The sequence below is a fragment of the Juglans microcarpa x Juglans regia genome, chromosome 1D, assembly GCF_004785595.1.
Source record: "Juglans microcarpa x Juglans regia isolate MS1-56 chromosome 1D, Jm3101_v1.0, whole genome shotgun sequence".
Taxonomy (NCBI): Eukaryota; Viridiplantae; Streptophyta; class Magnoliopsida; order Fagales; family Juglandaceae; genus Juglans; species Juglans microcarpa x Juglans regia.
In genome coordinates, this window is record NC_054594.1 from 9,130,962 (window position 1) to 9,250,538 (window position 119,577).

Sequence of the window (119,577 nt, forward strand, 5' to 3'; positions counted from 1 at the left end):
TACTTTGTCCGGAGGAACCTTTGACGAAGAGCTCATATCTCTGAAAATCTTCAATGCTTCTTCAATTTTGCCATATAAGCAGTATGCGTGTATCAGTGCTCCATAAGTGACAACTGTGGGCATAAGACCTGCTTAATCATCTTTCTCATAACTCTATGGGTGGTTGCGAAGTTTCCAGTTTTGCTCAAATAGGAAATCAAGGTGTTATATGTGACAATATTAGACTTAACTCCAGCTTGCTCCATTTCTTTGAGCATCTCATAAGCTTTATCCAATTTGTTCGTCCTACAGAACCCACCAATGAGAACATTGTAGCACACAATGTTAAGGCAGAATCCAGCTTCTTTCAACATTGATACGACAGAACTGGCATCATCCATCCTTCCAGCTTTGCACAAACCAGATATTAATGTATAATAAACATTTACATCTGGGGAGCATCCATCCTTCGACATTTGATTAAAAAGTTCCATTGCTTTATCAATATTGTCAACATTACAAAAAGCATTCATCAAGGTTGTAAACGTCACAGCATTGCCTTCCAGACCTGCACTCCACATTTTATCGAAGAACTGAACTGCACTATTGACCCTCCCATGCCTGCACATACCATCAACCAAAATATTAAGGGTGATTACATTAGGAAATACTCTTTCCTTGTTCATCAGATCAAAGAGCTCTTGTGCCCTCTCAATTTCGCCAGCTTTGCAGAAACCATTAATCAAGCAATTATAGGTAACAGTATCTGGCATACATTTATTTTCAGATCTCATCTGATCCATCAAAGTCAAACCGTCTTCTTGCCTCCCAAATTTACAAAGTCCATCAACCAAAGTATTAAGGGTGATTACATCAGGAAATACTCTTTCCTTGTTCATCTGATCAAAGAGCTCTTGTGCCCTCTCAATTTCGCCAGCTTTGCAGAACCCATCGATCAAGCAATTATAGGTAACAGCATTTGGCATACATTTATTTTCAGATCTCATCTGATCCATCAAAGTCAACCCTTCTTCTTGCCTCCCAACTTTACAAAGTCCATCAATCAAAGTAGTATATGTGATTACATCAGGTTCAACAGACAACCCATCACTCACTCCTTTCATTTTCTCAAAAACCTCCAGTGCCTCATCGACCCTCCGAGACTTGCACATACGATTAATAAGGATCCCAAAAGTTACCACATTTGGTTGAATATCCATCTCTTTCATCTCGGTCATGAGCGTATTCATCCTTTCAAAATCCCCATCCCTTCCCAACCCCGTCAAAAGTGCATTGCAGGAAACGACTTCCAGAGTACCACCAGCCTTCATCACATCATGTAAAACATCCCAAGCACGAACTATCTTTTTATTCCTGCACAACTTGGTAATCAATTGCGCAAGTTTTAAGGAATCTGGAAACACACCGTGTGCACCTAATTTTGACACCAACCCAACAATCTCCTCGTCACTAATACTTCTTCCAAACCACTCCCTTCTCGACAATGCAGCAAAAACAACACCACCTGTAATATGATTGGGCGGACGGTCCGAACCTGGTTGAAGCATTTCACCAAGCATCTTAAGCGCCTTGACGATGCGCCCTGATCTGAAGAGCACAACTAGCACCACATTGTAAAAGTTCGTGTCTTTGAGAGAAGGGTCTAGCTCGTCAACTACAGCCAGCGCCTCGTCCACCCTTTCGGCCCTTCCCAAGCAACGAACAAGAAGTCTGGTGCCATTAACTGTAAGCGGGATATTCCGCTCTTTGGACGTTCTGTAAAGCTCTAACAGCTTGTTCTGCGGATCAGGCTCGCGGCTAGCGAGCTCGAAGATGGCCTGGAACGTGAAGGACAATGATGTTAACTCTTGTGAAGGCGAATTTGATCGGATGTAGTCGAAGAACTCGAGGGCTTGGTAAGAAGAGGCCAATCGACGAGTGATTTGGCGAAAAAAAGCAGGAGAGGAAGGAGAAGAAGAGGAAAAGAGGAGCTGGTGAAGTTGGGTATAGCTGGAGTGCCCATCTTCTAAGGCTTGGAAGAGCTGGACTGCTTCGTTTATCAACGAGTCCTTGTATTGTGGTGGTGGAATGGGTTCGGTGGAGAGATGGCGGTGGAGGGGATAGTAAGGGATTGCGGGTATTTGGGGTTTGAGCAGACAGAGGCGGAGGAGGAAGACTGTGGATTGTTTGGATGAAGAAAGTGGTACGCTCATTTTGTTCAAGCTACGTCCCTCAACAGTTCCTCCCTTCAGTGGCGAGCCCTCTGCCTCTCCACCGTGCCGGACCATGTAAGGATAAATGTTTTGGATATTGTATCGGAAGTTGTACCGGTTAAGATATTGAAATAAAATTTTCATTAACGGTATCGTTTCGTGTACTATTTCAAAATAGTCGATATATAAATCATTTATATATATAATTATATTCTAAAATAATAGTCTATATATGAATAAATTATACATATATATAAATTATAAATAGCCTAGTCTAAATTGAGAGTAAAAAAATAATCTTATAGTTTAAAAAAAAGAAAAAAAAATGAAGGAGAAAATATCGGCCTGTACCGGTTGAAATATAGGCCGGTACAGGCCGAAATTGAGGTCGATACGAAACCTATAGGATACATGTACCGACCCAACGGTCAGTACGGAAAATTTTGACCGTACCGACCGGTACGGTATGAAATTCAAAATACAGGTAAGGATCCCATGCTAAGGTTGATTTGGTTAAATTTTTTGCCTTGAAATACACTGATTTGGTTCAATTTTGTTACTGATTTGGTTCATTTTGTTCTAGAACTTGATCAAGTGCCAAAATAACTCTCTTGTAGCCTCTTAAATACGAAAATAATCCCCTTTTTTTTTTTTTAAATTGTTATACGTCAACTACTATTTTTCTCATACTTAATAACTTTTTTTTTTTTTTTTTATAATGTATGAGATATGGAGTAATAAACAATAATTATGAGAGAATTTATTCCCTTTCCTTACATTGAATGTGGGCTATAAAATGAAAAAGAAATTTCGATTGGAGTGATGTACATAAAATTAATTAAACTACCACAGGTTCCATTAATTAAATGTGGGTCATAAATAGTCGGTGGAATTTGAATACGTAAGGTAATAAAGCTTTTTTAGAAGATTAATACAGCAAAACAATTATTTCCAATTCTATATTTTTACACATCCAACATATAATTGAAGTAGATCTCGTAATGATGAGTAATGTTTAACTTTTTTATAATTATAATAGGTTTAAATGTGTAGACGCACTAAACTTAGCAAAACTCTTGTTGATGTCGTGTTTTACAGCTCGAGTAGCTCCACAGCAACCAAACTCACGTGAAACCTACAACTAAGAGGGAGAAGAGGCTTTGGTGATGGTGATGTCCGGAATCACTCCGATGTCAAAATCAATAAATAACCCTCGTGTGATGGGAAAAACTTAGAGAACTAGAGAGAATGGTAAAGGGTTCAGAGAGCCTTCTCATAGGAGAGATGGTGGTTATTTATACTTGATTCGGACTCTACTGCCGAGGGAGGTCGTGGTGTGTCAGGTCGTACTTGACCTGTCACCACTCCTCCCCTTGCTGTGACAGTGTGAGTCTGCGACTCAGGCTAGTAGTACCTGGCTCGGGTCACTCTTGCAGCCAGCGCCCTTCCCCCCAAGTTGCTTCCGCAAATTCTTTCGTGGATCTCCACTAGTACGTACTTTGCCTCATTCGGCGAGAGGCATCTGAGGAGTGGTTGTGTTTCCTCCAGGTCACTAGGTAGCTGCCCTTCTTGCAAGAATTTCTAGATGTCTGCTTCCCATTCGAGGGGTACTGGGGTCGTAACAGATACCTCACCCCCGATGGACAGGGCGTCGATCGTTCTAACCATGGTTTGTTTTGGGAGGGGAGTTCTTCCTATCCAGATGATGCTTTTGCCAAGCGGTCTACCTTTTGATTCTCTCCTCTCGGAACTGTTAGATGCGGAAGTAGCGGAAGCGATCGAGCTCATTCCAGACGAGTTGGAGGTACCTCTTCAGCCTTTCTCCTTTCGTGGCAAACTGCCCTAGTACTTGGCTGACCACCACCTGAGGGTCAGCCCTCACTTCTATCTCTCCTGCTCTCAGCAACCGGGCGACTGATGTCTCGGCTAAGAGTGCTTCATACTCGACTTCATTGTTGGTTGTCTTGAAGGCAAGCTTGACCATGTAGTTGTGCTCCTCCCCTTGTTCAGTGACTAAATGCACCCCCACGCCCCCGCCAGCCCTGCAGGACGAGCCATCTACATAGACCTGCCAAAACTTTCCATGGGGTGCTATCGAGACTTCCTCTAGGAAGCTAGTGAACTTTGCAACAAAGTTTGTCAATACATGTCCTTTGATCACAGAGTGTGGCAAGTACTCCATATCAAATAAGCTGAACTCGATTGCCCACTTGGTGAGCTGTCCTGAGGTGTCTAGCTTCTGCACCTTCATCAGGTGGGCCTGGAAGTATGGCTTCAACCTTCTCACAGCAACGATCAGGGCGAACACTAACATTTCAATCTACAGGTACGGGGCTTAAGCTCCGCTGAAGGCTCGACTCGTGTAGGAAATAGGTCCCTGTCCTTCCTCTACGTTTTAGACCAGCAATTGGGACACGACATGTGGGGACATGGCTAGGTACATAGTAAGGTCCTCTCTGGGTTCTGTTTGGCTTAACAGTGGGGGGTGGCTCAGGTACTTTTTCAGGTCGGCGAAAGCTTCTTCGCAGGTGGCATCCCATTCTTGGGCCTTCCCTAGAACTTTGTAGAAGGGGAGAGACCAGTAGATTGATCGGGTGATGAAGCAGTTCAAGGCTGCCACCCTACTGGCCAGCCTTTGAACTTTGTGGAGATTGCAAGGGTGGGCATCCCAACTACTACTTTCACCTTTTCAGGGATCCCTCAATCCCTTTTCGGAGACCATGTGTAACGCCCCAAATCCGGGTGGCTTGGAGAATTTCTACTTGTCACTCATAAACATATATCCCAACACATCCAAAGAATAAACTCCAAAAGACTTCATAAATGAAATCAATCTCAAATCTTCTCAATAATCTCATTACAAACTCCACACAATCTTTAATGCAATAATAAAAAAATCAAAGGGGTCCATAACCTCCCGATAGTCATAACAAACCAACTAAATATTTCATAAATCTTACTAAACTCAAGACATAAATAAAACTCAAAGATATTAAAATTAAGAACACCAGAAGTCCTTCTTCTACCAACATCTCCTCAGCTTAGACACAAACAGCATTCTAATCCAGGTCCTCATTTGGACTCACCACATCATCTGAAAAATATTATAATAATAGGGGGTGAGTTATCAATAACTCAGTAAGCAGAAATCATATGCTAGCGTGCAAACATGAGCATTTATCAAGGAGAGTATGCAGAACAAAATATTTTTCCAGAGTTATCATGCAGAACATAACATATTTTCAAAATAACAGAGCGATGGTTTTAAAACAAGTAAAACCCATGGTACTTTGGCATAACATAAACTGAGTATCATCATCAAATCAAAACAGAGCATCAAACAGAGCAGAGACCATACTTCACCCCCGTGGTAGGGTTGTGCTAACCCCGGTGGCCAAACCAGACAGAGACAGAGGTGAAATCTTTCCTTTATTCTTCTCGGAGCCCCGAGTGTGCACACAGGAAAGACCACAATAAAACCACTTTGTTTCCAAAGTGGGTGCACTCAGAGACAGAGAAGTTGGTACCAACCCAAACAGAGCAGAGCATAACAGAGCAGAGCAGAGCAAAGCAGAGACAGAGTCAGATACGAAAACCAGTACACCATGCCAAAGGTTTTCAGATGTTATAACAAAATAATACAGAGTATCAAAACAGAATCAGACAGTTACACACGCTGAACACAAAAGCCAGAACATCTTTCTAAAAAAAAATGCACAACTTTTCATATCCTCAATATCGCTCTTTTCCAGATTTCAGAAACCACATGACAGAATTTAGCTCATGTCTACACAATGCATGCCAAAACATATTTTTTTCCTTTTTCACACAAATTTCATGAATAATGCAGATGAGTGACCGAGGTTGATCTTTATTTTCACAAGTTCCCAACATAACACAAAATATGCAAATTTTTCATAAAATCAGCCTCAGTCTTATTAACTTGTATAAAACCTAGCATAGGAACCCCACTTACCTGACTCCTGCAGCGTATTATCTATGACTTGAATACGGTCTCTATCCGTCTCGCCACCTATTCATAAGATAATATAAACTAAATATTAAAGTCCAACAATACACAATTGGTCTTAAACAACTCAAGACTCAAACTCTAGACCATAATTCAACAAGTTTAATCAAACTTAACTAACCAAATAACAATCCGGACAGCCCACACTTCAACCCAAAATATTCTATACTAAACTCAGTATGTTGGTTATAAGTGGAGACTGATTTGGAACTGAAAAAGTGTTTGCTGAAAGTTGGCTCGACAGTTGGCTCGAGCCAAGTTCGCTCGACAGACCGCTCGAGCGAAGGCAAGTCAGAGAGGTTCGCTCGAGTCTCGCTCGACACTCCACTCGAGCGAATGCAAGTCAGAGAGGTTCGCTCGAGTCTCGCTCGACACTCCGCTCAAGCCAATGTTCATTTGGCTGTTCGCTGGAGTCGCGCTCGACAGTCCGCTCGAGCGAAGTACGCAGATTTTGCCAACTTAACTAGTTTACACTACACAAAGCACTCTTCTTTCCATTCCCAACTCCATAACATAAAGTATAAACTAATACTTCCAAATATTTTCTCAACCACCAGTCCAACAATTCCACTACAATGAAACTTCAAATAATCAAAACCTAGGACAAAACACCAACCCGGAATACTCACCACGCAACAACCAGAAAAACTCACAAAAAGCTACTCAATCTCACAGCCAAAACAGATACTGCAACAAAATGAAGATAAACCAAACCCAAAACTAAGAAGCAGAAATCGCACGGTTACAGAAGGAGAAACCGAGACTTGGATGAGCAAGAAACCCTTACCAGTCGAAAATGGAGGGGATGCGAAATGATGCCCGTGTGTTGCAGATGGAAACCGAAATGCAAAAATGGAGAGAAAACAGAGTGCAACAGATGGCGACACTCGGGAAACCAGAGGCAACGCAGCAACAGAAATCCACGTGAGGAGGTCTAGGGCAAGGGATTCGGAAACTCAAACTAAAGCCAACAACAAGAAATAAAGATGAAACCGAAAAGAAAAGAGAGACGTGCGCGAGAGAGATGCGGGAGAAACTGAAACTGAAACAGAAAAATGCGGAAAGAAACGGAAGTTGAAGAAGAAAACACTCACCTCAAAAACGACGTCGTTCGGGATTCTCACTAAACACGAAAATGGCTGGGCCATTTTCACGCACTGATCCGGGCCACTTTGATGAAGAGGCAGGGCCTTACACCATGAACCACAGGAACTTTGCCGACTCTACCCCGAACGCACACTTCAGTAGGTTGAGCTCCATCTGGTACCGCCGATGGACGAAGAAGGCTTCTCGAAGGTCTGTTTGATGCTACTTGGGCTCCTTGGTCTTTACTAGCAAGTCATCCACGTACACTTCTATATTCCGGTCAATTTGCTACTTGAACTTCTGGCTGACCAGCCGCTGGTAAGTGGCCCTGGCATTTTTTAAGCCGAACGACATAGCTTTGTAGCAGTAGAGCCCTTGGTGCATCACGAATATCGTCTTCTCTTCATCGTTCGTACTCATCAGGATCTAGTTGTACCCCGAATAAGAGTCCATGAAGCTGAGAAGGGGATGTTCTGCTATTGAATCCATGATCAGGTCAATAAGCGGCAACAGGAAGTTGTCCTTCGGGCAAGCTTTATTCAGTTCAATGAAGTCGGCGCTCATCTGCTATTTTCCATTAGAATTTTTCACCAGGACCACATTGGAGAGCCATTCCGGGTAGTGAACTTCCCGGATGAACCCCGCTGCTAGGAGACGTCCACCTCCTCGGCTATTGCAGCGTACTTCTTGGCATTAATACTTGGTTATTTCTGCTTCACTTTCCGGGCATTTAGGTCAATGCAGAGTCGGTGCTCGATTATGGAATTGTTTATCCTAAGCATACCTTCATGGCTCTAAGCAAGTACATCTTGGTGTTTGATGAGGAGACATCTCAGCGCCTTTCTTAGCTCCGAGTCCAGCTTAGTCCTGACACGGACCGTGCGCTTCGGTCTTTATTAGTCGATTGAGACCAGCTCCAAGGGTTCATTGGGTTCAGCCTGTCAAAGGGCTTACTCGTCGCAGACCTCTTCATCCCATTCAGCCATGGCCGATGGTGAACCTGCCATGAGTGTCTCTCTAGCTTTTTCCACAGCCACGACTACTTTGACTTCGTGCCTCAACTTTCGAGCATAACACTCCTGAGATAGGACCTGCTCGCCACTGGCTTCGCCCACCCCTAAGTTGGTTGGAAACTTCATCTTGAGATGGCAGGTAGACATCACCGCCCTCAAGTTATTCAAGGAGGGGCGTCCAAGTATTGCATTGTATGAGGATGGGGCTTTGAAGACCAGGAAATCAGTCATGGTTGCTACAGTCCTGGGTGCCTTCCCCGCCAGGACGGACAAGGTGATGGCTCCCATCGGTTGAATAATGTCGCCTATGAAATCTTTGAGGGCATAAGGGCCGGATGCAGTTGGTTTGGACTGATCCCCATCCTGACAAAGGCTTCCCAGAACAAGATATCCACCGAACTGCCATTGTCGATCAGGATCCTTCGAGTCGTAAAGTTTGCAACTTGCATCGTCATTACCAACGCATGATCATGCGGGTGGAGGAGACCCTATTCATCATTTTCACCAAAGGTTATCGTGGTGCTCCCTGGATGCCGCAATTCCTTGACATCGATTCTCCTAGTGGTGAACACCTTTTCATAGCGTGCCCTCTGAGCGTCTAAGTGACCCCTCCTCCTGCATATCCTCTAGTAATTGTGCGAATTTCTCCGATGGGTCTGTCTTTCACCGAAGGGCTCCTTCGAGTCTTGCTCCTTGCACTCGCACCCCGCCGAGAGCCTTAACGACCACCTCTGCAACTGTCTTCCCTGTCCTCTGACTAGCGCCTCCCGTTCCGCTGATCTTCCTCTCTTTTTCTTTTTAAGGCATAACAATCTCTGGTGCTATGCCCATTGGTCATGAGGTACTCGCAATAACAGTGGAGTTCTTTATCTCGGGGTGGCTCTCTTCGTGGGCTCGGTCGCTGATCTCCTTCTACTGCCAAACTCACGTGAGCATGTAGCATCCTGCTTGGCCAGGTTGGTGCTTCTCCCCTCTTCTTCACAATGGTTTTCCTCCCTTCACGTAGTTTGGGATTGTGTCACTACCGGCATGTGACGTACACGCTTTTATGGAAAAAAATTCTACAAACAATACCACTATTGATGTCGTGTTTCAAAGCCCGAGCAGCTCCACAGCAACCGAACTCACTCGATACCCGCAACTGAGAGGGAGAAGAGGCTCCGATGACGTCTGGGGTCACTCCGATGCCAAAGTCAATGAAAAATCCTCGTGTGATGGGAAAAAGCTTAAAGAACTAGAGAAAATGGTAAGGGGTTAAGAGAGCCTTTCCGTAGGAGGGATGTCTGTTATTTATACCGGATTCAGACTTTATTGCCAAGGGAGGTCGTGGTGTGTCAGGTCGTACTTGACCTGCTACCACTCCTCCCCCTGCTGTGACAGTGTGTCAGTCTGTGGTTCAGGCTGTAGAGGGAGGTCGTGGCGTGTCAGGTCGTGCTCAGTCAAACCCGCTACCACCATCCTGCCAAGACAGGGTATCAGGTCATGGTCGAGCCGTCCTGTGTACTCTGGCAGTGCACCCTTTGCGTGCTGAGTCTCCTGGCACGTGCATTGAATGCAATGTGCCTTAGGTGTGATGTGCACGTCTAGCCGTTTGCATACAATTGGGTAGTCCACACGGTACCTTATGGCAGGGCCCAATAGGTCAAAGAGTCCCAAGACGGGACTTTTGGAGTATCCGTGCTCGGTGCCAAAGCCTTCCTGGATAGGTTTACAATTGTGGGATTGGTACGTAGTCTTCCGGTCTGGGCTTCTAGCCCACGTCAGGGTTTCATTCGAGGGCCTGGGGTTTCTGTAACTTGATCTCTTTGGGCCTGGGTCCTTCTAAGACGGGCCCCCCTCACAACTCCATTAGAAAAAAAATATATGTTTCTCACATGTTGAAAGAAGTAACCATGTAGATTTACTTCTAACCAAACTAGATAACACAATACCGTTAAATTGTCATATTGCCTCACTTGAGTACGTGGAAAAACAATATATTTTTTTAAGATTAACATGATATTATTAAGAATAAGTATGTGCTTTTTATATGCTTAAATATTTAGATTTGAATCTCCTAGAGTTTTGATTACAGAGGGATAGATACTTAAAGTGAGTTATATAGTATTTATTGGACATTTAATAGTGCACATGAACGGAATTATATATACATTATTTATTGCTCATTTAATAATTTTGAAAATTTTTATATAAACACCAATAAATATGATAGTACCCAATCCATATTTTACTCTCTCCATTTGAGACCGTTAAGTTTGGACAAACATTTTAGAGGATCTTTTTCCATTATATGATAATCTCTTTTTCAAGATCATATAAAAACTATACTGAATCTAAATCCAAAGAAGTAACTCTGTAATAAACATGATCCAAGCCACTCTAGAAAAGAGAAAAATTCTTATAAGATTATGCTTTAGATATTTTTCATAGATCATGACCAATTTGAAGTTTTTGTGGATAATAAAGCTCATTTGTATCTCATCTCTTATAAAACTTCTCATAATTTTCTTATCAAACATCATCTAAGAATATGCTTGGGTGTCAAACCCATTTAAGCTTTTGTCAAACAAATCATTAATGGGATTCACTACTTTGTCAAATTCCTTTAAATAGTTAAACATATCTCAACCTATTTTATAATTCAAACACATCTCAATAGGACCAACAAAATACTTTTATTCATAGATCAATTCAGATCATCTGAGATCACTTCAGCACCCAAACGTAGCCTCAAACATAAACACTTTTTAATTTCAAATTTTTAACTTTTTCATCTCACCATTATATAATTATTAAAAAAATTTCAAACTTCTAAACAAAACACAAAAAAAAAAAAAAAAAAAAATGAGAAATGATTTATACAAGATCCAAATATACAAGTCTCACTTGCCCATTTTTAAAAAAGTAGACAACCATAAAAGTGCTAAAAAATATTATGTTTTAGTAGGATCTACATTTTTACAAAAAGCTTATGCGAACCTTGTCTATTTAAGATTTTTACCTACCACTGCTTAAAAACATTATAATTTTCTTAAATTTTAAAAAAATAATATTCAAACAATATTTTAAATTTATAATACTTTTATTCAACTTTTCTTTTTCCTCTCATTTCTTAAAACCATCTTAAATCAAACCATCTCATCATTATTTACAAAATTATCATCTCATCTCATCACACAAACATGCTTTTAAGAGTTGTTGTCTTGTTTGGATGTTGAGATTACATGAGATAAAAAAATCTATGAATAGTAGTAAAATGTTTTTAGTTAATATATTTTATGGGATTTTGAAAAATGAGAGGGAAGTTGAATAAAAATATTATGAAGTTATAATATCGTTATAATACAATTTTTCAATATAATTTTTGTTTAGGGATTTAAAAATTTGATTTCTTTTCAAGTTTTATTTAAAAGTTTGAGAAAGTTATAAAGAGTAAATGAAAAAATCGAAAATTTAAAATTGAAAGCTATTTATATAAGTGATGCTTGGATTTTGAGATGAAAGGATCTCTTCTCAACATGCAAACGAGGCCTAAGACTTGCAAAAAGATCTATGTCTCCATTAAGGTCTTGTTTGGTTACACAGATGAGACAAGATGAGAAATATGTAAATAATAGTGAGATGATTTGTAAATAGTAATGAAATAGTTTGAATTAAGAATTTTACAGAGTTCAGGGAAAGGAGAAAGAAAAAGTTGAATAAACAAATTATAAAGTTAAAAAATGATTAGAATATAATTTTATTTTGGAATACGAAAAATTTGAATTATTTTTTGTGCTTTGTTTAAAAGTTTGAAAATGTTATAATGATTAGATAATGATTTGATGAACAAGTTGAAATGTTGAAAAACTGAAATTAAAAAGTATTTATATTTAAATGATATTTAAATATTAAAATGAAATGAGATAAGATAAGATATGCTGAAATAGTTTCAACGGTTCTTCAAAATAAACAGGTGTAAGATACTATGGGTGTAACTGGTCTGATTTGGTCTGGTTTTGGATAAATTTTGAGACCGAACCTAGTATACACCTGTTTGTTTTTTCAAGAACCGATATCGCATCGATTACCCTCCTAAACCAGTACATCCGGTATTACCAGTTTTGGTTTGATTTAGTCACGATTTTTCAGTTTTTATATAGGATAATGATAGGCATACTACCTCTTACCACCCCTTTACTACTTCCATTATTTTTTTTTATTTTTTATTTTTTTAATTTTTATTTAATGGTTAAGGAAATGACTATTAGTGAAGTTGTATATTTCTTTAATTTTTTCTTAATGATTAAGGATGTTAAAAAATAAAATTAAAAATTAAAAAGTTCAAATACACTATAGAGTAGTAATCATATCATTATCCTTTAATATATATTAAATATCTAATCTCTTATACAGTAATACACTAATACTATTAGTATATAATATTACAATTAGTATAGTACTATTACTATATGTTAGTGATAATATAGTAATTAATATAATAATGTAGATTAGTATTATTAATATATTTATCAAAATGAATATGTTGAGAATTTATTAAGTCATAAAATGTAATTAATATATATTTTATATTTAAGACATATGATCAAATAAATGTTCATGTTTAAGATTAAAATTTTATGTTATAAATTATAATATAACATTACTTCGTATATAATTATTATTTATAAAAACTATATATTATATATAATATTAAAAATTAATTAAAAATATTTAAATATGCAACTTGTCTGATCCTGTCCTAGAAAACTTAAAATCCAGACCGGATTGATTATGACTGATTTTTAAAATGGAGGAACCGGTCCAAAATAGGACCGAACCAATGGGTCCGGCCGGTTTTCTAAATCTCCAATTCATTTTTTCAGCCCTATAAGATAGCGAATGAATTCAGTTAGTTGAATTCATCTAAGGGAGTATGTCCAAGGTGCTACTCACTTTTCCAACATTTAATTTTTAAGTAGGCCTAAACCTAGCAAGACTAGTTGTTATGAAAAAAACTAAACATTCATAGATACAAACGCAATCTCTTTTAGAAAATTTTTATGTATTTATATAAAATAAATTATTTTATAAAAATACCTTTCAATGAAAACATAATTATATAAAAACTTAGGTCTCATTTGTTTTCACAGATAAGATGAGATGAGATGAAAACAAAACATCCCGCTGGAAGCCTTCCAAACCCCCTATTTATCTAATTGCTTTTCCCGCATGTGCCCCTACAGTGGTAAGGCCAAGCCTGTTTTACTTGTCTGACCCCCCTGATAGCTCCATGCCTCTTAACCCCCCCTGACCCATCTTGTCCCCCTCTTGTCCCTTAACTTTCAATCCAGGTGGGCTAGGCTTGGCCTTTGGGCCATAGTGTTTTACCCCCCACACAGTTCCCCGTGATTTTTAAGGGCAATTCGTCCAACAAAACTCTTGAGAATCTTCAAGGTAAAATATGCAATCGAACTGGTCTGCCCGAGTACGTAAGGAAATAAATTCTTGGGGCTAGTCCTTACTCGTTTCTCATGCTAAGCAGTAAATATTTTTTAGCTTGGATTTAGACGAGAGATGAGCTCAACCGCGTAGAGTGCAAGCACAAGGCTCAACTAAACCGGGAGATAGGCTCGGTTGCGTAACATGCGAGCGCGTAGTTTTGCTACAGCAGGAGGCTGGCTCAACCGCGTATGGTGCGAGTGCGAGTGCAGAGCTCATATGAGGTGGGAGGCTGGCTTGACCACATATGGGGCGAATGCGGAGTTTAGATGTTTGTTGTTATTTGTAAAGTGTATGTTCGTTTGATGTCTTTGTCTTGTAGTTAGTGTTGGAGTTTGTGTGAAGTAATCCACGCAAATTGGTCAGAGGGCCGGTCGACCTTAGGTAGTTGCCAAGCCCGTCGGCTCATTCCTGAAGGTAACCCGCACAAGGAGGTTGTGGAGCTCGGAAGCCTGTTAACTCCGTAGGCTCGTTCCCGAAGGTAACTCACAGACAGCGGTTATGGCTCGAGCTTGACACTCGGCGCAAGTCTAGGGACTCGAACTGTCTTGGACGGGGGGTCGGCGTCAGGTCTAGGGACTTGGTCTTACCCCTCAACTAGTCTAGCTACCCGACTTCTTTGTTGGACAGGGGGTCAATGTCAAGTCTAGGGACTTGGCCTAACCCCGCAGCGAGTCTGGAAACTCGACTTTTTTGAAAGTCTAGGGACTCTGCTTTGAAGAATGGGGGGTCGGTGTCAAGTTTAGAGACTTGGCCTTACCCCTCAACGAGTTTAGGGACCCAACTTCTTTGTGAGTCTAGGGACTTGGCTTTGCTGACGGAAGTGCTCGTGAGCCGAATTGCTCTGTCGGAGCGCAGGGCATTGTGGCCGGCATTCCGGGCTACAGAAAGTAGTGTTGTTAGTAGAAATGAATTCACATAAATTTTGATAGCGACAAACCAAAGAGTTTTAGCCGCTGTAGTCGATCTTTTTGCTTGACTAAAAAAATTGTCTGTTGTTGGTTGTGATTCTCGCATAGGTTAGCCCCGAGCAATGAGTCATGTGCCTAGTAGATAAATCTCGAGGTTGCTGACTCTCATGCAGATGGATTTCGAGCTGCGTTTCCTGAACCGTGGAGGTGAATCTCGAGTAGAGGAGTACTGTGCATGGTATTGTGCACTTAAGTGCACAGTGCCATGCCTAATATATGTACACCTGGGTCTGTCCTGAGGAGAGTGGAGAGTTTGAGCAGATGAGGGTTTGTCCCAAGGAGGGTTCCCAAACAGTTGACTCCTGAGATCGTGACTCCTGAGGAGACAATTTCCTAGCTGGTTACTCCCGGGTAGGTGTTTCCCGAGCTGAGTAAATCCTAGGCAGAGGAGTCCCAAGTTGGTGGGCTATGGAGATTCCGAGCTACTGGGCTGAGGAGGTGCCGAACTGGTGACTTCCAAGCAGCAGGCTCCTGAGCTGGTGGGGTTGGCTTCGAGCTGGTGATCGTTGGGCAAATTGCCCCCAAGCTAGTGACTTTCGAGCAATAGGTTCCTAAGCTGGTGAGGTTGGTTTCTTACAACAGACTACCAAGCATCAATTTCCCGAGCTGGTGGGGTTGGCAGGCAGGTTCACCTTGAGCAAGTGACTTCCGAGAAGCAGGTTCCTGAGCTGGTGAGGTTGCTTCCGAGCAAGTCACTCCTTAGTAGAGGAGACTCCCCTCCCAGGTGAGCCTTGCCCGTCGTGGTGGACGCAACTGTGCATAGCAGAGGATGCTCTGGTCGAGATGGTGACGAGATGGAAGACCGCGTTGTTCATCTCACGGAAGAGGAAGGCATGCTCGTTGCAGGGTGGCTGAGGAGCTTACCAAGTGGGCGAGCGATCGCCGGTTCCTCGGGTTCTCGTTACGTGGGCTCGTCGGGTTCCCACTATGTGCACCATGTGCACTGCTGAGAGACACTTTGAGTCTCGGTGGCACACGAGTGACAGATGGTCACCCCGAGAAACTACCGGCGGTCGAGGGTGGACCCATCAGGTTGCCATGCATGCACAACGTGCACCAGTCGTGCCATGCACGACCTTTACATGGGCAGCAAGTGCACAGTGCCATTTGTGACACTTGTGCATGCATACTACTGTGCACTTAAGTGCACAGTAATTGCCTACAAGTGCATGCACCCTGAGCATAGACTACACTCTCTCGGGTTGGGGAGACAAGCGGCCCAGGCATTTAAATTGTAAGTGCCATGTGCATGCCCAAACAGGCGAGCCCCAGTTTTGCCATGGCACCCTTAATAAATATAAAAGCTAAGTAGCTAGGTGTATTTATTTAGAGTAAGTTTCGCTTGTATATTCAAAGATTATTTAATGCATCCGAAAATCGTTCTTCTTCAACATCTGATTTAGAAAGTGATCAGATCCCACAGATGGCGCCACTGTTGATTTTATAAAAATCGCACAAAAGGCCAGAAGGGGAGAAAGAGTCATTCTCGGCCCACTAGGGCGACTTGGGCCTCGTTCGGTGTTGTTTAGAGCTCTCGGCATTGTTCTGGTATAGTTGTATGGTGGTGATGCATACGTCTTTGGAGGTAAATGAAAAACATAAGTGTAGAGAAATAAAAGAGATAAACACCTTGATTTACGTAGTTCGGTATAGTGCTAACGTCCATGGGCGTTTGAGGAGGAGAAATCTATTATAATATTTTTGTTTACAGTCTCTCATGGTCTCTCATTCTTTACTGTACAATGATAGCTTCGAATACATTTACTGGAGAAAATCCCATCGCTAGAGCTCCCTATTTTGAGTTTGAAGGAGAAGTCGAAGAGGAAGGAAATTGAAGAAGAAGAAGAAGAACCATCCATCCCGCTGGAAGCCGTCCAAACTCCCTATTTATCTGATTGATTTTTCCGCATGCGCCCCTGCAATGGTAAGGCAAAGCCTGTTTTGGGTGCCTGACCCCCCCCAACAGCCCCATGCCTCTTGACCCCCCTAACAACCCCACAGGCCCTGACCCCCCTGACAGCGCCACACCCCCATGACTCCTGACTCTTCTTGTCCGCCTTTTGTCCCCTAGCTTCTAATCCAGGTGGGTCTGGCTTGGCCTTTGGGCTCTAGTGTTTTACCCCCTCATAAATTGTAATGATGAGATGAGATGATTTTTCTATTCAAACTAGCTCTAAAACTTTTGTATTGATCATTACTTATGTATTTTTTTTCACTTTTTTTATTTCATAGATAATGAAGTATTTTTTAAATGAGTTAGTGATTTTTTTAAAAATAAAAAATATTTCAAAAAGAAAATTAAAAAAAATGTAATTTACATTGTCTATAGTAACGGTACAATGCAAAAATCACATTTCTCGGGGGCCTAACATTGTCCTCTTAATAAACTTTTCGAGGATGATTCTGCCCACAAATTAAAGGGAATCTGAAAGAAAGACAGATGCTAAACCATTAAGAATATTGTTACATCAAGTTGACGATGAAATAGTAAAAAGAGGATTATTTTTGTAGCGATGATGTATTTATAGTCATATATGTCTACTGCTAATGTATCAAAACTACAAGTGTAAATTAATGAGTCGTATCGATAAAATTGTAGTTCTCCTTAATATTTCATGGTTAGATTTTCATTGGAAATCGATGTTACTGTATTTTAAGAATAGATTGTCAAGAAATTTAGTATATGTTTAAATTTAGAGACAATAGAATCTACTGTGAAAAGAGTGTCTATCACAACATGTCTCAATTCCAAAAGGGGAAAGAAAACATAGCCGCAAAGTTTAAGACGAATCTGCATATTACTTAATCAACTAAGTTGGTTGATTAAGTAACATTGATCGAATCAATGTTGGTTGGTTACACAACCACTCTTTCATGTGGTGGATATAGATCGAATCAATCATTTTGATCTGAAATGACACCCGTTTTCAAGAAAATGCAGTGATGGATCTATGAATATACCTACTTCCTTCACTATTCTTAGAAATGGGTAAAATTGAGAGGGTGTGATCCAGGAAAAAAAAAAAAAAAAACCCAAAAGTGATGGATCTAAAGTTGCGTTTGAATGCTGAGATGATTTTAGATGATTTGAATTGATCTGTTAATAGTAGTATTTTGTGGATCTCATTGAGATGTCTTTAAATGTAAATAAATTGAGATATGTGTTTGAATATATAAACTAGGTTGACATGAGTTTAATTTTTTTATGAGAAGTTAAAAAATTAGCGTGTCCCATCAATGATTGATTTGATATGAATTGAGTTGATTTCAACAATTAAACACACCTATTAAGGACCAATATATTAAATTTTCTAAGTATTATTTGAATATATACATGAGGGAAAAGAAACATGTTTTTTAATATGATTAATAGTGTTAGATTAACATGAGCGAGAATAATTTTCAGATATTGAAAGGAAACATGTCTCTCTGTCTCTCTCTCGCATGTTTATAAGACAAGTGACACTTTAACATGATACTGATTTAGAAAAACTTGCTTCGACCAAATTTGAAAAAAAAGAAAACTTTATATAATGGAAATGTTGCCGATATCTCCTTTCAATCAACCGTAATCTTGATCTAAAACACAATTTAAAAAAAAAAAAAAAGGGTTAAAATAGCCCATATTTGGAACATAATGATAGGAAAAAAAATTAATAAGTTTATAAATAGGGTTGGATGAAAGAATTCAAGTAACTAATTAAGCATGAATGCCAACAATATCCTATCCAATATCCTATCCACCAAATAATAATAGCAGTTGGCAGATTTTCTTTTGTGTCAAAATCAAGATGTGGTATCTCATCTTTTTTTCTTTTTTGGATAAAATGTGGCATCTCATCTAAAACGCCTTATTCTGTTTCCACCTTCACATTATATTAAAAAACAATCAAACAGCCTGGTTTGGTTGTATAATTTAAACTATCTTATCTCATCTCATATAATTATTATAACTTTCTCAAATTCTCACATAAAATATAATAAATAATTCAATATTTTCAAATAAAATGTTAAATTATATTTTAACAATATTTTATTTGACTTTCAACTTTTATCTCATCTCATCTGTGTAACCAAACGAGGTTGTATTTTTTAATGTTTTCCCTTTTGGTGTTACCATTTAGTAATTGCAGTCATTTTGTAGACTCGTGAGACATCTGGCAAATTGTATTTTAAATCTATCTCTTATATAAGAGAAATGATATTTGTTGGTATGCAAATCTTGCAAGACTTAGATACTTAACTAGGACTGTATCCAACATTACTATTCATTTGAAAATCTAGTTTTATTTTTAAACTAATCATATAAAAAATTTGCTACTTTCCATGAATATAGCTAGAAAATACGCATGAGTAGGATGCAATAATCGAGTGGTTGCTTTGTGTTCCTTGAATAATTATATCAAGGATTTGTTGTAGCCACAAACATCAAAGGCCTAGCTTACCATCTTAAGATAAACTAATTATTCATCATATTTTAACGCTTCCCATTACGATGATTAAAGGAAATCAGTATTTTTTTTATTACAAAAATTATTAGCATGGGATTTAATAACAAAATTAACAGATAAAAGTTTTCTTTAGAGAATATATTGTCTTAAAGTGAAATAATTAACAGATCTATTAATCATTAGCTTATTTTAAGGAGTCAATTTCTTCTAATCTTTTTTTAGAAAAGAATATAATATAATATGTACTTTGCACTTTGCACACTTAGGTTATCAAAATTTCACAATTTACAGCCTAAATTATTAATATTGGCTTATTGCACAATATGTTAAGTTTTAATAGTTTGGGATAAAGAATGCAAAACAATTGATAATTTGAGAGTGTAAAGTATACTTAACTTTTGTTGTTTTTTTCTCCATCTTTTGTTATATTAGAAAGAACATGAGTCCATTTGAAGGTTCACTACTAGTTTTGGAACCCTTAGATCACACCATATCTATAATTATATTTTTTTTATTGGCACCGGTTGCGACTAATCCGAGAGTGCACAGGTTCTACAAATACATCTATTCTCTTTCTCGACTTTTTCTCAAACACATTAATAGAAAAGGGAGAAATGCTTCCAATTTACACATATGTTCGGATGAAAATGACAAAATTATACTCATCATCCTCACATCACACACTACACATAATTTTTTAGTTTTTATTTTTTTTCTCTTACTAAATGTGTGGTATATAGATGATGAATATAAGAAGAACTTAATCAGCTTAGAAAGAATAAAACAAGAAAAAAAAGTGTGATGTGTAGTGTGTGTAAATGATGATTAACAAATCTCTTAAAAATAATACCTTAAAATGATCAGAAAGAGATATTAAGACATTCCAAAAAGACTGTTAAAAGGATTAGAAAGACATTTCAGTTTGAAAATATAGAATTACTTAAGCATCTCTTTCACTAACATACAAAATAACATAAAAATAAAAAAAGTCGAGAAAAAAATATGCAAATGTGGTTTTCCAATGAAACCTTCAAACCGACTTGTTACAAGCATAACATCAAGAAATGGAGGGAGTAGCAAAATAATAATTTTTTTTTAATTAGCACCAGGTATCCAAGAACACAGTCTTGATTAATCTCGAGGATGCACAGACTCTCGACAAAGAGTTTTTCACAAGTGCACCGCAGTTAATTCAAAGAGAAATTCCCCAAGTACGATGGCCCCTAGAAATGTACACAAGATGATTCGAACCTTAGACCTAGAGGGAGTATACCACCAAGACCAAAAATTTTACCACTTGAGCCAACAACTAGTTGAAGGAGCAAACTAAAATGAAAAAAATATAGAAGAATAAAGAGGAATTTGGCTCTTTACGGTATGCCAACAACTAGTAATTAATCTTGTTGTCAACATGTGCCAAATATATAAACTACCAATGATTTGGACCTTTCTTCCCCTACCACCCAAGGTGAAAAAAAAAAAAAAACAAAACAAAAAAAAGAGGAGGAAAAATGGGACGGTGATATCGATTTTAGCATAACAAAGATGAAAATTGAAATGCGAGAAGTTCTGGATGCATGACGTTGGCTTGGTCTGCTTTGGAGTAAACAGAACGAAAATAATAGTAGTGCAGAAAATCAACTTCAAAACATAGTCTAGCGAAACTAAGGTTCTTCAACCAGTCTTTCTGCGTGATGCCCAATAGAAGTTCCAACCAGAACACATTTTGGCCAGAACGTTGGACTACATCGTGTTTTCTTTCGAGTATGGCAACAGATGCATTCCAAACTTTGAATAATCCCATCCTCCAGATTCTACAGCCATCCTATGCAGTAGAAACAGAAACTTCGTATCCTTGAACAAATTTTTTCAACTTTCCCATTTCACCTACTGCAGGAAGCCATTCGGTAAGTACCTCCATGGTTATGTAATCAGGATTACATGCCTGTTCAGCCATTCTGTCCATGAGGTCAAATGGGAAATCAAGGTGTTATATGTGATACTATCAGGCTTAACTCCAGCTTGCTCCATTTCTTTGAGCATCTCGTAAGCTTTATCCAACTTGTTCTTCCTGCAGAACACAATGTCAAGGCAGAATCCAGCTTCTTTCAATATTGATACGACAGAGCTGGCAATCCATCCAGCTTCCAGCTTGGTAAAAAATTGCATCTGGGGAGCATCCATCCTTGGACATTCGATTGAAAAGTTCCATTGCTTTATCAATATTGTTAACATCACAAAAAGCATTAATCATGGTTGTAAACGTCACAGCATTGCCTTTCAGACCTTCACTTCGCATTTCATTGAAGAACTGAACTGCACTATTGATCTTCCCGTGTCTGCACAAACCATCAACCAAAGGATCAAGGGTGATTACATTAGGAAATACTCTTTCCTTGTTCATCTGATCAAAGACCTCTTGTGCCCTCTCAATTTCACCAGCTTTGCAGAACCCAGCAATCACGCAATTATAGGTAACAGTATTTGGTGCACATTTATTTTTAGATCTCATCTGACCCATCAAAGTCAACCCTTCTTCTTGCCTTCCAACTTAACAAAGTCCATCAATCAAAGTAGTATACGTGATTACAACAGGTTCAACACACAAACCATCACTCACTCCTTTCATTTTCTCAAAAAACCCCAATGCCTCATCGGCCCTCCGAGACTTGCACATATGATTAACAAGGATCCCAAAAGTTACCACATTTGGTTGAATATCCATCTCTTTCATCTCTGTCATGAGCGTATTCATCCTTTCAAATCCCCATCCCTTCCCAACCCCGTCTAAAGTGCATTACAAGAAGCGGCTTCCAGAGTACCACCAGCCTTCATCACATCATGTAAAACATCCCAAGCACGACCTATCTTTCAATTCCTGCACAACTTGGTAATCAATTGCGCAAGTTTAAAGGTAATATTAAACACGACCTATCTTTTCTCATTGATGTAATATTTTTAAGTTTTGATTGATATGTAGTTATTTTTTTACATTCTCATCAAGTACTGGTTGCAAGAAAGGAATGCAAAAAACATCCATATATTTCTTCTACGTCCACTTCTAAGTATTTATTGCTTAAGTACTTGAGGACTTAAGAATCAGATCCCCCAGCATGTTCTGGGGAAAACACTTGCAGTTTCAAACACTTCGATATAGCTAAAGATCCCTTGGACCATTACCTTCTTGGTACATATATATATGGACAGGTGAATGCCCTTTTCATCTTTTGTATCATCATTTTTTGGAGTTTCAAGATTCCATTCCTCCTCCTTTTGGAGTTCTTTAGAAGCTATTTCTAGTATATTAATATACATTTCACTAGCTAGTAGTAATACTGTAGCATTGCTAAAATGAAGGTTCCATACATTGAAATGAGTTCATCTTCTACAGTACATATATGTAATCCGACCACTTTGACTCGTGGGAAAAGGCCATAAATGTTGTAGTAGCGTACATCTACCTTTTTTCCTACTAACTTTTGTTTGTTGTTTAGTTTGTGGATAATTTAGGCATTGCATCATTATTAGCTTAGTTTATTTGTAATATATTGTTCACATTCTTTATGTGTTTTAGGGTATGAGGCTGTGATATTATTTTACTAGTATTTTTGTATTTTGTAAAAGACTATTTCCTACGATCCAAAATCATTGAAAATCACTTTTTGGTAATGCTTATTTGCATCAATAAAAATAGTCGAGAATAATGATTTGCGACCATAAATAAACTTTGCTTGCAAATCATTATTTTTGGCGATGGTATCACTGAAATGAGTTAATCTTCTACACTGAATTGCACCTAAAAGAATCCATGACCCAAAAAATGAAAAAGAATCTTTGAGGTGCATGATTTTAACATTATATGGTGGAGGAATCATTTGATCAAACTTTATACGCATGATTAATGTGTAATGCATAAGCTTTGCAAGCTATATATATGGAGGTGATCAACCACTCACTAATTTTTGCCATTTCATTTGTCATAATCTGTAAAGAATGGGAGTGTTCAAGAACTGCATGGGATAAGCTGTCAAGTAGTATTGTGTACGTTTACAGACAAAAGAAACAATCCTTATTTCACTTCATAGTCATGTGCCTTTCAGAATCTATGCTTGATTGATTCTAGTTATTGTTGATAGAAACCATTATTGTAGATACCATGGTGTAGGAATAATTTACATACCAATCACATGATTCCATGACAGTAGTCAACATAAAAGGAGAAACATTGCTATCGCTAAATCTATGTGCCGAGAAACATAATGCATAAAACAAAACAGGAGATCCCATTTGTCCATTTGTTGGGAAAGGGATTAAGCCTTACATATGAAATCATCGTCCAAATTAGATGCATTTTTGTTATGTCTATTTTGCTATGTCTTCCAATGTGACACCTTGCTCTCTACAGTTAAGAAAGACGTCATTTAAAAAAAAAAAAACAATCCCAAGAGCCGGAGTGCTATTACTGACGTTGACTTGAAAAAATATTTTCTTTTATTCTGAAGGAAGCGCCAAGTACAAAAATTCATTATAATAAATTCAGTCATTTTGAATTAAAATACTAAAATCATAAATTCGAGTGTGCGGAAACATTTATTAAAATTTCTCAAGATCTGTACTATATAACTTAAAATCTCTGTACATGATCTAGGTCACTGTCATGCCTCTCTGGATAAATTTCAGTCCTGCAGCCCTACCTTCATAAATATTTTGACTTGGGATGGTTTAAAAATATAAAAACAAACTAAAATGAGTCGATGGCTCATTAAGGAACATATCATAATATAAACATACTTAAAATAAGATTTTCATAAAATATTTCATGTTGAGCCTAAAATCATGACTGATCATACTGATACTTATGCTATGCATGATTGATTTATCTGAATTAATTAACTGATCTTATTTATCTGACTGATATGACTATCCAACACACTTAACCTTGTATGCAAGTTTGTAGACATGCCCCACTTTTGCAGCCCCATGGAGAGCTCCTGATAGTATTCTGGCATACTATGGTGGACCATGCTTGAGTCTGTAGCTTGCACATCCATCCCGAAACTGCATTGGTACTATGCATTTGAATGGTCATCTGATTAACTATTCTGAGTTTATCTTACACTTGATCTTATGAAAGCTTACGTGTTTTATACAATGTGAGATGAATAATACATACATAATAATAATGTGCGGAACGAAAATGATGAATGACGTACTTTCAAATATCATGACATGTGTTGTATATAAACAATGGCTTCGAAAGAATTGACTTTAATAATAATATATATAACTAGCTAATATATGATAATCTTAATTTATGATCAAGTTACTTATCTTGTAATGTTGTTTCCTAAATCTTTCGACACAAAATGATCACGGTGCTAGATTGGGTATCTTGGGTTCGACCGCTGCACTTATGGAGATTTATGGTTTTTTCTAAATAAAACATGAAAGTGAGATATTTATAGAGATATTTGGAAGATGGTGCCGACGAGTTTGAGTTTGAGTTTAACTTGGTAGCAATCATTCAAGACAAGATTTTGAATTTGAAAACGTGATCTAATAGTTTATTCAATGTAGGATTGACAGTGATTGAGACTGCGTATAAGACTTCAATCAATGATGATTTTAAATTGAAATAAATTTCTAATGATTGATCTTTAAATTTAAAAGGAGTCTAACTCGTTCAATAAATAATAAATATGATTTAACCTAGTTATTGAGCCTAATTAAAACTCCTAATTAACATCAATAATTTATCACTCATGGGCTTATCTAATATGGCCCATTAAATATAATTTAAGCTCAATAAAAATTATCAATATTTTGATCCTAGATTTAGTGTGCTGGATCGTTACATCCAAGTTCCAACCGATGTTTGATTGTGTTGCAAATGATGAGATGGAGATGGCACGATGGAAATAACGTGACAAGGGAGGAAGACATTTTTTTAAACAAAAATTTTATTTGTAATCATTTTTCCATAGTCATTCTGCACTCTGCTAATATGATTGATTGTATCACTTTTTTAAATATACAATAACTGTTTTAGCCAATCACATCAATAGAGTGCGCAAAGTGTATGCAAAAGTATCAATCACATTAGTAAAGTGTGTAAAGAATACACAAAAGTGATTGCATGTAACAATTCTCTTTTTTAAATTAGTTTTATTTACAAGTCCGTGTAAATAACATATACACTTTACATGAATTCTACAACTTATAGTTCAACTTATCAAATTGATCCTATAATTAATAGTCGTAAACACTTTTATAAACATTATCAATAGTGAAGTTGAAAACTAGACATTTTTAAAAGAAAAAACAATCATGATTAACATAGTCAAATTTAAATCACGGGAAGAAGCTACAACAATTTGAAAATTTAACAAGGAGAAAAAAAAAAAAAAAAAAAAAAAAAAAGAAAGAGACAAGAACAAGAAAGAAAATACTTCAATCACAAATAGATTATACAAAGGTATTAATCCTACAAACTAACATGATTTGATGTAGCTCATCTGATTATAAAATTAATTTTATTGTAGAGTAGATCTAACAGATCAGATGAAGTCACATCAATTTGTATAATTTTTTTTTTTTTTATGTAATTTCTTTATAGTTATAGCTTTCCTCGAACGAGAAATAAGACCCTTTCTAAGAACTTGGCTGCTTTCTCTCTCACGGCTGTGTCTAGATGGTACTCGGTGCCAGAGCTCTGCCTACGCGACCAGTGCTTCACTGTGCCCCTTGATTACTCCCTCGATCGTCACACTTCACCTAAGATCTGTGTCTTCGCTGACGAAATTGTTTCAGGTGTAAACACCTACCAAATTGTTGGATCAAATTTGCTAACTACTGCTTTGAATGTGAATTACTAGATTTAGATTTGTTTGGCACAAGGAGTCCTATGGATTGTGTGTGTGTGTTAAGTTGTCATTTTATAACGTCAGTGACTGTTTACCCTGCTCTAGTTTGAAACTGTGGATCTGCCTATCATGTCACCAGCAAGCAAATTGTTCTCGAAGATTATGATTCTACAAAATTGCCTTGTGGATGATTATTTGGAAGTTATTTTAAACTTCCACTTATGACTTTAATTGCATAAATATTTCTTTTTCTTCCTTGCTAATGCAGGTATGTGTTGCAGTTCGGAAAGAAGATCAGCCTCTCCCATACCTATTATATTTATAAGGCGGACCTGGATTTGGGTGTCCTCGACCGAGCAAGCTAGTGGATGGATACAAAGGTAGACTCCTTAAGCATCTATTTATTCTCTAACATACAAATTAGCTTAAAAATAAAATAGTCGAGAAAGAAAATATGCATAAGTGGTTTTCCCAATGAAACCTTTAAACCGACTTCTTACAAACATAGCATCAGTTGGTGGGAGCAAAATAAAATGAAATAAATAACAATAAAAAGGAAATTGGCTCTTTACGACATAACTAGTAAGTCTTGTTGTCAACATGTGCCAATACATTACTTATCAAAAAAAAAAAACATGTGCCAATACATTAAATTACCATTGACTTAGACCATTTTTCCCCTACCACCCTATGGGAGAGAAAAGAAAGAGATAAATCGGATGGTGATATCGGTTTTAGCATAACAAAGATGAAAATTGAAGTGGGGAAAGAATTTGTTCTTGAGGCATGACGTTGGCTTGATCTACTCTGGAGTAAACAGAGGAAAGAAACGAATACTAGTGAAGAAAATCAACTTCAAAACGTAGTCTAGAGTCGCGCAAACCACCAAAAGATGATGACTAAACTATGAGGTGAAATGGCCACCAACTCCAGCCCGTGGGAAGTACAGAAGTAGTTGTTATTCCGGGGCAAGGCAGAAAAATGAAGCTTCAATTTCTGAAATCACCGTGACCCAAAAGTTTGAGTGCATGGAAAGAGCTAGATTTAATTATTTATATCATATCCTTAATACTTCTTCTCCCGTGTGGGTTAGATTCTTCCAAAATAAGCGGATCCATCACATGGAATATTTAACTGAGAATCTAGTTCTGATATGATAAATCACCACTTATCTAAAAATCTTGATCTGATTGAAAAAAGTAGACTTATTTATTTATATGATTTCCTTGACACAACTATAACCACGCAATCAACCGTAAGTGTCGCAAAATTATCTTTGCTGTCTAGTCTGAAACTTGACGCATACAAATAACTCAATTGAATATAACGCATCAACGCGGATATGGAATACATCTACCTTTTTATCTGTTTTGTTCGAGATGGAAAGAATGGAACCCACCATGGACATGCATGGATACCGCAACACCGATGCGCTCGCACAAGCAAAGCCTTGAGAAACTGAGGTTCTTCAACCAGTCTTTCTGTGTGATGCCCAATAGAAGTTCCAACCAGAACACGTTTTGGCCAGAACATTGGACTACATCATATTTTCTTCCGCGTATGACAATAGATGCATTTCAAACTTTTGAGTAATCCCTTCGTCCAGATCCTACAGCCATCCTATGCAGTAGAAACAGAAACTTCGTATCCTTGAACAAATTTTTTCAACTTTCCCGTTTCACCTACTGCAGGAAGCCATTCGGTAAGTACCTCCATGGTTATGTAATCAGGATTACATGCCTGTTCAACCATTCTGTCCATGAGGTCAAATGCTTTCTCCAAGAAATTTTTATCTCGCAGACCTTTGAACATAGCATTGTATGTGGTAACATTAGGCCTTACCCCCTTAACTTTCATTTCATCCATCAGAGAAAGAGCAAGCTCTACATCATTCGTTTTGCAAAGAGAATCTATTAGAATATTGTATATTACATTGTTGGGAGGAACCTTTGACGAAGAGCTCATATCTCTGAAAATCTTCATTGCTTCTTCAATTTTTCCATATAAGCAGTATGCGTGTATCAGAGCTCCATAAGTGACAACTGTGGGCACAAGACCCTGCTTAATCATCTTTCTCAGAACTCTATGGGCGGTTGCGAAGTTTCCAGTTTTGCTCAAATAGGAAATCAAGGTGTTATATGTGACACTATCAGCCTGAACTCCAGCTTGCTCCATTTCTTTGAGCATATCATAAGCTTTATCCAATTTGTTCTTCCTACAGAACCCACCAATGAGAACATTGTAGCACACAATATCAAGGCAGAATCCAGCTTCTTTCAACATCGATACGACGGAGCTGGCATCATCCATCCTTCCAGCTTGGCTCAAACCAGATATTAATGTATAATAAACAATTGCATCTGGGGAGCATCCATCCTTCGACATTTGATTGAAAAGTTCCATTGCTTTATCAATATTGTTAACGTTACAAAAAGCATTAATCAAGGTTGTAAACGTCACAGCATTGCCTTTCAGACCTTCACTTCGCATTTCATCGAAGAACTGAACTGCACTATTGATCCTGCCATGTCTGCACATACCATCAACCAAAGTATTAAGCGTGATTACATTAGGAAATACTCTTTCCTTGTTCATCTGATCAAAGAGCTCTTGTGCCCTCTCAATTTCGCCAGCTTTGCAGAAACCATTAATCAAGCAATTATAGGTAACAGTATTTGGCATACATTTATTTTCAGATCTCATCAGATCCATCAAAGTCAACCCTTCCTCTTGCCTCCCAACTTTACAAAGTCCATCAATCAAAGTATTATATGTGATTACATCAGGTTCAACAGACAACCCATCACTCACTCCTTTCATTTTCTCAAAAACCTCCAGTGCCTCATCGACCCTCCGAGCCTTGCACATATGATTAATAAGGATCCCAAAAGTTACCACATCTGGCTGAATATCCATCACTTTCATCTTGGTCATGAGCGTATTCATCCTTTCAAAATCCCCATCCCTTCCCAACCCCGTCAAAAGTGCATTGCAAGAAGCGGCTTCCAGAGTACCATCAGCATTCATCACATGATGTAAAACATCCCAAGCACAACCTATCTTTTTATTCCTGCACAACTTGTTAATCAATTGCGTAAGTTTAAAGGTATCTGGAACCACACCGTGTTCACATAATTTTGACACCAACCCAACAATCTGCTCGTCACTAATACTTCTTCCAAACAACTCCCTTCCCGACAATGCAGCAAAAACAACACCACCTGTAATATCATTGGGCGGACAGTCCGCATCTGGTTGAAGCATTTCATCAAGCATGTTAAGCGCCTCGACGATGCGCCCTGATCTGAAAAGCACATCAACCACCATATTGTAAAAGTGCGTGTTTTTTAGAGACGGGTCTAGCTCGTCAACTACAGCCAGCGCCTCGTCCACCCTTTCGGCCCTTCCCAAGTAACGAACAAGAAGTGTTGCGCCATTAACTGTAAGCGGGATATTCCGCTCTTTGGACGTTCTATAAAGCTCTAACAGCTTGTTCTGCGGATCAGGTTCGCGGCTAGTGAGCTCGAAGATGGCCTGGAACGTGAAGGACAATGATGTTAACTCTTGTGAAGGCGAATTTGATCGGATGTAGTCGAAGAACTCGAGGGCTTGGGAAGAAGAGGCCAATCGACGAGTGATTTGGCGAAAAAAACCAGGAGAGGAGGGAGAAGAAGAGGAAAAGAGGAGCTGGTGAAGTTGGGTAGAGTTGGAGTGCCCATCTTCTAAGGCTTGGAAGAGTTGGACTGCTTCGTTTATCAATGAGTCCTCGTCTTGTGGTGGTGGTTGTGGTGGTGGAATGGGTTCGGTGGAGAGGTGGCGGTGGAGGGGATGGTAAGGGATTGCGGGTGTTTGGCGTTTGAGCAGACAGAGGCGGAGGAGGAAGGCTGTAGCTTGTTTGTTTGAAGAAAGTGGTACGCTCATTTTGTTCAAGCGAAGATGCTACGTCCCTCCACAGTTGCTCTCAAAGACAAAAATCTAGCAAATTGAGGCCCCTGATTCTGCCTGTTACTAGATATACAACAACAGAAGACTAGGTTTCGGCGTTCAAAGGAGCGTCGTGTCTCTCCCCCACCGAACTCGATGGGTTAGTCGTTTCTCTTCAGACGCGAGGATGGAGTTTGAACGTTTGGAAGTGAAATAAAAAGATGAGAAGAGATAGAAATAAAAATTAAATAAAACTTGAAATTGAGTAAAATATTATTAAAAAATTACTTTTTAATATTATACTTGTTTTAAGATTTTAAAAAATTGAATTATTTATTATATTTTGTATAAAATTTTAAAAAATCATAATGATAAAATTAGATGAGATGAAACACTTCTTATATCTAAACCGGATCTAACTCTTCCTCTTTCCAATAAATCCCAAAAGGTCAATATTTTTTTTCAAGCTATTTAGAGGGGACATTTAGACCCCTAGGCTTAGAGCCTGTCTAAGGGCAAGCCCATATCTGAAGCCGAGTCCATTCGCGAGCCTAGAAAGACTTGTGGATGGCTTGAAGCTAAGAGGCCTTATAAGTAAAGAACTCACAACCACAATTACAGGTGAGATAACCCTGAAGAGTGGGGGATGAGGTCTAAGGTAAAGTACGAATTGAGATAACTCCCACAAAATAGGAGATATCCTTTCCGTTTAATTGATGGATCACGAAGGAAAAGCACGAAGGACTGGCAATCAAAGTTATTCGCCACCACGCCGCATCCTTCTATAAATAATTCGGTGGAGGTAACATCTTCCATCATGATCTCTACTTTTATATACTTATTCTTATATCGTTACTAACTTAAGTATCGGAGTTTACACGGGGCAACCAGTGCCGTCTCTTTATTACAGCAAGTGTCAACCGTGTGGTTTGTGATGTGAAACACGTCCTTAACAGTGGCGCCGTCTATGGGGATCTTTACAGACTTCAACGTAATTTTCACATGCCAACCTTCATGAGATCACAAGTCGACCGAGATCTGAGGCCCAACATGATGGAGGCAGAAGGAAGGTTAGCAAAAGCGGAGGAAAAGCTTATGCGAGTGATGTCAGTTGTTGAACAACAACAAAAAGAGAACGAGGAACTAAAACAACGGAAGGATAATCCCCCTATCCAGAATGGGCAACCTGAAACGGATGCGCACAGTGTAGAGGAAGTTAATAGTGAAGAAATGGAGAAAAAGAAGATACATGACAAAATACGCAGTTTAGTAGTTAAATATGAGGAGCTTACCAAAAGGATGAATGGCTCCTCCTCCGTCGAGCAAGTCCTCACACTCACAAACCTCCCTTATAGCGAGGAAATCATGTCGATCCCCCTGCTGGCTAAATTCAAGGTACCACAGATTGAACTGTACGACGGGTCCAGAGATTCCATTGATCACCTGGAGAATTTCAAAGCACACATGACTCTCCATGGCTTCCCAAGGGAAGTGGCTTGTTGCGCCTTCCCTTTAACTCTAAAGGGCCAAGCATGGGGATGGTTTGAAGCCCTTAGCCAGAATCAATTGGCAGCTTTAAAGAGCTCGCTAAAACGTTTCTTGCGTAGTTTATGGATAGTAGAAGACGTTGCAAACCGGCAGCCTATCTGTCAACCATAAAACAAAAAGAGTGGGAGAATCTGAAGAGTTAGCTAACAGCTTCAACAAGGAGAGACTTACCACTGAGGATCAGGATAAAAAAAAAAAATCACTTTAGTTTCACTATTGGAAGGAATATGGCCTCGAAGCCCTTTCATGGCTGAATTGGCTAGACGAACCCCATCCATTAAGGGAGTTCATGGATCGGGCGGATGACTTTGTCAATACAGAAGATACTCTACAAGTTTTGATAGAACCACAGAAGCAGGAGGCAAAGGTAGAAAACAGAAACCAGAGCAACTCTAAAGACAAAGACAAAACACCAAACGAGCGAAGCCACCCAGAAGATAGGCGAGATCATGGGTGTCGACTTATGCATAACAACCACAATGTGCAAGAAGATGGTAGAAACTCGAGTAAGGGAAAAATTTGTACCTAACAAAGGACGACGCCATTGCACCTATCACCTAAGTTACACCCACTGGACCGAAGAGTCCATCACCCTAAAAAGACGGATTGAAGAGATGATTGGGAGTGGGGAGTTGGAAGGAATGGTGGCTGATTACATAAAGCCACCAAGGGAACCAAATCGGGAGAGAAGAGGTAGGAGCCCCAAGCGCCAGAAACAGGAGGAGTAGAGAAGAAATAATTCCCCATGACCCAGAGGAGATTAGGTGCAGGCCCCCTTAGGCGAAATCCTCACTATAGTGGGCGGATTTGCTGGCAGCAGCGCCACGACATCCGAAAGAAAGGCTCATGCACGAAAATCAAGATATCATGAAGTATAAATGGTAGATCAGTCGTAAAAGTACCCTAAAGTGGAAAAAACTCTGACCATCTTGTTTGGGGACGAGGATTGCGAAGGGGTTATATACCCTCATGATGACGCCTTGGTTGTTACACTACTGATTGCCAACTATACGACCAGACAAGTCTTGGTCGACAATGGAAGCTTTGCTGATATCCTATTTTGGGATGCATTCATTCTAATGGGGATCCCGATGGACAAGTTGCGACCATCTCCCTTCCCACTGAAAGGGTTACCAGGAGAAGCTGTTCAACCTGTCTGCACCATCACCCTTCCTGTAAAAGTAGGACAAGACGCCCACACAGTCACCAGCATGACTGACTTTCTAGTAGTCAAGGCCCCGTCGTCTTACAACGCCATATTGGGGCACCCCACCCTCAATAACTTAAAAGCGATCACCTCCATATACCACCTCAAGATGAAATTTCCAACAGAAGCGGGAGTGGACAAAGTCCAAGGAGAGCATATAGTAGCCCAAGATTGCTATGTTCAGAACTGAAGACAGGAGCATTGACGGATGCTTTGCAGACGATTTAAAAGAACAATTACCGCCAGCACCGCAACTAGAGGAAGGGCAAGACGTGGAGATCAGGGATGAAGATAGCCTGTTACAAGTCGAAGCCAGCAAGCCCTTACGCATAGTGAAGCTGCATCTAGAACGCCCAGCCGCTACCATAAGGGTTGGCTCCAAGCTCCCGCCAAAGTATCAAGAGGCCCTGGAGCAACTGTCGATCGAGCATAGAGATATATTCTCCTAGAGCTACGAAGAGATTTCCGAGATCGATAATTCGATCATAGAGCACAACCTTGTGTTCACCCTGAGGCCAAGAAAGTACGACAAAATAGGAGGTCGTTCAGCACTGAGAAGTGCACGACTGTAGTAGAAGAAATCGAGAAACTCCTGGCGATGGGCTTCATACGGGAAGTACACTATCCAAAATGGCTCTCCAGCGTAGTACTAGTCAAAAAAGCCAATGGCAAGGGGAGGATGTGTGTACACTTCACCAACCTTAACAAAGCTTGCCCCAAAGATAGCTTTCCACTATCACGAATTGACGTTATCGTGGATGCCACAGCTGGACACCAATTTTTAAGCTTTATGGACACCTACTCCGGGTACAATCAGATTAGGATGAACAAAGCAGATGAGGAGAAGACGACGTTCATAACTGACAAAGGACTCTACTGCTATCGGGTAATGCCTTTTGGGCTGAAGAATGTCGGAGCAACATATCAAAGGATGCTCAACCGGATGTTCAAGCACCAAATCGGAAAGTCTATAGAGGTATATATAGACGACTTATTGGTAAAAAGTAAGGACGTCGAATAGCACCTAACGGATCTCAGGGAGTCCTTCGTGATATTGCGAAAGTACCAAATGAAGTTGAACCCAGCCAAATGCATGTTCGGGGTAAATTCGGGCAAATTCCTGGGGTTCATAGTCTTGCAGAGAGGAATAGAGGCCAACACTGAGAAGATAGAAGCAATCTTGAGAATGGCGGCCCCCCGAACCATTAACAATACTCAGCGACTAGCAGAGAGAATAGCGGCTCTAAACAAGTTTGTGTCCCGATCCACAGACAAATGTCTCCCATTTTTTCGTATTCTGAAGAAAATGCACCCTTGGAACTAAAAATGCGACCAAGCTTTTCAATAGTTGAAGGGATATTTAGCCAACCCACCCCTATTGAAGCAACCTAATCAAGGGAAAGTTTTGTACGTGTACCTGGCAATATCCCCTTAAGCTGTGTCAGCTGTCTTAGTTAAAGAAGAGGAAGGAATGCAGGCGCCAATGTACTATGCAAGTAAGGCCCTGTGAGGCGGCAAGGTCAGATACCCGTAGATGGAAATGCTGGCATTCTCGCTAGTAGTGGCAGCTAGAAGGCTACGGTCGTACTTACAGGCCCACCCCATAAAGGTCTTAACAGAAAATCCTCTCGAAAGAGTGCTGCAAAAACTAGATTCCTCTTGACGTTTGGTCGCATGGTCCATCGAGCTCAGCGAGTTTGAAATCAGCTACTCCCTCAAAAACATAGTCAAGGGCTAAGTACTCGTAGATTTTGTTGCGGAGTTTAACGGGTTCCCCGCTGAAACTGTAGCCCAGTAGCTAGGGAAGCCTTGGACGACCTACGTCGACAGCTCAGCATGCTGGGCAGGTGGTGACATAGGAGTACATATCATCACAAAAACAAGACAAAACCATTATTTTATGGCGACGTTCTACTTCAAAGGTCACAAATAATGAAGCAAAATATGAAACCTTGATAGTAGGGTTATCCACTGCCAGGGCATTAGGCGTCAGGCAAGTAGAAGTTACGGCAAATTCTCAAATAGTGGTGAACCATGTTACAGAGACCTACACCATTAACGAGGAAAAGCTTAAAAAATATCTTGAGCAGGTATTAGTCTTGCACGACCAGTTTGAACACTTCACCATAATGCATATTCCAAGGACGAATAACTCTGTGGTAGACAGACTAGCAAAGGCAACTTTAACCAGAGACGAAGCAGAATTACCATGGGAAGTTCAACGGAGATTAATTGAAATGCCAGCTATCGAAATCTCAATTGAACAGGTAAGGCTCGGAACGCCAGAATGGGCCAAGGAAATAGAGGAATTTCTGGATATGGAAAAACTCTCCATGGGGAAGGAGATGGCAATGAAGATTAAGAAGAAAGCTACGTGATTTGTCAAAATCAACAGGGCTCTGTACAAGAGAGGCTTCGCAACACCTTTACACAGGTGCATCTCACCTAAGGAAGTGCAATATATACTTGTAGAGATACACGAAGACATCTACGGCAACCACTCAGATGGAAAAGCGTTAGCAAGGAAAGCCCTGAGGAAGGGTACTATTGGTCAAACACCCTCAGGGACACCCAGCAGTTCACCAGGAGATGCACCCAGTGTCAGGCATAAGCCCCAGTTCCCCATTGCCCACCAGAAAATTATCATCCTTCATTTCCTCGTGGCCCTTTGCCCAATGGGGAGTCGATCTGGTCGGTCCTTTCCAGCCTGGAATAGGTGGGGTAAAACACATGGTCGTAGCAGTCGATTACTTCACAAAATGGGCAGAAGCAGAAACACTAGCTACCATAACAGCTAAGGTCGTAACCAGGTTTTTATGGAAGAACATTGTGTGCAGGTTCGGGATCCCCAATACAATAATCTCAGACAACGGGAAGTAGTTCGACTCCGAGCATTACAGGGCATGGTGTCAAGAACTCGGGATAAAAGTGAAGTACTCATCACCAGGCAACCCACAAGAATACAGACAAGCAGAATCAACAAACAAATCCTTACTCAGAATTTTGAAAAAGAGAGTAGGCAATCGGAAAGGCGAATGGACAGAAGAGCTACCACGAGTTTTATAGGCTTACAGGACTTTGGTAAAACCCTGACAGGTGAGACACCTTTCGCTTTGGCGTGCGGGAGCAAAGCAGTTGCTCCCACAGAAGTTGGCTTGCCAACACACCGAACCAGCCACTTTGATCAAGCAAGGAACGACCAAGCTCATAGCGAACAACTAGACCTCCTTGAAGAGATAAGAGAATAAGCCAAAGTCCAGAACGTCCTCAGCAAGAGAAGAACAGAGCAATACTTCAACAAACGGGTCAAGCCAAGGTTGATCAAAGTCGGCAACCTTGTCCTAATAGAAGCAGGAGTCACCATATGAGGCGAAAGGAAGCTCGATCCACGGTGGGAAGGGCCTTACATAGTGACAGCTACTAACCGCCCAGGATCATATTGACTCAAAGATAGTGAAGGGAAATAATTGCAACACCCATAGAACGCCGAGTACCTAAAAAGGTTTTATCCTTAGAAAGTTCATCTTTTTGTTCGTTCATATTCATTTGATTCAGAGACAAGGTTCTGTTCTTTTTGGAATATCTATTCTTTCGGTCAATTACTTTGCTGTCTAAACGAACAGGGCGTGAAGGTCGAAAAGACCACGTGGCCCCCTCTAAGCGAACAAAGGCGTGGAGGTCATAAAGACCACACGGCCTCCTCCAAAAGAATAGGGCGTGCAGGTCACAAAGACCACACGGCTCCTTCCAAATGAATAGGATGTGGAGGTCACAAAGACCATACGACCCCTTCAAGCGAATAGGGGGTGGAGGGCGCAAAGACCACACGACCCCCTCCAAGCGAATATGGCGTGGACGTCGCAAAAAGCACACGACCCCCTTCAAACGAATAGGACGTGGAGGTCAAAAATACAACATGGCCCCCTCCAAGCGAATAGGGCATGAAGGTCGTAGAGATCACACGACCTCTTCCAAACAAATAGGGTGTGGAGGTCGCAAAGACCACACGACCACCTCCAAACGAATAGGGCATGGAGGTCACAAAGACCACATGGCCCTTCCAAATGAATAGGGTGTGGAAGTCGCAAAGATCCCACGACCCCCTCCAAACTAATAGGGCATGGAGACCGCAAAGACCACACGACCCATTCCAAAAGAATAGGGCGTGGAGGTCGCAAAGACCACATGACCCCTCCAAGCGAATATGGCGTGGAGGTCCCAAAAACCACATGGAACCCTCCAAGCGAATAGGGCTTAGAGGTCGCAAAGACCACACGACCCCCTCCAAGCAAATAGGGCGTGGAGGTCGTATGGTCCGTGGAGGTGGCAAGGATCACATGACCCCTTCCAAATGAACAGGGCGCAAAGGTTGCAAAGACCAGACGATCCCCTCAAAAGAGAAGATGGGCGTAAGGAGCCTCGAAAGAATAAAAGTACCAAAAGAGACACGGCATTATAAACAAAACATACTCCCAACATTCAACCAAAATCGACAAACAAGTTCAAGGCAAAAAGCAACAGAATGGTGAAAATCGAAGTCAAAAAAAAAAAGGCTTACAAAGATTCACAAAAAAGCCCAAAATAGGGGCCCAGTAGTCATTTCGAGCAAAAACAAATTTCTCATCCTTAAGGTGAGGGACGAGGAAAGGCGTCCGGCATCACATCCCAGCTCACTGAGTCTACATACTGACAAGCGGCAACATTAGGCGTAAAGTTTGCTAAGTTTAAACTTTTTAGGTCAGTCTGGGTGTTGGCCAAGAAATGCATTTTCAAGCTTGCTAACCCCGCGCAGTACCCATGTCCAAAGGCCCTGTCTCCGACAACGTGGGTGGCAGAAAGTTGGGGAAGTAGCTGAACAATCTCGTTGTTCGCAGCAGTCAGCTCAGCGTCTAGCCTTCCTCGCGCCACCCTTGACTCGCTCACCTCCAAAGACAACCTCTCTAGACTGGCCAGATTCTTATCTTGGCAAGCATAAATCGCAATGCGCTCCTTCTTGTACTTGGTAAAAGCAGCCTTGTCCCGGTCCAAGTCACCTCGTAGATCGGAGATCTTGGAGTCTTTCTCATGGCGCTCCTTCCAAAATGCCTTTCTCCTCACAACAACCTTCGTCGCCACCCTCTCGTGCTCCTTTTTAGAGGAAGCCAAAGCAATAACCACCTCCTTAAGCTTCTTCTTAGCACCAGCCCAAGAGCGCTCAGAGGAGTCCAATGCCCCCTTAAGGTGCAGAACCTCTACCCGAACGGTGGCCTTCTCCATCTCAGCCACATGCAGGGCAAAATTTTCACGAGCAAAAAGGCTCTCAACACGAAGGAGTTTAGACCGAAGACTAGACGACTCCTCGAGAAGAGAATCAAGGTCAGCTTCCATGGATTGGACATGACCATTAGCCTGCTCCAAACAACAGCGCAGGTTATTCCTCTCATCCTTAAGGCGGTTGTTCTCCTGCTTGGCAAAAAAGGAGAACTTTCGCCTCTCACGAACCTCATCCTCCAAATTGGACCTCTCCTCCACGACCCGAGATGCCAGGGCTTTAACATTCTACACAAGCATAGTAAAGTTAGGAGCCAAAAGAAAGTGCCTACAAACAAAAGCAAACAAGAAGGAGAAGAAGCGTTACTAGGGCCAACATCATACTCAGGCGACTTGTCATCTCCGTAACCGCCTCCAAGGGAGGCAAAGAAATACGAGGACCAGCATCCTCCTTCTGGGCAACGTCTCCCACCGAACCTACTCCAGCCTGTGCTGGGTGCCCCAACAGGAGATGCAAGGTTGTCGCAACCTTAGGCATGGGCACAGGTAGGCCACCTTCAACATGAATGCCAAAAGGCTCACAAGAAAACTCGTCTTGGCAAAAGTTTGCTCGCCGACCATCCAAATCTTCATCCTAGGGTCCTTGCCTCCACGACCGCCTAATCTCCAGGGACCTACCCACCTTTGCGAGGAGTAGTGTCCCCCTCATCGCCAAAAGATGACGGTGTTGGCGAAGGGATGGAGGCCCTATATTGGTTCGTGGGTGGAGTCTCGCCGCCTAAAGTGGTGCAGGGCAAAGAGTGTGTAGAGGAACCCAACCTTGCACTAAAGCCCGCGCTGCCACCCACAGTTTCAACCATAAGGTCTCTAACTGCAAGGGAGGTAATACCAACCACTCCTTCAATGGCATCACAGCCCAAAGCAAAGACAGCATACATGTCACTCAAATCACTCCCGCCACCAAGCACTGAATCCGCAACAAGTACCTAGGGAAATTCGAAAAGGGCGCTTGCAGAATCATTCCTCGAAGGGACTCCAATATCATAGGCCAATGAGAAATCCTCAAGAGTTTGTTTCATCAAAGCACCTAGATCATAAAGACCGGGGCTCAGCCATGTGGACGTTTTCTTGGGGATGCCACTAGCGTGGCCTGGCTAGGAACAACAACATCCATGCCCGCCCCTGGCGTCATTTTCTCGGGAGAGCCAACAACGCTGTTAGGAGTCACGCCCTCAATGTGAGGGCATTTCATTTTCAGCCCCATAGTCTGAGGAACACTCCATTTCGTCCGTCGGGGGAGGGGGGACTGGTTTGAGCTTTTTTCCCATGACATTGGTGTGACTAGGCATCGATAGAAACCTATCAATACTAGAGTAAAAAGGAAGGTCATCCGACCACAGATTGTCGCGACCATGGTCTTTCGTCCATTCATGGACAAGATTCACTCAATTTTGTTGACTATCGGTCAATCCCAACGGGAATAGTTTTTCATCAGGTACGCGCCCCCAGTTGGCCGAGACATGTTAATCCTTAACGAGCTTTTCATCAGCGGGGTATTCCCAACCATCACCAAAGATCAAGAAAAACTTACTGGTCCACTGCTTGGCGTTGGAGTAACGCCCCTCGAAGGCTGCCAGGCGTTGCCCGTGCACACGAAAGCTACAAATGTTCCCAGGTAAGGACACCACCCCGTAGAAAGACAGAAATTCCTTTGGCGTAAGATCAGGGTACACCTCCCCAAGAGGCTTAGAACACGGCGGAAGACGACTCAAGCACACATCAGCACGCGCCACGCCACGCCTTGCTTTGAAGCTTGGCAAGGGCAAGCTTCAAAAAATTCAACAGATCATGCACTGGGCAGATGAAAGGAAGGTGAATCCCGTTGGCAAGAGAATAAACCGTTAGGGCTACAACCTTGTGATAACCCTCTTCATCAATCCATCCACCTCTATGGGACATTCATATCCACCAATTCAGGAATACAGAAAGATTCCCTCAGTTCGACAAGGTCTTCCACACCCAGAACCAAGTGCCAAGAATACCTATCGAAGGAAATGGGTTGATGGGCGAGAGAGGATTTGAGCTTTTGCTTGGCCACTGTCTTAGCAGGACTGCAACTAGCCATTACGGAAGTCTTGAGGGAAGAAAATGCAGGGATACGAGAAGGAAAGCGAGGGAATTTAAAGAACATAGTAAAGGGGAATACGAGAGAAGATGAGGAAGACAAGAGAGCAAATGAGAGTGAAGCCAGAAGTGATGGGAGGCGAAACAACTTGTAAAGTGCACCCAAGAAAGGTAATCATGAAGAACCTGGGTAATTCGAAAGGTTTGGTTGTGCCGGCAGTCACAACCCTCTTTGTAAACACATTAAATGAGCAGGAATTATTATGGCTGACGTAAGCCATGTCTTTCCTAAAAGGGAAAAAGAGTGGATTGATGCGAATAAGACTAGTGGGGTAAGTAACCAACAAAAAAAAAGAAAGACCACGAGCCTGATTGTTTAATTTCCTATGTGCAAGCACAAAAGAAATTATCGGAGTAACTGGAGGGGACATTTAGACCCTTGGGCTGAGAGCCCGTCTAAGGCCAAACCCATATCTGAGGCCAAGTCCATCTGTAAGCCAGAAAGACTTGCGAATGGCTTGAAGCTAAGAGTCCTATAAGTAAATGACCCACCACCACAATTACAGGTGAGATAACCTTGAAGAGTGGGGGATGAGGCCCAAGGCAAAGTACGAATATCTTACATGAGATAACTCCCACAAAACAAGAGATATCATCTCTGTTTAATTGATAGATCATGAAGGATAAGCACGAAGGACTGGCGATCAGAGTTATTTATTGCCACGCCGAACCATTTTATAAATAAATCGATGGAGGTAACATTTTCCATCATGATCTCTACTTTTATATACTTATTTTTATATCGTTACAAGTAAACATAATGCGAACTTGTAGATTTTCTTATGGCCAATGCTATCCAAGTTTGTAATAATTTTCTTGATTTCAATGCCCAAACCACATTTTTACAGAACAGGAAGTTTTAGATATATATTTATTATTATTATCAACCCACTGTCAACACAACTTTCTAGAACATCCAATACCTAATTACATTCAATTTCAACCAAGCATTAATACAAACGTACTACATCTACGTAGCCCACATACCATTTATTGGAAATAAACGTACAACCTATTTATAAACAAACCACAGTGGTACAAACGTACTACCTGTAGCACACTATTGTGTATATTCATGTCTGATTGCACCATGCTACCAAAAATACAATAAATTACCTACTCCTCCTGACACTAAGATAATATAAAATAGTTTTAGATAAAAATTAAAAATTAAATAAAATATTATTAAAATATTTTTTTTAATATTATGATTATTTTAAAATTTAAAAAAATTGAATTATTTATTATATTTTGTGTGAAAATTTAAAAAAATTATAATAAATATATGAGATGAAATGAAACAATTCCTGTATCTAAATAAGGTATAAATATTTGTGAATCGTGTATGTACACTTCCAGAACTATTATAAATACCAAAAAGATAAAAAAAATACCATATTTTCCTATGTACACTTACATACCTCTATCAGATAAACATATTACACTTCCAAAACTATTACATTGAAGCATATTACACTCAAACCCAATACCGCGATTATCAACCCAACAACAAAGCCACACTCATATGCCGCTCATTCAAATTTCATCGTGCATGCTGCAATTACCCAATATGCTGCACTGGAAACGTAAAAGAAACTGATTGGCATTCCTTGAATAAATATAAATGTTTCCACAAAATTCAAAAATGCTTTGTAGTGGTACTATAACAGTAACCTCAAGATATTAGAAACTAGCTGACTGATTTGCACTAAGTCCCATGGGAGCACTACAACAAATTTGAGATTTTGGGATGAAATTATTTAGGGACGAAATTTTTTTCATCCCTAAAAGTCATTTTTTGAGACGAAATTTAAATTTCGTCTCAAAAAATCGATGAATTTAGAAAATCGTTCGAACGTCAAAATAACCGTTCGAACAGTATTTTCTGTGACGAATTAAATCGTCTCAAAAAAATTTTTCCGTTCGAAAGTGAAAAAATACGTTCGAACAGTAAAATTTGGCGGATAATTACTTTATTATGGCGGGGAAAGTTCAAAAACGTTCGAACGAGAATTTGTTGTGTTCGAACGGAAAATATTTGGTGGTAAATCCTGGCGGGAAGGTTTCTAAACCGTTCGAACGGAATATATTTAGTTAGAACATATTCAAGCACCACATTTATACATTCGAAGGTATAATATTAATCTCGGTACGAAACTCAAAATATAAAAAATATATATCATATATACAAATTCATTAATTAATTTTATGTAATTAATTTTAAAATATTTTAATAATTTCTTTTACGTTAAATAAGATTTTTAGTTAAATAAATATTATCAACCACATATATATTAATCAACCAAATAAAGCAAATTATCAAAATGCCATATATATTGTTCATAATTACAACAAAAGAAAATATAAATAAAAGATAAAAACTATTGTGATGCGAGGTCTCTACACACATCCTCGACTGCAGCTAATTGTGTCTCTATCTGTGTCAGTCGAGTACTAACTGTGACCTGAGTTGCATTATTGGCATTAATCACTGTACGTAACTCATTAACCTCTGTACGTAACCCAGAGACGGTAGCCATAATCTCTGTACGCAACTCAGACATGGCAGTATGCACTGCAGTATGCACTACATCAATCACTGCTGATGTGTGTACGCTGATCTCAGCACGCAATATGTCAGCCATCTCCTCGCGAATATATGTGCGTGATGTCTCAGCCTGTGTAGATGTCTCACCAGCCGATACTCCAGTATCTCCCGGTTGCGCATCTCTCTGAATCTCAGCCCTGTCAGGAACAGCCCCACGAAAATGAAATCTAGAGTGTCCCGTGCTCCGTGATAGGGTGGTGCTGTTGATCGGTGCCATCGGAAATCGGGAACGCTCGGCAGGTTCGGACACAACCCCGGCATGTAGCAAAAATCGAGTGATGAGGATCCCAAACAGAAGTATATCTGTCGTAATGAACTGTGCCTCTGATCGGATTCTCTCAAATATATAACCAACGAGGTCGATCGGGATGCCACGAGCGACCCGTATCATAAATCTCGCTCGATCCATGCCGACCTCCGTCTTGTGCTGCCGTGGGTCAATATTATTGGCAATGATCGAATTCATAATCTTGAAGAATGAAGATAAATCTGCCTGCCTAATACTCTTGGAGCCATCGTACACTGGAGCATCTGGATCAACAATCAAGTCTCTGATCTCGTGATCAGCAAGTGTATCGATCTCATCTGTGTAATCTAGTCCCTCGTCCTGAGACATAGCTGCATCACGTGAAGGACCAGACTCTCTAGGCGGCAGGTTTGGATAGGCATCAAGAAGCCTAGGAATACCCAGATATACAGCGAGTTCGTCTGCTGAAAATATAACAGGAGCTCCTCGGACACAGATCCTATATGCCCCTCCATCGTCTGGGCTAGCAGCACCGAGCTCTTTATAGAACTCAGTAACGATCTCAATGAAGGAAACGAGCTCCATTCCTTCTTCTCGCTGATCTAAGATTGGTGCCCAACCACGATCATTGAATACTGATGGAAGGGAATGACCCTCCCATATAAGAGCGACAAAATCAGACAGTTTTACCTGTCGCTCAAGTAAAACGGTTCGCTCTCGAACTGTTTGGATGGAAGGTTCTCCTGATCTACCACCCGTTTACGGTCCCAATAAGACATTATTATGATCCTGAAATTTTAAAAATAAAATATACATTCAAGATTAGTGATAAAATCTAATTACGACTAAAAGATTTACAAAATTATATACTAATAGCAATTTAATAAATTAATTGATAGAACATATAATCAATTAAACGATGAAAACAATTTAATAAGCTAATAAAATGTTAATGGAATGAATTTAATAATTAGCGTTCGAACGTCTAAATATATGGTCGAACGGACAATTACAACGTTCGAACGTGTCGATCAAGTTCGAACGTACAGGTTTACCATTCGAACGGACTGGTTAATACCGTTCGAACGTAAAACAGATCTAACTCGGCCATGGCTGAGTCAACTCAGTGGCCATGAAAATACTCAAAAATTAATCGATTCCGTGGTTTCTTCGACTAAAAACAAAGTACTCTTCATTTCTAAACATCCTACGATAGATTTATGATGTTCTACGGTAATTATTGATGAAAAAATGCAATTTAAAAAAAAAACAAATAAAACCATAAAATTATAAAATAAACGGTAAAACGAGTTTGAAAATACATACCTTTACTTGGGAGGAAAAGTGATTGACGTATGTGCTGATCACGACGGCAGACGGCGGTGAATGTAGTGCGTTCAAACGTTTTCTCGCTTTTTCAAACGGTGGGGACGGCGGCGTGAGAGAAGGAGCTGCCTGCGATAACTTATACGTGCATAACCGTTCGAACGTTAGAACGTTAATATAAAACCGTTCGACCGTTACTATTTCACGTTCGAACAGAAGTTTTGTAAGTTTATTAAAAAATATATTAAATGTATACTATATTTATATTCCTATAAATTGTTATAATATATATACTATTATAGTAGATTATATATACTGTAATATATATGTAATATTATAATATATATTATGATAGTAGAATACTTTAAATGAAAGCATAATAACTTATAAAATATTTTTTTATAGTATAATAGTAATATATCATAATACTTTACTATCAAAGTGTTATATATGAGATATTAATATGTATATAGTACCACATAATAGCATGTAGTGCTATATGGTATGAGTTTATACTTAACTAATATATGTCATATTATATATTCCATTATACTTTACCTACTAAAGTTATATATGACATTATACAACATATATATATAGAGTATAGCTTACTAATATACTATCATCTTATAAATTTCTCTACACTTTATTATGTGACCTTAGTATATTTGAGGCTATATATATGTGAGTATATATTAATAATACATATGATCTTAATAATATATATGATAGTATAGGTCACTACATATATGATAATATATATTACTATATATATATATATACTATATATTTAGTATAGATTACTATATATATGATAGTATATATTACATTATATATGATAGTATATATAACTAATACATATGATGTTATAGTACTTTTCATTTAATGATGAAAAAAGTTATATTTAAACATAAAGGATATGTGTTCGAACGGTACTCGTAAACCGTTCGAACACATATGTTAACGTTTGAACGTAAAAAAACATTCGAACGGACAAGGCAAATGGCGGGAAAACATCCCGCCAAAAAACAAAACAGCTGGATTACCGTTCGAACGTAATTTGTTATAGTTCGAACGGATTATTGCAGTGGTGGGAAAATATCCCGCCAATTAAACTATAGTATCATCTAATATGTCTATATATATTAATGTTGTTCTTTTATTCAAAAGGTGTAATGAAAAAAAAATATAAATAAACATTTACAATACCGTTTGAACAGTTAGAAATTAAAGTTCGAACGGTTAATTTTCGAGCGGTAATAAATCAATAACGTTCGAACACATATGTTAACGTTCGAACGTGAAAATTAGGAGGGAATTTTCTCCCGCTTAATATTTTCACGTTCGAACGGTTAGTAAATAACAGTTCGAACATGAAATGTTCTTCAAAAACACGACAGAACCTCACAATTCTGTTTCTCTCCTCCTACTGTCGCTCCGTGTGGTCGCCTGAAGATTACCCCTTCGCATATCAGAGGTATTCTTTCTCAAACTAGCCCTTAAGCTCAAAAAAATTGTTCATCTCACTCCATTATTCTCGGATTATTACTTGTAGGATAGTTTGTGATTATTCTCGGATTATTTCCTTTTCATCTTAAAAAATTCAGGTATTTCTTTTAAAATATAAATGTATGGTTTGAACTTTATATTTTGCAATGTTAGAAAGTTGTATGCTTTGAGATTGTTGTTTGTGTTTGTTAGAGTTTGGGATTAATGGAGTTTTCGGCGTTGTTGAAGACGACTAGAATCTGGAATGAATACGTTTGAACGGGTTCGGATTACCGTTCGAACGTATTCATTTTGTTCGAACATAGGTTCTCATAGTTCGAACGGATAATAACATTACATTAATAACGTATACAGAATACGTTAAGTTTGGTATGGTTATAAATTATATGTACTACTAAATCACAAATAATTAGGACCAACTACCATTTAATATTGTTAATTCTAAATAAATAAAATTAATATTCAAATTAAAATACTACTAAATATTTAAATTAAAATTGAAATAGTTAAGATTTAATAATACTTAAATACTTAAAGATAAATTAATAAGTTTAATATTCAAATTAAAATACTACTAAATCTTTAAATTAAAATAGAAATAGTTAAGATTTAATAATACTTAAATACTTAAAGATAAATTAATAAGTTTAATATTCAAATTAAAATACTACTAAATCTTTAAATTAAAATAGAAATAGTTAAGATTTAATAATACTTAAATACTTAAAGATAAATTAATAAAATTAATATTCAAATTAAAATACTACTAAATCTTTAAATTAAAATAGAAATAGTTAAGATTTAATAATACTTAAATACTTAAAGATAAATTAATAAAATTAATATTCAAATTAAAATAAACTAATTATGATCTGACAAAATTATATGCTGCATCGCACACTGATCGTAATGGAGAGTGGACTCATCCTGATGCCCATGAAAATTATGTAAGTTTTATAACCTGTTTTAATTAAATATATTAGAATATTTATGACGATATTAATTCTTTATCTTATATATGGCTAGGATAAAATGATTGCCCTACGTGCTGAATCTGCGTCAGATCAAAATTCCTCAACAAGTGATATTGAGATTTTTACACAAGTCCTGGGTCAACGTTCAGGATATTTGAGGGGTTTGGGTCGTTGTGTAAAGCCTGGTCCCTCTTTCTCTTCTTCTGGGAATGCATCTATGACTTCTATAGCGCTAGAGAATGCGAATTTCAGAATCGAAAAATTGACTGCAAGACAGTATGAGTTAGAGGCTCAATTGACAAAACAAGCAGATATGGAGATGCGCCCCAAACAACATGAAGAACAACAAGAAGAGTTCAGAAGACAGATGCAACTCCAAATGCAGCAGCTTATGTAACAGTACAGGCCTCTAAGCAACTGATGGATTTTGGGATTATCTATTTATGTACGAACAATGCCCGTCTCGACTGTTATTTATTTAATTTGCGCTTATTTTAACACTTTTGTGAGTGTTAAACAGTTTCTAATGTATTTTTTCAAATAGTATGAATGTCTATTTGGTTTTCTATTATTGATTTAAATTAAAGAGATATCGTTCGAACGAACGTAAAACGTTCGAACTCTATGTAACGACAATAGCGTTCGAACGTAAACGTAATGTTCGAACGAAATTTATGTTCGTAGAGTTCGAACGATCACACAACGTTCGAACGTAAATAATTTCAGTCGTGTTCGAACATAGCCTATACCGTTCGAACCCATATACCGTTCGACCTGACCATTTAACGTTCGAACACAAAGACAATTCATAACGTTCGAACGAATTCATGTGTGTTCGAACATATTTCGAAATCGTTCAAACACGTCACTACTGTTCGAACTTAAAATTTTTTCCGTTCGAACCATTTTCTAGGACAAATTTAAACCGTGACAAAAAAAATTTTCGTTCGAACGTGTTCGAACGGTTTCCTTCAATTTCGTCCCAAAATACCTTTTGGCACAGTGATATTGGAACGACTTTGGGACGAATTTTTTTCGTCCCAAAAATTTTTTTGGGACGAAATTGGGGTCTTTTGGGAAGAAAATTTTCATCCCAAAAGACCCTTTCTGTTGTAGTGGAGCAAGCATGACGTATCTTGGATATATTAGAAATTGAAAATTAACACAAAGACCTTCCATATGGAAAATTTCAACAAGTTCTATAAATGGAAAACAATGCAATAATATCATGCCTCAGTCCCAAGTGGCGTTGGTTGTATGACAATACTACACTGGGTTGGGATAACAACCTTATCAACACTAAGACTAAGTTATGCTTCTGGGACCCCACCATAATGTAAATCGTCGTCAAATATTTTTCTATATGTCTAAACTGACAAAACAAAAATATGCATCTATTAGAAAAGAATATGCATGCAGTATACCATTTAGACAATTAGTTGACTACAAAATACTACTTGTTTCTTTTTTCTCTTGATTCAAGCCTTCTCAACCGGATGAACCTTTCTTCTCGTTTGCGGTCTCCCTTTTCATTGAACTACGTGAGAGTTTAATATTTTCTTACCCTTCTTGGTGACGACGTTCTCCTTCATTTTCGTTGAACTGGACTCAAGCTATAATCCAGCAAACTTGTACTCGAAGTCGTCCAAAACGCACAGGAAAGCGTTGAAATGGTCATCACTTGGGAATACACGCGTGGTCAATTTCAAACATATTTTAACCACAAGGTCATATTGTCTTGCATCTGGCTTGACCCGTAAGTCATCATAGTTACTCTTGATTAGTGTGTATCTCCTCTTTAAGTTTTTCATCATTCTAGTACATATTTATCTGGCAACTCTTTAATGTGCTTCATTTGACAGATTTTAAATTCATGCCTACAGATAATAAACCTCATCTCAAACAGGGCACACGTGCATTTAACTTTGCATTCATCCTCGTTCAAGTAAACTGAGTACTTCACGATTTTTACGTGTGGTAGAGCCACACGATGCCTGAGGTAGGCGACATACAGTGATGATGTCGGTAGCAAGGATGCAGGAGGAGGAGTGAGGCCGCGTGGAAGGACAACGAGTTGGGGGGAGAGAAAGGGGGGAACATGGGGGAAGAATGAAATTGAATTTGGGTGCTATCCCAACACAAATCAAAACACACTTTTCACATTTAAAAAAAAAAATTGCCACGTAGGTGTGTGGAGGTTGAGGAACGGTAGGTGGTTGTGTAGAAGAATTCTTTAAACAAAACCTCCTCCCTCCCTCCTAAGAAACTCTCTCACTGAAAATGATCCCCTCCAAATATGAGGGAGGCCGCTCCCTTCCTATCACTATTGTCGCTTACTTGTGTTAATAAACATTTTGCAAGGTTTTTTTTTTTTTTCAATTTATTTCTCCTTTGACTTCACATTGGCCTATTTACAACCATTCTCGTTTGTTTTTATAAAACTTCCCAATTTATCTCATTTCATCTTATCTAATCATTACAATTTTATTAAATTCTCATACAAAATAAATTAAACAATTCAACTTTTTCAAATCTCAAAATAAAAATAATATTAAAAAAATATATTCTAACAATATTTTATTTAATTTTTAACCTTCATCTCAACTTATCACATCTCTTATGTGAAAACAAACGAGAAGTGTCCAGATATTCACACATTACCCCATGCAACTCTCAACCCGTCGATCTATTAATAATAAAAAATAATCGTCAGGATATAATTGGCGTGTGACGCTTGAATTGGCGTGTGACGCTCACGCATCACACAGATCTCACATAGACTTTGCGAATAGATCCAACATCTCAGGTCTTTAATTCTAGTTAGGGGTGGCAAATCGTGTTTTCGAGTCGTGATCGTATCGTGTTAAGTCATGAATATTCAACTATATAGGTCAACCCAAACCCAACCCATTAAACTAAACGTGTCAAACTTCTAAACCTTAACTCAACCCATTTAGATAACGGGTCATGTCATGTCACATGTTTTGACCCGTTTAATAATTAATTAAAAATATATTAACACGACATGACTCATTTAAATCCATTTGTTTCATGTAAATGAGTTGAAGTAAAATACATAACGCATTTGACATGATTAACATAATTTCATATAAAAGTTAAAATATCTATTTATTAATAATTACAATATCTTAAAAAATATATCAATATTTTTTAAATTTTAACATATAATAAAACCAATATTACAAGCCTTACGATAAAAAATATGAGCATAAGTCTAAAATTACAATCTCAACAATAAAAACATAAGCGTATCGAGAAATATCAATATTATAACTTAGCAATAATAAAATTTTAATTTTGAAATAAATTCTAAACGGGTCAAAACAAGTTGATTTCGTGTTAAGCAGGTTGACCTATTTATAAATCATGTCTTAACAGGTCAACCTATTTTGACTTGAACCCATTAACATTAAACCCAAATCCGTTAATTTCGTATCGTATTAGTGTTGGGTTCACGGGTCGTGTCATATTGCCACCTCTAGTCTTAACGTGTCAACCCGTTTTGATCCGAGCCCGTTAAAATAAACTCAAATCGGCTAATTTCATGTCGTCTTCATGTTAGATTCACAGTTCGTGTCATTTATTACCACCCCTAAAAATCACCATTTGGCTCGCCTCTTAGACAATCATGGGATGGGTTAGAACCAATTTATAAGCTCTAGAACCTTTTTTTTTTTTTTTCTTTTTTTGTATTCTACTATTATAATAACGTGCTGGCTGGTATCTTAACCCTTTCTTTATGCTTCTTTTTGATAAATGAAATGCTTGCTTAGGTTGCTTAGGTTAAAGAAAGACAAGAATCAAACAAAGCACATTATGTCAACGCAAATTTAATCTAGAGGTCAATATATCTCTTTATATATTCAGAAAATAAGTAGATGCTAATTGCATGTCAAGAGACACAATAATACCATAGTCAGTAAAATCTAAATCTCTTACCTGAAAGAATGAAATTTAAATATATTAGAAAGAGCACCAACTATGAAAGTACATTGTTGGCCCACTAAAATGAGTCCATCTTCCATATTGACTTGCACCAAAGAAACCACTACGTAGAAAATGAAAAAAGAATCTTTGAATTACATTTTGACATTACATGGTCACCATGTTATGGTGAAAGAATCATTTGATTAATCTTTGTTGTGCTATGTTTGGCAATTATGATGAACATTACAGAAAAGAGAAAGTAAGAAAAACACAAATTTAACGTGATTCGTTAGTGTGCCTACTTCCACAGGAGTGGGAGCTAAATTTTCACTAAGTGTCAAATCAAAGTTACATCATATGTATTTATACTAAACCCTAATCATACAAAAGATATTAGAAAATTTCAATAATACCAATGTACTGTACCATACAAAAGATTACATAATATGTATTTATCCTAAACTCTAGTCGCTCCGCTCTGCTCCACTCGGTACACTATGCTCCCCTCACTCTGCTCTGCTTTATTCTCGATATTAGCCTGCTTTCTCTATATATGTGTTCCATTCAATATGAGCCATATATTACTACAAACTTTATACGCATGATTCATGTGTTATGAATAAGTTTTAGTTTGCAAGCTATATATGAAGGAATGTCAACTACAAACTGGTTTTTGCCATTTCATTTTATCATAATCCATAAAGAATGGGAGTTCTAGAACTAAAATAAGCAGTCAAGTGTACGTTTACAAACTATTAATGCTAAAAAATCAAACAACAAGTCGGAATGGAAGAAAAAGTCATTCCCGACCCGCTGTGACGACTCAGGCCTTGTTCGGTGTGGTTTGTGTAAGATAAGATAGAGTAATGCATACTAAGATAAGCAAATTGTGTTGGAGTAGGTTTTGATACATTACTCACTGAAAATTTTGTATATTTATAAAGTTGTAGTTACCAAAGAATTCGGCTTTACAAGGATATCTAACAATCTATCTTAACAAACTAAAAAGGATTGTTAGAATTCAAATTTCAAGTATTCAAAATTCTGTTTTGACATTGCAGCATATTCAGCAACTGATTTGATATTGCTGCATAATCGACTATACTAACAGTTTAGAGCCCCAACAGTAATTCGGTGTGGCTGTACGACATCCGTAAGTACATCAAAAAGGAGAAACATTGTTATCGCTAAATCTATGTGCCAAGAAACATATGGCATAAAACAAAAAAGGAGATCCCATCAGTCCATTTGTTGGGAAAGGGACTAGCCCTTGTTTGTTTTAGTAACATTTTTCATTTATTTCATTTTATCTTATCTAATTATTATAATTTTTTTCAAATTTTCACATAAAATATAATAAATATTTCAATTTTTTTAAATTTTAAAATAAAAATAATATTAAAAAAATATATTCTAACGATATTTTATTTAATTTTTAATTTTAATATCAACTTATCTCATTTGTAAAAATAAACCAATGGTATTTTTCAGATATGAAATCATCGTCCAAAGATGCATTTCGAGTCTAGTTTGCTATGCCTTCCAAGTTCCAAACAACAATTCAGAATATATGGGTTTGATTGTGTTGAGAATGATGAGATGGCACGAAGACAATGACGTGAAGAGGGAGAGACAGTCACGTACATTTTTTAAAAGGATTGTACCCTTTATGTATTTTCTCTTTTTTAATTTTTTTCCTTTTTTTTTAAATATTCTTTTAAAAAAATATACAAATTTTCTAATAGTTAATTCATTAAACATTTAAAAAAATAAAAAATAAAATATATATGTGCGGTCAAATTGAGAGGATAAATCCAAACAACATAATATCATTTTCGTTTTTAAAAAGCACTTCTACTTACAAGTCGGTGTGGAGAACATACTCTCTGCAAAAACTCTAAAGAAACAAATATAACGTATAGTTAAGCTCATCAATTAGAGTAGTGCTAGATACTGTCATAGATTGTGCAAGTAATCGTGCACTTCTTTAAAAAATAATAAAGTTTATTATTAAATATTAATTTTATCATGTGAATTCTATATCTATTTTTTTTTTCAAAATGAGTGAATATATATCATTTCTCTTTTTGTAAAGGTTGAAATCATCTCTAATATCTTGAGAAAGTATATTTGTAAGTAACGTGCACTTTTTTTAAAAAATGAATAAATATGAGATTTATAAAAAAATTCCTTTTTCAAAAAAGTGCATTTTACTTACACACCCCATAATTATATCTAAGATTACTCTTTTATCAATTAATATGGTAAAAACTCAGTACAAATTTTGATTCCTATAATTAATAGGGTTAAACACTTTTATAAACATTATCACTAAAGACATTTTTAAAAGAAAAAGCAATCATGATTAACAACAGAGTCAAATTTAAACTGTGGGAAGAGGCTACAGGAATTTGAAAAATCCACATAAAAAAATGAATTTGCCCAAGAAATGCGACTCTTTCTTAGCACTTGACTACTTTCTGTCTCACAGCTGCATCTAGATTCTAAATGGTAAGCAGATTTGAACCGTAACTTAAATGCTAGTTTCAATTTTGAACCTCAAAAGTTTTTGAGTAATGTAAGGTATACATTTATCGAGTAATATTATATATAATTATAAATTATATAAATACCGCATATTTATTTTAAAAAAGAGTTAGAAGTTGAGTTAAATATTAAATAATTAATTTTTTAATGTGAATTATATATTTATTCATTTTTTTAAAAAAAATATGTGATGTTTATACACTCTATGATTAAAAATATTATTTTTTTAATCTTAAATAGACAGCTTTTGCATCCATTTTTTTTTGGGTAAAATACTGTTAGAAAATAGTATAATTTTTTTTTTTTACATTTTTAGAATCTACTTCTTTTATAGACAGTTTTATTTATTTAGAATTTGTACTCATGCTGGACAAATATTTGCATCTAACGGTTCATAGTTTCTCACTTCATCTTGACTTGAACAAGAAACAGTCATATCAACCCCACGCGTCCACAAAATGTTCGCATCTCACGCGCCACCTTCCTTCATAAACCCACTCCGCCTTTCTCTCACCCGTCCCTTATCCTCTCGTGCTGTTACACTGATCGCGGCAACTGAATTTCACCGCCTCCGGTACCGTAGAATTACAGTCCGTAAGGTTAACTTCATGGCCGGAGATAACTTCAATGCCAGGGACTCCTCGCCTGACCACGTCCAAGGAAAGTGGTACTCGGTGCCGGAGCTCCGCCTCCGCAACCATCGCTTCACTGTGCCCCTTGACCACTCCCTCGATCATCGCGCTTCACCTAAAATCTCTGTCTTCGCTCGCGAAGTCGTTTCAGGTGTATACATCTACCAAATTGTTGGCTAAAAAATTTGATTCCTATTATTATTATTAGTATTTTTTAAATAGTGCTTTGAATGTGAATTACGAGATTTAGATTTATTTGGCACAAGAAGGAGCCCTACAACTCGGTCTGTTTTTTGGGTTTGAAAAAATACGGATGCATCTTTATGCTTTGGTTGGACTGTTGTTTATTAGCCTCGTTTGATTTTGGAAGAGAAGAGACGAGATGAGTTAAGATAAAAATTAAAGATTAAATAAAATATTGTTAGAATATATTTTCTTAATATTATTTTTATTTTGAATTTGAAAATTTTGAAATATTTATTTTATTTTGTATGAAAATTTATAAAAATTATAATAATTAGATAAGATGAAATAAAAAGTTTTGTAAAAGTGTACGAGCCGTACGTCTATAAATGTGTATGAGCGTGCATATTCTTTATTAAGCAATCAAATGAGTTCGTCAATCATATATCTGTCCTTGAATTTCTCGGAGAGCATACTGATCAAAATTTTCAGAGGCCGTTGACCCTCTTAATGTGGACGTCCATTTTTCTTGTTTTATTTATTTATTTACTTTCAAATTCGTACCTCTTCTTAAACTGTTTTTGTCATCTTTTCTATAGAACCTAAACTCTATGTGCTTTAGTTTGTTTACAAGTACTTGCTTGATCTTTTATTTCACCATAGACCAAATGTCTTAAACCACCAACTCCCACTAAAGTATATTGAATAGATGATTTTTCATAAAATAAGCGAAATTTAGTGATATTTGCAGGTTGTGTATTTGTGCAAGTTCAACGCCGTCACTCTCATTTTGTTGCATTGCCCTTTTTTAAATTATTTTTTCCAAGCGTATATCTGGGTGGCATGATTTAAATGTCTGAAATTAAGTACATTTTATCACCGGGATTCCAATAGGAAGACATGCCAGGCTTAATTTCGTCCCAAACTGAATTAAGAATGCCACAGTGTTGCATGCATGCAACTGCAGCAGAAATGAATTCCTGCGATGTTTGAGATGAATGGATACCTTTTTAATAAGCATGAAACCAGTGAATGCCTATGGATTATGCTTGTTAAGTTGCCATGTTATAAACTTCAGTGACTGCTTACCCTGCTTCAGTTTCTAATATATTTCTTACCTAACGGTGGATCTATATATGTCACCAGCAAGCAAACTGTTCTCGAAGATTATGATTCTGTAAAGTTGCCTTGTGGATGATTATTTGGAAGCTATTTTAAATTTCCACTAATGACTTAATTGCATAGATATTTCTGTTTCTCTTGCTAATGCAGATATGTGTTGCAGTTGGGAAAGAAGATCAGCCTCTCCCATACCTATTATATTTACAAGGTGGACCTGGATTTGAGTGTCCTCGACCGACCGAAGCTAGTGGATGGATACAAAAAGCTTGTGAGGAATTTCGTGTCATATTGATGGATCAGGCATGCTTTTCTGCATGCTCATAGAGCAAAGCTTTAAGTGATTGTTGATATCATTCTATATTATCTTTTCTCCAGCTGATGATACTATTTTGCAGCGAGGAACAGGCTTATCGACTCCTTTGACAGCATCATCTATGTCACAATTTAAGTCTGCAGAGGATTTGGCAGACTACATGAAACATTTCCGAGCCGACAACATAGTGAATGACGCTGAGTTTATTCGAGTGCGCCTTGTTCCTGATGCTTCGCCTTGGACAGTCTTGGGTCAGGTATAAAGATTATTATTTCCTTTTGTTCTCATTTAATTGTTCAGCGTACAGCCCTGGTTCTGCCTCTCGGCAGGGACTTCAATTGACTTGCAATTGTTAGACCATTTAAGAGAAGAATCTGCCAGCAAGCAGCAGGAATGTTTGCTTGCATGTGCGTGTATGCATTGTGCTTGTATGTGCATGCATGCATCTATCTCTGTGTGTGACTATGAATGTGTATGCAAGCATATAGGCATGTATGCGTATTTGTTTTGCTACTTGTACTATTGTATATGCCTGTTGCATGAATGTGCATTAGTTGTGCTGCTTGGATGCTATTTTATGCCTGTTTCTCTCATCACTTTTTTTTCACCTCATGTTGATTACTAGGTTTAGTTGCTGTCACTATTTTGCTTGTGGTTCATTGAAGCCTTTCTGACTCTAGATCAAACGAAAACTTTTTGTTTTTTCTTGTGCAGAGTTATGGTGGTTTTTGTGCGGTTACCTATCTGAGTTTCGCACCACAGGGACTGAAACAAGTCCTTCTAACTGGAGGAATCCCTCCAATTGGAGATGGATGCACAGCTGATACCGTGTATAGAGTGTGCTTTGAACAGATTATACTTCAGAATGAGAAGTACTACAAGAGATATCCAGGGGATGTTGAAGTTGTTCGTGAAGTTGTTAACTATTTAACGGAGTCTGAGGGAGGCGGGGTGAGGATCTGCCACGTGTGATTTTGTTATCATTCCTAATGCAAAAACTCAATCTAAATCTTTTGAATTCCTAGGGCCCTCATGTTTTGGTTCTCTCTACTTTTTCTCTTTTGTATAGGTGCTTCTTCCGTCTGGGGGCATCTTAACTCCAAGGGGACTGCAAGCTCTTGGTCTCTCTGGCTTAGGAACTTCTACTGGTTTTGAGCGGTTGCACTATATGTAAGCCTCCATAGCAATTAAGAAATTACTGTTTATATTCTCTTCAAGCCAACTTCAATTTTATTATGATGCATAGGTTTGAGGGAGTCTGGGATCCTGTAATAGTTCCAGGAGCACCAAAGCAGATCAGTTACTACTTTTTGAATGCTGTAAGAGGATTGCTGCTTTCTTATTGATCGAGTCCAGTGTTTTAAATTACATTCTTAGAATCAACCTCTCAGCCATTCTGTTCATGCAGTTTGAGAAGTGGTTAGCTTTCGATACTAATCCACTCTATGCGCTTATGCACGAGTCTATCTACTGTCAGGTAGGCTGTTAATTTAACCTCAGAATCAAATTCTAAGATTATTAAAAAAAATCTTGAAAATCACTCTCACTCCCTCTCTCAGGGTGCTTCATCAAAGTGGGCTGCTCGCAGAATAAGGAGTGAATATGAGGAGAAATTTGATGCAATCAAGGCTGCTAGAGGTTCCCCTGTACTTTTCACAGGAGAGGTACAGATGACATCAACATGCTTTTATAATTTCCGAACAAACTCAAATTTTCCTCCAGTTATATGAGTCTGTTGGGCAGGAAAATAACTTTTTGATAAGAGCTAGATGTTGTGGGATATTTTCATTACTGATTGGTAAAAGCTACATCTTTCAAAACGAGTTGTAAAGAGAGTTTGTATGTATCATTATTCTTTATGAAATCATCCATTCAAAACATTACTAGGAAACCATAAACTGAGCTTATTCACATATGATGGATACATACACAATTCTGGACATACCAATAAAAAGGGGATCTTTAATCTTTTGCATCTAATGCATGTACCTCACCTCTAACATCATCTTATCTCATAGTGAGACCACTTTATAGTCTTTGAACTGCTGCTATTTTTCTGGTCTTATACTGCTGGTGAACCAGGTCCTCGATGTTCTATTTCATTGTCATCTCATTGACAGACTAGAAACAGTTGCTTATAGTGTTATTTAAAAATTGTGTCTTGTGAAATTTGCTTGCCGTGAGGCATGCAATCTTTTTGCAGCTGTAGAGGCTAGAACTGGTTTTTGACAGTTGATGTTAACCCTACTTGCTATGACCAAATTAGGCTTGTTAATTCGGGCCAGGAAAAACCTGGCCCGCTCCGGAACCCGGATAATGGGTTCCGGCCAGGTATCCGCATAGAAAAACCCGGGTACCACCCGGTTTGTTTGTTTTTGTTTTTGTTTTTGTTTTTTGGGTTTGAATTTTTTTTTTGTTCCTTTCATGGATAGAGACTCAAAAGAAAAATGCATATTATGTCTGATGAATCATCCATTTTATGGTTTTTTTTTTTTTTTTTTTTTTTTTTACTCTCTTCTCCAGTGGCTTTTTATCGGTGGTCGAGGAACATGTAGGCTTTGATTTAAAAAATTAAATAAATAGAGTTTGAATGCCGCATCAACATTTTTTTCATGAAAAAATATTCATAACATGTAGGCTTTTGATTTAAAAAAAAAAAAAAAAAAGGCGCAAGGTGCAACCCGGGTTCCGGGTTTTTAAAAACCGATTCAATCCAGGTTCCGGCCTATTTTGATCCAGTTTGAAACCCGGGTTTGGACTGGTTTGGGGCATAAGACAAAACACAAAATTCTCCTCTCATCTCATCTCATCATTACACATTTTTCAAATTCTCATACAAAATATAATAAGTAATTCAACTTTTTCAAATCTCAATTCAACTTTTTCAAATCCCAAAACAATAATAATATTAAAACATAATATTTTAAACTTTCAAACAAAACACAAAATTCTCATCTCACCCCCAAACCTTTTTGTCTTGTTCAGGTATTCAATGATTCTTTTCTATAATGTGCCTAACAGTAGGAATCCAGTTGCCAAAATTTTTCTATTCAAATTCTGAAGTGCATTGGATTTGGCCTTTTCCATGGCTCTTCTTATGGTGTTTACCTATTACCCGAATACATACATTTCGAATTTGTACTTCTGCAGATGATCTTCCCATGGATGTTTGATGAGATTCATGCTCTGAGGAAATTCAAAGATGTTGCTCATATCTTGGCTGAGAAGAAGGATTGGGGTCCACTCTATGACACTACTACGCTGAGCAATAATAAGGTGTATTTTTCTTCAATTGCAGTTGATCTTCTTGAATTATTATTGACCATTGAATTTTCCAATGGAGATTTGAACCTACCAACAGTCCAAGATGTAAAATTTACAACATTTTTTTATCTGTTGATTTTTTTGAATGCTGATAGGTACCTGTTGCGGCTGCTGTTTATTATGATGATATGTTTGTCAACTTCAAGCTGGTCATGGAAACAGCTCCTCAGATAGCAGGGATTAGGCTGTGGATTACCAACGAGTTCATGCATTCTGGTCTACGCGATGCAGGGGGCCAGGTTTTCGAGCACTTGATGGGATTGTTAAATGGAAAGAAGCCTTTGTTCTAAGGAAAATCTCCTCTTCCATTCCTGTGTGGTTTTTTCTTGGAGTTTACTGTGTTCCCTGTTTCACTTAATAAGTTAGAACTTAGAATAGAACATTCCAATTGTTGGACCAAAATTCACTTATTCGAGAGGCATTTTCTTGAGTTCAATTGGTTTTGACTTGCACACCTAACGCATCATTGATGTGGAAGTCTGGAAGCCTTTCACATCAATTAACATAAAATAATATTCTTTAAATCATTTAAATATTCTTTTTTTATTTTCTCTTTACTCACTCTAACCGATTAAAATGAATGAGTCAATGGCCATTCATCGATGTGATGGAGATCAAGGTCGATTACTCTCAATGCTAATGTGGTTGGTCCCACGCAACTCCTTCCAGCTTTAAATCACTGGCAGCCTGGCAGGCACAATCCTTCACTGAACCAAGGGTTTACATCCGTATCTCGGGCTTGTGTGGAACATTCTAAAATTCTCATATCAACCTATCTTGGTTACAAACATCACTTAAATATAAATATTTATAAACTAATCATTAGAATATTTTCAAGCTAATTATTATAATTTTTTTTATTTTTTAAATAAAAAAATCAATTTTTTTTAATTTTTAAACATAAATAATATTAAAAAATAATATTCTAATAATATTTTAACTTCATAATAAAATATTTAACTTTTTCTCTTATTTCTCAAAATTTCATAAAATATTAGTAAAATAATTTGTAAATAGTAGTGAGATAATTTGAGTTAATGTTTTATGGGATTATGAGAAATGTGAGAGAAAAAGTTGAATAAAAAATATTATAAAATTAAAATATTGTTATAGTATTATTTTTATTTTAGAATTTGGAAAAAATGATTTTTTTTAAAATTTGTGAAAATTGTAATGATTAATTTGAAAAAATTGTAATGATTCATTTGAGTGTGTTTATGTTTGAGTAATATTTGAGATTGAAAATTATTTCCAAACATCTCCCCCTAAAAACTCACATGGACAAAACCTATTACGTTACGATTATCGAGAATTCATATTTGAGAAGTTCTATTATCACAAAGAGTTTCATAAAATAAATCTACTGACATGAATTCATATAATATGTTAGATATACTTTACAATATAACTTATTAAATCAAATCAAGTTAATTTGTAAATTTATTTTTTTGAAATCTCTTTGTAATTAGGGTGCGTTTGGATGTTGAAGTGAGTTAAGTTGAGTTGATAAAATATTATTAGAATATTATTTATTATTATTATTATTGTTTTGAGATTTGAAAAAGTTGAATTGTTTATTATATTTTATGTTGGAATTTAAAAAAATTATAATGATGAGTTGAGATGAATTGTGTTTTCAAATGAAGCCAAACGACATATTGTTAGGTATTCTCTACGTATTATTTATCCTTCCCGCCGTATCCTTATATTTTTCTCTTAAAGCGTATGCTTTTTTAATATAAAATATTTAAAAACTAAATAAATAAAAAAAATCAAAGACATATGACACAGATGAAGAGTGACATCACTAAATAGGCCTAAAATTCATAACTCACAAATACAATCAACGTCACAAACAAGAATTACAAAGAAAAAAAATAAAAAAATGATTTATCTATAATATTTTAGACAATATATTATATAATAATATATTAAATAAAAAGTATTTTTATAAAATTATGTTATTTTTTAACCTTTCAAAACTGGAAAGCTTGATTTGATGCATAAGATCTTAATTTTTAAATTATATGAATTTATAATTATTTTGTATATCTAACAGTTATCTTTATATATAAGTTAGTTTAGAATCGCAGATGCAATGCACGTGCTTAATTCCTATCAAAATGAAAATATTACTGCAAATTATAGCGGATAACATAATTACTAAACTACAAGAAAAACACAAGGTATTGTTTAGATTTGAAGATGAGTTGAGATAAGTTATAAATAATAGAGAGATAAGTTATGAATAGTAATGAGATTTGTGAGTTAAAATTACTGAATAATAATACATAATAATGAGATGAGTTGAGATGAATTGAGATGAATTATGAATACAAACCTATAACTATTTATTTCGACTAACCTGGCTCGTAGTAAAATGTCATCAACTGAGCCGGCCCATTAGTTGAACAAAAATTTTAGACGTAAGTTTATATACTTAAAAATATATAATTTTATATTTTTATTCATATTTTATATTGAATTAAAATATAAAATAAATAAATAAATAAAGTCATATATTCTTTAAGCAGCATAACTCTTAGTTGAAATATAGTAATATACCCGAAGAACCCCAGTTTTCGGGAAAAACAAGGTAAGAAGACCTTACTCTCACCCCTCGCCAGTCGCCATTGCCGGTCGCCTCCTTTGCTGCTGCTGCTTGTTACCCTTTTGCTCATTCAAGGGCATTCAAACAGCTTCAAGTATAGCAGAATAAATCAAATCAAATCAAATCAAAATCTTCTTCTTCATTATACAGATCGAGAATGCAGAGATCTTTAACGTCGTTGGCTCGGCCGCTTGTGATAGCCCGAGGATTCTGCACGAGCCCCGAGAAAATCGTAGCTTCCGTGTTGTTCGAGCGCTTGCCTGTTGTAATCCCGAAAATTGACCCTGTCGTTTACGCGTTTCAGGAGTTCTCGTAAGTCTCTTCTTTTGTCATTTTCATCTTACGCTCCTAATTTATCGGCATCTAGTGTCGTCTGATGTTGGGGTTATTTGAATCGAGCTTTTCATATATCGAGGACTGATAAAGTTTTAATTGGAATTTTCATTCGTTTCTTCCGTTTTCTGAGCTAATAAACAGAGGTTTATGTCAGTAAAACCCGAGACTTTCATTTTGATCTATTTGGTGAGATAAATGTGCCATAACAAGTGTAAGTAGCTCATATTAGGTTTTGCTTCTTTTCTCCTTGGGTTTAGGTTTCGGTCGCGACAACAATATCGACGCAGATATCCGGATGAACTTTTAGATAAGTCTAATTCTAGGTAAATATTTATTTATTTGTATTTTTATTATTATTAGTATTAATGGTGTTTTGATTTGGATTTCTTGCACTTGACCACATATCTCAATTGATTTGTTGTTTGCTGGGTCTTACCTTTAAATCCTGACATTTGCAGTTCTTGTAATTCCATTCCTGAGTGTCTTGTCTCTATAGCTCATTATATCAATTCTCAAATGAATTTGGTCAATGAGCAGTTGTATTACCTGATTAGTATTTATATAAAAGCATATGGCGTGGTACTGGAGGAAACCTGACTTCTTATGTTAAATGGGTGCTTATCCGTATGCAAATTATTGATATCTGAACTGCAGCATTTGCTTTTCTGGGTTATAGCAAATGCTTTCTTTCAGAGCTATCACTTAGTTCCCCCCCCCCCCCCCCCCCCCCCCCCCCCCCCCCCCCCCCCCCCCCCCCCCCCCCCCCCCCCCCCCCCCCGGGCCAAAAAGAATTCCATATGTTAAGGATACTGATGGTCAGGCTGATTGGTGAATGGTGTAGCTTTAAGAAATTAATAAATATTGTAACACCCAAATGGAAGGCCCAAACTACATGGCCTATACCCCAAAATGACTAGTCAATGATATAATTGAAGTCTCATTGGAATATTATAAAGATTAAGAACTTCTCATTTCCAAGCAATGTGATATCTCATACATCACATACCCCTACACATCATATGGGCTATCACAATCTCCCCTCATAAATTCTTGACATCCTCGTCTGGCCCATCCTTCGTAGGTGACACGGCTCAAGTCCCACATTTCTGATTGGGATAGGCTCTGATACCATTTGTAATGCCCCAATGGAAGGCTCAAATTTCATGACCTATACTCTAAAATGACTAGTCAATGATACAATTGGAGCCTCATTGGAACATTATAAAGAGCAAGAACTTCTCATTTCCAAACAATGTGGGATCTCATACACCACCTACTCTTACATATCATATGGGGTATCACAAATATGTAGATCAAACTTTATTTTTTTTTGCTTGATTGGAATAAGGTGACTTGGTTTACTGTATTAGGCTTCAAGACTCTGGGACAGTAAGCCTATATCTGTTGCAACACATTGGTATAGTTCATTCTAAAAGCTGATATGTTGCATTTTACAACAGGGGATATATTAGTATCTTGTGTTACATTAAAGGTATGAATTTATGTTTTTTACTTGCTTTGTTACCATTTGCATGCATGTGAATGTGACATAGGTATCGAAATCTATTTAATCTGTTGCTTCTTGGTAAGTACTCATCTAAGATTTTGCTGTAAATCATAAATGATAAATGCAAGACTCTATATCCCACTTCATCCCTCCCCTCTTTTTTCTCATATAGAGACACACAGACTGAGGCAGATAATTTTTTTTTTTTTTTTTTTTTTTTTATATATATATATATATTTTAATAGTTAAATAACATTACGTGACACTGAATTCCATGAACAGGGGAAAAGGTGACTACCAAATGGAGTATGTACCAGCTCCACGGATCACAGAAGCTGACAAAAAGAATGACAAGAAGTACGAAGCAGATCTTTATTAAACTATTTTATTCCATTTTTTCTGATTAGTAGAAAAAGAAAATATAATTGAATCTTGCCTGCCAATATTAATTAGTACTCATAAGTGATGGTTGAAAATATTCTGTTGTAGTTTTAACCTTGTTAATACTGAATGAATTTGTTTATATGCAATTTCAATTATTGGGATATTTGAGCAGTATATAACCATATGGAGTTGTCAAGAAGTTTTATTGATCTGTACCTGGGCTTTGCCTACTTCTATGAATAAAATTTCTTGATTACCTATCAAACAAAAAAAAGAAGTGTATTGATCTAGTGAGGATGAGTTTACATAGATATAGAAATTAAGCTAGACCTCTAGCTTCTCTAATTTTGTTAAATAATTTGGTTATAGAGTTGACATAATTTTGATTAGCAAATTTCTATGAGATAGCCGGTGTTCATGTGACAAGTTCTGTGGTATTATAAGTGGAGTTTATATTTGCTTTAGCTTTTAACTTAGCCTGATTCATGCCTGCATGCAATTGATGAAAATATGCACACACACACACACACACACACATATATTGTAGGTTTACTCTTGATTAAACCCTGGTCATTTGGGCTTTTGAAGGCATAATAGAAGCACTGGCATTATTATGTGGAAGATTGGAGTGCAATTTTGCTATTTATGAACCTTCATTTGCTTTCTTTTTTTTCCTCTTTAGGTCATTACAGAGAGCACTTGACAGAAGACTCTACCTTCTGCTCTATGGCAAAGCATATGGAGCTCCTGGCGGTGAGCCTGTCTGGCATTTTCCAGAAAAAGTATATGGATCTGAGAAGACATTGCGCAATGTGAGTTGCTATTTGTTTATCAGCTTCTTCTTATTCTTCCCATATATATAAATTCTTTAATTTTTTCAGTGTGCAGAGTCTGCATTAGAATCTGTGATTGGAGACCTTTCCCACACATATTTTGTAGGAAATGCTCCAATGGGTCATATTATACAGCCAGCAGATACCAAGTCAAACATTCCATCTTTTAAGGTACATTATCTTGATATAACTTTAACTTTGCTCTGTTGTTTGCCAATGTGTATGTGGCATTATGTTTCCAATTCTTATAGATTATCGAGTATTGGTAATGGCTGCATCTATTTATGTCTTAAAGCCCTTGCTTGTCGTTTCCTTTTTTCAGCGATTCTTCTTCAAGTCCCAGGTTATTGCAACCAACAAGTTTGATATTGGGAAGTGTGAGGATTTTGTTTGGGTGACCAAGGATGAACTTTTGGAGTATTTTCCTGAGCAAGCTGAATTTCTCAACAAGATGATCATTAGCTGATGCAACAATCCTATCCAGTTTCCAATCCACACAATAGATTGTTTTAAGAAAATGTCGATGATTAATACCTATCTATTTTGCCATTCAAATCTTTACAATACAGGCTCACATAGGATTAGGCTGCGGGATGCAGTTGAGATTTTGCCAGAGCATTAGATAGGTTTGGCACTGCATGAACCATTTTGTTTCAAGGTGCTGTTTTTGTACGTACGTTAATCTCCTGAAACAAAAAAATTACTCACAGTTTTGGTCTTATATGAAATTTATGGTTTCATCGTAGCATTTTATCTACCATCCTCGTTCTGCTAGCTAATGTTGTGTAATGGTGAAGTACTGGGTTTTCATCGACCCATATTGTCTGGATTTTCATCATTTGATTACGTAGAAGGCCCTAGCCAAGGGGGGTCAACTTTGATGGGTGGGCTACAAGTCCTCGTAGGTGACCTAATCAGGACTGACTTTCCCATTGATCAATACACCAAATGAACCACAATATGGGGTAATTGGACTAGTCCAAGTGAGGAGAGATTGAAAGCCATATTCAAAGAATAAGTACGGTGCTGGTGCAAAGTCATATTGCACGAGGAGAAACATAGTAATGCTACATATATGTTCAGGGTGTGCAGGTTTTTTGAAAAAAAGTCTGATCTACCATAATAATAATAATAATAATAAAAGAATTTTCACGTATGGGTTCAAATTTTTTAAAGAGTCTGTACGGAATTTGCACGCCTCAAAATCTATATAATTCATTCATTTCAATGGGAACTAGTTACCTAGAAAGAGGGGGAAAAAAGCCCAAAGGTGCTACATAGATGGACGTCTAAGGTGGCCATAATTAAGCCAGTCCGCTCTCAATCGGTAGAAAAATAGTACTAACATTTTCTGTTGTTTTGAACATGTGTCCTATAGTTCAACAATGTGTCGTTTCTATCAATTCACTTGTATACATCATAATCAAGCTTGTGTTATTCTTTTTGGGGTGTGGGAGAGAGAGAGAGAGAGAGAGAGAGAGAGGACCATGCAAATGCATGCATTGATGATAACGATAGTCATGATATTGGGCCACGTCTCCTCACACTCATAGGGGCAGGTGAACTGAAGTAGTTGAAATGTTGTTGGGTTTACCTCAGTTGCAAGATATATAGGTAATTATAGAGAGAAATACCCTACTTTCAGCCTTAAAACCTTTCTCTCTCTCTCTCTCTCTCTCTCTCTGGGTCAGTCCAACCCCTTCTCACCTTCCACCAGCTTTTCTGTCTATAAACTTCAGTCCTCCAACCTTTTCATCTCCTCCCATCGGCATTATTAATTCTCTCTGGGGACCCATCTATGGAAGGCCAAGAACTCCCAATAACCCCACCACCACCACCACTGTTGCCAACTCAAAATCCACCTTTCTTCTTCTCACCCTCAATCCCATCCTCTTCATTGCACCCTCCTCCTTTGGACTCTCCTCAAGTCCTCAATCCAGAGATTGACTGGGTCAACCTTCTGATCTCTTCAGGTCAAGTCAGGCTTCCTGACAAGAAGCCAATGATAGAAAGTGCTAATAATTCTACAATGGCTGGAAATATTGGTACTACTGTTAATGAAGATCGAGAAAAGGGTTATAAGGATCATAAGAGAAAAGCTGGCAGCATGAAAAAAGCAACGCGGCCTAGGTTCGCGTTTCAGACTCGGAGTGCGGACGATATTCTCGATGATGGGTACCGGTGGAGAAAATATGGGCAGAAAGCTGTGAAGAACAGCATCTATCCCAGGTGTGTGCACGCGCTATATATTAATCCAAGTTTCTCGTATAGCTTATTACGTTGCATGCATGGCTAATTAATTAGTTTATAAAATATATAGAAACTCTAAGCAATTAATTCGTTTCATGTTTCTTTGTTATTATACCTTAATTACACACACACATATATATCTGGTGTTCTCTTCATTTTCTGCTTTCTCTCGCGCGTCTTCCTCGATCGCTAGTTTTCGATTTTCAACATGCATGGTACGTACGTACCGGAATGTTAACCGGGTTGATCTCATGTTCTTCGTCTATGCCCGTTGCCCTCCATTGGAGATGGCCGGTATATTTGCTTTTGGTTTGCTTTGTTTTAGATGTGAATAAAATCTAATATTAATGCATGTAGTTCCCAAAAATACGTACGCACAACTGATTAATCCCAAGATTAAAATTTTAGATTGATCTCCCGTAGAAAAGATCATGAATCTCCTGATCATGATCTCGAGTCTCCTATCTAGCTATCATAATGCATGGACAAGTAATTAATAAAACAAAGCAAACCAAAAGCACATACCCATCTCCAATGGAGGGCAACTGGCATAGACGAAGAAATTAAAACAAGTAAATAATGAAAACATAAAAAAGAAAAATGAGATCAATTAAGATCGAAGAAATTAAATAGACACTTAATTCCAAGAAAATCCTTAGTAAATAAAATTAAAAAAAATCATGAAATTTATAGATTGAACGAGTGTATAATAAAATTCAGTCAAATATTTTATTAATCCAACAGCTCCTAATTCGGCTCGTTCCATATATATTTAATTCTTAATTTTAAGTAAAATGCATGATTAATTGACATCATGATTATGATCGAACAATCCATCAATAAAATGACAGAATATTAATGTACGTACTACGTCTGACTGTTTTGGTTCCAACGGCTCTTAATTTTTTTTTCCATATATTTTAATCAAACGACTATTTAATTAATTTTCACAATCGTTTATCATATATATACGTCTGAAAGGGAGATCATGGAATGGAAATAGATATGAAAAATTAACTTACCCATGAATTAATAGATCTTTAGTACTCTCCATTTTGTTTTCTGCTATTATTCCTCCTTTCCTTACTCTTTGATTTTCAATAAATTATAGAGCCAGTACTACTTCTGATGATAAACCCTACAATAATGATATTTAGCTGATCTCTTAATTACGTGATATTAATATACATATGAGAAAGATTTTATTCACTAATTAACGTGGTTTAATGTGATGCATGAGATTATAAAGTATCTTTTAATGCTGCAAAGTAAATATGATGTATCATATTATCAATGTGATCAAATTACGTCAATTTATGAATTTATTTTTGTGAGATTCCTTTGTGAATCTAACATATATAAATATATATATATATATATATATATATATTATCTCATTAAAAGACAATTAAACTGTGTCATATATATCATATATATATATATAGCGTGAGATCAGCTACAACAGTACCCCTAGATCTTAAGAGAGGATGCAAAGTTTCAATTTTAAATATATTTCAAGGAAGAAATTTGCCAATTTTGATAATTTAGGTTGCACAATCTCTTACTACAAAGTTTATTTATACCTTACTTGAATGATATGGATCTGACATGTTCATAACTAAATTAATAACGAAGCTAGCCATCATGAAATCAACATATAAAAATCTATAATCATATGGATTTGACATAATCATTGATTACCCATACATGATTGCTTGAAATGCTGCATGATGTATTTGTTGCTTTGAGTAAGATATATGGAGAAATATTATATTCACAAAGGATTTCACAAAAATAAGTTTATAAACTGATATAGAATTAGATGTAAAACATTAGATCTACTTTATAGTTAAAAAAAAAAAAAAAAAAAAAAACTTGCAATCTGATGCATCATATCAAGCAACATTAGTTTATTAACTTTACTTCGAGTTTTTTTTTTTTTAACCAAACATTTCTCAAATATGTATATTGACTAATTTGGAGTGTGTAGGAGCTACTATCGGTGCACGCATCACACATGCAGTGTGAAGAAACAAGTGCAAAGGTTATCAAAGGACACGAGCATTGTGGTGACAACATATGAGGGCATTCACAATCATCCTTGTGAGAAGCTGATGGAAACCTTAACTCCTCTCTTGAAACAAATGCACTTCCTCTCTTCCTTCTAATTTATAAGCTTACTACGTAGTACTACTTCGCTAGCTAGCAGTTCTGCTGCATGCAACAACGTAATATGATATTTACAGTTATAGAATGTGTAAGTACTGCGCACTTCTTTTAAAAAAAGTGAATCAATATGGAACCTATATAAAAAAATTAATTTTTTAATAGTGGACCCGATTTTTTTCAAAAGGAGTGCGACAATTCATGGTTGTATCTAGCATTACTTATATATTAATTCGTCAACCTTATCTTTGAACAATACGATAAAGCTAATGTTAATGCCAAAACACTGTTTCAACAAGAGAGTTTATTGATTCGATTGATCAATTGTTCTTGATGATCTAAAGGTGGAAACTTTTAATGAAGCCGCGTGTGCAGTATTGTTTAACTACCAAAGTTTCTTCCGGCGAGCTGTGGTAGCCGGCCAGTATTGTATTCAAGAAATGTTACTTTCAGGTTTAATTTCTGACCGGGATTGATTTATACTTTTTCAAAAACGAAACTGGAGTTTAAAATGTTTTGATTAGCACGCGGTAGGGATTAATTAGGGTCTAAGCTAAAATGGTCTATATTCTGTCTGGACTCTAAGGGCTTGCTTGGATACAGAAACCATCTCATTTCATCTCATTATTATAACTTTTCTAAATTCTCACACATGATATAATAAACAATTCAACTTTTTTAAATCTCAAAACAATAATAATATTAAAAAATAATATTCTAATAATATTTTATTCAACTCATCTAAAACTATCTTATCTCATCTCACTATCCAAGTGAGCTCTTAATCTTCTGACAAAAATAGATTTCTTCCTCATAAATTATTGTGCTAAAAAAATTAGACAAAATGGTGGTTGGAAGGGATGAATGGAAATTCAAGTTCTAGGATGAATGGATTTGCATGATCATGCATGTGGAGCTACGTACCAATTGGTCTACAATAGTATGGTTCAATTCTAATCTAATTCGTTTAATTACTTTAATTAGTTGAATTCCTTAATACCAAGTTAAAAAGAGTTGCGTCGTGTCATCCACGTAATTAATTTAATCAATCGATTATATATGTAGGATTGACTTGAACATAACTTGTTTAATATACGAATTAAATTGATCTAAATAATTGTTTTGATTTTATATACACAATTTTATATTCGACCAAACCCCACTTTTTCTATTTTGAGAATTCACTTAATTAAAAAAAAAAAAAAAACTCTATCCCATTATTTTTTTAACTCCATTAATTCAAATATTCATTCTCATTCATGATTTATATTGTTTCCAGCTAGCTAATTCGTATCATCCATTACTTCTCTTTATTTTTCTTTTTCTAACGGTTGCATTTCTCACGTGGTCATTCTCCTAACTAGGTGTGTAAATCGGTCCGATCCGATCTGGTGATCCATCATTTTCTCCGGACCGGTAGCTATCTGTCCGGTCCGGTCCAAAATTTGTAGACTCCAAGACCGGACCGAATTTCATCAGTCCACATATTTTGGGACCGAGACCAACTAGTCCAAAATTCGGTTCGGTCCAATCAGTTTTGCCAGTCCAGATTGAATTACTTACTACCCTACTCCTAACCATCACATTTTTTTCAAATGTTCTATTTTTAAGTAGTCGTGTTTTTGCAATCTTCGTTTTTTAATGTTTATATATATTATTTCATTATAAAATATAAGACTATTTCCCCTTCAAATCTCATTCACTACAATCCAAGGCCATCCTTTTTCATCCATATATTCTTCAGTTTTTCTCTTTGGTTTGGATTTTTTTTTTTTTCCCCTCCAGCAAAATACTTCTTAATCACAGTTACAAAAGTTTCTGTGGAGGAAGAACAATCGAATAGTGACACAAGAGTAAGGCTTTTTGTGTCTATTTTGATGAATCACTTGTGTCTGGTCATTCTTTAAAACTTTTGAGAATGTTTCAAAAGATCGAGTTGTTTTCTTATAATATTCAATCGTAGATCAAGCTCACCTATCATATTTTGTCTAAATTAAGAAGAGATAATGTTAGGAAGTTCGATTATCTTATTTCTTTTAAAGGATATTGATGGATATACTCAAAATTATTGCGTCATGTGGAGTAGTCTAATTGTTCTTATAAACGAACACATAAAGATTAATTCGATCGACTGCATTGAAAAATATTTGATCTTGTCATATCCACGAACCCATTATTATTTTGAAAGATATGACAACATGTAAGCTTTTGATGATATGCAGATTTTCTAGGTCTAATAATTGCATGAACTGCATGGTAGACGGATCTTTAATTTGTTAGAATATGTGAATTAAAATAAAATATACTATTTTGGGTATTTCAGAAAAATTATATTGTATAATTAAATTATTTATATATAGTTCCTTGTGTATTGATGGAGTAATTATCTCATTGAGATAAAACGAAGATAGAATAAATAATCCCACGTTGATCAAAAAGTTGACAAGATTTTCGGGCTGGAAATGTTGCTTGCCAGAAGAATGGGAAGTCCGGGAAAATCATACTCGCTACACTTGTCTTGAGCGAAGATTGTTCGCCCAGATCAGCTGTGATTGCTCGCCCCTAGCATTTACTGCAGTCTGTTGAAAGTTAACCATTTCTAACCTTTGGACAGCAACATGATTTATTCTGAAATCTAAGATTTAAGACCAGATCATTTAATGATGCAAGTTATGACCAACATCTCTTCATCCCAGAATTCTCATAAAAATGTTATTTTTAGAGTTATTTCGAAGTGCTAATCAACGAACAACAAAACAAGAGAGTTTTTATTGTATTCTGTGAACAATTTTTTATCAAAACTCGACAGCACTGAAATGAGACAAAATTTGTTCTAAAGAAATCGTCGTTATCATGATCAAGCCTTAAAGCCTGTATTGATAATTAAATTACAGTTTGCCTTCGTGTTTTCCCGATTTTCTGTATACATATATCCAACATCGATCTTTTATATATCCAACATCTTTTACTCTTCCAATCAATTGCTCAATGACCGAAAAGAATTCCATGTCCACGAAGAAATAAGAGGAACATTTTGCTATCTCCTACGGATCCATAATAAAGAATTTAGACTTCGTTTGGTTACACAGATGAGATTAGATAAAATGAAAAATCTGTAAATAGTAGTGAGATAATTTGTTAATAGTAGTAAAATAATTTGAGTTACGATGTTTTATGGGATTTTGAAAAATGATAGAAAAAAAGTTGAATAAAAATATTATAAAGTTAAAATATTGTTAGAATATAATTTTTTTAATATAATTTTTGTTTTGAGATATGAAAAAGTTTTTTTTTTTTTTTTTTTGGAAGTTTGAATTGTAATGATTAGGTAATGATGATATGAAAAAGTTGAAAAGTTAGAAAATTTGAAATTGAAAAGTTTGTATTTAAATGATGTTTAGATGTTAAGATGAGATGAGGTTCGATGAGTTGAGATCATCTGTGAAACCAAACGAGGCCTTAGAACTCCCAATTAGTGCTTCATGTTGGGAAATATTTTGAAATGCTTTGTAACCTATAGAATATGTAAAATAACAAGAACAAATTAGAAAGAGAGAACCCGGTGTTGAGGCACGTTGTGATGGACATTTTCCTTAGAGTAGATTCCACCGCCTCCAAATTTAAACATGCACTTGGCTTCTTGACAGTCTACTCCCAAGATATTATAACGTCGGTTTCTGTTAATCTCCTTGTTAGTGCACACAAAAGGAGATCCTCGAACCTGATATAAAATAGCCAAAACCCAAAGAAAGACAAAAAGAAAAAAGAAGTGTTTCTTTAATTTTTGTAGAGAATTTGGAGTAAAATTTGTAAGAGATGTTCCCTGTTTCTTGAGAATGAAAGGGCACTTGTGAAAAGTCACAACTGGAATGAAATAACACTTATGAAAAGTCACAACTGGAATGAAATAACACTTGTAAAAAGTCACAACTTATTTAAATGAAATGGTACTTGTGAAAAGTCATAACTAAAATGAAAGAACACTTTTAAGAAGTCACAACTTCTCAAATATTAGAGAATACATTGAAAAAGTTTCTAATTCACCAAAGGGCACAACCATTTGTTTGGTTGGCAAGCGGTTAAGACTCCTATCCCCAAGAGGCATACATTGATTCAAGTTACTACGACACTTTTTTATTTAAATCTAGGTAACCGAACTGATACATTGAACAATGGTAATAGTTCACATTATTTTTTACTTTATATCAAATATTTTAATCATTTCTAAGTTTAAAAACCAACACTTCAAACGTAATTTACAATAACTTATGATATGCACGATTTTTCCAACTTGAAACACTCAAATCATTATAAAGGCGTTCATAACTGTGTCTCATAAACTCATAATCATTAAAAACTTTGGATGAGGAAATTTTATGGTAGCATTACTTACTTATTCTAATCTTGATTGAGTTCTTGTTTTTGCTAGTTTCTAATTAGATTTATTAGATGGTCTTGTTCCTTACGAATAGATCATGTGCAAAATGAAATAAATGGTATAAGTTTCAGGTATGATATCCATTCAAATGAAGTTCGACATAGTATGCAACATAACAGGTGAATATATAACAAGCTATTTCATAAAAAGAGCACAAAGTTCAGACAATGTGCCTACCATGGGTCAAAATGAAAGAAAATACACAACTAAAAGAAGAAAATAATTAATTATTTGCTCCTTTTTCGCCTTTCAAGGATTTCCACTTGACGTTGCTGAAAATACTGTTGTTGCATTGGAGACATGGCACTCGTGTCTATTGCCATAATTCTTACTTCCTCCATGTCTAGTTCTAATTGAAGTATTGTCTTCTCCGAACGTATTAGTTCTTTCTGAGCTTGTTCCAATCGAAACATTTCTTGCCTCATGCACATCCTCTTCTCCTCCTCCATTGATTGTTTTAAGTGAGCCTTTTCTTGCTCAAGACATGTCAACCCTTTGATCTCTTGATCACGTGCTTCGTCCAAATTTTCTAATTTCTTCAACTTATCTTCCCCGATCATGGAGTTCAATAATACTGCATTATCTGACTTTGTACTCTCTTTTCTCTTTCGTTTTTCCTTCTCATCTTTCATGGTTATTGGTCTTTCTGAGTCTAGAAAGCTATCGCTGGAGACATCATCTTCCCCTAGATTTGTCGAATCTGGAGTTGATGGAGAAGATGCCATACATGGTAGTCTTCTATTTCTTTTCAAGAGGTTACGCTGCAACCATTTTCCTTCATGTCTCAATGATGTCCAACAATGTTCAAATGAAAAAGAGGTTCCATGAAGTTGTTGATACTTGGCCTTTGCCTGAAGAATCTGAAAAATTAGAAGAAATTAAGAAGTAAATAGTATCTTCAAACTATTGATTGTATTGACAACAATTTCAAATTTTCATTATTACCTTGTCATGCTCGGTCATATCACTTTGATGCATTGATTCGATTTGGGCCAAACAATCACAAAAATTATTGATGCCAAGTTTAATTATTGTCCAGCGATTCATTAGGGAGCTCGGACTACGTTCAGAAATCGCCTGGCCCTTGTGCTTGAGAAAGAAATCCCTAATTCTCTCCCAATATGACTTGTGTTTTTCCTCAGTTACAGCATGCACGCTAGTACTTAGCCACGCTGACACAAGGAGATTGTCTTCCTCCACACTGAACTTGACACCCCGATGTCTCTTATTAGTGACCATTTCGACTTGGGGTAGAGACTCTTTGACGATTTGCGGAGTATGTTGAGACTCCAAACATTTATCGTCGAGGTTAGAAACCTGTAAGAGTGTTGTGAATGGCATGTCTCCTTGTTCTTGCGAATCCATTCCTTAAAACACAAAATTTAAATTCCATCAAAAGGTATCATTTGCCAACAATAAACGTAAGGTAGCACCAAGTCATTCACAAACAAACAAATATATTGGGTTTTATTTGAATTAATGCATCCCAGCTCACATGGTCTGGAAAATTTTATCAACTACGATTGAATAACACTTTTGGCCAACATTCGAATCGTATTCGTGTTATGTCAAGTTATCAATATTTGACTATACAGATCAACACGAACTTAACCCAACCCGTTAAGCTAAACGTGTCAAAGTCTCAAACCCTAACAAGACTCATTTAGATAACAAGTCGTGTCAACCGTTTTGACCCATTTAATAATTAATTATAAATAGGTCAACACGAAACGACTCATTTAAAGTACTCGTTTAACATAAATAGGTTGAACCAACACGCATAATTTATTTGACCTGATGAACGTAATTTTATATAAACGTTAAAATCTATATTTATTAGTAGTCACAATATCTTAAAAAAATAAGACAACCTACTAAAAACAAATATTAATATTTTTTAAATTTTAACATATACTAAAACCAATATTACAAACTTTACAATAACAAATATGAGCATAAGTCCAGAATTACAATCCCAACAATAAAACATAAGCATACTGAGAAATACCAATATTACAACTTAACAATAATAAAATTGTAATTTTGAAATAAAATCTAAACAGGTCAAAAGAAATTGATTTCGGGTTAAGCAAGCCTATTATTGACCCGTCTATAAATCATGTTTTAATGGATTAATCCGTTTTGACCCAAACCTGTTAACCTTAAATTCAAACTCGCTAATTTCGTGTCATGTTCGTGTTGGATTCATGAATCGTGTCACATATTGACACCCCTAGCCAACATATCCCATTCACAAAAACACTTTTCTCAGACCCATACTTCCATAGAGACAGTAAAGATAACACCGCACAGAGAAGATGAGGAAGCAAATGACAACAAATAGCGAACAAAAGTGTCAAAAAGTAAAACTTCAGAATTAAAGCACACTGAATTTCAGCAATGCCAAAAATTAAATCTCCACAAAAGTACGTGCCAAAAGTTTAATTTCCCTGGCAGCAAAATGCTGGGCCTGCATAACAAACTGAGGGCAAGGTTATGCAAAACTCATACCAACAAATTTGGAAGGCCTGAATTCCGACCCAATTTAGCACAAAAAGTTCTCTCTGCAATCAGTGGAGACGAATAATTCGACATAAAAGAAAATAGGAATCAACAAAAGAAATCAGAAATAATGAACCAAATAATGATTAGAGAACATGCAGACAATAATAAAAAAACGCTGAAGTAGAAATCTTTTGAATGGAATTATAAAACCAAGATTGGGTTCTACAAGATGAATTGTCAAAGTTCAAAGATTGGGTTCCACAGCCAATGGCAGTAGTGGGAAAGCTAAGGGCATGTTTGGTTTCCAAAAAGTTTCAGATTTTTTTTATTAAAAAAATTTCCACTTGCAAACATATTTTGAACACCATCAGATTTTTCTATTATCTAAAAAAAATGGTTTTAATCCAATCACTTTCCTAAGTTCTTGTTAAAAAAGAACACCACAAAAACCAAAACAACTTTTACAAAACCTAAAATACACCTCACAAAAATAGTATTCAAACATCCCAATTCTACCAACCCACTTTCACGAACTCCAAAACAAAAATCTTGTTATAAGATTTTATCCAAATAATTTCTCATTTAACCTACCCATTTTCACAAAAACCCAATACAAAACATCTCATAAATATTTTGAAGAATCCTCCAAAACTACAGAATTTTCACCTACCAAACATGCCCTAAAGCCCTAGGATACATATCAACAATGCTTTTCCCTATTTTGTTTTTTGGGTTATGCTACTCATCATCCCACACCACACACCATACATATATTTTTTTTAAAAAAAATTAATGTATTTTTATTTTATTTTTGCTAAACTAATTGAGTTGTTCTACTTATCATCCATACACCATATACTGGAAAAATGAAAAAAAAAAAAGTAAAAATAAAAGAGGTGCAGTGAGGGGTGTGTGGGGATGCTAAGTAGAATTATTCTTTTTCTATTGGCACTTTGTCCGGGAACAGTATCCCGACTAATCCTGGGGGTGCACAAGCCCTCGGCAATAAGTTTCCCGTAGGTGCACATCAGGTAATTCAAGGGGAAAATGCCCGAGTCTAATGGCCCATAGGTATTGTTTGCACCCAAGAGGATTTGAACCTAGACCTGGAGAGAGCATTCCACCAAGACCAAGACCTTTACCACTTGAGCCAACCTTTAGATGTTTCCCTTAAAATTATAAAGAGGCCAACAGAGAAATCAGAGTTTTTCCAAAGAGGTTGGCAATGAAGATGTTGAAAATAAAGGATAAAGCTATACCAAGTAGTTAGAGAGAGGGAGAGGGCTACGCTTTCCTCTGTTGTTGGTGACAAAGTGAGAGAAAGGACTATGCAGAGCTTCAGTTGTTGGTAGGCAAAGAGAAAATATTTAGGTGTATGCGACAAGGATCATCGTGTTGCGAAAGGGGTCAGAGAGAAGAGGATCTTTGTGTTTGTGAATGGGGGGCAGAGTGACAGCCATGCGAGTAAACAAGTGAGAGAAGGCAGAAGAGACCGAAAACATATCAAATAAGCCTTAAGAGTGCTGAAGAATCGCTGTAGCATTTTATCTAAAATAAAGAACAATAAAAAAATGGGATGCAGGGGTATTTTGTGGTTCATTATCGATAATCATCTAAGAACAGGATGCTAGTGCTCTAAGCCTTACCAGTGAGGCTTCCCTCCATTCTGCCTGAGGGCTGCCGGTTCTGTGCTGATGTCAAGGTTGCTGAGCCATCAGTCTGCAACCTTTGAGGATGTGTTGTCTTGCTCACACTCCCCCCTTTCTTGCTAGTTCCCCTAGGCCGCTCAGCAACCGTAGAAAGAGACGATGATAAGTCTGTTCCAGATGGTTGGAGTTGAACCGGTACATATAGTGGTGTTCTTGACTTCTCAGCCATTGGTTGAGCAGTAGACTTGAGTGGTGTTTGCGTGCTATTAACATTATGCATGGCTTGGCCACTACCACCACCTTGCTGAAACAGCACTTGTTTTACAACAGTCGATGGAGGAACAGAATTTAGCAACGGAGTCATAGCTGAAGGGTGAGAAGCGCTAGATTGTAGTGAATTTTGATGCCCAGAGGAAGATTTGGAGGAAATGTGATGAACACCTAGGCCTTGAGTGGGAAAGATAGCAGCCTGTTGGACATCTTGACCAGAAACATAATTGTCCTTTTTAACTTCCTGGTTCTGTCAAGGATAAATTGAAAGAAAAATAAAATCACATGAAATATTTCGGTCAACAATGTATACTCCACTTTAGTAGAACACAACATAGGGCTTCCTATGCTAGCTAAGAAATCTGGAGCGACAATGGCTATTTATGTGTCATTGCACTGGGAAAAGTATAGGCTGGATAGCTACAAATGAACCAAAATCGGATCAAACCTGTATTGATGACTTATTGTGCATGGAAGATGAAGCCATGTCTGAGACTGGTAAAGAATTCACAAGCGGCCTGAGCAATTGCTGCTCTCTATCCAAGCCCCCATGTAAAGACTGTTGGTTCAGAACTGGAGAGAGAGTGTTTGTTAGGACCGGTGCAAGAATTGAATTGCAAGATGATTTGGAACTGCCAGGGGTTCCAGCCCAAGTAGACGTACTGCCTACTGAACCAAGTGGGACAGCAGAAATAGATATGGGAATTCTTGAGTATATGTTTTCCTCTGTTGAACAAGAACCATGTTGGTCCAACCTGTCACAGTTTTTTACTTCCTTTTGCACAACATTTCTTGGAATGCATGGAGGATTATCCAGCAAATGTCGTCTTCCAGTACCTCCATATACATGCATTGCATTCGCCCCTTCCTTGGTAAGATCAGAAAATTCATCTGGCAAACATGAGAATCCATCAGAATCACACTGCCGAGGTCTTTCTTGCTGACAACTTGGTGTCCCATGGCCTGTTTTGTCAGTATGGTCTTTGTTCTGCAAGACTGCCATCCAGGATCCATCTGCTGAGATCATCACATCAACAACATTCTCTTCAGTCTCTCCCAAGATCTGAGCAAGAAACAAGGGGTTCACTTATGTGGTGACATTGACCACGTGAAAACATTGAAAACTACCCTTTTTTTTTTTCATTCAAACTACTTACCTTTGCCATATCCTCATCAATGCGTATATCTGTGTGGCAGACAGGTTGGTTACAATATGGGCAACACCATAGTGGCCTTCTTGCATTCATTTCCATGAAGTTCTCATAATCAAAGCACTGCATTTTGCACAATACCAGAATTGACAGAGTTTAAGAGAAGGAAGACAATTGACCAAGAGAATATGTAAGGCACTTGCATCAATTTAGTGCAAACCAAAATGATAATCTATAGATTCATAAAGAGCATTTCCAAAGGTTGACCAATTGACCAGTTGCACGGCTCTCCCACTCTAGCCACATGAATACACGAGATGCTTTTGGACTTCAGAACTATCAATTTTAAAATACCATTTTTTTATAGGATATGAACATTAGAATACCAAGTAAGCAAGGATAGAGCACGAAGCAAGGAAATGACGTGAAATTTCTTAAGATGCACAAGGCCCCTAGATCTCAAGTGCAGGCATGGACATAATAGTGTAGGGCTTTATAATGTGCCATATGTGCTGTCTCTCTCTCTCTCTCTCTCTCTCTCTCTCTCTCTCTCTCTCTCTCTCTCTCTCTCCCCCCCCCCCCCCCCCCCTCTATTATATTTATTTATTCATTCTAGCAGCAGGCCTGTGGAGTTTTGTCACGTATTAGTAGAAGATATTTGGCAGATTAGGTTGACATTGGTTCAGAATCCACACCTAATCAACTAAATCCACACAATCATTATTCTTTGAACCATTTAACTTGTTAGTTGTTACTGTCGGTCTTTTGATTTTCACATTTCAATCTGAAATAGCAGGCTCGGTTCTAGTTGACCATATAAATGGAAGAATCACACATTTGAGTTGTATCACATTCAATTTGAATGGAGACAAGGCCCCCGAGTCCAGGTGGATTCATGATGGTGCTTTTCCAAATGCATCCAGATGTGTAAAAGATGATTTAACGAGGGTTTTTCACAACTTCATGCTAAGGGTAAATTTGTAAAAAGTCTCAATGAAACATTTATAGTCCTTATCTCAAAGAAATCCAGAGCAATTGATATCAAAGATTTCCATTTTATTATCAATGTAGCGGAGTCTAGAAAATCATATCCTAAGTCCTGGCTAGTTGCCAATGAATGCTTGGATAGCAAAATCATATCTAGAGCCAGGGGGACCATGCATGTTAGGCTTGGAAAAGACATATGACCATGTTAATTGGGAGTTCTTACTATATAATTTGAGAAGGTGTGGCTTTGGGGAGTAGTGAAAGGGGATAGAATTGTGTCTCTAAAGTGAGAGTTTTGATTTTGGTGAATGGAACCCAAAGGGTTTCCTCGATAACTTTCACTGGTTGCGACAGGATGACCGTTATATGCCCTCTCCTGTTTGTTATTGTGATGGATACACCCAGCAAGATGATCTCTGGGTTAGTGAGTGCGGGTATCTTATCAGGCTTTTTGGTAAGGAATGGGCATGATGAAGAGCTTCACATCTCACACCTATTCGTATGTGACAAGAATGTGTTCACTGCATTTCTTCTTTGTTTTGAGGCTGTTTTAGGATAAAAATTATTTTGGAAAAGTCAAAACTACTTCCAGAGAGCAACTTTGATGATGTGAGTAGTTTCACTGGAATTCCTGGGCGCAAGATATTGTTGGTAAAAGCATGCTTAAGCACAAAGGTTGAAGTGTTTTGCTTACCAAAAGCAAAGCACATTTACAAAAGCGCAGTTTTTGGAACTTTTTGTGGGAGCTTAACGCGCAGAAAAGCACGCTTTTGCAATTTCTTAAAGAAAAACGTATAAAATATCAATATCGGTTCAAGACCCATAAAATAATGTAAACAAATAATCTTAAGTATTTAGTTGAAATTGAAGATCATGTACGTACTATGGTGGCTATGTATATGCTTGAGCCTGATATGATAATCCAAGTTGGCTTTCTAGATGGACTGATATTTGATTGCTTATGTTTTTTTGATAAATAAATAAATTATATTGATCAAAGAATGGCAAAGCCAGTACACAACTCTGATGCCCTAACTAGGTAGGCACGTTAGAGGCAAGAAAATCATGAAGGGTCATGCCATTAAAATCCACAGCAATAGCCCAACTACAAAGAGTTCTAAAAAATAAAACTTAAGCTCCTCCAACGATCTTTCCTGGTCTTTGAAAGTCCGCTCATTGCACTCTTGCCACAAACACCACATAATGCATAGAGGGATCATCTTCAAAATTGCTTTAATTGGTTGCCTGCCTCTTATGTTTGACCAACTAGCCAAAGCCGCCTCCACGGTCTTTGGCATAACCCAGGCCATATCCAGTCGAGTGAATACCTCGTTCCAGAGAATCCTTGCTGTATCACAATGCAAAAGGAGATGCTCTGCCGACTCTCCCCCTCCTCTGCACATGCAACACCAGTCTGCAATAATGATCCTCATTTTCCTCAAGTTATCAGTGGTGAGTATTTTACCCAAAGAAGCAGTCCATACAAAGAAAGAAGCTTTGGGAGGTGCCTTGTGTCTCCAGATCTTTCTCCAAGGAAACCGAGTATTAGACTCTTGAGTAAGGGCCTTATAGAAAGAACGAATAGAAAAAGTACCTTTGCCTGCTAGAGTCCACCACAAAACATCCTCTTGCTGCCTGTTTGGTCTCATAGAATATATGAGGCCATAAAAATCTTCAAAGGTGCTTATTTCCCAGTCTTGTGCTGCCCTACTAAAATTAATGTTCCAAAGGATCTGTCCCCCCAATATCTCCATAACTTCCGCCACTGAAACATCATTAGCACTTGCAATCTGGAAAAGAGAAGGATACAAATCTTTTAAAGCCCTATTACCACACACACATCTCTCCAGAATTTGATCCTCGAGCCCACACCCAACTGAAGCTTAACATACCGGCTAAACACCCCCATCCTCTTCTAATGTATTTCCACAACCCAACTCCATATGCCCCCCTTACTTCTCTAGTACACCAATCCCCCCATAAACTACCATATTTCTTCTCAATCACCAATTTCCATAGATTGTCTGGTTCCCTGGCAAATCTCCACAGCCACTTGCCTAATTACGCTCGATTGAACACCCTTAGATTTCTAACCCCCAAACCTCCACCAGAGATAGGACGACAAACCTGCTCCCATTTTACCAGATGAAACTTGAACTCCTCCCCCATACCCCCCCCCCCCCCCCCCCCCCCCCCCCCCCCCACAAGAAATCACACTGGAGCTTCCCAATACGATTCGCCACACTAGCTGGTATTGGGAAAAGAGATAAAAAATAAGTAGGTAGTTTTGAAAGTGTACTCTTTATCAAGGTAGTCCTTCCACCTTTCAACAAGTACATTCTCTTCCACTCCGCCAATCTCCACTCTATTTTCTCGATCACTGTATCCCAGACCGAAGGCGCCCTTGATGCACTCCCCAACGGAAGTCCCAGGTAAGTCATAGGAAAGGAGGATATCTTGCACCCCAATGTTTGAGCCAACAGACGTATGTTAGAGACTTCCTCCATTGGCACTAATTCTGATTTCTCCCAGTTCACCTTCAAACCAAAAACTACCTCAAAGCAAAATAGTACGACCTTTAGAACTTGCATCTGGTTTTGCTTTGCTTCACACATAATAAGTGTGTCATCTGCAAACAACAAATGAGAAATATTAATAGTGCCCCTATCCGGGGTTCCGATTGGGACTCCGACTAGAAAGCCATTTGCAACCATAGCCAAGAGCATCCTACTTAGAGCCTCCATAACTATAACAAACAACAAGAGTGACAACGGGTCCCCTTGTCTCAAACCACATGAGCTATGTAAAAAACCCACTGAACATCCATTTACCAACACGGAGAACTTTGCCGTAGTTATGCACCAATGGATCCATACCCTCCATCGCTCCCCAAAACCACACTTCCTAAGCAAATGAAGCAGGAAATCCCAGTTGACATGGTCATATGCCTTTTCCATATCGAGTTTGCAAATGATCCCTGTGTTCCCGTCTTTCAGACTACTATCTAGGCATTCATTGGCAATTAGTACTGCATCCAAAATCTGTCTACCTTTTACAAAGGCGTTTTGAGGTTTCGTAACCATCATCCTCATCACCTCGCTCAGTCTATTCACTAGTACTTTAGAGATTATCTTATACACCCCATTCACTAGACTAATAGGCCGAAATTCTTTTATCTCCATCGCCCCCACCTTCTTAGGTATCAAAGCAAGGAAAGTGGTGTTAAGACTTTTTTCTAGTTTTCCAGCCAAGAAAAACTCCTTAAACACCTTCATGAGGTCCTCCTTTAGCACTTCCCAACAATCTTGGAAGAACCCCATAGATAATTCATCTGGTCCTGGAGCCTTATCCCTGGCCATTTTCCTCACTACTTCATAAACCTCTATCTCCTCAAACTCCCTTTCCAAGCACGACACGTCGCTCGACCCAATGGTGTCAAAGACCATCCCATTTAGTGGAGGCTGCCATCCCACTTGCTCCGTTAATAGGTTCTCGTAGAAGTCAACAACATGATTGCGGATTACCTGCTCATCTCTACACTCCACCCCATCGATTTTCAGCATCTCAATGTTGTTATTTCTCCTATGGGAGTTTGCAATTCTGTGAAAGAAACTCGTGCTTCGGTCTCCTTCCCGTAACCACAGTGCCCTGGACTTTTGGCGCCAAGACATCTCTTCAAGTAATATCATCCTCTCCACATCTGCAACCAGCTCAGACTTCCGATCTTGTTCTTCCTGGGTAAGTGGTTGAACCCCTTGAAGCCTCTCAATCTCCTGAATTTCCAGCAACTTTATTTTTTTGTTTTCCCCTATATTACCAAATGACTCCAAGTTCCACACTTTAAGGTCTCTTTTCAGTGCTTTCAACTTACCCGCAAAAATAAAACTGGGAGTACCTTGGAACTGATAGGAAGACAACCATTGTTTGACCCTATCTACCAACCCTTCCGATTTTAACCACATATTCTCAAATTTAAAAGGCCAACGACCATTACGAATTCCTCCACAATCAAGCAAAATAGGCCAATGATCCAATCCAATACGGGGCATACACTTTTGCCATACTTCCGGGAAATGGCTTTCCCATTCTGTTGAAATTAAGAACTGATCCAGTCGAGACCAAGACTGGTTATTAGACCAAGTAGCGGTACCCCCTGCTAGTGGCAAATCCATTAAGTTCAGGTCAAAGATACATTCTGAGAACTCCTCCATAGCTGGCCACAATCTTCTTCTTCCAAAAACTTCACTTGGAAATCTTACAACATTAAAGTCTCCCCCTATACACCACGGAAGTTCCCACCAATTGTGGACCCCAGCTAGCTCTTCCCATAACAATCTTCTATCTATATCTAAATTAGGACCACAAACACCCGCAAAAGCCCACAAAAAATTATCAGAGACACACTTAAACGAGCAAGCTACCATGTATTGCCCAATAAACTCCTCCACCTTCTCCACCACCCGCCAATCCCACATCACCACAACCCCTCCGGCCGCCCCATTAGAGGCCAAGAACACCCAATCCACATGCGTTCCACTCCATAAACTCCGTATAATTCTCCTGTTAAACATTTTCAATTTTGTCTCTTGCAAGCATACAATATCAGCCTTCCACTCCTGAAGGAAGTTCCTAATCCGTAGACGTTTATTGATCTCATTTAGTCCACGGACATTCCACGACACTATCTTAGGCTTCATTGAGGAAAGACCTACCCCTTCCCTTTCCCCCTGCCCCTACTGGAACTGCCCTCCTATTCATCGACCAAGTCAATCTTTTAAGTTCCCCATGCTTCTTCGATTCACCTTTAGTTTTTTGTTTATGCCCCGCTCCAATTTTTGTGAACAAAGCCACAAATTGATCCTCGTAGCCAGCACAATCAATCCCCACAAATTTTTGGATCTCTTTCACTTGATGAAAGACCCAATCTAAAACATTCGGTTGAGCCAGGAAGCAGAAATTCAATGGGACAGGGTCCTCCATCCTATTACTCTGAATTCCGTGAGTTTCGCCGTCCGAAGAAATATCATCCAACCCCAATTGTCATCAAGGAACACCAAATCACCATCCACCGAGTGCATTAGTTCCTCGGATCCCTCCCCCTCTTCAACCTCCTCCACACAATCGAGATCTGGTCAAATAGATACTTCCTTCAGACCCAAAACCACTTCTGTTGTGCTTATCGGCACCGTCTGTCCTCCCTTCGACAGAGAGAGACCTTCCAACCTTGACGGAGAGCCCAACGCCTGCTTCATCAGTACTAACTGTTCACATACCGCTGTAGGGACATCATCGGCATGTCCCACTACCACCGTTGGCGGTGTTGTGGACTCGCCGCTACCTTTCTACAGTCGGCAAGCATGGCTGCGTCTCGGGTATGCGACAGAGCCGTCGCACAGGGGCAGGCCATTCTCCCTTATGTTGCTTCTGTGTTGACGAAACCCAGGCCCAAAAACGAGCCCTCCACTCGAAGAAGCCATGTTACCATCAAGTTGGCCCATGGGCTGGGCCCTATCCATGGCTGCCTTATCCAACCCTCCAACGGGATTCGAATTGGGCCTGGGTTGTGGTCTAGCCTTCCTAAGCCATTTAGACCCATGATACTCGCTTGAATATCCTGAGCCCCTTCCTTTACTTCCCCTTCCTTCATCCCAATTCCCACTTCTTTCCTTTCTCAGCCCGACGTGCCAACGTACTTCATCCATCTCCCTCTGCAACTTCTTCAACTGTCCCTGCAAATCCATCAGTCTCCTCCTAGTCTCCCACGCCTCCTGCCCAGCACACATCCTACCATCCTCTGCACCCCTTACATGATGCAAGGCTCGACGCTCCACCCTGTCAGAATGGCTTGCACCTCTGTCACCCCTCCTTTGAGCGTGCCCTAGTCCCTCCGCCATGAGTACCTCCTTAAAGGACGGTTCAAAAGAGTTCACCCCCCTTGCCACTCTGCTCACCTGCACTCCTATGGCAGCTCCAACCCTGTTTCCCTTGTAGTAGGCCATCTCCGACACGACCTCCTTCAGCCTTCTCCATCCCCATCCATCTTCACCTTCAGGGAAACATAGCAAAACTTTTCTTCCCGCCTGACCGTACTCTGCGATTGACAAGTAACGCCCACGACTATTCACACAACGTTGAGCAACAAAGCTTCAATAGCTCTCCCTTATCACCGAGTACACCTCATTCTTCCCCCCTTTCAGGCATTCCTCCAGCACCTTCACAAACCACTTTGTTGTATTGAGTCCCACCAGCACCTCATGTTTCTCCTTCCAACCCTGTTCTGAAATACGCAGATTACCTCCCTCCTTCACAAGCACTATCAACTTAGACTCTATCACTAGCTCTCTAACTGCCATCTTAACGACCGCTTTACTATGACACCATCAACGTAGCAATATCACCGACGAGTCAAGTTTTGCATGTGTAAGGAGAGAAATGTTTTGCATGTGGATACGTTGATTCTTTTCCTGCAATAGACATAGTTTAGCATAGAAGTTGACACCTACAATTCTTGAGCTTCTTTGGTTGTGGCGTTTTTGGTATAATTTGATTCAACTATATAACGAAATTTTATTGATAAAAGGATAGGCATAGCCAAAATACATATGAAGTATATAAGAGGAAACGCCTAATTGGAAAGGAGAAAAAGATACAAGAAATCATGATAATTAAGACCACTAAAATCAACAGCTATTGCCCATAGTAATATCATAATGAGAAAGAAAGATCTAAGCTCCTCCAATGAGCGTTCCCAATCTTCGAAAGACCGTTCGTTTCTTTCCTTGCAAATGCAAAATAAAAGGTAAATGGGAACCATCTCCCAAATGGCAGCAATCTATGACATACCTTGAAGTGTTCTCCAACTTGTAATAAACTCAACCACCTTCTCAGGCACAACCCAACTCTTCCGAAAAACTTGTCACAAAAGGCCCTAACAACCTCACAAGAAGTAGCAAACGATCCACTATTTCGCACAAGAAGCAGCAAACGATCCACTATTTCGCCACTTTTTTCTACATGGATTTTTTGTAACATATCATCTTTCAAAATTTGCAATTTCCTTCAATCAAGTGCATGCTTGTGCTTTAGGCCTTACTCCTAGGCTCTAGGCAGCATTTGTACTTAGGTGCACCTAACGCTTTCACCAACACTGGTGTAAGGTTACCTCCCAACCCATGTTGTGCATTGGCCATTGGCCTCTTGTTGGGAGCCCACTTCAAGGCCAAATCCATCTCGGAGTGAAGGTTAGTGGGATGGCATCTCATCTGTGTAACCAAACAATGCCTTAACTTTATAATATTTTATTCAACTTTTTCTTTCTCATTTCCCAAAACCACATAAAAGTCATAACTCAAACTATTTCACTACTATTCACAAATTATCTCACTATTATTTATAGATTTCTCGTCTCAACTAATCTCATATGTGTAACCAAACGAGGCCTTAATCCAATATGCCTATATTTGCCATTATATAAATGGCTATAGGCTTGTGACAGTGTTGCCTGACTATAACAATGCAAAGATATTGGTGGCATTGGTTTTGGCCAAATCGATACCTCTATCAATAAATTTCTTAGCCATTATGCCTCTTCGCTACAAGGAGCCAATGTTATAAACTTTGCTGACATGGTAGGATTACTTATACATGTCTGCTTCTTTGATCCCCAGGAGATTGCCCCTCTACCAAGGGTAACAAAAAAATACAAAAGAAAGAGAAAAAAATTGTTGGTGCAAAGGGGGCTACAAAACAAAAAAATAGTGAGACAAAAGAGTTTGCTTCAAGGCTTATTATAATGTAACTTTCCTTAACACAATATTCGTTCCCACCAATAATGGTATGCACACGAGTTACCAGTGAATTTGCCTCCAAGATACAATGACTCCCAGAACAAGTCTGTTTGGTTAACTGCGCTATACACAAACGAAATTAGACTTGAATACCCTTAGATTTTTCTATTTAACCAAGAGATTAAAAAAAAAATTCTTTGTAGAACGAATATATCTTAATGACAAGTTTTGAAGAAATGAAATATTTTTGAAAGAGAGAACTTTGAATTGGCTTCTTCCATCTTTTAATTTGCAAGCCAAGGGGTCTATTTATATATAGTCAAAGGATGCAAACGAAAAGTTATAACTTTTTATTTTGCCGAAATCGGTTCCAAATAGGTACATATACTGCATATTTTACCAAATGACACAAAAGTTGGACTTGGTCCAATGGTCATGTGCACCTCCCCCAAATGGTTGGCACTAGTTCAAGTCCCACTAGGCACGCCCATTGGTATTTTTATTTTTCGAGTTTTGTGCGCCGTTTGTCAAAATGGTTTGAATACCCCTCAATGGAGGGTTTCCTTCTCATTAAATAGCCAAGAAATCCCTTAATTACAGCCTACAAATAATAAGTAAATAAGGTAATGATCTAAGTTAGGAAATTGTACAGCAGCCTAGTGCCTAACAAAATGATCTCCTATACATATATACATTGACTGCCATATATACATCGTTGACATCCCCCCTCAAATTGAGGTTGGTCGATCAAGAAGTATCAATTTGTCAATCATGAATTGAAGGCGGTGGCGGGACAAGGCCTTGGTAAAAACATCAGCAGTCTGGTGTTCGGTGGAAATGTGAGGAAGTGTAATCACATGTTGATCAAGTGCTTCATGAATGGAATGACAATCTACTTCAATGTGCTTGATGCGCTCATGAAATACCAGATTGACAACAATCTGAATAACACTTATGTTATCTGCATGAAGAGGAGTAGGAGTAAGTTGCGGGATACCAAGTTCACCCAACAAATCCCGAAGCCACACAATCTTTGAACATGCTGATGACATAGCACGATACTCAAATTCGGTAAAGGACTTTGAGACTCGATCCTGCTTCTTACTCTTCCAAGAAATAAGAGCATCACCAAGGAACATGCACCAACCAGTAACTGAACGGCAAGTATCCACACAACCGCCCCAATCAGCATCACTATGACTCATTAACTGAAAGGAGTTCCAAGTAGAAAATAATAACCCTATGCCAGATGTACCCTTGAGATATCGAAGAATCCGTCGTACTGTTGCTAAATGAGAGTGAATAGGAGCCTGCATAAACCGACTGACCTGTTGTACAACAAATGAAATATCTAGTCGGGTAATTGTCAAATAATCCAAACTCCCTACTAGTTGCAAATACAAGAACGGATCAGATAATAGTTCACCCTCCTCCTAACTAAGCTTCAAATTGACCTCCAAAGGTGTAAGTACTGAGTTCCCAAACTGAAGACTAGCCAAGGTGAAGAATCTCTTGGGTATACTTGTGCTGATGTAAAAGCATACCATTGGGGACAAGAATGCACCTCGAGAACTAGAAAATACCTAAGTGAGCCAAGATCTTTCATACGAAAGGTAGTCTTGAGATGTTGTTGCAATTGTTCAATCAACTGAGGGTAGACCCTGTAATAACAATATCATCCACATATACTAAAAGTGCAACAAGTCCAGTGGCAATCCTCTTAAGAAATAGAGAAAAATCAAACTGACTCTCAGTAAAATGAAAATCAAGAAAAGTGGTATGAAACTTCCCAAACCATGCACGCAATGCCTACTTTAATCCATACAGAGACTGCTTCAACCGACAAACCTCAGTGGAGGAGTGTGTGAACATACCAGGAGGAGTCATACATATTTCTTCCTTCAAATCCCTATGTAAGAATGCATTCTTCACGTCCATCTGCCGAAGAGACCATCCTTTAGAAGCAGCGATAGCCATAATAGTTCGTACAGTAGTCATCTTGGCCACGGGTGCAAAGGTCTCCTCATAATCAAGGCCATACTCCTAACAATTTCCAAGAGCCACCAAATCGGCTTTATACCTCTCTATAGTGCCATCAGGCCGTAGCTTGATGGTATATACCCATATGCATCCAATGAGTTTTACTCCATCAGGACATGGGACGATGTCCTAGGTGTGGTTGTCCTGAAGAGCCTGAAGTTCTTCTTGCATAGCTTGCCGCCAACAAGCTTGAGTAGAAGCCTGAGAGTAAGATTTGGGCACAAAGGTAGTATCAAGAGTAGCCTGATGAGTAGTATGTGAGAACCCATACCTATCCAGGGGTCGTGAAACTCAAGATGACCCTCGAGGTTCAGGTGGGATGGGATCAGACGTTGGTTCAGTGTCAGGAAGGGGCAATGGAGACTGTGGGCGACGTCTGGCAATGGAGACTGTGGGCGACGTCTTTGGTACACAACCCCTAGCTTAAATCATTCAAGAGTACAAGACTAATCATCAAAAATAGGAAGCTGAACAGAAGCAAAATCATTAAGAACACAAGACTGGAAGAAATATTGGTTTTCAAAGAAAACCTTATTTCAAGAGACATGGAGCTTGTTGGCATCCGCATCATAACACAAACCCTTTATATGCATTACTATACCCGAGGAAGGCACACCGAGCAGCCTGAGCAGTAAGCTTGCGACGTTCACTAGATGGCAAGTGAACAAAATAGACAGCCAGATATATGAAAAGAATTATACTCAAGAGCAACACCAAACAAATGAGAAAACGAAGAGTCAAATTGTACACTTTGAGAGGGTAGATGATTAATCAAATAAACAGCTGTAAATAAGGCTTCTACCCAAAACCTAGGAGGCACAGAAGATTCAATCAATAAAGTACGAACAACATCCAAAAGATGACGATTCTTACGCTCAGTGACCCCATTTTGTTAGGGAGTGTAAGGACGTTGGAAGAGAATACCCTTGGTTTTGAGATAATTCTAAAACGTATTGGACATATATTCCCCCCCAGAGTCAAAGCGTAGTATCTTAATACAAGCAGAAAATTGGGTCTCAACAAAAGCAACAAAAGCCTGAAAAGTGGAGAACACATCAGCTTTAGATTGAATGAAATATATCCAAGTGAAACGACTATAGTCATCAATGAAGGCCACGAAATACTTGTACTAAGCACGAGAAAGGACGGGACTCACACCCCATACATCAGTATGAATAATCTCAAAACATGTGGAAGCCAGACTGCCACGTAAAGGAAAAGGTAAAGATTTGCTCTTACCAAGTTTACAAGAACTACAATCAGAAGACCCATTAGAAAATGAATCTTTATTCCCCAAATAACCATATTTCATAAGATGAGTCAAAACAATAGAATTGGGATGTCCCAATTTCTTATGTCAGACATTACTATCATTAGCAACGGCAGTACAAGCAAAGGAATCAAAACTAGGAATGGACAACTGAAGAGGAAATAAACGTCCCACTTTATGCCCCTTCGCGATCACTTTCCCCTACACTTGATCCTGCACACAACAACCATTACGATCAAGGTGAATTTCACAATTATTATCTACTAGTTGTCCAACAGAAATTAAATTCTTGGATAATTCTGGTGACACAAATACATTGTTGAAAGAAGACCCCAGATTTCCAATTGCAATGATAGGAAGAGTACTACCATTGGCTATATGAATATGCTGGTCACCCTTATACTTACAAACATCAGGTAAAGCATCTGTATTGCCAGTCATATGATTGGAAGCCACAGAGTCAACCAACCAAGGAGAGGTGAGTAGATTTCCCTTAACTTGAAGGCCAAAGGCAGAGAAAGCGGAGACAATCATCTGTTAGACCATCTCAGGTGTAAGAGTAGATGAAGAACCGGTTGTAGGTTGCTGCCCTGGAGCAAGAACAGAGGGGACAGCAGCTAAATTGGACTGGACAGCAGTGTGAAACACTTGACCTTGTCTATTCTAAGGTCGCACGCGACAGTCTTTAATGATATGTCCTTCCTTTTTGCAGTAATTGCAGAATTTCTTACTGCAATGCTTTGCAATATGCCCAAACTCCTTGCAACTGTAGCATTGTATATGTGTCATGGATCTTCCTCTCCCTTGAGCAGCATATGCCACATTAACCATCTTAGGAGTCACAGTTTCTTGAGTTAGGCCAAGTTGAGTGGCAAGACGCTGCTCTTCTCGTAATAATTCCCCCAAGCACACATCCAAGGAAGGAACAAGATTACGGTTTATCAAACCAGCCCGCGCAGTCTCAAATTCTGGTCTTAGCTTCATCAGAAATTGGTCTCTTTGACTCTCAAAATGGACAACTTGCCATGCTTCTAAGACTTCCTTGGGAACATTAGAACAAACTATCCCAGAATATTCACTCCACATATTAAGGAATCCAGCATAGAATTGTTCAATAAAAAGATTACCTTATCTATAGTTGGCAATTTCTAGCTCTACTTGAAACCTCCGGGTAGTGTTGTCTTGATAATAAACTAGCCTGAAATAATCCCACTTCTCCTTAGCAGTAGTGAACGAACGAAGATTGTTGACCATATGTGGTTCAACAGGACTTAATAGCCAGGAAACAATCTTGGCATCCTTGCTAGCCCATGAACTAAGTTCTTTGGGATCAAGACCCATCCAAATGACCCCATAGTTCCTTCCCTGTCACAAACATCCTGAACTGAAATTCCCAACTTGCATAATTCTTGCCATTAAAGTGAACAATTAAGTTTTCGCTTGACATAACTACCATAGAAAACTCCAATCACCAAAAATACCAACACCAAGAGTCGCCGATAGTCCAAGAGCACCAGAAAACGCCGACCACCAAGAACAGAAACTTCCGACAACACCAGAAAACTCTGATCACCAAGACAGAAACTTCTGAAAGCACCAGAAATGCCGACAAAGGGAAAACATCCTAGAAACCAGAACAAAGAGGACCGACTAGTTAGTCCCCTAAACCAAGAATGAGTCTCACAAGAGAAACCCAACCAAAGAAAACCCAGAGCCCGAATCACCCAGAAATACGAAGGATTGACTTTAGATTGAGGGCTCTGATACCATGTCAAAATGGTTTGAATACCCCTCAATGGAGGATTTACTTCTCATTAAATAGCCAAGAAATCCCTTAATTACAGCCTACAAATAATCAGTATATAAGGTAATGATCTAAGTAAGGAAACTGTACAACAGCCTCATGCCTAACAAAATGATCTCCTATACATATATACATTGACTGCCATATATACATCATTGACACCCTTGGGCTGCTAGCCACACTCCCAGGCCCCAATAAATCATTAAAGCCCACTTTCTTGACATAGGGGTGGTTCAAACCCCCATCATCAAGGCCAATAGTGGTGCTCAATACCACTAAGCCAGTCAACAACTATATCTCATAAATTCAACCATATTATTATAACCATAAGCTTATAAACTTTCTATAATTTCTCTCTTTCCAAAATAATTCATAACTTCAAATCCAAAGTATTAATAATAATAAATATAATATATAATTATTTTGAAAATATTTCCAACAATCCCAACCATTAACCAATAAGTGGATATTCACACTTCATGGAGGAACAATCTCCCGGGGATCAAGAAGCAGACATGCATAACTGACTCTACTATGGCAGCACGGTTTATAGTGTTGGCTTCTTGTAGCAAAGAGGCAGAATGGCTATGAAATTTATTGATAGAGATCCCGATTTGGCCAAAACCAATGCCACCAATATCTTTGCATTGTGATAGTCACGTTACATTGTCATGGGCCTATAAACCATATATAGAATGGCAAGTCTAAGTATATCAGATTAAAACATAGCTATTTAAGGCAATTACTCATGGATGAAGTAATTACAATTGATTTTGTGAGATCTAGCCAAAATTTAGCAGATCCATTAACTAAAGACTTCGCAAGGGAATTGATGTGGAAGGCATCAAAGAGGATGGGCTTAAAGCCTATATAATAAAATCACCAATAATGGAAACTCGACTCAACTCTTGAACATATCAAGACTTGTTAAATCAGCAAAGTTCATTATATGTTCATGGTTTGCAAACACTGTGATATTAACATTAGTTTTTGAACTAATTTATCATCCCAAGGCTTTAAGTGCTTGGTACTGTAATGAAAATGAGAGGCTAAGCAATAAGCTCTTAATAGACTTATAACAGAGTTTTGCCAAAGTGGTTAGTTATAGGATACTTTTGATAAGTCTACCTATATGAGTGTCGGGGGTGATGCCACCTCCTATGCGAATTAGGCTTTGTAATTGTCTCTAGTGCGCTCATGAAACCAGGATATAGACACAAGGCCAATCCACGTTGGATTTTTGAACTACCCAAAGAGAAGAAAATTTATGCGAAATATATCCGGTTAATTATATAGAATCGCTAGTTCAAAGCATGTCTACTATGTCATTCTAACTAGATTTGACACATCTTCACTATGTGAAGGTTCAAGTCCAAAAGACACCTTCATTTATGTATAAGTTTCTTATTCTAACCAAGATGTATTTTGAAAATGGTGGGGATTGTTGGGAGTATTTTCAAAATAATTATATATTATATTTATTATTAATAATATTATGGGATTTATTTTGGAAGTTATCTATTATTTTGGAAAGAGAGAAATTAAGGAAAGTTTATAACTTATGGCTCATGGTTATAATAAACTGAGTCTATTCAGCACAGTCCAAACGCGTGAACAGGCACTTGTAAAATAAAAATGCAAAAGTCGCACCAGTTGGGGTTCGAACCCATGTGAGTTGGTTGGCAGGGAAGCAAGGTGACCATTGAAAAAAGTCCAACCAATAGATGCAATATATATACCTATTCGTAACCGATTTTAGTGAAACAAAAAGTTACAACTTTTCATTTGCATCCTTTGGTCATCTATAAATAGACCACTTGACTTGCAAATTAATTCATGGACGAAGCCAATTTCAAAATTCTCTCTCCCAAAATATTTCATAACTTCCAAAATAAATCCCAAAATATTATTAATAATAAATATAATATATAATTATTTTGAAAATGTTTCCAACAAGACACAATTATATCTCTCAAAAGGGGGGAAGAAAACCTTTGATAAAGAGCACTTTGTCAAATTTGCTCACTCAATTTTTTTACCTATTTTTCTTCAACTGATATAGCTAACTGCTTTTAAAAATTACAAAAGAGATTTGTATGGGGACTGTGATGGAGCAAAGATTTTGCCTAGTAAGCTGGACTACGGTCTGCCTCCCTAGATTCAGAAGGAGGTTTGGGTTGCAGAGAAAAATATTAGTTCATGGGGGATTGGTGCTTTAGTGATGTGAACAGAACCTTTGGGGTTGAGTTGTGAAGGAAAATACCAAGGGTTCGGGGGAATTCTCTAGATCTACAAGATTTGAAGTGGTAAATGGTTCCAATATAAAGTTTTCACACAACATGTAGTGAGCCAATCAACCTCTTAGGGATGCTTCAGTGTCAGATAAGGTGGAAATTTTGGATGGCTCCACCCAATGGAGAGTGGAATTTGATAGAACGGCACATGATAAAGAGATGAATCCCATTGTTTCATTTTATGGTACTTGGTTTGATTATGACCAAGGCGGAATACTGTATCTTATGTCCGTTTGCAACACGGTTTCACATGCCACTATTCTCCTTTGTACCTGATCTTCAATGGGTTATGTCGCCTTTGCCATAATAATTTTACGACCAAGGCAACATACCCAATCACTTTATGCTCATTCATACCCAATCTTCAAACTTAAGCTTTCAATACTTCTTTAGCCTCTTTGCTCTTTCTAATTAGATGTATCTATTGTAAAGAACTTGTGTGCTAAGAATACAGCATATAGTTGTAAACAAGACCTATTTCTGGCTCACCTGATAATGCTTGCAGAGATGTCCTTTCACAGGTGTTTTGATACGTTTGTGGCTGTTAAAAACAAAAATAAAATAAAACAATTCAAGATAGAATCCATCGAAGCCAACATTAAGGCCTATTCCTTAAAACGATAAACGAGGTTTACTGGTTAAAAAAATAAATTTGCTTTACAAGAATGTCATGAGAAGATTAATACATTTAATTTTTTTTTTTTAACCCGGAAAATTGACATGATTTATACACAGTTCTCAAAAGTTTGCTGTGATCATAGTTCATTGTCTTTAGTTCAAATGCCACAAATTGAAAAGTATGAATAAGGAATAGCATATAATGTAACTTCATCTATCGTCCAATCAATACTTAGGAATAACATATTGAATGCCCTATGTCAATGAATGGTGTCCCCACCAAGTAGTCCTGTTCTCCATCACATTTGCTGTAATGTTTCACAAAGCAGTATCAAAAGATTCTAATTTATCCATAACAAAGCATTAGTCTTATCTAAGTAATTAAGACATTTCATGCAAACAAACAGTACCCTTCAAATTATGATCCTCAAATTGAGCTGCTACCATGGCACAATCAAACACTTAGGATACGTTTGGTACGTGGCTATTCTTCCATCGCTTGGTTAGAATTTTAATGTTAGAAATAAGTATTCCATAGGAATAATTGTTCCTTCCATTTTGAGGAATAGCTGAAAGGGCTTTCCAAAAAAAATATTTTACTAGTTTTTTCAGAAAAATAAAAAAGAATTGCAATAAAAACTCTTCAAATTTGTTGGGTGGCCAGCCACCCGCAATACATTTAAAGGGAATAATCATTCTACTAGCTCTTATTTTTTGGGTGAATTTTTATTCTACTAGCCTCTTAAATTCCCAATAATACCTATTCCTGCTACTAAAGGAATGACCATTCCACATACCAAACATGCCCTTAACCTTATAAGACAGTAGCCAAGCTTGTATAATTCATTAATTCTTAGATTGTCTATAAAACGAAGACGCAAGCAACAGAAAACTAAAAAAATTCACACAGACCAATGAGAGTAGTAGTAACAGCAAGAATATATAAAAGAATACCTTATCGGGCAATTTAATGAAATGCGTGATGGCTTCTCGATTATCTCAGAATCTAACATGTTCCAAGTTAGTAATACAGTCTTAGTTGCGTCTAAAAGCCCAAGAAAAAAGTCAATTAAGTCATTCTAAGCATGAAAAACACTATAACAGACAACACAGATGTCTCTTTTTACTCTCATTTGTCTTACCAGAGCCATATGGGCCAACAACAGGCTGAACATAATCTTGTAGTGATGGAGTTTCATAAGTCAATGGCATCATGCTCATGAAAGCTATAGTAATGAGATAATTACCTGTAAAATTTCAAAAAACTTGATAAATTAACATAATATATCCAAGCAAACAATAGGGCTGGGCAGCAGCGGATCACCTGGACCCGCCCCACCCGCTGGGCAATAGGCAGGCGGAGTGTATGGTTAAATCATATTAGCGGAAGAGTAGCGGGTGGATACTCACCCACCTGGTAATAACCTGCCCACTCGCTTTATATATCTATGTACATACATAAAACCCCTAAAATTTTAACCTAAGTCGCCCCACCTTTCTCTTCTCCATTTCTTCTCTCTTATCTTCTCTTCCTCACATGGCCATGGCCAGAGAGACCCACAGCCACGGTCCCATCATCTCCAACAAAGACAACAAGCATGGTTCCCAATCTGATCAGAGATCAATTCTGATATGATCATAAGATCATAGCTAAATCTTGATCAGATCTGAGATCTGACCTTTTTTATCAGATCTTAGATCTGATCAAAATCTGATCAAAGATCAGATTTGATTGATCTGATCTAACCGTTTGAGCTTGATTGTGATTGGGATTGTTGAAGGATGTTGGATCTGGGCAAGGCTACGGACAGTGGTTGGGCAATTCCTGCAGGGGCAGTCAGGGCCGGGGAAGGGGTCGGGCCAGGGCTGTGAATGTAAGCGGCCACCAGGCCCAAGCGGGGAGCAGGGGAGGGTGCTACCTGCCTGTTGAGGGCAGGTAGCAGCCCTAGCAAACAGGTATGCTTTGACATGGAAGTTTTGATCGGGCGTACCGTTGAACTGCCCAACAGCCTGAAAAAGATTAATTCCATATTTGAGCATTGCAGTAATATTTGTTGGCAGCTGTGGTCCAGTGTCCTGAATCAGCATGGAAATCATGACAAAACTAATGAAACTTACTGCATCATGCTTTTAAATATATATTTAAAAAAGGCCACTGCAAGTTTAAGCAGAACTAAACAAACCATGGAAATGTTATTCCTTCCTTGCACTCCTTTACCATTTAACAGAAAGCTACAGAAGGAAACAAAGGTCCTGATTAATTTCACTCAGATTAAAATGGGCAACATAAAGCAAACATACTTTGCTAGAGGTGGAGTCATGATGCAAGATGATGTCTCCATATTATCCATTTGAGCAACAAACAGAGCCTACATGGAAACAACAAGAAAGATAAAAAAGCAATAGCTGTATCTTCCATGTACATATGAAATAAAAGAAAATCTGCAGTGTACAGGGAGGGAGCTCACAACGTTTAACAGACCTCTCATGTAATCATACTCTTACTCCTAATCTAAAAGAAGCAAGCATTTAAGTGGAAGCTGAATAGAATGCGATGCAAGCAAGACTCACAAACCTACAACTTCCAGAAAATTGCTGAGTGGAAGAGTAGGCTGTGACCCTTATGCAAAACTAAACTCCTGCTCCTAGTCGATGCGGAACAAACAAGAAACCTTAGACAAGGGACCCTTCGTCAGCTACAGTCATGCAGTGTAAGAAAGGAAAAAGAGTGGCTTGAACTGGGCACAAGCCTCTATGGACTGTTTCCATGTAGATTTAACACTTGATTGAAAAAAACACGGCAAGTAACACATAGTGTAAAGAGAGTAAAAATTAATAAAAACTGGAAGCTATAAAGTAGGTAAGAAGGTTATAACAAGTAGATCAAGAGCAATGTGCTGAATGGGATATGGAAAATGGCTAGAAAATAACTTATAAAAAAAATGGCTAGAAAATACAGGTATGATGCCATCATACTAATGAATGAAGGATAACATTCCAAATAACTGACAAGTTGGTGATTAGGCAAAAACGAAAGCAGAGTGATCCTCACAACAAATCCAACAGGTGAAGACGTCTTGGCTGTTAAAAGATTGGCTGCATTTAATAAAGCATTGTTGGGGAAGTGGCACTAGTGGTATACTAATGATAGAGGGAGCCTTTGGTAGGAGGTAATTGATAGGAAGTGCAGCTGCAAGTGGGGTGGTTGGACCTCCAATGAGGTGAAACAAGAGTTACAGGGTGGAGTTATGGCAGAACATTAGGAGAGGATGTGGGGAAGTTTTTCAGCGCATCAGCATCTTTTAGCACACTTTGGCAAGCTGTTTTCAATTCATTTGAGTTCAGTTGGGTGATGCCTAGAAAGGTGGTAGATCTTTTAGCATGATGGAAGAGACAGTTTGAGAGCCAACATGGCAAGACATAGTGAAAGATGATCCCCATCTGTTTGATGCGGTGTATACGGTGGGAAAGGAATGACCAAAGTTCGAAGACAATGAAAGGAGTGCCAAAGACATGCTTTATAATAGCGCATGGCAGCCTGCCTATGCTTCTATAGCTTTACTTCCTGGATCCTCTCTCTCTTTTCTCTACCCACCAGGTGTATTTGTTGCATACCCCGTGTACCTCCATTATGCCTCTCAAATAACACTCACCTTACATATAAAAATAAAACAGATAATTATCATTTATTTTATGGTGAGCTACGCCTAAATTAATTCGGGATTGCTTACTATCTGATTTTGCATAGGAACTGTTCTACTCTTCAATATATGGAAGTCATAGACAATGGCCCTGTATCCAGCCTACCAACAAGATCAGAAAAGTTAAGTCATTTCTTTTCAGTACAAAAGTGAAAAATGTCAGAAAGTTAAACTAACAGATGCATATTTGCGTATATTCGTGTTGATTGATAAATGTAACATACCTTGATCTCAAGTGAAGCTAGTATGTGTCCCATTTTTATACGTGGATAGAATCTGTATATGAACAAAGTCATATGAAAAAGAGAAAAGAAATGTCAATGAGCTACTAGGACTCGAATTGATCCAGAAGAACGTCATAATTTTCAAGCAGATTCTAACAAACTATACAGGAGAAAAAAAGCCTTTATTTGTTTCCTTATCCAAGTAAACCTCAAACTTCTATGTGAGATTGATGTTGAAAACTGCTTAATTTAAATACTCTTTCACGTACATATTAGAAAGGAATTATAGCTCATGTAAAAGCATTGGCATTGGATTGGCTATTTTATTCTTCAAATTTTGAAGAATATGTAACTTTTTCACTTTTAGCTAATCATTCAAAACCTAAAATCTACATTGGATTAGTCATCACACTCTCTATAATAATAAAATATTTTTATTTTATATTTTTATATTTTTATAATTAATTTTTATTTTTTAATTAATTCTATTTTCATAACCTCCTATAATCTCCATCAATCATATTCATTTTCATTTTCATAATCCAATAAAAAAAATTTCATCACATGATATCAATATTATCAAAATAATTCCATCGATCTTCAATGCAATCAAACCAATTCTCAAAAACATCATCACCGACTAATACAAAATTTACAAAAAAAATTGCCACTATAATGACTTCCATCTCAAGAAGATCCCCACTGATTTTTTTTATTAAGTTATACAAACCTACATACCACTACCAGTAGGTCTTGAATACGTGGGAGGGAGAGAGTGGATATTAATAAACAATGTATTTGAAGGTGAACTAGTACTTTTCATATTTGAAGGAAAAGATGAATTTACTGTAGATAATATTTAGGATGAAAAGTGTTTGGCTAATTCAATGTGGGCCAGCTATTGATAAAATTAGTTAAATTTAGAGATGAAATGTTATTTGAAGAAACCAATGTGGATGCTCTAAGTTGGCTGATAATGACTAAATGAGGCTTCAACTTCTTATAACGAAGACAAATCCTACTCAGCAGCCCTACACCACACAACTGTTTTTTTTTTTTTTTTTTATAAGTAAGAACCACACAACTGCTTTTATTTTATATCTTTTTATTTTTTTTCCCTCAACAAATCTGTGGTGTAGGACTGCTGAGTAGAAGAACTCAACTATATGCTATTTCAAGCAGGTCCATAAATGCTGGAAAGATCCATTATTGGTAATCTTCCAGAATGATAAATCATTTACATTAGACTGAAAAAATAGACAAGTCTCAATAAAGAAGAGAACTTTATACCTCAAATGCTACAGAGGTTTGGATAGAGGAGTACAAGTAGCGCAGTCACCACAAAAGCAAAATCACTTTTGAATCTCCTTTCAAACTGAATTCATTTAACACTGTAAAGACTATGCTAGATGAGCAAAGAATTGAGAAGTTTATACCTAGTCATGATTTTTGAAATGCTGGACAGAGCATAGCTTGGTTCAACATTAAAATCCTCAGTATTACTGAAGGATTTACCTATCTAAGCATTGCAAAAAACCTGGAGTAAGGTACAGGTCCAAAATCTTAAACCCAAAAGATAAAGGATAAAAAACAAATCTATACAAAAAACAATACCCAAGCAGTAAGAACCAAACCATTAAAAAAGCTAAATTTACTGACCTCTTTAGCCAACGTAAGAAGATCATTTGAATCTTTATTTTGAAACCATCCAATCATACAAGCATTCTACCTCAGACATCAACATATGAAACCAAATATTAGTTGGATGTCCTTTGGAAATTGAAGAATATATTGATCTCATATAGTAAGTTACATTGAAAATTGAACTATAATAAAGTGTTTACTTCACAAAGCAAAATTATTCAGATGCCTCTCAAGCAGACTAACATATTATTGAATGCAGTTTCAGAACAATATGTGCTTCAAAGATGGTTGCAGAGTCACAACGGTTTTTCACATAACTAGGAGACAATATGTGCTTCATCAAACCTGTTCCTCCAGCTCTCAAAAAGTAAATTGATGATATATGACTATCACTACTGAAAACTGAACTGAGAAGACAAAGATTTGTAATTCCAATGGGAAGACATGAGTTTGAAAAATAAGATAGTAAGACAAATCAACATTGATGAATTATAGGGTGCAGGAACAGGAAGGGGGTGTGCCCACTTCTTGAATATATGATTGTATCCATGGCTCCTCTTTTCTGGATGACAAAAAACTACTGATCAGCCTATTACATTCAATCTAAAAGGGGACCTCTTATACTTTCTGAGATAAACAAGAGGACACAGATTTCATAATGTGACGTTTCTAACCCTAGTTTTTTTAGAAATTGTGTGCTAGATAAATAATTGTAAGCATTTCATAGAAAGAGCACACAGAGTGTACATGAGTCATATTTTTCACTTCCCAGGGGATGCACTCATTAGCTTATATAACAACACTAACAAAGAGAAAATATGAATATGGAGTAGCTATCAACAGTCAATTGTCAGCAATCAATCTAAGATGCTTTCTTGCATAGCAACAATAGACCTGGTTAAACCAGACACGTAACTTTGCATACCTTGACAGAAATCATAAGTGCCATTACAGCTGCTTGAAGGGAAGAATGATTGTTATACTTATATACCTACAAGGTGTAAAGCGAAGTAAGAGATATAGCTTGTTTCAGAACATAATTTACATAACCAAATTCGGAATCTATACAAACTTTAAAGGGATAGGCTTTTTAGTGCATTAACTTTTGGGGATTTTTGACACACAATATAAGATAGTTAACCGAGGCATTATTTCAACATGACATGATATGCATACCCATATAAGATCGGTATTAGGCATGTGATAAATCATGAGGGGATGGAATATGATGGAAAAGGCAACAAAAAGTCCCAGTTTAACTATAGATTAATCCTAAGGCTCAAAGTATGTTCAGTTAGCAGGAAAGTTAATGTGATTCGAGCCAGTCAATCTTCTTCATTGCTTATCAGAAAAAAACAATTGAGATGTGGTTCTGGAAAATACCCACAACTCCAATTGTTTTTTGAACCATATAACAGTACTAACGGGGGAAAATCTGATGGGCCGTCATTAATGTTGGTTAATTTTCAAGTTACATTGTATCGTTTTTCGTCATTTGTTTGGAATTACATGGTATTTTTTTCTTGGCATCGAATAAATAAGCCCCAGAGCTCATTTTCTATCTCACTATAGAAAATAAAATGGAAATAAGTATAGAAAGAGAACACAATGCTCCGTTGCCATCACACTCACAAAAACAGGTACCTGTTTAACCAACATAGGCAAATCCTGTGCTTTTAGTGGAACTTCGTTATTTGCGACAGCATCATCAATGCTTCTGTATTTATTAAAGGCAATAACTCGTCAAGCAAGTTCAACCAAAAGCTGTGTCTATAAACATAAATCGAGACAATTAGCGACTCGAGACTTAAAATACGATTATACATTCATGACTACACTTTGCAATCTCACCCTTCAACTCCATAACAATTGAACTTCCAAACTCGAAAACATAACTCAACTATAAAAACGCCAACTTCCAAACTCCCAATCACCATTCTAGTCCATTTTCACTCTACCCATTCCAATAACTCTAAGAATCCTAAACCTTTTACAAAAATATAAAAACAAATAAATGTACGATATATAACATCGAACTAAAAGAATATCTAACTATAAGTAGCTCAGAAATATATTCAAACAAGAAAATAGAAAAGACCCAGTATGTGTTTTTTGGCTTTGGGATGCATATGACAAAAGTCGGGGAAGAGACCTGGCAAGGTAGAAGCAAAGATCGGACACCTTAGAGGGATCACTGAGCTGACCCGACAAAATGTGCATGTCAAGCGAGTCCACTTGCCCACCCACAAAAAACGACCCCGTTGAGCGCCGTTCGCCTTGTCCACCACGTGGTGAAACACTCATGGGCCCGTCTGTACGATTCTGCATTCCCCCAACTTTCTTCTTGTCTCGTTCTCTAGTTGCTTGGTGCCGAAGCTTTTGTTCAGCCCCTAGACTGGAGTTGGTAAAGTTGTTGTATTGTTGGGTTTCACAGCCTGGGTGCTTCTTGTAAGTGACAGGGCGTTCTTGTTTCCATGTTCAAATTTCGAGGTGACTAATCCGACCGTGTATGAGGTGTTTTCCGGTGTCTCTGACTCTGGATGGTAAGTTCCGATTCACTCAGATATAAATACGAGTCGTGCTTTATTTTTTTATCCTCGTATTTGTCTATAAATATTTTTTTAAAGAAAAATTATTCACCATCTATAATACTGCACACTATATTTTTTTTATTAAATATATAATATATAAATAATAAATAGAAGAATTCAATTAGTTTAAAAAGAATAAATAAAAAAAGTAGAGTGTGTGGTGTGTGAGAATAATAAGTAAAAAATTAAATCTAAAAATCTCAAACAAGAGGTCCTTTTACGGATCCCAGGATGCAAAGTTCATTTGATGGATGAAGGAAAGGCCACAGACCAATTAACAAGAGTCGTCCCTCAATGAGACATACGTTTGGGTAGTGAAAATACTTGAAAAGTATTAAGAATGTTTGTGAATATTAGTGAAAAATTAATGAAAAATTAATAATAGAATAATGAATAATAGATAAAAAGTAATGAATAGTAAAAGAAATAGGTTAAAAGTAATAATAAAGTAAAGAATAGTAATGAGAGTACTTGAGGTACTCTTGGTACCCAAACGTAGCCAAGAGAACTTGGTGATGATGGTTCCAGTAATGGCAAAACCCACCAGGAAAGGCCAGTTCCGATTCCATTCTCTCTTGAAGAACATCGACTACGGATCGAACTTCGCATCTTCTCTTCGCTTTCTTTTCTTCAAATTCTACTCTCTCATCAAAGCACATATTATATAAGGGAAAAAAATTAAAATAAAAGAGAGGAAGAGGAAGAGGACGATTTCTCCTCCAACAAAGACAAACTCAAGTTTTAGATTTCATGTTTAACAGGTTTCTCTCAAATTTATTTCCACAATTTCTTTATTTTGTTTTTGCCCTCGGAGTTTTCCTAAATTTTTCAAAAGTTCTTCCACTTAAGGTTACAAACTGGATAGATGGAGAGGAAGAGGACTAGTGTTGTTCTTGAAATTGGAGAGAGAGGTCGGCGGGTTCATAGAAACAGAGGTGGAGAGGGAAAATGGAGATGGAGAGGGAGAGGGAAAAAAAAAACAATTCTTCTAGGTACAGGCAAATTAGCGTACCGATTTGCGAACGAAAGTGACATGGCAGGCTATTATCAGGCAAGGGCGTTTGTGTAATTGTAAAAAGTACATGAAGAAAAGAAAGTTGAAACTGAAATGAAATTTCAAGAATGGAAGAAGAGAACACAGCTTCCCTCGTCTTCCCCAAATCGCTTCTTGCGTAACAAAAAGAAAAGAAGGTCTGAAATGAAATACGAAGAAGAGAACAGTCCGCTTCCCTCCATCTCCCCAAATCTCTTCCTCAACACAGGCATCCCATCTGCACGCGACGGCGAGATTGATGTGAAGTGTACTCTGCGCGCGACAACCTTCTCTTCGGTTGAAAAAAGGGAAAGACAGAGAGTGGAGGTATGTCTCCTCTGCGCGCGACATCAGGACGGTCTCCTCTACGCGTGACGGTCTCCTCTACCCGCGACGGTCTTCTCTTCGATTTGTTTGAAGCTTTTAACCTGCGTAGATTCTTCTCTTTTTCATTGTTTGTCCATCTAGAGCTTTTGTTTGTAAAAACACATAAACCTGCGAATGCAGTTCATATTTGAGCTAGACAGAATCTTGTGTAATTGTTTGTCTATCTGAGCTTCTGTTTTGTATGTTCAGTACTGTTATTGTTCACGTTTTTTTCCCCATGAACTCAAAACTTTAATTATGAAGTTTTCTTGAGAAAAAGAAAAAGAAAACAAACATAATAAAGTAAGATAATGTAAAACCAAACATAGATTAAAGTCCTCTTTATATCAATATATGTGTTCATTTATATTATTTTAGTTCCTTATATAAATTTCTATGTTTTTATTTTGGCAGAAATAATGATGTTGAACCGAGGGAGGGATTGGACAGCATTGTGGAGGACTGAAGATTTATTGAAATAATTTCATTTGATGGTTTCTAATTTTGTTGGTGTATTTCATTCCATGGTTGAGACTTGTTTATGTTATGGCTCGGTGTATTTCATTCCATGGTTGAGATTTTGAGTTGTAATTGTCAATTAATACTTGTGAAGCTGTGAAAGTTGGGAGTATTATGTAATTAATATTGTAAGTGTTAATCAATATATGCAATGAAATGAGGTACAGGACTTGATGTTATGCTACTGAGTGCAGGAATTTTGTTAAAGTAATACTAAGTGAGTGCAGGAATTTCATTCCATGCTTGTGAAGTTGAATGAAGTTATATTTTGTTAAAATGAAATCAGGACTTGGAAGCATTTTCTATGTAATATGTGGATGGTTTATTTTTTCCATGTATTAAGACCATATCTGGATTAAAGAAGATAAGTTACATGCATTTTAGCCCACTTTGAGGCTGTCAAACCAAATCATCAAATTACAATCATTCTGGTATCAACCTGTTTAAAGTACTTTCATTGGGACAAATAATGGGACAAATAATGGATGAACTGATCTGATAATACATCTTAAAAGATTCAAATCATCAACTTAGCAAGATCGAATACATCAACTCGAGCAAACTCGAAATCCAAAACTATAAACAACAAGACTCCAAATAATCAACTGAGCAAGCTTGCATCTTCTAATATTTGTGCACTAAGAATTAGAGCCAATTATTTGCTATGAGAAAATGGCATCCATCTCTGCTTGGTTTACAACTTCTTGTCCTCCTTCAATCTGATAACAAGAGTAGTTCTTTTCTATTAGCATACCTACAAAACTTATAAATCATACACTGCATAATTGCCAAAATCAATTTTTTTTACTACAAGTGCCAAAAAAATAAAAAAAAAAAAATTAATGGCTTTACAGTTTTAAAATGTCCAAACCCTCCTAGAGAAGCAAAAGCCTTGACAAAAATGTATCATCCCACGTCTTCCTAACTGCATTGTCTCTTCTACGAATGTTCTCCTTTATCAAATGAAGTATATCCGTCCATATGAAAAATTCACATCTCGCTTGTGCAGCTTCTCCCTACACATAGTACGAACATTTAATTAACATGATAAAGTACACCTCCCAAACTAAAAAACAATATGCATTTATAGACATTTATAAACAATTCTAATGTTCTGTTTGAGATATGAACTACGGGTATAAACATTTATAAACAATTCCCAACTGCATGAAATTGTCAAGATTACTTTTACTAGGCCATTGCAGGACGTTCTTTGAAAATGAGTGAAGATTTGTTTGTAAATGAAATTGATGGCTAATGAGATAGTCATTATCAGCTGTACAATGTACTAATTATAAGTGAAATATAAGAGTTTTCATTAAAGGTTACTACGCTAGCAATCTGTGTATCACATGAAATTGTCTCCTGAGTTGTTGTTGTTACAGGTTTTTAAAAGTGCTAAAATCATATTGAATTGACTTTAAGCCTCAATAAGTTGTTACGTAATTTCAACCTCCCAAACAATATCACAGCTCTACTCTAAAACGTATATGGTATCTTCTAGTACATCTTTATAACATCCTAATAAAATTCAGAACCCGAGCAACAAAGGATATTCTAAATGCATTTCCATGGAAGGTCTAAGCTTTGTTAATGTAATCTTTTCTTAGAAGGCAATGAGAGAGAACTGGACCAGCACTTCTAGCCTAAATTGTTTGTTTGGTTAAAGAGATGGTAGATATACACCAAGAAACAATTTTGGAGAAGACAAAATCTAAGATGAAGAACTTGCTCTTTTGATTATAATAATATGGATACCCTTCACAGAGTACTCATAAACTCTGTAAAATTTTGGAACTGATAATACAAAACAACACTCATCTAGTTGCAATAACATAGGAAACTGAAAAAAAAAAGGGAGAAAAAAGATGCACTCATTGAAATCTGTAACAAATATAAACATATGAAGTTGCAAACTTTCTCTGCAATGATCTTGTATACTCTAGTGTAACTAAACATTATTTGAAGGATAATTACATCAAAATATATATTGTACCCCTATTTTTTTTTAATTAGAGGTAGCTTATTTATTCTGAAATATGCTTTTTCTTGGTGCGAATGACAAATTGTTTCTTGGTGAGAGTTATAAATTGTTTGTTTCATGGTTGTTTCGGTTGCTTGATTTTTACCCTTTTTTATTGATAGAGATGGTAAAAACCTAAATTCAAAACCTAACTTCTGAAAACCACAAAATCAAAATATATTCACAACACAAAGATAATCAACTGCATAATTATCACAGAGAGAGAGAGAGAGAGAGAGATACCAGTGGTAGCAACTGTGTTTGCAAGGCAGAAGCATGCGGAGATGATTAGGGCTCAGACCGTGGGGGTTAAACCAGAGAAGAGAGAAGGCACGAAAAATGGGAGCTTTCGACGGCTTGAAGAGAGAAGAGAATTGATGGCCTGGAGAAGAGAAGCAAACTGCGCACGCAAGAGAGAAGGCATGGAAAGGGGCTCAAAACATAGAAGTAGAGGGGCTCAAAACTGTGCGTTTTGTGCACATTTGTTTTGTCAACATTTTTCTTTTCACTTCAGATCCCGCCCAATTCATCTGAAAAATTTCAAACGGTTCGTTTCATTAAATTCATTCCAGGTCAGCACTTCGGTGCACATCAGTGCGCAATAGCGCCTGCCTTAAGACTTTTCCAAAAAAAAAAGATGAAAAACTATACAAAGGAGAGGGAGAGGGATAACATTGACAACTTTGGTTTGAAAGTAGGAAATGGGAAGAAGACACTGAGACGAAGACTAAGGCTGGAAATGAGAACGAACTGTTTTGAGATTAATGCCACATGGGACGTGGTTGCCCCACGATTCCCCCAGGCGGTTACATCCAACATTTCTCATTAATAAATTATAAGAAAAGATTTAGAAAAAATAAAATAAAAATGAAATCAATTATATATGAATAGATTTATATAATTCGATAACGTGCTTACGTTCACGAAATTATAAAGATATTTATTTTCTTAAAAGTCGAATACATTGCGCGCCAATACATGTGTGGCTGTACAAAAAATACAATATATATATATATATATAGAAAAACCCTAATTAGGATTATTAAGGCGTAAATCCTAATTAAGGGTCGGGTCAAAACGGTCTAAAAGCTAAAATCGGATCAAACCTTACGCTCCATAGCTCAGACCTCATTGAGAATCTACAAAAAAATCACAATAAATCTTTAAAGGGTTAAGTCATCAAATTGAGCCATCACGAAGCAAAACCAGACTCCACACAAAAAGCCCAACACCCAACAATTGTTAGGCTATGCTTGGAGACAGAGATGAGACATGAAATTTTCAAAACTTCTCATAATTTCATTCTCAAATAAAAAATATTTTTCAATTTTAAATTTTTAACTTTTTTATTTAATCATTACCTAATTATTATTTAAATATAAAAATTAATACAACTTTTACAAACTTCAAAACAAAACACAAAAATTAATACAACTTTTACAAATTTGAAATAATAAATAATATTGAAAAATTATATTCAAACAATTTTCTAACTTTATAATATTTTTATTAAATTTTTTCTCTCTTTTCTCTCAAAACTCAATAAAATATCTTCATTCAAACTATTTAACTACTACAAAATTATGAGATACTTCATGTGACGTCTCCAACCTCTGCTTGGGATGTAACAGAGATTTGAAGCATCAAAACATGCAACACATGGTTACATACCCCCGCTCATGACAGATAATATACAATGCATCATAATATGCAACTAGCAGTATATAATAATCGCAACAGAAAAATGGTGATTTATAAAATTTCATACCAGAATGAACTAAACATTTCAATAATTCAAGTAATCATAGATAGATGTTGGCTTACTAAAAGAGGTCCAAACAGTAAAGCATGAGTTTAGACATACAATGTGACATAGAATCTCCTTATTACAAACAACTTCAACAGGGTTCCATAAAAAGGTAGATGAAAACATCTTTCTAATACGCTCCATAGTGAACAAGACCATCTCTAAGAACATCATTATTAACTACATCTCTCGGTCGGGGTCGGATTCATTCTCAATCATCTGAAACCAAGGGGTAGAGTTCATCACCATCCTGTTTGTTAGAAGTTGATCCTGACACAGTTTCTACCATTTCGAGGGGAATGCTAGTGGAACTACCACAATGAAAATTTTTTGAAATCTCAGTAAGTTAAACAATCAACTTGCTCAAAGATAAGATATGCATGATTAATGATAAACATAAGATGTATGCCAAATATAAAAAATCCATATTTGTCTCTCATCCAGATTCCTCAATATCTTTCATAATAAATTTGATGCACTTTTTCTTACCGAAAATATTTTGTACTTCATCTTTTCAAAAATATATAATTTCTTATTTATTAAAGTCATTATTAACAGAACATAACATATGGTATCATCACAGCTCCCCATTTGCATTATGAGTACCTACCGGTGACTAGGGGTGTAAATTTGAACCGAAAAACCGATCCGAACAGGACTGGTTGGTCCGGATTTGAACCGATCCGATTCGAAACCGGTTCCTATATTATGAAAACCGATCGGAACCAGTCTGGTTTCGGTTCCGTAGTTTCCGGGACCGGACCGGACTGAACCGGACCGGTTAGAAAAAATATATATATAAAAATTAATTTTATATATTATACAAAATATTTATATATATAAGTTTTATTTATAATATATAATTATATATTAAATTTTTATATATAATATATAATTATATATCATATATGAAATAATTTCATATTATAATTTATAAATTATAATATAAAATGTTAATCTTAAATATGAACATTTGTAATTTGTTTGATCATATGTTATTAATATAATTATATATAAGATAATGTTATTATAATTTATAAAATAAAAGTTTAATCTTAAAGATGAAAATTTAATTGATCATATGCTTTAAACATAATATATATATTAAATTATTAATAACATTTTATCATAAGAAGTAACACTTTATTATATGTTTTTTACATTTTAAAAAAATCGGACCAGACCGAACCAAAAACCGGTAAAACCGGACGTACTGTTTTAGAAGGGTAAACGGGACGTAATCGAATTTGAAAAATGAAAAATCGGTATATACCGGTTCGGTTCTAGATTTTGTTCAAAATCGGATCAGACCGGACCGGTTACACCCCTACTGGTGACCGTAGTACAACTTATGTTGAAAATACATGTCTGCAGACTCATATCTCAATTCATTGATAACATATTATTTCATTATCATAACATATCATCATAACATATGCATCCACCTGTATTAGGTGTCATATACGACTTCACTCCAATATACTTTAAAAAGACTCCATTCGAAACCTGTTGACGGTTATTTGTCAAACTAGGGATTATAACTCAATTTTTACTCATTCTAGAGTGGATAGAGGAATTTCACTAGGATAATTCCTCATCCTAGTATTTGGGGTCGTGAAAAAAACTATTTTCATGCTATACTCAAAATGTATTTCATGACATGTGCTTATGTAGTATGCTTCATGTAAAAATGACATTTTCATGTAACATGTTAAAATGGTAAAAACCTCACATGTCATGTAAGCAAGTAATCAAATGCTCAATGACGTATCATATGATATTATATGCTCAAAATGATATTTATAATATGAATGTGATGTTTATACAATAATCATAAAAAAATTATCCAAAAGTAAGTTAGAAGCTAATTTACAAACTTTTCGAGTTATTAGAAAATGATGCGTCTGAAATAAGAGATATTTCTAAGTTAGAAATCTTATAACTAGGGACGATTTTCAGTTTCAAGAGGGTTCAAAATAATATTTACAAAGCTACCTCTATATTTCTCGAAATTGCCACTTAGCTCCTAAACTTTCACTATATGTATTTTGACCCAAAATTTCATCAAATTGTACAAATTTCATATTTTCCATATTCTAAATCCAGATTATCTTAGAATTGCAAGAATCAAATAACTATTATACTAACACCATCCAACCCGTAGCATGCAATATGCATTGTGACCATTTGAGATTTCATGTCCATAACTTATATGGATGTATGTGTGACCGAGTTTCATCATGTAGTAAATAATAAATCTGGCCCTAAGGACAAGTTCACAACTTAGATTCAGGTCACATGAGTTCCTATCCACATTCATGCATTGACTAACACCAAAACATTACAAACCTTCCAAACTGAGTATAAACATGATGTATCTAGCTCTTCTTTGACATGTGAACTCTTAAAGCCTAAGTAAATCATATATATTAACTCCTAACATGATGAAAATAGGTTTCTAAAAGTTTATAACACAAACTTTGAAAAAATAAATCATGACATCACAAGATAACCTTCATGCAAGTGAAAATTGAATATGCTAGATGATCAACCTAAGATATTAACTTATAAACCTATCATGACAAGCTGTTATCCTCAAATATAAACCTTCAATCAATTCATCAAAATGTTAGCTAAGCTTAGGATATCATATCAAGACATGTCGTAGCTAAAATTTTTACCAAAACAACTTACACATGCAAGACTCCAAATATGAACCGTATGTGCATTCCCAAGTTCAACCACATATAATTCAATCAAATCTTCCTTCTCATGCCATAATTTAAATTTAAAACCTAACATGTTAATTAATCATCCAACAAAAAGATAAGGTGGGATTACTCATCAAACCGTGGCTTATGGTGCTCTCAATATCAACTCTCACCACTTGGTTTCACTCTTTTCTCACACCAAGAGCGTTTTGCTCTCAAGAATACTAAGGAAAAGGTTGAAAAAAGTGTGTGAGGAAGTAAGGAATGAATGAGGGTATTTATAAGACTCAGTAGAAGGAGTGAGGGGAGAGGGGGTGCACGACTTGGGCTGAAGTATTGAAGGTGATTGGTGTGTGTGGGCGGTGGAGTGTTTGATTGTATTTCTAGTTTGCACAGTTGAATAGTTGATCAAAACACTTGTTTATCCCATGTAAAAATACTAGGTGAAGGCCATTGGTGTTGGGGTTGAAAGGTTTCAAAAGTTAGAAACAAATTAAAATGATTTTCCCATGAGAAACCATGTTGAGGCCGACGGTTTTGGTTTCACCAAAGTTGTCCAGTTTTTTTATTCTTGTATGTCCCACCCTTGTGGCCTTTTTTGCTAAATAGTAAACACTAGTAGGTAGCTTTTCTAAGTGTGTGGAAGTAGTAATGATTGCCATTTGGTTTACTTTGAGCAGAAAATAAAGGAGGGTTGAATGTGCATAGGTTTAGCCGAGTGAGCATCTTGTGTATCACCAATTCATCAATCGGTTTTGATAGCCATAGAAGGTAATTGACCAAGTGTGCAATTGAGTATTTTGGAGCACTTCTTCAAAGCTAAACGGTCGAGGTAGTGGCGTGTGTAGATGGCTAGTTTTGGTGCAGAAAAGTTTTGAAAAACCATGTGCAGTTTGGCTTCGTGAAGTTCCATTTCCAAGATGAATGGTTGGGTTTTTGGATTGATTAATGGAACTGTTCTTGGATTTATTTTAGATCTGGATTTTCTAGGTTTAGGTGACATGATAAGGGTTGAATGCGTTGCAGAAATTCTCCTTAAGAAGTTGGTGAAAAGCCATGGTTTCAATGGCTTGTTTATGGGTGCATCAGTTTGCACTTGTGTGTGCCGATTGGTGGACTCTTTTAGCTTTTGACATGTCTTTTCACTACATGACATGGGTTGTGATTTATCTATTATTCAAGAGTCATGATAGAGTGATCTAATGCAAGTGAGGATGGTGAAAATCCCAGAAACAATTATGGAGTTAGGAAGCTTGATGTAATCAACATTGAAGCTTGTCAAAGTTACTATTTTGGCATAATGAAGGATCTTTGTGAATGGAAGCTTGAGGTCATGATGGAGAGCTGGCCATGGTAGAAAATGTTAACCTTAGAGGTGTGTGAGATGGTTTTTGGAGAGAGGAAATCAATGGCATGGTGTAAGTGGGTCTAATTTGAAATATTGATAGGAATACTAAGCTTTTTCTCTAAATGTTGACATCTCATTGGGCCATATGTTTCAAGCTGTTTGTGTGGGCCTTACAATGGATCTTTTCTTAGGCCTCATGTTCAGTTTTTTTTTATTGGGCTTTTCTTGGCCTTAAAAGCTCACTAAGTTAGGTCTTAGTCTTGGATCTACTAAGTTGGGCATATAGTTTTGGACCTTGCTAAGTTGGTCCTCTGATCTTGTATCTATTAATTTGGGCCTATAGTCTTAGTCTACTAAGTTAGGCTTATAGTCTTGGGTCTATCCTTAGCTTTCTTATCTTAATAAACTAGAGCCCTTATATAACCAATTCTTGGGCCTTCACCAAATCCATCTAGTATTTTAATTAAGTTACCTCCCACCAAGATGGCAAGTCTCTAACATGCCACTTGTCATTCTATTATTGGCACCTATTCTAAAAATTATAGCACTAAAAATACTAACTAAACCAATGGTGTAAGTTCTTTTTGCCAACTCATGGTTCAAAAATTACATTTTTCTTAAGGATCACAACTTCTACTAGGCTAGGGTCATGGTTATTATGGTCAAGTCCTTAAATACTTTTAAGTGGAGTGTTACACTTCAAGTGTCAAACTTGCCCTTAGAATCAAATATAATAAAGAGTTTTTTTAATATTTAATATCAATTATATTGATGATAAAAGGAAAATAATTAAAATGATAGTGAGTAGTATTAGGCCCCATTTGGATTGCAAGATTGTCTCATCTCATCCAATCTTATCGCAATATACAAACACAAATACTTTTTAATTTTAAATTTTTAACTTTTTCATCTAATCATTACTTAATTATTACAACTTTTTCAAACTTCCAAACAAAACACAAAAAATAATTCAACTTTTTGAAATGCCAAAACAAAATTAAAATTAAAAATTATATTATAACAATATTTTAACTTTATAATATTTTTATTCAACTTTTTTTTCTCTATTTTTTCAAAATCTCATAAAATATTTTAACTCAAATTATTTCATTAGTATTTACAAACTATTTTATTACTATTCACAAATTGTTAATCACATCACATCTCATCTCATTTCAATATTCAAATGAGGCCTACTCTTCTTTTAGTGAATAATAAAAACATAAATATGAGAAGAAAGTTTTATTAATTTTTTTTATAAATGATCCCACTTTAAAAATATGTTTAAATAATGAATTTTATAATATTTATTTAGAATTAATTGTGTGGCACCACGTGGTGGTCGGCCACATGTGAGCAGCTCAGATTGATCACCCTAGGCCTTATATATGGTGATTGTTGTTCTATTTTTTGTTTTTTTTTTATGAATTAATGTGTATTTATAAAATATATATATATATATATATATATATATATATATATTCTTCTTACACAGATGAAACATATTCAGATGTGGAGTTTTGTATGTATTAGAAGTTGGAGAAAATATTTTACTGTAGATCCAAAACATCCGCATCCAAACATGAGCTTTATAATTTTACTTAATTTACTTTCTTAGAAATATAATTTACTAAAATATTATAATATTTTAATGGATATATTACATTCCAATTAAAATATATATTTTAGTTTTATAAAAAGTCAACTTTGTATCTTTAAGCTTTTAAAGTACTAAAATTTTACATTTGCAACCTAAACTATTATAACTAACATATTGCAACCTTAAACTATAATAAACTAATTGTAGAGGTCAAATCAGTAGCTAGGGGTGAAAACTAACCCCTCAGTTCAGTTTTGTACAAAAATCGAAACCAACCGAAACTGGTGATATTTTGGAGAAGAAAACCAACTGAAATTCGACTGTGTAAGGGATAAAACTGTCCATTTCGGTTGCCGGTTTGTTCATGGTCAATTTGGTGGTTTGTTAGAAATCAATTCCTGCAATCCCACCACCAAATTCAAAAATATCCTGTAATCCTGAAATAGCCATTCAATCCCACAACAGAATCAAGAAAATAGAAATAACACTAGACAAAATAGGATATCACAAAATACAAATCATGATGCCACCTTCTGGAGTGAAACTATTAACTGAAAATCTAACCTAAAAAATTTCTTTTTGGAGTGAAAACTGAAAAGACCAATGAGTCCGTAGGAGTGGGATGTGCTTTGCCTAAGGGACATGGACGTCATGGAGCTGGGCCGCTACCGCTGCCACAGCCGTTGGAGAGGAGGGCTGCGGAAGGCTGAAGTTGGAGATCAAGGATGAAATGAGGGCTGAGAGCTCAAATGAGAAGAGAAGAAGAGGGCACGCCCTTTTGAATAAGCCTTATCGCGCCCTCTTGCCAAACCGCGTCGTTCCCATTTAGTTTTTTTTTTTTTTTTTAAAACACAAGAACATCATTTTAGAATGTCATATATATAAAACAGAAGGGTTTGCTGATGTCTGCCGGTTCATCAATTTTTTCCTAGTTCAAATCGGGATCGAACCCGCTGACGTCGATTTTGTTAAAATTCCACCACCGGCTGACCGGTTCACTGTCGGTTTCAGCCGGTTCTGAGCTCCTGCGGTCGATCTGGGTCGGTCCCGGTCGGTTTGCCGATTTCGTGTACAACCCTATCAATAACCTATAATTTAGTCTCGAGATAAGGTCGAAAATCAAGTTAAGTGATAAAGCCAAGAAGATATATGATAAGCTGAGTCAGACTCCTAAAAGGATAGGGACTCAGACTTCTAACAAGAAAAAACTTCACAAGGCAAGTTAGACCTCGATATATATGAGAAGATCTCCCATAAAACATAAGAACTCTTGACAAGCTCTCTACACACAAAATCTCTCCATAGAAGCTCCATACGCCAAACTTCACTACAACTCCAAAGGATCTTTTCTAAATTTCTCTATTGTATTGTGTGATATGTGAGGTCATGAGAGATTGTAAAAGCACCCATTATAGTAGATTTCACCCCCAAATAATTAGTGGATGTAAGCATTATGCCGAACCACTTAAATCCATGTGTTTCTATTTATTTACTTTTATTTGTTTATTTATTATTTATATTATGGATGGACGCGACGATCATCATATCGAAGTCCGAATCATCTCATGGGTCGGGGATGACTATTTCCTCCATTTTGGTCTGTTGTGCAAATTAAGTCATTAACACTAATATTTTCCCCATTTTAAATTATAGCCACTAGGATGAAAGAAAGATAAGTCACATAAGACAATCTTGATCGTCAAATCTTCATGGAGTGTGCAAAGTGTTTTTTCTAATAATTTAAAAGTACAATGTATCAATTTGATAGATTAATGTAAAACCTTGGTAGTTTTATGATATAAAGTGCCCTTTTTCCCTTTATTTTAAGTAAATATGAGAGGAAATTATTAATATGTAAGAACATTTAAAGCATTCATTTGAGTCTCTTGGAATGCCTTTATCCTATGGGCGCAAATGGGAGATGGTGGCTTACTTGCACCTCAGGTGGTCATGTGGGTATCGACTGTCAATAGTCTTCATACAAGAGATGTATATTTCTCTGTCCTCGTATTATCAAGAGTTATGTATATACTTGACATTTCAAATTATCAAAACCCAACACATTACACCCACCAACTATAAAAATTTACATTTTTCATCCTCATTCCATTCATCCCACTTAGATGAATGAAAATAAACTAATGCAACACAATTTTAACACTTGAATATTAATAGATAGTGAAAAATGTCACTTTTTTATATAGTAATTAGGGAGTATAATATGTCATTTTTTTAAATAGACGGGTAGGAAACTTAGCCATCACAAGTAGAGATGTAATTGGTCTGGTCCGATTGATCCAAGGGAGGATTTTTGGACCGAACCGAAACTTTCGGTCCATCCATTCCTCATCTCGAGATAGGACCAATTGCACCTATAGACCGAACCAGATTGTTATCTATTGGTCTAATCGGTCCATTCGGTCTGGGCTAATGCAAAATGGGTCACTTTTTGTTAAAAGGCCCAACTTACCATTTAATGTGTATTTCGGCCTAACTTAAAAAAAAACCAAAAAAAAAAAAAAAAAATTCCATTTTTGATGTGATAGTAGCCACTAGAGATAATTGTTATCCTTTTCCTTCTATTTTAAAAACTATCATTTGAAAGATGATTTTATTGGAAATAGAGATGAATTTATCTTATCTCATCTAAAAAATGTTCATTTCATTTCCTTCTTAAATATCTTTTAAATATAAACATTTTTTAATTTCAAATTTTTAATTTTTTCATCCAATCATTATTTAATCATTATAACTTTTCCAAACTTTGAAACAAAACACAAAAAATAATTCAACTTTTTTAAATTTTAAAATAAAAAGAATATTAAAAAATTATATTCTAACAATATTTTGACTTTATAATATTTTTATTCAATTTTTTTTTCTCATTTCTCAAAACCCAATAAAATATCTTAATTCAAATAATTTCACTTCTATTCAAAAATTATTTCACTACTATTTATATATTTCTCATCTCATCTCATTTCTAAACATTTCCTTAGCGAGATGTGCTTGAGAAGAATATTCCTTTTAACTATTAGAGGGTCTTTGGACACTGATCAAACATACCCTTAGGTCTCGTTTGGATACACAGTTCAGATGAGATGATGAGATATTTTGAATAGTAATGAAATTTTTGAGTTAAGATGAGATGAAATAGTTTGTAAAAAAAAATGTGTATTTGAATAGTGAAATGAGATGATAAATTTTTTAATTTTTAGGATTTGAAAAATGTGTGGGTCTCACTGTTTTACAGAGTACCTGAATTGTGCACTGTTCATGTACTGTTCACATAGTTTTCATTGTTTTTATATTGTTCATGCACTGTTCATGTCAATCTTTACTGTTTATTTATTGTTCATTTAAATAGATGTTTTCAAAACTTAAAAGATAAAATATTATATTTGAATAGTCAAAATTAATATACAATACAACTGCAGATGAGATATTTTCCAAGATATTGGTGGCCACCTCCGATAAATAGTAGGATTTGCCATAATTATGATCTATTATTGTATTTATTTACACGAAGACAGAAAATCATTCTAAAAGAAATCCTAATGCACCGGAAAGCCTCACATAAGTTTATGGCCATCAATGGTGGATTTAGGGGTGAGGGCCGGCGAGGGTCCCAAAACGTTTAGTTTGCTTTGTTTCCTTTAAAATGTTATAGAAATCTACTATATCCCTTCAGAAAAACCTGAACAATTGAAAAAATTGATAATAATCTTATTTTAATATTTTTTGAAAAACTTAAACATATATAATATTAGGTTTTTGTTTTTATTCACAATAAAGCCCAAATTTTATAAAAATTGGGACTTTTCATGAAAACATAAATTCTTATCTCCAAAAACTTTTAAAAATCAGAAGTTAGATATTAGAAAACCTCATAGTATGTAATCTAGCTTTCACTATTCTTCTGTGAGGTAGTTTCCTTTCAAATGTTTTCCATATTTTCTTAGTGTTTATCTTTTCGATGCATGACTTTTCTTTATATATTCTTAGAACATTATTTGGTCTACTAAGACTTCGTTTTCTTTCACAAACCATCACATCTCATATAATCATTACAATTTTTTTAAACCTCGACACAAAATATAATAAATAATTTCACTTTTTTAAATATCAAAATAAAAATAATATTAAAAAATAATATTTTAACAATATTTTATTCAAC

General features: G+C 37.1%; 8 protein-coding genes across 15 annotated transcripts in view; 4 read left to right on the forward strand and 4 right to left on the reverse strand.

Moving 5' to 3' along the window:
* LOC121260771 (pentatricopeptide repeat-containing protein At3g61520, mitochondrial-like) overlaps nt 1–2,268 on the reverse strand; it is a 2,561-nt gene extending 293 nt beyond the window's left edge. Inside the window, 3 exon segments of the mRNA XM_041162824.1 lie at nt 1–134; nt 137–804; nt 1,018–2,268. The exon segment at nt 1–134 is cut by the window's left edge and continues 54 nt beyond it. Of these exon segments, the coding sequence (XP_041018758.1) occupies nt 1–134; nt 137–804; nt 1,018–2,267 (2,052 nt within the window). The 5' untranslated portion in view covers nt 2,268.
* Nucleotides 2,269–20,967: 18,699 nt separating this feature from the next.
* Nucleotides 20,968–21,967, reverse strand: LOC121260852 (pentatricopeptide repeat-containing protein At3g61520, mitochondrial-like). Its single transcript, XM_041162941.1, has 4 exons — nt 21,835–21,967; nt 21,417–21,666; nt 21,170–21,295; nt 20,968–21,049 (listed from the first exon to the last, which is right to left on the reverse strand). Exons 1-4 carry the CDS (start codon nt 21,965–21,967, stop codon nt 20,968–20,970), a joined length of 591 nt encoding a protein of 196 aa, XP_041018875.1.
* Nucleotides 21,968–27,274: 5,307 nt separating this feature from the next.
* On the reverse strand, nt 27,275–30,238 carry LOC121256444 (pentatricopeptide repeat-containing protein At3g61520, mitochondrial-like). Its single transcript, XM_041157246.1, has one exon. It carries the CDS (start codon nt 30,006–30,008, stop codon nt 27,708–27,710), a length of 2,301 nt encoding a protein of 766 aa, XP_041013180.1. The 5' UTR covers nt 30,009–30,238; the 3' UTR covers nt 27,275–27,707.
* A 3,126-nt stretch (nt 30,239–33,364) lies between these two features.
* Nucleotides 33,365–35,144, forward strand: LOC121260932. Its single transcript, XM_041163061.1, has 3 exons — nt 33,365–33,742; nt 33,908–34,017; nt 34,745–35,144. The coding sequence occupies exons 1-3, from the start codon at nt 33,365–33,367 to the stop codon at nt 35,142–35,144; spliced, it is 888 nt and encodes a 295-aa protein (XP_041018995.1).
* Nucleotides 35,145–53,803: 18,659 nt separating this feature from the next.
* LOC121266795 (proline iminopeptidase) lies at nt 53,804–59,336 on the forward strand. Its single transcript, XM_041170622.1, has 10 exons — nt 53,804–54,142; nt 55,460–55,596; nt 55,692–55,865; nt 56,324–56,560; nt 56,679–56,779; nt 56,856–56,928; nt 57,018–57,086; nt 57,169–57,273; nt 58,760–58,885; nt 59,029–59,336. The coding sequence occupies exons 1-10, from the start codon at nt 53,818–53,820 to the stop codon at nt 59,221–59,223; spliced, it is 1,542 nt and encodes a 513-aa protein (XP_041026556.1). The 5' UTR covers nt 53,804–53,817; the 3' UTR covers nt 59,224–59,336.
* A 2,176-nt stretch (nt 59,337–61,512) lies between these two features.
* On the forward strand, nt 61,513–65,292 carry LOC121266805 (39S ribosomal protein L46, mitochondrial-like). 2 transcript variants are annotated; one of them, XM_041170632.1, is made up of 7 exons: nt 61,513–61,856; nt 62,138–62,203; nt 63,670–63,744; nt 64,454–64,583; nt 64,653–64,775; nt 64,927–65,146; nt 65,187–65,292. In XM_041170632.1, exons 1-6 carry the CDS (start codon nt 61,702–61,704, stop codon nt 65,068–65,070), a joined length of 693 nt encoding a protein of 230 aa, XP_041026566.1. In that variant the 5' UTR covers nt 61,513–61,701; the 3' UTR covers nt 65,071–65,146; nt 65,187–65,292. The 2 variants fall into 2 exon arrangements, with proteins under 2 accessions (XP_041026566.1, XP_041026575.1); XM_041170641.1 differs by lacking the exon at nt 65,187–65,292 and having other exon boundaries at nt 64,711–64,775; nt 64,927–65,048.
* A 954-nt stretch (nt 65,293–66,246) lies between these two features.
* On the forward strand, nt 66,247–69,333 carry LOC121266819 (probable WRKY transcription factor 24). Its single transcript, XM_041170650.1, has 2 exons — nt 66,247–66,833; nt 68,845–69,333. The coding sequence occupies exons 1-2, from the start codon at nt 66,403–66,405 to the stop codon at nt 69,020–69,022; spliced, it is 609 nt and encodes a 202-aa protein (XP_041026584.1). The 5' UTR covers nt 66,247–66,402; the 3' UTR covers nt 69,023–69,333.
* Nucleotides 69,334–73,514: 4,181 nt separating this feature from the next.
* On the reverse strand, nt 73,515–103,959 carry LOC121234052. Of its 7 annotated transcripts, none has more exons than XM_041129867.1 (18): nt 103,555–103,959; nt 103,047–103,119; nt 102,328–102,393; nt 101,418–101,483; nt 101,195–101,277; nt 99,759–99,810; nt 99,565–99,636; nt 98,135–98,202; nt 98,017–98,065; nt 97,825–97,909; nt 96,976–97,080; nt 96,788–96,839; nt 95,705–95,756; nt 79,040–79,156; nt 78,331–78,945; nt 77,610–78,132; nt 74,404–74,825; nt 73,515–74,318 (listed from the first exon to the last, which is right to left on the reverse strand). In XM_041129867.1, exons 1-18 carry the CDS (start codon nt 103,728–103,730, stop codon nt 73,686–73,688), a joined length of 3,309 nt encoding a protein of 1,102 aa, XP_040985801.1. In that variant the 5' UTR covers nt 103,731–103,959; the 3' UTR covers nt 73,515–73,685. The 7 variants fall into 7 exon arrangements, with proteins under 7 accessions (XP_040985801.1, XP_040985795.1, XP_040985828.1 ...); XM_041129861.1 differs by having other exon boundaries at nt 96,788–96,878; XM_041129894.1 differs by lacking the exons at nt 103,047–103,119; nt 103,555–103,959 and adding an exon at nt 101,049–101,056 and having other exon boundaries at nt 96,788–96,878; nt 101,195–101,273; nt 102,328–102,357.
* Nucleotides 103,960–119,577: the final 15,618 nt, after the last annotated feature.

Bases quoted from the DNA above. Each gene is read 5' to 3' on its own strand.
- LOC121266795 (XM_041170622.1), top strand. From the start codon at position 53,818: ATGTTCGCATCTCACGCGCCACCTTCCTTCATAAACCCACTCCGCCTT. The intron at 55,597-55,691 runs GCATGCTTTTCT...ACTATTTTGCAG, and splicing joins GTGTCATATTGATGGATCAG to CGAGGAACAGGCTTATCGAC. The intron at 56,929-57,017 runs GTAAGAGGATTG...CTGTTCATGCAG, and splicing joins GTTACTACTTTTTGAATGCT to TTTGAGAAGTGGTTAGCTTT.
- LOC121256444 (XM_041157246.1), bottom strand. From the start codon at position 30,008: ATGAGCGTACCACTTTCTTCAAACAAACAAGCTACAGCCTTCCTCCTC.
- LOC121260852 (XM_041162941.1), bottom strand. From the start codon at position 21,967: ATGACAGAGATGAAAGAGATGGATATTCAACCAAATGTGGTAACTTTT. The intron at 21,667-21,834 runs GTTTGTGTGTTG...GGTTCTGCAAAG, and splicing joins AATGAAAGGAGTGAGTGATG to CTGGTGAAATTGAGAGGGCA. The intron at 21,296-21,416 runs GTCCAAGGATGG...TGTGTTCTGCAG, and splicing joins ATGGAACTTTTCAATCGAAT to GAAGAACAAGTTGGATAAAG.
- LOC121260932 (XM_041163061.1), top strand. From the start codon at position 33,365: ATGGGCTTCATACGGGAAGTACACTATCCAAAATGGCTCTCCAGCGTA. The intron at 33,743-33,907 runs GTATATATAGAC...ATAGTCTTGCAG, and splicing joins AAATCGGAAAGTCTATAGAG to AGAGGAATAGAGGCCAACAC. The intron at 34,018-34,744 runs GTTTGTGTCCCG...ATCCACTGCCAG, and splicing joins AGAATAGCGGCTCTAAACAA to GGCATTAGGCGTCAGGCAAG.
- LOC121266805 (XM_041170632.1), top strand. From the start codon at position 61,702: ATGCAGAGATCTTTAACGTCGTTGGCTCGGCCGCTTGTGATAGCCCGA. The intron at 61,857-62,137 runs GTAAGTCTCTTC...CCTTGGGTTTAG, and splicing joins TACGCGTTTCAGGAGTTCTC to GTTTCGGTCGCGACAACAAT. The intron at 64,584-64,652 runs GTGAGTTGCTAT...TAATTTTTTCAG, and splicing joins CTGAGAAGACATTGCGCAAT to TGTGCAGAGTCTGCATTAGA.
- LOC121234052 (XM_041129861.1), bottom strand. From the start codon at position 103,730: ATGCAGAATCGTACAGACGGGCCCATGAGTGTTTCACCACGTGGTGGA. The intron at 98,203-99,564 runs GTAAGCAATCCC...GTTTCCATGTAG, and splicing joins TTCCTATGCAAAATCAGATA to GCTCTGTTTGTTGCTCAAAT. The intron at 74,826-77,609 runs GTAAGGCTTAGA...TTGTGTTTTAAG, and splicing joins AATGGAGGGAAGCCTCACTG to GAATGGATTCGCAAGAACAA.
- LOC121266819 (XM_041170650.1), top strand. From the start codon at position 66,403: ATGGAAGGCCAAGAACTCCCAATAACCCCACCACCACCACCACTGTTG. The intron at 66,834-68,844 runs GTGTGTGCACGC...TGGAGTGTGTAG, and splicing joins AAGAACAGCATCTATCCCAG to GAGCTACTATCGGTGCACGC.